The 144,179-nt window shown below is 40.7% G+C and overlaps 1 protein-coding gene across 1 annotated transcript; it reads right to left on the reverse strand.

Moving 5' to 3' along the window:
• Positions 1–32,327: 32,327 nt before the first annotated feature.
• LRIG2 (leucine rich repeats and immunoglobulin like domains 2) lies at positions 32,328–95,313 on the reverse strand. Its single transcript, XM_089514391.1, has 18 exons — positions 94,882–95,313; positions 66,134–66,205; positions 61,018–61,092; positions 60,261–60,395; positions 56,377–56,520; positions 54,099–54,242; positions 53,586–53,729; positions 53,272–53,415; positions 50,116–50,196; positions 48,019–48,090; positions 47,845–47,910; positions 46,103–46,266; positions 44,134–44,454; positions 42,947–43,228; positions 38,615–39,064; positions 36,901–37,050; positions 34,038–34,322; positions 32,328–33,229 (listed from the first exon to the last, which is right to left on the reverse strand). Exons 1-18 carry the CDS (start codon positions 95,106–95,108, stop codon positions 33,000–33,002), a joined length of 3,186 nt encoding a protein of 1,061 aa, XP_089370517.1. The 5' UTR covers positions 95,109–95,313; the 3' UTR covers positions 32,328–32,999.
• Between the last annotated feature and the right edge of the window lie 48,866 nt (positions 95,314–144,179).

Raw genomic sequence — 144,179 nt, forward strand, 5'->3', positions numbered from 1 at the left:
ACTTAAATAAATAAATAATTCATAAATTAGCATACTTAAATTCAGGCTGTAGAACAGTCAAGAGTATCAGTAAGTATCTCTGTATTTTAAAATTTTTACTTGATTATGGAGATGGTGTCTACTTTGGCTGGAACTGGCTTATCAAACAGAGTAACAAAACTCTGGTCTATACCTCATGATATTCGACATGATTTCACAGAATTTTGGTCACAAAACAGGAACACTCATCACATTGGAACAACAAGGCTATGTGGTATTAAAATATGAGCTCTGTCTGCACTTTGATCTGTGGAATAAAAGAGTATATTAAATGCTCCGTCACCCATTTTCAAAGAGCAAGAAAATAAACATTTGAGAACTGTTACTGCTCCTTTGGGGTTTTATTTTTTGCTTTGCTTTGTTTAGTCTTTAAATATTGGCTTCAAAAAGGAAGAAAGGGAAAGGATAAGAGAGAGAAAGGAAAGATTATGACATGAACATGGGTTAGGGCTGACTATATTTCCAAAAACAATGTTTTCTTGAAGCTGTTGTCTATGAAATACACCTTTATGTATACCTAAAACAGTAAGAGCTTCTTGCCATCAAACAAATGGTGAAAATTTACAATTTATTGTTGCTAAAAGCACACAGGGCCCAACTACATTGACTCTGAATTAGATTTCAGGTTGCAAGGACATGATTTAAAAAACATGTCCAGCTACAAATGTCAAAGATTTCTCTAATACAAAACTAATACATTGTAATACATCCAACCAAAAAGGGGTAACTACAGACAATACCTACATCATACCTAAAAGGAAGTTTTGAAGGCAAGCTTCTTGCGAGTAGCAATATTGTTCAAAGGTAGTTAAGAATAAGAGACAAATTACACATTAAGGGGAATGCATATACCTTGAAATTGACATTTCCCCCTCTCATAACAGGCATTCCTCAGAGATGTGTATTTCAGCACCCAGATTTGCAAACTAAGTCTATGTTGCCCCTCAATAACCAATCAGAAAAGAATGCATGCTAAATTCAAGACTTTGGACAATCATGTGCTATGACAAATAGTCATAGCTTCTCTTCTGTCATACATGTCATAGTTTCTCTCCTCCTTGTTCTCAGCTGACTTTCATTGGTGTAAACTAAGGTCAAAGTGGAAAATAGTTTGCACTCAATTAACGCAGCAGTAGGGGAGGAGAGAAGGCAGTGGAATTTTGCCCTTCCCTTTAGACTTTGGCAAAAATACACAACTGCAGCCTCTCCTAATCTATGTGTTCCTCCTCAATAATTTTTGCCATCTTGACCAAACTCTGGTGTTGCTTGATCACACTTGCCCTATTTGCAACTGTGATATGTTTGAAGGCATGTGCACAATATAGTAATTTAAAGGGCAGATCGATCAGACATGGCTTTTCCTTCATCTTATTTACTGTGCACATTCAAGCAACTTCTGAACTGTAGGTATATATGAATGTATGTCTGTGCTCCATGGCGTCTGCATAAATAACAGATGAGATGGTTAGACTGCAGGACTCAACTGTATCATTTCAGATTGCAGAAAGATTGGACCTTCAGGTGAGGACTCATTGTGGTTTGACGTCTCTGTGCGAAGCTCTGCAGCATGGAAAGCTTATGTGGCAAAATACCTGGCCAGGAGACAAATTCTAGCTGGCAAAAACTCCTTTTGAGAGCGTGAATTACCTACATGTGCAACAAAATGTTGCTCCTCATGAGGAAACCACTGATCTCTTAGTGGCTGGAAATAAACTGAGCAGCAGAAGGTGGGTGGAATTAACATCAAATTCAAGCAACTCAGGTGAGTCTTTAAAGGACACAGGACCAGCAAAAATCCTCACTTTCTTAACCATTTTGAACTACCTGAACAGTGCCGGGCAGAATCTGAAAATAATAAAGGTAAAAATCTAAAGGTGAAGCCCAGGATAGTGTTTTAATAATAATAATAATAATAATAATAATAATAATAATAGATTTATTTCTAGCCCGCCCAATCACGAAGGGCAGGTTACAACAATAAAATACAACAAATTACAATAGAGTTAAAAAATCAAACCCTAGACCTACCACCACCACCCATTCCCAGTACTAAAACAGAATTAAACAGTAATAATATTAAAACATTTAAAACATTTAAAACATTAAAAACATTGAACAACCAAAAAATAGGCAGAAACATTGGCGGGGGAAAATAGACAGATGAGGGGACAAATATCTCTATATCTGGCGAGGGTAACTAAGTTGGAAAGGCCTGCTGGAAGAGATCCGTCTTGAGTGCTTTTTTAAAAGCTACCAGAGTGGAAATGTGACGGATCTCCTCCGGCAGGTCGTTCTATAGTTTAGGAGCAGTAGTAGAAAAGGCCCTCTGGGAGACAGATGTCAGCCTAGATTTTTTTTGGCTGTAGTAGATTTCTTCCAGAGGACCTTAGTGTGTGGGACGGACAATAGGGAAGAAGGTGTTCCCTCAAGTACTCTGGGCCCAAGCCATGTAGGGCTTTAAAGGTAATCACCAACACCCTGTACTTTGCCCGGAAACTAATAGGCAGCCAGTGCAGGGACTTCAAGACCAGTGTTATATGGTCATTCCTAGAAGTTCCTGTGATCAATCTGGCTGCCATATTTTGTACCAGCTGAAGTTTCCGAACTTGGCACAAGGGTAGCCCCAAGTAGAGCGCATTACAGAAGTCCAATCGAGAGGTTACCAGTGCATGTACTACTGTTTCCAGGTCCCTCGGCTCCAGGAAGGGGTGCAGTTGGCGTATCAAACGAAGGTGATAGCAGGCGCTCTTGACTGTCGCATCCACCTGAGCTGTCAGTTGGAGCGACAAGTCAAGAAGCACCCCCAAGCTGCAAACAGAATCCTTCAGGGGAAGTGTGACCCCATCCAGAACTGGCTGACACAACTCCATTCCTAGATTCGGGGTTCCTATAGCAAGTACCTCCGTCTTACCTGGATTCAGCTTAAGTCGGTTTTCCCTCATCCAGTCCATTACCGCCCCAAGACAGGCAATTCAGAGGAGAGATGCCATCCTTGGTCACTGCTTCAGTCCGAGACATAGAGAAGTATATTACAAGTTTTAAAAGTTTGTTTCAAAGCTATACATTTGTGCCAGTTTTAAAAACAAATCTCTTGAGCTACAGTGAGTTCTCCCAATTTTGGGAGCAAGTCAATATAATTCAAATTCAGTTAGCCAAGCAATCAAATGGTCAGATTAGTAATGACTCATAACCACAGCCTTGTATAAACCACCTGAAGTTACATCATAGTGTGTGTGTGTGTTTCTGTGCCTTCAAAGCATTTTTGATTTATGGTGACCCTAAGACCCTATCATGGGGTTTTCTTGGCAAGATTTGTTCAGAGGAAGTTTGCCATTGGCTTCCCCTGAGGCTGAGACAGTGTGACTTGCCCTGGATCACCCAATAGGTTTCATGGGCCCGTTACAGATGGGCAAAATGTGGTGTGGCGGCGGCAGTACTAGGGTTAGGGAGCATGCACCATGCAGATGCTCCCTAACCCTAGTACGTATTCCGTACATCAAAATGGTAGCACCCTGTACACATGGGTACCGTCATTTTGACGTGGCAGATGCTTAACATCCATGCCTCGTGGCGCACTTGTGACATCACAAGTGTGCCATTAGCGCACTCGGGCATCACAAGTGCACCAGAAAGAGAAAACGTTTTTTGTGGGTTCTTTTTTGCTGGCGGGAAACCGCGTGGTTTATCCACTGCGGCTTCCTGCCGGCAGAAAAGGAGGCACTGGCAGACAGCCCTTTTTGGGCAGTCTGTATCCTTCCTTGGTGACTCAAATCCTGATATCCAGAGTCATAGTTCAGCACTCAAACCACTATGCCACACTGGCTTTCTGGGTATACAACTTCCCAAAACAAAATAAGGACTAGACCAAAGTACTGTTTTACATCGAAGGAAAGCAGGTTTGGGTGCCATCAAATTCTTGATATGTGAAAAATGTATTTGTCTGAGTGGCAACTATTGATATAACATTTCCACTTTATCAATGGTTCCAAAGTTGTAGTACTTAGGCTTCATGTCCCAATAGCTTTTTGCTCTTGGGATTTTCAGACTGAGGTAGGATGATAAACATCACATGTCAAGAGCAAGCAGTTTGTAAGCAGTCTACACAACTACAGCCATTCATTCACTCAGACTTGGAGCAAGTAAAAGCCACATCCAGTGGGACAGACTTACCTCAGTCAGTCCCAATGGGAAAGACTCACTGATTACCTCAGAGAGGAACCGGGACTTTTCCATTACACCCCTTAAAGTACATTCAATTTATCACAACTAACAATTGTAGTAAATAGGAGATGCTGCACTTGTGGGTGCTAATAGAGTTGCTAATCTCTAAAAGACTGTAAAGGGGCATGGCCCTGAAGCTCAGTGCAAACATGCTTAGGTTAGATCTGTTCTTGAAGGAAAATTACCTGCCCTTTTGGAAACTGAGTGGAAGGATGCATGCCTAGACGCTTATGGGAGGCTCAGATGTTTAATCATTTAATTGAACTATACTGCTGCTAAAAAGATATGACGAACACTCATTGTAAATTGTTTTAAATGGGATTAAACAAGCATATGGAGTATGGAGTAGTGGTTTGAGTGTTGGACTATGACACTGGAGACCAGGGTTCCATTCCCTGCTCATCCATGACACCCACTGGGTGACCTTGGGCAAGTCCTACATTCTTAACATCAGAGGAAGGCAGTGGCAAACCTCCTTTGAACAAATTTTGCCAAGAAAACCCTGTGATAGGGTCACTATAAGTCAGAAACGACTTGAAGGTACACAACAACAACAACAGCAACAAGAACAACAATGGTCCGTTGATCACTAAACATGTTACATCCCATTTCAGAGTCCAGTCCAGACACTACATCATTGAGTTACTACTCACCCAGGAACAATCAAAGAGAAATGTACTGCTCACAGGTCTTGTTTGTTCACCTCACAAAGACATCTGCTTGCCTACACTGTGAAACAGGACAAGACCTAGATAAACCATTCATCTGAACCAGCCTTGTTCTTCTTATGTTATGTAATCTACTTATATTTCTTTCTAGTCACACTTGTGTACTCTGGCACATGGTTTCAGAATCAATGCTTTAAAATAAGGGATCTTCCAAATCTCTAAGGAAGAAAAATGTATTAGAGCAGCACTCAATGACTGTGATAAATTAAGAGGCCATTGAAGAGCCCTGTAGAGCAAATATATCATCAGTACACTATATATAGTCATCACAGGGTTTGAATATATATTACCAAGTCATCTACTGTTTGGATTATTATTGCTGGACACAGAAATCTCAGTCGTTGCTGCAAAAAACCAAAGCAAAATCTCCAGTGCTTGTGGGGATTTGAAGAAAATCTTGACTTATAAAAAATGGAATGCAACCCAAAGGCTGAAAGGATATTCTATGACCCAAGAGACACTTGTTTAAAAGCAGCAATATGTCCACACACTATCAAATCTTTCAGCTGCTCCTGGCTTAGAACACGAAGGGAGAATAAACCATATTGTGATAAAAAGCATCTGAACCCTTAGGATGTGCAAACTCCAGACTTGGGAATTGTTTTCTAATTCTCTCATACTTTCCTCCCACCAAGCATTTCTGGACTTCCTAACTCTCATGAAATATCACACAATGTTAAGGCATTCATCTGTACCAACCCTACCAACACCCTTGGTCAAACTGCGCACGTAGCCAATACTAAACTTTGCTCTGTCACACAGCTTCCTTTGCTACTTCTTTGGACAATCCTATAAGTGCAATGCAAGTAAAAGAATATTCAGCAAAGGAAACTTCTCAGGCTGAAGATGTATGTATGTATGTATGTATATGTGTGTATGTGTGTGTATACCATATATATGTGAGAAAAAGAAAAAATCAGCAACCCTACATAGGGCTCATCTAAGTCATTCTGCTGCCTAAGGTGGAGCAAAGCTAAAGCAGTGCCACCTTCTCATTACATAAAGAAAAACTGGCCAAATAGGCAATTTACTCTTACTTCAGCACTGGCCATGTGACAAAGTCCTAAACTACATTCTGAGGGCATTGGGTTAGTTGAGGTGGCAAAAAGCAAGTTGCATGGCACACAGTTTTATTCTCCAATAATTCCATATCCCTCCCTCTCTCTTAGCATTTTATCCCTAATATAGACACCTAATTCTATCGAATGGTAGGCCAAGTCCTGATATTGCCATTAGAGGAAGTGTTAAGGAGGAAGCAGCATGTGGTGGGTGTTCTGAGAGGTTTTATACAACTTAGAAAGGGGAGGTAGGACATATGCACAACCTTCAAGAGCAAGTAGATGGGACACACCAGAATGTAGGTCATGGTGACTTGCAGTGGAATGGTAATGATTTCTAGTTCCCAACTATTTAATAATAGCAAGTGAAACTAAAAGCCACCCTTCTGCCAATTATCTTTCAGCCTGTGTTCCTCCTGAATATAAGACTGCAAAGAAGAACTAAAACAATGAGTTTTAGTTCTGAGAAGGCATACCTAAGACTGTACACTTACTTCAAAGGCAAATCATTGCTTTTGATTAGTCCTTTGGACAGCTCTCAAGTCAGTTCCCATTAGAATGCATGGTCTTCAGTAACTTTAAATAGATTTGTAGTTGTACGTATCCTTGTGTATGTCTCATGGAGTTATTTTGTACTGTGCTTGGCACAACCCCTCCCCTATTGTTTACACCAGGTTTCAGTGGTGTAGAGAGAGGAAGGGTGGAAACTTGCTCCCTGTAAACTCAAATAAAAGCAAACTTCTGCATCCTCTCGTAGCTTGTGAGTTCTTCCTCTTTAATACCTTTTGCCATCTTGACCAAACTCTGGTGTCGCCTGGCCATATGTGTCCTGGAAATGTTGGAGGGTCTGAGAAACATGCTATGATTATGGTAGAATTTCCAGAATTAGCATCTGCCAGGTTCAGACTCTGGAGATTTCTTTGTTTACAGCATAAAAGAGGTAATTTTACCAGGTGAAATTTCTCTTGTAAGTATTTTGGCAATAAGTTAAACTTGCCACATTTTCACTTTCCTAAATGCAGACCTACCTTTTGGGCTCTTCTGTGGGGAAGAAGGCAAATACAGTTTTTTTGGAGGGAAAGATTAACAGTCAGGTTAGTTATTCAATATTTTAAAACAGAGGTTAGATGTCCGCTTCTCTGTTGTTTTTGTTAGCAATAGGGAGTGCTGGCTTGGAGTATGGGCCTTCCCTTCCCTTCCAGCCCATCCACCCCCCATGCTACTTGCATGTGTGACATTGTGCAGGTCCTACACAAATGGTGATGGGAAGGGTGGCAAACAGGGAACAAATGGGCCTTAGTGGGATCCTACACAGAAAAGTGCTGTGCCATTAGCAAGAGTAGATGATGCCTATTATCTTCTGCTTGCAAATATACGTAAAGTTACTTCTATGTTGGGACTACATGGGAACTGATTTTTTAAAAAAAAATTAAAAGAAATTTTCTATACTATAAAACTACTTATAATGGAAATATCACACAAAAAAGAAATACAGACGTACAAAACAACGATAAACATAAAATTACAAGCACACTACTAAATCTACAAAAGTAAATAAGGGGGGGGGGAGTAATTACTTCCAAATTTTCAACTTATGTTTCTGCATGGTATATCTAACTTCCTCTATCATCAGTCTCTTATCTTAAGTTTCTAATGTTGATTAATCCTGCTAATCTTCAAATCCAATTACTAAACTTGTTGTATCTGTAAAACACACATACTGGTTCCCATTCTTTCTTAAAATTACTCAAAGATTTCTCTCTAATTTAGAAAGCCAAGTTATCCATTTCAGCTAAATCATATAATTTCAATATTCAGTCCCAGGGGCATCACTAGGGGAGTGCAGGGGATTCGGACCATACTGTGTGACACCTGGTTGGGTCCTTTGTCTGTTGCGGGTGCAGTGCTGCTGCCACCTGGCAGCCCTTTCCAGGTCTGGTGGGGCTGCCAACCAACCAGGAAAGGGAGGTGCTGATGGCAGTGGCACCACAGTTGTATCCTTCCTGGTGTCATTGCATCCAGGAAGCACCAGCAGATCACTGCAGCCCCTGGTGTTTCCCCTTCTTCTCTGCTACCATGGCTCTCTTGGCTGAGGGAGTATATGCCCCTTCCACCTTCTCTGCTGCTGTGGCCCTTTCCACTGAGGGAGCCACAGCAACAGAGAAGGCCAAATGAGAACTCTCACCTTCCCTTCTGTCTCCTCCTATTGCCTTACTTGCCTGGCCATCTGTCGCCCCCGGCCCAAATAACCTTTTCTGGGTCTGGGCAGGTGGCTGGGTGAGCAAGGCACTGGGAGGGGAGGGGCATCTCACTGCTGCCACCACCCCAACAGCCCTTTCTGGGCACCCACACTGGTTGATGCCAACCCTAGTGTCAAGGCACTGTCAAGTCCTCCTTCATTGGGGTCATCTTGTCCTTCCATTTCTGTGCATACAGAAATCTCAAAGCGGTCATTATATATTGTATAATTCTCCCATACTTAATTTCAATTTATGTAACTGCCCCAACTATTTTAAAATAGTTGATCCTATACAGCCTTAGAGCTGTTAATTTTTTAATTATTTTTTAGCTATTGTTGTTTAATTGTAAAAATGATGTCCTGACAGTATTTGTCTACATGTAATTGCATTACTCTGGAAAAAGCTATCAGGCCAGCTGTTCTCTATGTTTCTCATATTACTGGGCCTGATGCCTGGAAGATGTACATGGATGGGAATTAGAAATAAATCAAATTGCTAGGAAGACCGCTCCAACCAAACAGCTGTGGCAATCCTCTAGGGGGCAGAGAATGAAGAAAGAAGATACAAGACTTCAACAATGCTCTTAATTCTCACCCACGCTGGTGACCTGCATAGACAAGGAGAACTTCAACCCCCCTTCTATCTAGGCCCCTTGCAAATGTTGTTTTCTGTCTGCAAAGGAACCTGCACTGCAACTGATGCAAATTTTGATACAGGAAATCATCATGTCACTTTTAAACTGTGATTAGTCTAGGAAAAAAGTGGCTTATCACATGATGACATCCCTGACCTGTAACTGTTGTTTTCCCTTTTCACTGATGGGTGAAACCTGTCCATGACCCAGGTGTGAAATGATGCTGTGGGGACAGTTGTGAGATTGGCAGGCAGGTGGTGTTAGTCTCTCCCTCCCCCCCCACTTCTCGCTATTCCCAAGCAACCTAATTCCATTTAAAAAAAATTAAAAACCCTTAATTTGCAGTATCAGAGCTCCAGAATTGCATGAAAAAAAAAATGATGATGATGATGATGATGATGATGATGATGATGATGATGATGATGATGATGATGATTGAAGAGCATGTTGGGTAGAGCACAGGGTAGGAATGGGGGATTAAGGGAGCATCAGGAAATTAGTGGAATGGGAATAGTAGACCCAATCACATAAATGAGAAGATGTGCAGTGATGGCTGCTGTGAAAGTTTTAGGTTTCCATTTTTTAAAAACTGAAGTGATTTCTGCGATAGTGGGGCTCATGTGGTAATGTTTGCAGTTGCACTACTACTGTATCCATTTGGATAAAGGGACCAACCCATAAGTGCCTTGGGTCTCCTCCATGTACTAGAGTCTCATAGCTGTTTTTTTTCATATCAGGGAGATTCTTCCACCCTACCCCACCCTCACCCCATTGGAAGACATAATGGCTATAGGCCAGTGAAATAAAGCACAGTGTAAAATGCTGTTAGCTGAGAGCAGGAACAGTCTTCCAGCTACTTCTATATGGGATCCTCGTGGTAGCATAAGGATGGTGTGGAACTGAGATGAGAGCATGGAGTTGCCTGTGTTGCCCTTTACAGGGTCCATCAATATGCATTTATGGTTTAATCAACATATGTCTCTTTAAGGGAACAAATCAATAGTGACTTGTCAAAAAGAAAATGAGATAAACAGCAGCTCTAATAGCATTGCTTCCTCATTCCCAGTAAAAAAATTCCAGAACTGGAGCAAACCAACAGGACATCCAGCATGACTGAAACAAATATATTCTAATTTGGAAGTATTGTCCCCACCTTTTGCCTGATTGTTTCTCTTTTTAATGTAACACTGCTTATGTATGAATCATTGATTCTAATGGGATGACAGAAACAAATGCAAGCTGGGACACACAGCACAACTGATTTACAGCTTGCACAGTCAGGTCTCCATATCCATGGATTCTGCATGCATGGAGTCAACCAACCATGACTCAAAAATATTTGGGGGGAAATTCCAAAAAGCAAACCTTGCTGTTAGCCATTTTATTTATGGTATTTTATGACAATGTTGTATATAATGGGACTTGACCATCTAGGGATGTTGGTATGTACAGGAGGTTCTGGAACCAAACTCCATTGGATACTGTATCTCATCTTTTCAACTTAGTTTCAAGAGGTGTGAGGAAGCAGCAAATGGCCACAAAAAGGATTTTGGAACTTAGGTTAATGAAAACATTGACCAGTATGTGGCTGCTATGAGAAAAGGCAAATTGTGTTGGAAGTCATTCAGTAGAATGCCTTTGTACAAATTTATTGGGCAACAACAGCCCATACAGTGTGGTGTAGTGGTTGAAGTGTTGGACCTGGACTCAGGGAGACCAGGGTCTGAATCTCCACTCAGCCAGGGAATCTCACCCTCTCTCAGCATTTGAGGAAGGCAATGGCAAACCTCCTCTGAATGAATCTTGCCAAGAAAACCATGCGATAGAATTGCCATAAGTTGGAGTCAACTTGAAGGCACAAAGCAACAAAAACAATGGTCATATAGCTCTGGTCTACCACAGAAAAGTTTTCATAGAACTGGAAGAGATTTTTTTTTAAAAAAAAGGTAATGAATATCGGTTTTTTGTGGATTTTTCAGGCTATGTGGCCATGTTCTAGAAGAATTTCTTCCTGGCATTTCGCTAGCATCTGTGGCTGGCATCTTCAGAGAATGCTTGCCTGGAAAGGACTTGGGTATATATATTGTGTGACCTGGAAAAGCAGGAGTAATTTGCATGTGTGACTTGCACTCCTGCCTTTCCAGGTCACACATTATATATACCCAAGTCCTTTCCAGGCAAGCATTCTCTGAAGATGCCAGCCACAGATGCTGGCGAAACATCAGGAAGAAACTCTTCTAGAACATGGCCACATAGACCGAAAAACTCACAAAAACTATGAATGCCGGCCATGAAAGCCTTCGACTTCACGTAATGAATATCATCTAGAGGAATGATCAACTCTCCTTAAAAGAGGCTTGTCAGGTTGCTTTTAGTTTGGAAAAAAAGAGAAGAAATGGGTAGTGGGAGAAAAGTGTTCCAAGATATGTATGCTGTTGGAAAAGTACATAGAAAAAAGGTTTCCTTTTCTTTTTTAATAATAGGCCTCTTCCACACAAGACTCATTCTCACAGCAGTCATGCTACTAAAATGAAATGGGAACATACTCAAGGCAGCCATCATTGCACCTCCTCTCATTTGTGCAACTGGGGCTTTTACCATCATTGCACTCTCTTCCTGATTCTTCCTTAACTCCACCTCACTGCTGTGAGCTGTATTTGCTGCCGGGCGGTCTCCCGGGTTGTAGAGAGGTGCGCAGCTGCGCACCGGCCCGGGAGCTGCCCACGGACTGCGAACCGGACTTTTACAACCCAGCGTTTTCTGCAGCGGCCTGCCTGGTGAGCGGATTGGGAACACCTGGGGGAAGGCGGAGAGAGGGGCGTGTCGGGGCAGTGGCACGTATAAAGCCGGGTTGCCTGGTCTCCTCCTTCGCCACGCCCCCCCTTGCCACCGGACTGCTGCTGTGAGCTGTATTTGCTGCCGGGCGGTCTCCCGGGTTGTAGAGAGGTGCCCAGCTGCGCACCGGCCCGGGAGCCGCCCACGGACTGCGAACCGGACTTTTACATCTTTGCAGCTGCACAGTTGCGCAGTTGTGACTGCGCTAAGGCAGGGGAGACACACCCTTGCCAGCCATTGGCAGAGAATGACTGAGGTGTCTTCTCTCTGCCTCCGTCGCTGTACTGTAGGGGAGGAGGAGGTTATGGATGTGGGGAATGTTTTGGGTGGGGAGGCAGAGGGTAATTTACCTGGTTCGGGCGGGGCTCCTATTGGAGTAGTGTGGGGCAGGGGGAGGTATGGCGGTAGGAGAGTGGATCAGCATTCCAGGGGAAGGCGAGATCGATGCTTAATATCTATCTCTCCTTCCCATCCCTCTCCTAACCAAAGAGATCTGAGGGTCATTCCAACCATACCACAAATCCTGTCTCTGCTCCTGTGCAATGCTAGGTTCATCAAAAATAAGACCCACATCATCCACGACCTGCTCGAGGATAACAACTGTGACCTGGCTTTCATTACTGAGACCTGGTTAGGGCCTGAAGGGGAAGCTGTGTGGGCTCAGGCCCTACCCGCCGGGTACTCAGTGAAGGACCAGACCAGGTTAGGTGGGCAGGGGGGGGTGTTGCCTTGGTGCATGAGAACACCTTGTCTCTGACCAGAAACCATGTCCGTCAAACCTCCTATATCAAGTGTATTTACTTGACCCTGAAGGCCAGGGACAGTCTAGGGATTCTGTTAGTCTATCGGCCACCCCGTGCGCTAACAGACTCCCTTAACGAGCTGACACAGTTGGTCTCGGAGCTGATGCTGGAGTCCCCCAGGCTTTTGGTCCTGGGAGACTTCAACATCTCCCTCACGGCCAACTATATTCCATCTGGTGCGGCTCGGGAATTCATGGATACCATGACATCCATGGGCCTGTCACAACTGGTCCTGGGGCCTACGCATTCTGCGGGTAATACGCTTGATATGGTCTTTTGTTCAGACATGGAAATTCCGTGGGCGGAAATATCTAATATTTCCCCCCTGTCATGGACGGATCATTTTCTGGTAGAGGCAAAAATCAAGGCATCTACCCAGATCCTTCCTGGGGGTGGCAGACCTATTCGAATGGTCCACCCTCGAAGACTGATGGAACCCAGAAGGTTCCAGGAAGCCCTAGAGGGGTATATGGTTGGAAATGATGGCGATTCTGTTGATGCCCTGGTTAACATCTGGGACACTGATCTCTCCAGGGCTATACACAGTATCGCTCCCAAGCGTCCTCTCAGGCCTGCTTCCAAAAAGAAGCCCTGGTATACGGAAGATCTCCGGGCAAGGAAGTGGGTGCTGCGACGGCTAGAGCATGTCTGGCGGAAACACCAGTGCTTACCCAACAAGGCTCTCCTAGACCGTCTTTTCGACGACTATGGAGAGGCGATGGATGCGGCAAAGGAATCGTTCTTTGGCGCACGCATCGCGTCTGCAGAGTCGCGTCCAGCAGAGCTGTTCAAGGTGGTGAGGGAACTAACTCAGCTCCCTCCTGCCCCGAACCCGATCCTTGAACCAACTAAGGCCTGCTGTGACCCATTTAACAACTTCTTCTCAGATAAAACCTCTCGGATAAGGGAAGGTCTTGATGCCAGCGTTGGAGCAGAAACCAGAATAAAGGTGTCCAGAGCCTCCGTGGACTTGGTTATACTGAATCAATTTGAGTCTGTGAGTACCGAGGATGTGGACAAGATCCTTAGAAGTGTTAGGAAGACAACCTGCTCCCTCGATCCCTGTCCCTCATGGCTAGCGGCTCAGGGGGGACCAGCTGTAACTTTAATGTTACACTGGATTATTAATACATCTCTAAGGGATGGGCAATTTCCATCGAGCTTAAAATTGGCCACGGCAAAACCTCTGCTCAAAAAGCCCTCCCTTGACCCCCTGATGCATAACAATTATCGGCCAGTTTCACTATTGCCATTTTTAGGGAAGGTGATCGAGAGGGCGGTTGCAATCCAGCTTCAATCGATCTTGGACGAAACGGATTATCTAGACCCATTTCAAACTGGCTTTCGGGCGGGTTACGGGGTTAAGACTGCTATGGTCGCCTTGGTCGATGACCTCCGTCTGGGCATGGACAGGGGTAGCGTGTCCCTGTTAGTGCTCTTAGACATCTCAGCGGCTTTCGATACCATAGACCATGGTATCCTTCTGGAGCGCCTGGGAGAGTTGGGAATCGGGGGCACTGCGCTCCAGTGGTTCCAATCCTACCTCTCTGGGAGGTTCCAGATGGTGCAGCTGGGGGACGTGTGCTCTGATAGGAGGGCCCTTACATCTGGGGTCCCTCAAGGAGCCATTCTGTCTCCCATGCTTTTAAACATTTACATGAAACCGCTGGGAGAGATCATCCAGAGACATGGGGCGCGGGGTTATCAGTACGCTGATGACACCCAAATAGTTTTCTCTATGTCTCCGACTGATGCAGTGACCAGGGATGGCATCTCTCCTCTCGTGGCCTGTCTGGAGTCGGTAATGGGCTGGATGAGGTAAAACAGACTCAGTCTGAATCCAGAGAAAACAGAAGTACTCGTGATAGGTTCCCCTGGTCCAGGAACGGCGGTGGTTCCACCTGTCCTAAACGGGATCACGCTTCCTGTGAAGGACTCGATACGCAGCTTGGGGGTGCTCCTTGACTCGTCGCTTCACCTTACATCTCAGGTGAATGCGACAGTCAGGAGCACCTGTTATCAGCTTCGGCTGATACGCCAACTGCGTCCCTACCTGGGCTGGAAGGACCTTGAAACTGTAGTACATGCTCTGGTAACCTCTCGTTTGGATTTCTGCAATGCGCTCTACATGAGGCAGCCCTTGTATCATACCTGGAAGCTGCAATTAGTGCAGAATATGGCAGCACGACTGGTCACTGGTACAGCCAGGGCCAGTCATATAACACCGGTCCTTAAAGACCTACACTGGCTGCGTATTCGCTTCCGGGCGCAATACAAGGTGTTGGTTGTTACCTATAAAGCCCTAAATGGCTTGGGCCCAGGGTACTTAGAGGACTGCCTCTCTCCGTACAATCCGCCCCACACACTCAGATCAACTGGGCAGCAATTGCTAAGGGTTCCAGAGGCCAGATTAGTTGCCACTACTAGGAGGGCCTTTTCCATCTCGGCCCCCAACCTCTGGAACGCGCTGCCCTTTGAGCTCCGCTCGGCCGCCTCCCTTACTCAGTTTAGGAAGGGGTTAAAAACATTCCTATTTGAGCAGGCTTACCCCTGACTCTCTGACCCCTGAAGTATTCTCTCCTCGCCCCCTTTGTCAGCATGTTAAGCTGGCATGAGTGGTGGTTTTTATTGTTTTTATTGTAAAAGGTTTTTAATGTTATGTTTTTATGATTTTATATTGTTTATATTGTTATATTGTTATATTGAATGTTGGAAACCGCCTTGGTCTTAGAAAGGCAGTATATAAATAAAATTTTACTTACTTACTTACTCACTAACACCATGTGACTTGCAACTGTGCAATGGCCCCAGGAGCTGTTTCACACCACCTGGGGGCTTGTGCACTTTCCAGGTCACTGAGGGTTTTCCCCGTAAATGAAAAGGACAGGTCAGGGATGGTACAGCTATGAATGGGAAGTGGTTTTGTGCAACAATTATGGGCAATGCTGCTTCTGTCCTGATGTAATTGGGGTTTACCATGTGTAGTAATTTTTTTAAAAAAAACTAGGACAAGCAAAGAAAGGAGTGGCAGAGCTAGGAGAGACAAAACAAAGCACTTTTTTATGCAGCACTTAGGGTCCTTTTAATTACATAATTATAACACTAGGATTCTGTTTTAACTGTGATTCCACTACTTTAACTCTACTTAAAGGATGGCTGCATCCTATGAATGCCTGGTTTTGTAGTTTGGTGAGGAACTGGAGCTCTCTGGCTAAGAATTCTCAATGCCCCTCTCAAAACTGGAAATCTCAAGATTCCATAGAATTATTCCATGGTAGATAAAGTGAGATCACAAAGCTATAATCATGTCATGTGGAAGGGCCCTTAATCAAACTGGAATTTACTGCCTCCAGATGTTGCTAAATCCACTCGTTTAGAAGCCTTCAAAAGGAGACTAGATAAATTAATAGAGGGCAAAGCTGTGAAGGACTGCTAGAATGTTGGCTATATAGTACAGTTGGCCCTCCTTATCCACAGATTTTTTTATCCATGGATTCAAGCATCCATGACTTGAAAATATTTTAAAAAATGATAAATTCCAAATAGTAAACCTTAATTTTCCATTTTATATAAGGAACACCATTTTGCTCTGCCATTATATTTAAGGAAATTTGAGCATCCACAGACTTTGTTATCCACGGGGGGGGCCTGGAACCAAACTCCAGCGGATAACAAGGTCCCACTGTACATCTAGTATTATTTATTTTATTAATTATTTTAATGGTTTTGCAATCCCTATCAGCCCCCAAAGAAATGCACAACCTATTAAAACATTGTAAATCAAATCAATACAATTTTTTAAAAAATAAATCAATTAAAACAGTCTAAAAGTTAGGTCCAAAGGCCATAAAACAGTCTAGTCTTAGTTGCCCTTGGAAGCTTGATAGATCTAGCATGACCTCAGTTGGAAGAGAGTTCCACTATCAAGGTGCTTCTACTAAGAAAGCACTGACTCATTTACTCACAAACGTAACCTCTTGGGGTGATGAGACACACACAGTAGGGGCTCCACTGAGGATCTCAGATTCTGTGCAGTTTCATACAAGAAGTGGCATTCCTTCAGACAGCCTGGCTTTAAGGTTTTTTGGGCTTTATAGGTGAAAGCCAGTACTTTGAATTTTGCTCAGTAGCAAGCAGTTGATGCAAGACTGGTAATATCTGGTTTTTAAGAATATACCTGATATCTGATAGTTGTATATACCTGTATAGTTGTATATACCTGATACCTGAAGATACCTGATAGTTGTTGTTTTCAAATATCTTTCAAGGACAGTCCACATAAAACACACAACTGACAGGGCTGTCTCACCCAACCCAAATAACTATAGGCTCTGAAAGGCCCACATATATAACCATATATAGCACAAATATCCAGCTACAGACACTCCTTCTCCCAACATCTCTCTAAAGTGGACTGCTGAGGCCTTAAACTAAGGGGCTGTGCACACCAGTGGGAAAGGCTGGGTTGGTGACAGAGTCAGGGAATAGCGTCCCTATGATGCATGCCCCGGCTCTGCCCCCAGGGCAGCATGATGCCGCACACCGCACCACACGGCGTGCAGTGTCACAGCACTCCTTTGGCGCTGCATCCACATGATGCAACATCAAAGGCGCACTGTAAAGTCGCAGCACTGTAGCTACTGTGCCTTTTGCAGGGTGCAAAAAGGAGCTGCTTTTTAAAAAAATATATTAAAATTCATACATTAAATATTGATCGTTATACAATACATAATTCTATATATATATTTCCTCCCTTCTATTACAATTTGTCTAAATATCTTTAATATTCCACCTCTGTGCTCCCCTTTTTGCAGCTCCTTTTTGCACCCAGCAAAGGCCAGATCGGGGTCGTGGCATTCAGTTGCTAAAACCCCAGTCTGTCTGTACAGATCTGCACAGCCCCTATGAGCCACAGAATAAGAACCCTTTGGTTGTAACTCTTCAATTTGAATCATAGAATCATAGAATCATACAGTTGGAAGAGACTGCACAGGCCATCCAGTCCAACCCCCCTGCCATGCAGGAAATCCAAATCAAAGCATCCCCAACAGATGGCCATCTAGCCTCTGCTTAAAGACCTCCAAGGAAGGAGACTCCACTACACTCCGAAGGAGTGTGTTCCACTGTCAAATAGCCCTTACTGTCAGGAAGTTCTTCCTAATGTTGAGGTGGAATCTCTTTTCCTGGAGCTTGCATCCATTGTTCCAGGTCCTGTTCTCTGGAGCAGCAGGAAACAAGCTTTCTCCCTCCTCAATATGACATACATCCCTTCAAATATTTAAACAGGGCTATCATATCACCTCTTAACCTTCTCTTCTCCAGGCTAAACATCCCCAGCTCCCTGAGTCGTTCCTCATAGGGCATGGTTTCCAGACTTTTCACCATGTTAGTTGCCCTCCTTTGGACACGCTCCAGTTTCTCAACATCCTTTTTGAATTGTGGTGCCCAGAACTGGACACAATATTCCAGGTGGGGCCTGACCAAAGCAGAATACAGTGGCACTATTACTTCTCTTGATCTAGACACTATACTTTTTTTGATGCAGCCTAAAATTGCATTGGCCTTTTTAGCTGCCGCATCGCACTGTTCACTCATGTTCAACTTGTACTTATGGCTCCACCAAGCTCCAACTGTAGTAGCTGTATGAGATGGGGAGAGAAGATTTGGAAGATTATGCTCACAAATTTCACTCCCAAGCAGCAGGAGAGAGAGAGAGAGAGAGAGAGAGAGAGAGAGAGAGAGAGAGAGAGAGAATGCTTGGGAACATGGCTTCAAACGTGCTATTGCATTCATATACTGCTTATGGGTTTCCCATAGGCATCAAGATGGCCAATGAGACAATGAAAAGATCTACGTAGGCAGAGTATTATAAAGTGGTTACAAATGGACAGAACATACGAAGGTGCACAGCTATGGTTAAAAAATACACAAAGCAAACCCTTTGCTAATAGGCAACGGAGAAAAGGTTGGTGAGGGGTTAACAGGAAATGTATCCATTATTGTTCTGTAACCTGAAACCAAAATATTTTCAGCGTTTATGAGTCAAAAGCAGTAAATACATGTGAACATCGTTTTCAGAGCTTTGTACACACTTCATCTATCCTGAGCTACAAATGGCTTCAGGGGGCAACAAAGCTGCTCATGTAGGTTTGTGTACATTGTAATAAATGGGATTACAGAGCTTCTGCTTTTCTTTACTGTGAAGGGAAAAAAAACTGTATAGCTAAAAATGCTCTCCCTTCACCAAACTAGGATAGGATAAAGCTTTCCATAGCATGTTGTTTGGCTCATAGGATAGAGAGCAAGAGCTGGAAAGTGCTGGCAGGGAGCAGGTGTAATGCAGATTGGTGTTTTGTGGCATTTTGCTGGAACAGCAGAAGTATGAATTCATAGCAATGTTTCATTGTCCAAAAGCACACCATCATCCAAGTATTGGATACATATGCCTTGGTCTTATTCATAGTCCTAACTGGAGTAGACCAACTGAAGCAATTGATTCACCATTTAACAATTGATTCAATAGGATTCAGGGCACAGTGTGCAGCAAGTAGTATAAGGGCGGTATGAAGATTAGACATAAGAAGATTGTGTACCAAACTTTTACAAGAATGTAGATCTTTCTCATCAGAATAAAACAGAAGAGTTCAAAATGTACCTTGTTCAGAGCCCTAATTTTGGGCTCTTGATGTAATCTCAAATGACAACACACCCAAAATGCACCATGTGAACAGTTCTAGAAATGTTTTAATAAAGTACACATGTAAAGTACACATGATAAAACATATTCACATTTATGATGCAATATGGGTTGGGTGGTATAGGCTTATATAACTAAGAAACTGGGTGTGTATTGATTTGGTGCAAGCCACAACATCAGGGCAGTGGTAGAAAACTGAGGAACTATTATTTGCACTTTAGGAATGAGCCTTATTTACTTTCAATAAGTAGGAGATGCATTTATTAAAGTATTAGCATTACCCTTGACTTACTAGAGATTGTCTGTATCCATTCTGCATGTGCATAAGAAAATGCTCAAAAGCTAGTGTTGATGGAATGTAGTGTTTGAATCCAGATAAAAGGAATCTGTATGGAAAAGCAAGTTTCTAGCAGCTATGAGGAGATAATATTTCCAAACCCAGCAATAGTTTTAGTTAGTTTCCAGTGGTCCTGGTGAAGAATTACAGTGTCTGCCCTTCCCCTTGGATGGCAGAACTAGAACAAACGATGCAGGGGGGGGGGGAGGAAATATTTCAATACATTTAAAAATAAATAAATACATGGCTTATTTGCTGTGGTTTTCCACATTTTATCTGAAAGTGCTGAGGGGGGGGGGGGAACAATCTCTTTCATCAGGAGTGGGATTTCAGTTTCTTTGAAAACATGAAGATAGAAACCAAAAAAGAAAAAGGTGGTACTTGATGCTTTATTGTTGAATAAAAAGACTATAAAAACGGAGAAACACCAGGCCCATTTAAAATTCTCCACTAGTTTGGTATATGGATCTTTTTAAAGTTTGCTTCCTGCCTCACACGAACTTTGCACCTTCTGATTAGTTATGACAGTTATATTAAATAACTATTAATTTTATAATTTTAAAATGGACAAACACTTAAGATTAATAAAACAGCAGAACACTCCTGAGGAAGGAACTATTTTTCTGTAGAGATGAACCTAAGTTGTTCAAACCAATATTCTTCAAAATTTCAATATTCAGAAGATTCAACATTTAGAACATTTTCTAAATGGGTAGAAATTCAGCAAATACTTTATGTTCAACACCAGTATTGACATTAGGAATACTGCAGTAGCTGTTAATATTTGGTAACTGATTTGCAACAGCATTTAGTTCATATTATTTTCACAGTCATCTGTTTAAATAAAGAAGCATCCCTTTGAATGGATGATAAACAAAATAGTTATTTTGCAATCCAGAAGTGCAAATGTTGAATTACATGGTCAAATTCTAATCTATCTCCCCATTTTAAACCCCCCCCCCCAATTCTATCTTCCCAATTTGGAAAAAAAATAACTGTCTATACAAGCACACAATATATAATGTTTGTCCTCTAAAAATTTTCAATAACCTCTCTGTCTCCAGACATTTTTAAAAGGACACAAAACAAATAGGGGAAAGGGTTTGGAGTATCCAGTAGGTACTCCAAGACAGTTGCATGGTTGCATTTGATAAAACAATTGCATCACACTGATTGTGGTTGCTGGGATAATGCAATCTCTGCAACAGAAAGTGCAGTTTCAAAAAAATAGCTAGCTGGGCCTCCAATTTGCACGTATTGTACTAAAAACCCAGCAGACATAAGGATGGATTAAAGTGTGAAATTCTTCAGACAGGTGGTAGATGCAGTCATTAGCTGAATCGGATCGGTTAAACCAATTCTATAGTTTAACTGAATTAAAGGGCCACAAGGCTGCTCCATAATACGTACAATTACCAGCCTCTGAGTGAATAATACTACACTAAACCAAGATTTCATCAGCCCTGGCAATCATTCATATCCCCTGGAAATGGCCTACTGGGTGTTAAATGTATTTTTGTTCTCCTGTTGTTTTACCACCATGCTGCACTTGCCAAAGATGGATGCAAGCTGTTATGTAAGTATGCCCATCAGAATTGATGTAGCCCTTTGACAGTTATATCCATGGTACCAGTTTGCCATCTAGGGGCCATTTTGCACATAGGCCTTTTTTCCCCCAATGAAGGGAATGCTTTCCAATGCCCTTAAAACTCTGCGTCTGTACCCTGCAGAGGAAGGGGGGGGGGGGGGACAGCCAGTTGTTAGATGACAGACCTCTCCACTAGTAGAGAATCATTTAATACATGAGTCTTGGTGTTCAGTGAAGGTTACAGAGAGGCCACCCACCATTTAGGGAAACACCATTAAACTCCAGCAGCCAGACATTAAGAAGAAGAGAAATGGCTTTAAGGTACTATCCAATTATCTTTAAGCCACCAAAGGATTAAGGCAAGAATCAGATAAAGACGAAACCACTAGAAAGGGCAGGTTATCAGGGAAGCCCCAGGGAGGAAGTAATTGTTTTCTTCCCTACTGTCTATCCCTCTCTGAAGGCCCAGATCTTTAATCTTGCCTGCACCAAGCTGCAGTTAATTTTAAAATATGTTTGGTGAACTGAGTCTATTAAGTATTCATGAGTTTATCTTCAATAGATTTAGGTTTTCCCTTCTCTCATCAGCTCTCATGAGCTGAGGGTTTTATTTGGGTTTCCAGCCTATATGACTTATTTGAAGTGGGAAAGACAAGTTACAGAATGCCACTGGCACATGATTTTGGATCCCTGTTTTATATTTTCCATAAAGCACTAATATTCATACTGAGAATTACTAACTTCACATTCACACAGCCAATTTTTTTGTGGTCACTGAAATAAGCAACTTTTCGTGTTTTTTTTTTTTTTTGGGGGGGGGGGGGTCAATTCAAAGAATGCCACTAATTTGTATACATGAAGAGGGCATACAAGACCATGACATGAACAAGACAACCAATAAATGCTAACTTGTATAGAACATAAGAAATAAATGAAAAAGGCTCGTTTTTAATTTCATTCTGCTTTCACATTGATAGAAACCTAATGGTAAGTTGTTAGTGGTCCTATTAGACCCACAGACTTAATAGTAAATGTTAATGGTCTTGTTATAATTTTTAATAATTACAATAATTAAAATATATTGCTAGCCAGTTTCAAAATACTGAATTCAAGCAAAAGGCATTCAACCATTTTAAGTACGGCTCTGCCTCTTATATAAATAGTTTAGAAATGACCCTCCTGTTTGGACAAAGCATATTCAGATTGTAATACTGCTTGTAAAAAGTCAGTGTGGTGCAGTGGTTTGAATGTTGGGCTAGGACTCTGGGAGAGCAGGGTTTGAATTGCCACTCGCCATGAAAACTAACTGAGGATTCTTGAGGAAATCACGCTCTCATATCCTCAAGAGGAAGGCACTGGCAAACCCACTCTGCAAAAATCTAAGAAATCCTCATGATAAAAACGGCTTGAAAGCACACATCATCATCATCATCATCATCATCACCATGCCTGTGGAAAAAGCAAATACTGCTGCTCTGGCAAAAGCTTTAAGAAATTGAGGCTATAGTCAGTTCCTAGTGAAGAGGTGCTGTTTGAACAACTGGCAGCAAAGCAGGAACCTGTGCTCTTCTGAAGAAGTAAATATATAATCCAGTCAATCTAGATATCAGCACTGCAGAAAAACTCTCCCCGAGGTGACCTCAGTGCTCTGCTCTCCACCAGCAGGAAGAGAAAAAGCAGGGCAAATGTTTTCCATGTCCAGTCTATCCCTCCTTCTTCAAGTGGCACCAAGCCAAGTGAGTTGCTAACACACGTGAGATGTCACACCCTGCTGCTGGACTGCCTTGTATTTTTTCTGGGCTTGTATGGGCACAATCTGCTCGTATTTAAAGCCGTACGGATGGGATTTTACCACCGGGCTAGGGCTGAAAAGTCTAGAGTGGGTGAAAGTCACAGAACTCCCAGCCTACTAAATGGTAAAGCAGTGAATGGAGAAGAGTGTATGTCAGCAAGAAAGATTGTCAATATGATCACTTCCAAACTAGCATGCATTTTTGCAAACTGGTGTGCAGGTGGTGGAATAAAAATACTAATCGCATGTAATTCATTTATATAGTGTTTACTGGTGTTCAAAAAAAAATAAATAAATTCAGAAACACTACCCAGTAAATCCTTGCAACAACTCTATAAAGGAAATTACCCCCTGCCTAATATTGCAAAAGCAAACAAGAAAAACATCTTCTGCAATGTCCCATGATAGGTTTATATCCAAGATGAAATCTGAATTTTCTGTGGCACTGAGCCACCACAACAAGGCTGGAAATTCTCCAGATCTTGTTGACTTGTAATTCCCAGCACCTTAGCCAGAACAGTCAATGGAAAAGAATGCTGGAACCTGTATTCTAAAAACATTTGAAGGACTTATGATTTCTATCCCTGCACTAAGGTACTCCAGCCCTATATTCTCCCAAAGTACACATTCCATACAGGGAAGGTCACTGGATGAGCAGGGCTGGCCCAAAACATTTTGCTCCCCAAGATGGACCAACAATAAGTCAACAAGACTGTAATTGACTCTTCAGCACTGGTGATGGGGCAGCATTCATCTCATATGAGGGCAGCAGGCTAGCTTGTGTGTTCCAGGAAAGGCCCTAAGGCATATGCAGAGCTTTAACTTTGTTTTCCTCCCCCACCATCTATTACCTGAGGCAGCATCTGCCTAATGTTACAGTTGTCCCTGGAGATGAGCAAATTTCTCCTTACCTTATCCTGATCTGCCTGGAACAGAGTGTAGGACAAATCATCTCTCTCTCCTAGCATGGCTTGTAGAAAGTAAGGGAAGACACAGAACAGGTATTATCAGGAGAAGAGAATCCTAGTGTGTGCATGCTTGTAGTGACATTTGGTTTACTCCCATGTGTCCAAGTTGTGACCCTGCAAAGAGCAACTGTTCACAAGTATTTTACTAGACCTGACAATGGCTGGAGTGTCATGTCTGGCTTTTGCCAACTGAATCTACAGCTTGTGAGGATGTATAAGAGTGACTGCTATCTGCAGGTGGAAAGACAGAAGAGAGTACCAGAATGTGATAGTATTTGACTACATGTGACAGTTAATGGGGAATATGGAAACAATCACAGAAGTTATCCATTATAGTATTTACTCTCTCTTCACTTGCTTGTCAGTACTCTGTCCTAGCATGTTGGAGTGGAGACTGCTGATGCCAGAGTCCTGAAGGAGAATACCTTTTAGGTTTCTTGAAGGTGTTTTAGCTGTGCACACAAGTCCCTTTACACATTTTGCAAAGTGTTATTGAATAAAATGTCCTTTCTCACTAATTTCCTATCACTAAAGCCTCCCTTTATGTGCATGATAAGAATGCAGATGTAGGCCTAAATCCTATGATTAATCCTGACAAGCACAGGCCCACTAAATCAATTGATTTTGTGTTGACTCACTATTCAACAAATGATTCAATGGGTCTACTCTACTTTGGATAAACCAACAAGATTCCAATCGTCTTTATCAGCTGAGTTGGGGTTTCCCTCTGTGGAATGTGTACTTTGGGAGTAATCTATTGTAAAACATTTGTTTCTAACACATTTTATTCTATATGGCTCATGATCATAGCACCATATTAAAACTGTGCACAATGAAGTCTGCCTAGTATCCTTTAAAAACGATTTAGTTACCATGCACATTATAATGGTCTGCACAGTAGTTTGGCATTTCCTTTTTTTCTGGTGGGTGTAAAGGTTTATCTGAACACATCATATTAGAAGGCACAGTATGAAATACAGATCTAACAAACTTCAATGTTCCAAACATATGGATCAGTCTGTTTTGTACTCTTGTTTTGGCAACCAGTATAACTAGTTGTAGTACAGCCGAAATTTTCATTATCTTCCACATTTTCAGTGGTTAAGACAAAACAGACATTTTTTTTTAATATTGTTTTTATTTTGGAGAAGGTAAGGTTACATGATATAATACACTGCATGGTTCCCTTGTGAAACCAGCACTGCAGTATGAATTATCTGATGAAAACAGTAACGCCAATGGAAGGATCCCTGATGTAGACATTGTCACTGGTAGATCGTAAGATGATACCTGAAACCTAGCTAAGTTCATAGAGAACACTCACAGCTCTGTTTCACATAATCACCTTCACAGAATCATTTTACTTAGGATTGAGCAATGACTGAACCATGAAAACCAAGGCTGCATGACTTGCTTTTGTCAGCCAAGGGACTTTAGTCCTTGTGTGGATAAGTGCTCTCAGTATTAGAAGCTGAAGAGACTTAGAATATTATCTTTCTATGACATATGCACATTTCAATACTGAGTAACTAAAAAGAGGTATAGCTTGAATTTGATGAATAATTTGGTGTTGCAGCTGAAAAGCAGACTAGTGGAACAAAGCTATGATAGGTATTTAATTACAAAATCCTCAGTACTTTATATGAAGTGTGAGCATTTAGATATGGGATTGTTTATTTGAAACATGCATTATCCAAATGCTAATTGGCAGTCTATTTTAAAAATAAATTTTACTGAATTTTCTTTTCTGAACATAAAACCCAAATGCATACTATTTGAAAGTGAGATTATTGTTTAGGAATGCCTCAGAACTATTGAGGCTCTTCCATCTTCATTCTTCTTTAAGAAGTTTGCTCAAGACTGGCCACTTCACCTGCCAGGTATTGTGGGTCAGCAGAGACAGTAATTTGACTGTTCTTGTTGGTGCTCCTTACATTTGGTAAGAGAGCCAGTGTGAAGTAGTGGTTTGAGCATTGGTCTATGACTCTGGAGACCAGGTTCAAATCCCAGCTTGGCCATGTAAACCCACTGGGTGTCCTTGGACAAGTTGCACTTCTCAGCCTCAAGAGGATGGTAATGGCAAACCCCCTTTAAAAAAACGTGTCAAGAAATTCCCATGATATGTTCACTTTAAGGTCACCATAAGTCAGAAATGACTTGAAGACTCACAGCAACAACATGCCCCAATATTGTGTAAAATGTATGTAGTTTATCACATGAAAAAGATCAGGAGTTTATCCCATGAATATCCTGGAAAAACACGTAATTACACATAACAATTTCATATGACGTTGCACAAAACCCACCATTAAACTGTTCACAAAGAAGCATTAATGTGCATCTTTTTACTTTTGGGATTTCAGTGACAATGCATTTCCGATATCACTTTATTTGAGCAATTGTGATAATCATTTCCACAATTACTCGCCATTTCTTCTTCATTTGCAGGACGCTTTAAATACGCTTTAATCTCTCTTTAATGTCGAAATCAGCCCCAGTGTGATAAACTCCTATGATGCTTTACATGTAAAACCTTTATGAAAGATTATGATGTTAAGATGTGGAATGCTTCACAGGAGGGGTACAGTAAATAAGCCTAGATGAAAATTCTGTTTCTCCCTAAAGGGAGTATGCATACATTTATTATTTTGTCCAATTTAATAGAATCCCCTAAAATACCAATGACACAGAGCCCAGTACTTCAATTTAAGTGGAGTGTCGATGATTAATCTGCCCATTTGCACTGTGCTGTTGTTCACAAGCTTGGGAGGGAAAATAGCCACAAGGTAATGAAAACCACCTGCAAACAAATACAGGTTAGCTAACAATCTTCAGTTTCTCAGTCTGAAAAGATAGGATGGTGAAACAATGCCTATTTTACTGTTCCTCTCTTTTGGCAGAAAAAGCTAATTTAATAAACTTTTACAATGGAAACTTTCATATAAATTTAACTAGCAACAAACTAATTACCTGTTAAGGACCATTGTATGATTGTTGAAAATTTATCTTTATTGTTTATAAGAAATATTGTTGTGATTTATGAATTCATTAACCAACTAACTAATGCATCTCCATTTCATGATGAATGAGTGCATACTATTCTGTACAATATGGTGAATGCAAACGTGAATTTGCACCCACCCTGACTAGACCATTCTGACATGCATTAAATCATATACTATAATCAGTCTCAGATCCACAGAGCAAGGCCTCTTCTGATTACCTTACAACCTGGGCAGATTTGGTATGGAAGTTTTCCTTTAAATTTACATTTTGCAGTTTTGTGTCTTCAAACTGACTCTGATTTATGGAGACCCTATCATAGTGTTTTCTTGGTGAAGTTTTCATTGATTTCCAATAAGTGCAGCATAGTTGGACTTGCCCAAGGTCATCAAGTGGGTTTTCATGGCTGTGCAGGAATTCAAGCCCTGGCCTCTTGGAGTGTTTGTCTAACATTCAAGACACTACACCATACTAGTGTAAGATAGCCGGGCTTAAGCCACTCAAGGCAAGCACCAGGAACTTGAATTGGGCTCAAATTGAACAGGCAGGAAATGTATCTACAGCTTAGTGCTCACGTTTTTACATCATGTCTATTGTATATACTCATGTATAAGTCTAGAAATTTTAGTCAAAAAATTGATTAAAAAAACCTGAGTCAATTTATCCACAGCTTAATGTAAGTACTGTATACTAACTCTTATATTAAAAAGGAATCATCCCCTGATGAAAGGCAAGAGCACAATCTGTCCTGGTAGCACTGACCCCCTCTTTATTCTCTCATCCATCCAGACTTTAATATGAGCACAATTATGCCTGATGACATTTTGTAAATTCTTTGGCATTGCTTCCCTTTGCTTCTTCATTTGGATGCTGTTACATGCCTGTAATTTATGCACGGGTCATATCAAAATCCATAATTTTGGCCCCAAAAACCCACCCTCGACTTACAGTCGAGTATATACAGTATATAATCTGTATACAGTTCTACTCAATTTATGTCAGTGAGTTATGTTGATGACTGAGCTACCATATTATGCTAATACTGTTGTAGCATCAATGATTAGCACTTAAAGTCTTTTCTTGCAGCGGTCTTAGTTGGCAACCAATGGAACACAAGGCTCAGAACTCAACAAAATCCTTAAAATAAAATAGAGCCTCTTTCAAGTTACCCAGCAGCTGAAGTCAGCCACTTACAAGCCTCAACATTCAAAGTAATTGGAGGAATGGGTTCGTTTTTCTTGAAGCATTTAAATCTATTGCCCTAGGCACAGCTAAGGGTTACTTTACTTTGTGAGCTATGCACTTTTTTAAAAAAAGAGAAAACTCTCATACTTTTTTTATACCACAGCCAACCAAAGCAGCTCACTGTGTGTGCCTTTATTGAAGGTATATTACAATAGACAAACATATAAGACATGCTATACAAAATATACATTCTGACAAGTGACAAGAATATAGATACAAGGTAAGGACAACTGCAAGCAAGGAACTATTGGTTTGCACTGCCCTACAACGGTCCAGCTGTAATTACTTTGGCATTGAAAAAAATAGCATTGGTGGAATAACTTTCTTTCCTGCAATTTAAACACCAATCCCTTAGAAAATGCAAAAGTTAAGCGTGTTTCAAAATTAAGTGCCCTTTCCCTAATCTCAAGCACAATACCTCATGGAAGGGATGGGGGGAAATTTGACTGGATTTTGTCAGATAGTGACTCCCATTAACCTTACCAAGCATAGCCAATCCAATGGGAAGTAGAGGCCAGCATCTGGAGGATTGAAAACTCCATTTCAGCTGAAGAGTTTTGGGAATTGTTCTTAGAGCAGGAGAAAGTATTTACTATCATGTCAAAGAAGTTCCCTACACAACACACTTTAAAATGAAATGTTCTGTACTTCTGACCTTTTTCACCTACATTCTACCCACTTCTGGAGCTCCGTGTGCAAATGAATATTATTGTCAACCCTATCTTCACTAGTGAAACTATTTCTCCTCCAATCCTTTGTGAGATAAGTGAGCTCTTTGTATCTACTGGGGTTTGGTTGCAGGACCCTCCATGGATGTTCAAGTCCTATTACATATAATAATATATTAAATAATGCCCTTATATTTGCTTTTTGTAATGCATGTACTTTAATAGCCGTGAATGGTTGAATCTGTGGATAAAGAATCTGTGGATAGAGAGGGCTAACTATTCTTCACAATATGATTATGCTGTTATGGGAAAAGCTGAACGACCAATGAGGAGCCCTAGCAAATTTTCCTCTGCACTTACATTTTTGAGGTTCCAGTATTTTAGATACCATTATTTCTGCAATGTGACATTTATGCTGTGGCAGTTCATTTCAACAAAATATACACATACAAGATACAGTTCTGCTCTCACATGTTTTGCTAGCCCTTGTCCTGCAATCTGCATTATGCATAAGCAGAATCCTTCTCTCCTAAATTGTAGAAAGAAAGCCTCAAGTGCTCATTTAATGGAATAGCTTTACATCAGGTAGGAGAATGTCTGTCCTGAAGGTATGTACTGAGGAACATGCGGAATCAGCAAAATGGGATACCACTGCAAAACATTCTTCTTTGACTTAATGATTTTAACCCAGAGGAACATCATGACATACTTTCCACACAGATAACAAAAGAGCAATTCATGCTACAGCTGCCCTCTCTTCAAAGATATGAAACAGATCAGATCAATTTCAGATACTGCCCAATTTCTATATCTTTAACACACCTAGTGTTTTACTCAAGGCAATTTAAATGGCACAGATGCCTCTCTTATACAACTCTAAGTACCTTTGTTGTCTGGAGGGTGGCATGAGTCATCCCTCTTTCCATCTCCAAATACTAGTTTATTTACTATATTTTTAACTTTTGCTGCTATAGACTGCCAAGCAATGATAGGGAGAGGCAGCTAGCAACAATAATCTAACACTGATTATATACATTCAGTGCTTTGAAGCAAACACCTGCAAAGAAGACTATGCCTCCCTACACTAAAAAAAGAAGCTTAATACCTCTTGTAGATAATGAGACATCTTGCCTTTAGACATTTCAGGCACTCTTGAAGGCTTTGGCTTTAGAGCCCTGTAAGACTTTGGATATTAATATTAAGCAGGAATAGGCAGTTTGAGATTTGGCACTTCTAGTGCTGCCCTCTCCACAAAGGCAAGAATCCACTATGTAGGTAGTATGCATTTTTGTGCAGGGCACTCAGTATAATTAAGACAAGTCCACTGGGGTTCTTGGGTAAAAAAGAAAAATGCACCTCATTGCCTCCAGCCATAATTTCCTGCTTTATATGACAGGACAGGCATACATCCATAAGAAAATTCCAGCTACTAAAAGGATATTAGCAATTATACTAGCCAAGCCTGATTCATAATGAACTGTATGCAAATTAATTCAATTAACTGGGATTGTAATTGCTCTGGCAGTCCTTTCGTGCCTGCTACCATATTTGCCCAAATTGTTCTGGCAGTATCTTTTACAGAACTGTATGGATAGATTAATGAGTCTGTTTGCTGCATAGAAGACAAGCTGTGGTTAATTTGCATATATAGGTTACAATTTTACGCCAACTTACCTGAGAGTAAATCTCAGTGAACACAGCGGGTATTGCATCTATGCAGATATCCACAGGATTGCACTGATAGTTACAATTTTTTAGCTTTGTTTGAATATAGGAGATGACTGGTCATGGCTAATAAAGTTCTTAATGGTAGTATATTTACAGATTCAAAGGTATCTTCAAGCTGAAGTTCTGAACTGTCATGGCTAAAAAGATCAGTAATAACTAGCAATGTGGCCTTTCTTCTTTACCCTGAGATAGTCTTTCATTACCTGCAGTTTCTCCCCAAAATCACCTTAGCTATGATCATCTGCCACGTGTGACATTTCATTTTGGAGTACAAGCTAGAAAGTGTGACAAATTCCTTTCCACTCTTGCTGTGCCATATGCAATGACCACAGGTTCTTCTCTTGCTAAACATAAACATTCATCTCCTTAATTCGTAAGACCAATTCAGACCACTAACAGTAAGTTCTGCACAATCTGAATTGGCAATAACATAATTAGAAGAGGAACACTATTCACCAAACACGGACTTTTCATTGACTATGATGATATTCCCATTTCAAGGATTCAAAACTGGCAAATTGGTGCCTCTCTACATCTCAGCTGTTAAATAGCAACCCAACCTCCCCTCATCTTAGTTGTTCAATTTCTAGAAAGAAGAGTCCCGCCAGTTCCATGCCTAGCTAAAGTAACCTAAGTCAGTCCTTCCAGAAGGCAATTTCTGGGGCCTGGAAAATGCTCAATGCCCGTCTGCATACTTTGGCCCCTCTATCATAAGTCCTGCTGTTCTTCTCCCCTTTTCCCACCTGTCACCAACCACCACTATCATACACTTTTTAATGAGACCATCCATCCTCTGCCACTGCTGCAGACACACAACACTTGGTTAGTCATAGACTCTCAGCAGCAGCAGCAGCAAAGCTGCACCTCCAGATGGCAGGTTTGGATGGGGTATGTTGGGATGAGGAGGAGAGAGGGAAAGGAAGAGGGTGGAACGAGGGAATTTCTTTTCCAGCCAAACAGCAACTTGTGCAGTGTGAGCAAGTGTAGCTTTGCCACTGTTACTCCTCCTCCTGAGAGCCTATGCCTAGACAACTGTTGTATTTGTGTGGTGGTAGAGGCAGCAAACAAATATGCATGCAGGCAGAGATACTCCTGTGACCCAGCCAATATTATTTTCAGAATAAATTCTTTGTTAAGTTAAGCAGTTTAGATATGACTATTGTTTTTTTGAGATTCACATCTAATGCTATTTCCCCCATAAGTCCTGTTATTTTTGGAGTATGATTCCTATAATGCAGATGTTTTTAGGAATGTTACGATCACATTATAGCAGAACTTGATAAATCCTTAAAACCTTCAGTTGCTACAGTTGTATGTCTGAACAGATCTCACTGAAAAGCAGTTTTCGAAGTGATACAGAAGTTCTATCCAGCCTGTGATGGCTCAATCATGCATAATAATTACTAAGTCTTTCTAAGCTCGAGCCTTGAGGAAACAGTGCAAACTGTTAATCTTTTTCAGCAACTATGAAGTTTAGAGTGTAACCTCTCAAATTCAAAGTTTCAGAATTCTAACTATAACCTAGGCTACACAGGCAAAACACAAGTCATGTGACACCCCATATTGACTACATCTGCTTCTGTTTCAGATCTCATGGGCTGATTGAAACTGTCATGTCCTATGAACAGCTGCTGCCACACACAAGACTACTAAGTGAAAGAGCCATCGCATAATGAACATTTCCAACAAACAGGACAGCAAATGAAAATTGTAACCATCATGTGCTACAAATGACTGTATGAATCAGCCTTTAAGACTTTAATCCTGCAACAGTTATTTCTAGTTTTTACGGATTGGTCAGCAGATGTCAAAAAGATACAACAGTACGTAATTTTTGGCATAATACAAAATTTACATTTCAGTCTGGCATTTATGTTTTGCAGTGTATACAAAATATTTATACTATGCAAATGTATTTACAATTGACTATTTTAGCCAGAGAAAGGGTAATAATGTTTGTGATTGAAGATGCTGATGTCCTTTCCTGCTAGCTGTCAGAAGGGCCATGTTAAACATGAGCTTCACGCTTAAGATTACCAAGAGAACTTGTAAACAGTCTCTTTAAAGTTGGTTTCTTCAGCAGGAAAGAAATCTTTCATGAGACAACTTCTAAGGCAACATACCTTCCATGATCATTTTCATCATTAGGCGTAGTATGCTCCTTTCTCTTTAGTAATTAAGTTTGTTAGGACCACAGAGTCTTAACATATGCCACTTAGCAGGACTCAAACAGAAAAAAGGTAATCATTTATTACTAGTCCATGTTTAGTCTGTAGCAGGTAGTCACTAATGTGGTCAACAAAGCCTCTGCTGCAAACATGGAGCACCTTTGGCCATAGGGCAAAACCTGAGGTAGTAAAAAAAAAGACATTGTTGACTGCTCCAAGCTCACTGATAAGGTTACTTTGATTACTTTTATGTAGCTTCATGATGTTCCTGTAAGTTCTGAGTCCTGTTAAAATCAAAGTTATGTTCATGTAACCTATGATGGGGTCTGGGAGAAGTAACTTGTTCCTGCCCAACTTCCATGATGTTTTCACTTCGCAGAACATGAGGCACCTCATGGTTCTTTGATGGAGGTGAGAAACAAGGATGCAACAATCCTAGATCTTTATTGACGCCCCATAAAGATAGCCGAAAAGGATCTGTAGAAGAAAAATAGAAAAAAATTAAATTGTGACAACAGTTCCCCAAACTAAGATTTTCCACTTCCTTTATTTTGGCAGCAAGGTACACCTCTTCTGGTGGCATTCAATACATCAAGGCATAACTAAAGCCAGCAAAGATATGTTCATGTGTGTCTGCAGCTATAACCAGCAAAGATTACTTTTTTATGGAAGTAATACAATATTATATTCAATCTATAGAAAAGAAAACATTTCTAAATGGTTTGGAGTACAGTATACCCGCACCATATGCAGCTTTCAGCTTACACTGAAGCTGTGCGCCAGATGCACAAGACCTATTGTTTTGGGGGAAGGGGTCCAGAACGGATCCCCCATGTAAGGGATGGGGTCACTGTACTATAAGAAATACTTGTGATTAGGAAACGCAGATACTTCAGCTTCAAAGAAACCTGGGATAAAAATTGACAATTCTTGAGCAAGACATGAATGCATGGGCCTTGTGGCCATTGCAGACTGAACTTCAACAGTAAAACACTGCTCTCTCATTTATGTTTCATATACACCTTATACACAGAGCCTGAAGGTAATTTTATACACAATATTTTTAATGATTTTGTGCATCAGACAGTTTGTGTATACTGAACCATCAGAAAACAAAGGTGCCACTATCTCAGCCACTTATGCTGACCATTTTGGATTTGGGAATGTTTTGCATTTCAGAACTCTGGTTAAGGGAGATTAAACCTGTATAGCATTGCACTTCTAAAAGGACTAATTTTAACATTAAGAGCAAGAGATAAGAACAGTGAGATAATACAGTACTTACCACTGTTGCATGGTTGAGAGCAGGGTTTCCTCTCATGTAATCTATCTTGATTGTTAAGGAAGACAGACATGTCTCTGTCACCTGAGAGACCATCCAGAGTGGTGGCTTCATGCTGGGGACATACTGGATAGGGCTCTTTGGACATCTGCATCATTAGGTTGGACAGTGTTTGATCAAGTGGGTCATCTTCAGTGACATATGCATAAGGACAATACTCTCTGTTTCTGGAATAGATGTTGGCATTATCATAGCAATCGGAGCAGATCACCAATGGTGCTGTGCCACCTAGTGGAAGACAAACAATAAATAGTTAGGGTGCTATGGCTTGAGACCTTTCACTATAGGTAGGCCACTGTAGGATGCAAAACACTGTGGTTGATTAAACAGTTGCCTACACAGATACAATTCTTCTGTGAGTCAGCTAGCTGGAACTAGAAGCTCTGCCTGTATGTTTGCAAAAACTATTCTTCAGGCACAAGGGAGCCATAGCAATGAAGTGCCACAATAGCACAGAAAAAGGGAACTCATTGAATTTGGTCTTTGTACAATATCAGAGACTTGGAAAAATTACTAAGGAAAATTAAAAAATAAAGTACAAAGGAAGGCTTACTGCTTAACATCAAGAAAACAAGCATAATATTCACAGAGGATTTACAGAGGATTCAGCCTAGATAATGAGGTATTCAAAATAGTCAAAGATTTCCCATACCTTGTATGAAATATTGATCAGAATGGAGATTGCAGAGAATAAATCAGAAGATGACTAGGAATGGAAAGAGCAGCTATGAAAGAACTAGACAAGATCCTAAATTGTAAAACATTTACAACAGAGCACTAAAGGTAGAATTATTCAAGCCACTGCATTCTCCATCACTATGCATGGATGTGAGAGCTAGGCAGTGAAGAAAGTGGATAGGAAGAAAATTAACTCATATGACATGTGGTGATGGAGAAGTGTGCTGAGAATACTGTGGATGGTCAAAAAGACAAATTAATGGAGCCTAGAACAGATCAAGCCTGAATTCTCCCTGGAAGCCAAGATGACCAAATTGAGACTGTTGTATTTTGGCCACGTGATGAGAAGACATGACTCATTAAAAAAGACAATAATGTTATGAAAGGTAGAAGGTAGTAGAAAGAGAGGAAGACCGCATGCCAGATGGCTGGACTCAATCAAGGAGGTCATGGGCCTGAATCTGCAGGACCTAAGCAGTTCAGTGGAGGATACAGGGTCTTGCAGATGTCTCATCCACAGCCATGAGTTGAGGCACACTCAAAGACAGTTAACAACAAATATATGTTCGCTAAAATGAGAGAAGGCCTTCACTTCTCAGGCCTTCTTGCTCATTACTAAATACATACTGTATATGTAAACTTAAGAACAAAAATAATAGCATTAACAAAACAAAAATTCTTTAAAAGAAAATGAAACTACAGAAATATGGAGGTGGGGCTGACTATTTGCCTACTGAGCTGAAGCTGTGGTTATGTACTTGGTCTACTGATTCTCTGGGAAGGAGTTTGTTCCCATAACTCTCATGGAAAAGTTGACAGAAACCAGGGCCCGTTACAGACCGCCCAAAAGGGGCGGTCTCGGGCTGCTGCCAGTTGCAGCACGGAGGAGTTGCAGCAGCCAAACCATGCGACTCCTCCGCGCTGCAAAGGAGCGCGAAAATCGCGCTCCTTCCAGCAACCTGGAAGAGATGCTGCAAGTACCAAAGCATGCACTCACAGCGTCACTTCCAGGCCGCGACGTGCGGAAGCAGAGCGTCCGTTACGTCGAAATGGCGGCGGCCTTGTGGAACGGCCGCCGCCATTTGTTACAGACTCTGTCCATAACAGGGTAAGGGCGTCTGGAAGAGACGCCCCTTTTTCAAAATGGGACGTCCTAAGGACGTCCCTTATGGTGGTCTGTAATCTGCCATAGAAGCATATAGATGAGATTTTAAGGGATATAGTAACTGAGGTTCCACCCATTATGGCAAACTCTCTAGACAGACTGATTTGAGTTAGGAAGCCAAGGATATCCTTTAAGGGAGAGAAAGCAGTGGGATCCAGATAATAGAAGACTTAAAAATTAGAAAAATGGAGATACAGATTTGTATGTATTGGCAACACAGTGATTTGTTGACTTGAGATCGATGCTATGTAGACTGGCTTATCAAGGTATACACTGATTCCAATGACAGTGGCAAATATAAGATCTGAGAGGGCACATTTAGATTTGAGAGGCTGGTGTCCAGGCTTTTTAATAAAGCACTCTGCAATGCCAAGAAGTGTATGTGCAGGTTCTCAATACTTTAAGAGCTTTGATACATAGGGCCTGGGTCCTTATTAAATTTTTAAGGTGATGTTTTGAGATGGAGCAGGCTGTTTGTCTTCTTTCATCATCCGTCTAATATGTAAAATGAATTCCTTTCATAGCCAACCAGAAGTATAAGAATTGACTAGAGCCAAAAGTTCCCATTCATGATCATCACTTTGAGAATGAAGCCAGGGCCTTATTATTTGAGACAACAAACATTCTGGACCTTGATTTTTTAATCATGACCATTGCACTGCATTCCCTAAGTAATAGCACTATTGAAATGGATCTGTGACCGTTCTTGGACTTCTACAGTCTTATCTAGAGAAGTGAGCTGACATCAGTTTTGTGATCTACTTTGTTTTCCATTAGAATTTCCACAGATACCTTTAAAAATTATAATACAAATACCAGAACCTGTCACCAGTTGTTTTTATTAATAAATTATGCCTTGAACATGCACTCTTGCTTAAGGAACAAGTAGAGCCTTGATGCATCATCAGTGGCACACTAGCCATTAACTTTTGTCCAATTCTAATCAAGAAACCAAGAGCTTACCATCTGTGCCTTTATGCACATAACCACCAGAAGGAGGCATAAGCTGTTGATTACTTCCTGCCTCTGAATTACTGTAGCCTTCCTGTGGCTCAGACAAAGTCCCCTGGGAAGATAAATAACTGGGAATATCCGCAGGCAAGTTTACTTCCTCTGAAAGAGAAAAGCAACAGCAACATGATGATTTCACTAGGCAACAAAACTATGTAACAATCAGATCTGTCAAGAAGGTGACCCATACAGTAGACTCCCAAGAAAACTCAACAAATTATAAATGGTGAAAGTTTATTTTATGAACTAACAACAGTGCTCGTTACTTTTATTTACCTTTTCTAATGATGATTTACTATCACATTTTACAGTTGCAAAACCCATTTTTTCCACTGCAGCACAACATCACTTTGCACCAATACTGTGAAGAACTATCAATTATGATAATGCTTCCCACAAATGCTATGGTCTGTTAAGAACTGTAAGATAACCACAAGGAACCAGACACACAATCTATCATATTCACACACTTATTTACAAAAATATCCATCTACCACAGAAATTCTCAGCCTTTAGTTCTCCAGATGTTTTGGATTTCAACTCCCAGAACTTTCAGCCAGTATGGTCACTGCTCAGGAAAGCTGGGAGTTCAAGCTTCTAACATCTGGAGACTGAAAGTTTGAGAACCACTGATCTACCCCCTAATCCTTGCTAATTTGACAAATTAAATTACAAAGGCCTGTGAATTCTCCAAGATCTAATATTTTTTTATCAGTGATTTAGATGGTAGAGTGGAGGGAATCCTCATCAAATTTGTGAATGATACAAAACTGTGAGGTGTAGATAATACAATGGAAGACAGGAACAGAATTCAAAAAGACCCTGATATAGTAGGAAAATGGATTAAAATTAATACAGTCAGCCCTCTGTATCCACAGATCCTTTATCCAGATCCAACCATCCATGGCTTGAAAATACTATCTATATCTAAATCTATATCTATCTTTCTATCTATACGCACACATACATACATATACATGAGAAAGCCAGCATGGTATAATGGTTTGAGCATTAGACTAGAACTCTGGAGACCAGGGTTCGAATCCTGACTTGACCATGGACACGTGACTTTGGGCAAGTCAAACTCTCTCAGTCTCAAGAGATTTGCCATGGCAAACCCCTTCTGAAAAAGCTTTTCAGGAAACTCCAATGATGGGTTCACCTTAGGGTTGCCATGACTTGGAAATGACTTGAAGGCACACAACAATACAAATACAAATACATATATACAAATACACACACACACACACACACACTCCAAAATGCAAACATTGATTTTGCTATTTTACATAAGCGACACCATTTCACTATGCCATTGTATTTAATGAGACTTCAGCATTCACAGATTTTGGTATCCATGGGGGAGCCGTGAACCAAACCCCAATGGATAGCAAGGACCTATTGTAAAATGAAATTCAATAGAGACAAATGCAAAAATTTAAATTTAGGCCATAAAAACCAAATGTACAGGTATAGGACAAGGGATACTTGGCTCAGTGGTATTACATGTGAAAAAGACCTTGTGATTTTTGTTGGTCATACACTGAACATGAGCCAGCAGTGTGGTGCTGCAGCAAAGAAAGTAAATGCTATATTAACACACATTTCCAAATCGAGGGAATCATGCTATCCAAGTACTGGACAAAACTGTTCTCAGGCTTCCCACCTGTGTTAGTGATGCTGTAGTCTTCACTCTTCCTTCTCATATGATAGATAACAATGACCCAGACCAAAGAAGTGCCAACAACACAGCAGACCACAACTATTATCACAATGCCAACAGTTGTCCAGCCATCCTCTTCAATCCCAATGCCACTTTGGGAAGAGTCACAGTTTGGGGAGGAGATGACATATAGGTAGATATGGCCACGTACTGTACCAAGTGTATTAGACATAACACAAGTGTATTTCCCAGCATCCTCTAATCCAGCATCTACAATGATGAGAAGCTGATTGGCAGCAGCAAAGAAATGTCGTTCTGTAACTGTCAGAGGCCCATCGTCTTTGGTCCAGTTTAAGCGAGGGGAAGGGCTGCCACTAGCAATGCACTGCAACACTGCTGTTTCACCTTGGGCCACAGTCCTGTCTTCTAAGGGCCTGACAAATGAAGGTGTTTCTGGGAAAAGAAAGTCAGGTTTAAACAAAAGAGTATAATTACAACTGCATGGAAATAAAGTTAGCACTACTATATACTTGCAGCTTGTGATTTGGAAAGCTGATGTAGAACAAAATAAGGGGCATGCATATTTTATAATCTGACTCGGAAATAATCTGGTGCATTCCCAGATCTAAGTTTTAGGATTTGCCCATAATTCAGTTTGAGCCAAAGATAGCAGCATGACACTGAGGAGAACGGTCACCTCTAGGAATTAATGATTTCCTAAAGAATACAACTGAGGAGATATACCTTTTTCTTTTTTCCATCTTTGTATATACCCTGTACAAATTTCTACATTTCTTGTGTCATCTTTCTAGACAAAGCTATTAAATGGTCCATTGCATCACTGCACAGTTCACAACCAGAGAGGCAGCATAATAGAGTGCAAAAGTAACGGGGGGATGGAGGATGGGACATTTTTCAAATTGTTTAAAATAAAGTGTGTCAACAGCAGGAAACCACACATGCTCTAGCAGCATTTTTCTTAGGAGTATCAGACATTTGGGGGAATACTCTACCAACTTTTTCCTAGGTTACAAATGGGAAGGACAAAAATATGTAAAATTTCCTTTTTAATGCTTCTCTAGTTATACCCACTGAAATTAAATACAGCCTATTTTAGGAAAGTTCCAAAATGCTCCTGACAATCTTAAGCAGCCAGCAAACTAGATTCAATTAACTTCTTCAATTTGGTCTGATGTTACTTCATTCCCCAATTTACAAAATAAGGTAAAATTGGGAACAAGTCAGTGGCCGCCTTCAGCAGCTCAAAACCAAATCATCCCATAGTTATCAGAACAAGGGTGCTTGCCTAATTGCTAGATGTTTAAATTGTCCTTTGGTTTCAGTATTTGGGTTAATAAAAATAATTTTTATTTATATTTTCCGCCTCTCCCAAGGATCGAAGCAGGATTGCATCATTAAAATAATACAATACAGTTCAGAGAAACTATCTATAAAATACTAATACTACACATTCCTATTAGTTCCTTAAAATATCCAGTCATCAAAAGGTCATACAGTCATAATCAGGGGTGGAGCATTTAGCATAATCTCTTATAGGGAATCAGGTAGATAAGCCCGCCGGAAGAGATCCGTTTTAAATGCCTTCTTAAAGGCATCTAAGGTGGTAATAAAATGGATCTCTTAAGGTAGACTATTCCACAATTTAGGGGTCACGGCAGTGAATGCTCTATGGGAAGTTGTAGTTAATCTAGTGTTATAGTATTCCAATAAATTCTTCCCAGATGTTCTGAGTGTGCAGGGCGGATTATGTAGAGAGAGGCGTTCCCACAAGTAACTCGGGCCGGAGCCATGTAGGGCTTTAAAGGTAATAACCAACACCTCGTACTGCGCCCAGAACATGATTGGCAGCCAGTGAAGGGATTGCAACACTGGTGTTATATGGTCAAACCTAGGTGTGCCAGCGACAAATCTGGCTGCAGCATTTTGAACCAGTTGAACTTTCCGAACTTGGTACAAGGATAGCCCCAAGTAGAGGGCATTACAGAAATCTAAACGAGAGATTACCAGTACATGTACCACTGCTTCAAGGTCCTTTTGGTCCAGGTAGGGACACAGTTGGCATATCAACCCAAGTTGGTACCAAGCACTCCTGGCCATCGCATCTACTTGAGATGACAACTGTAGAGATGGATCCTACATCCTGTTCAGAGAAGCGTTCCCAGACATTGCGTGATTGTCACTTGCTATCTGATGTTCTTTTTGTTGCCTGTTTTATTGAACCATTTCCTGTATTGCTATGTGTTTTATTTGTATTATCCTATCATTTCTTAGATTGTACGCCATAGACAGGTTTACTCTTTTATATTTGTTGTTTTATGCAAATCTACAGTGCTATATAAAATAATAATAATAATAATAATAATAATAATAATAATAATAATAATAATACAGGAGTACTCCCAAACTGCGAACTTCATCCTTTAGGAGAAGTGTGACCCTATTCAGGACTGGTTGACGAATCTCCGTTCCCAGGTTTGGGGTACCTATTCCAAATACTTCCGTTTTCTCTGGATTCAACTTGACTTTGTTTTCCCTCATCCAGCCCATTACCAACCCAAGGCAGGTATCCAGAGGAGAAGTGCCATCCTTAGACACTGCAGCAGTTGGAGATATAGAGAAATAGATTTGAGTGTCATCGCGCCCCATGTCTCCAGATGATCTCACCCAGCAGCTTCATGTAAATGTTAAACAGCATGGGGGACAGAATGGCGCCCTGAGGGATGCCAGATGTCAGCTCTCTTAGTAGAGCAGCTGTCCCCCCAGCCTCACCATCTTGAAACTACCCGAGAGGTAGGAACGGAGCCACTGGAGCACAGTGCCTCCAACTCCCAAAGGCATTCCAGAAGGATACCATGGTCAATGGTATCAAAGGCCACTGAGATGTCCAAGAGCACCAACAGGGTCACACTTCCCCTGTCGATACCCAGACGGAGACCATCGACTATCATCAACTGTTTCTGTTGATGACATCTTTATTCAACCGGTCCAGGAAGCCCGCAGTCTTGGCTTCATTTTTTATTCTTCTCTGTCCTGTATGCCCCAGATCCAGGCCACAGCCAAGGCCTGTAGATTCTTTCCCTACAATAATGCTAAAATCCATCCTTTTCTCTCGGCCTCTACTACCAAGACTCTGGTCCACACTCTGGTCATCTCGTGACTAGATTATTGTAACCTCCTTCTGGCAGGGCTTCCTCTCTCTCACCTCCATCCTTTAATTGCAGTCTAGCATTCAGCTGCACGCATTATTACAACTACTCGCCACTCTGACCATGTTTCTCCTCTATTATGATCTCTTCACTAGCTCCCCTTCCCCTTCCGTATTCAGTATAAGCTTCTGTTGTTAACTTTTAAAGCTCAGCATGGGCTCCCCCCCTCCCATTATATATCTGAACTTCTTTCTCCCCACATTCCCACTTGTACTCTCCGTTCTGGTAGTCAAGGTCTGCTGTCTCAGCCCAGGCTCTCCACTGCCCTGTCCTGGATTTGTCCCTTTTCACTTGCTGCCCCTCACTCCTGGAACCTCCTTCCCCCATGAGCATGGGTCATCACTTCTTTAACCAGTTTCAAAACTGAGCTGAAGACTATATTGTTGAGGAAAGCGTTCCCAGGCATTGTGTGACTGTTTATCTGATTGTTACCTGATATTTGATCTCTGATGTTCTCAATCTGTTGCCCCCTTATTTTATCTAATTGTATCTTGTATTACTACCTATTGTTTTATATGTATTTTGTAGAATGTACGCCATTGGCAGGTTTCATTTTTATCAATTTTATTGTCTGTATGTACAGTGCTGTGTAAATCTATAGCACTTTATAAATAAAGTATAATAATAACAATAATAACAATAATAATATTGACTATGGTGACCATCGCAGTCTCAACTCTGTATTCCGCCCTGAAGCCAATTTGAAATGGGTCCAGATAATTGGCTTCATCCAAGACAGCCTGGAGCTGGAAGGCAACTGTCCTCTCGATCACTTTACCCAAGAATGGTAAAAGGGGGACCAGTTAATAGAATAATGCCATGTTGAAATAAGCATGAGATCCTGGAGTATCAGCATTAACTTTTAAATGAGAAGTAGGCAACAGCAAGAGAAAGGGCTCCCTAAGGGCTTCACTTTTAAAATTTGTTTTACTTTTTTTATAAATAACCCCCCCCCCAAAAAAAGTTCTTTAGGAGATGTGGGAGGACACCTCACCATATTTCTCCCCTTCATTTTATGCCCAGGAGAGGTGTTTTTAGAAGTGGGAAATAAACTAGAACTGTGACAGTTTGATTAAATAACCCATATAGCCCCAGCTAGTTTGCTTACCTAACACAGTCAATGTGGCATTTGCTGATATTCCTCCTGCTACATTTTGTGCCATGCAGCTATAGATCCCCATATCTTCTATTTTCACGTTTGCTATGAAAAAGACATCATCTTCTGGCATTACATGCATTCGCCTTTCACGAGCTGCAGGGAAGTCTGTGCCTCCATCTTTCTGCCAGGAAATTTGAGGTGGGGGATGGCCTTCTGCAGCACACTCCAGTTTAGCCATGGCTCTAGTTCGGATAGTGAGATCCATAGGAGTTTTTATAAAAGAAGGCAGCTCTGAATGAAGAGACATATTAGGATGATCAAATAATGTTTACTATCACTAGACAGAGAATACAAAACAGTTCCTCATTTAGGAATGGTTAGTTTCCAATTTCTTTGGAAATTACTAATGCTACTATGTCCCATTCACTCTTTTTAACAATTTAATGTCCACATTTTTGTTGCCTTCTTTTCATGCTCTGAGGTTGTTTACAAAGTCTAACAATTCTTTGGATGAAAAAGACAAATTAGTTTCTTTTCTCTATGGAACATACCATCTTCTATTATGGAGTGGTCAACTGTGGAAGACTTGGAGGTCCACATTCCCTGCTATACCTTATGGAGTCATGAGGGAAATTATTTTTATGCTCCTGCCACTTGCCGTGTTTTATTCTCTGGAAAGGGCTTTTCTCAAACAGGAAGTAGCCCAAAAGCCAACTAAGAAAAATTAATAATAAAAGGGCAAGTGTCATGGCAACTGTCATATTTTGGCTTGGTCCCAATTTGAAAAAGGGTGCATCTTTAACAATTTCTGTAGTTGATAAATGTCTGAAACTACTTCCTTGACACAGTCTAGGTCTGCAATTGTCAATGAAACAAAATCTTGGCTCAATTAGCTTGTGAGCAAATGGACTGCAGCTGGTACATTTGCCATTTCCAAACAGAGAAATGTGTTGTGGAAAAAAATGCTACCATTTGGCCAGTTCTTTAAATCTAGTCAGAAAAGATCTTCAAGGCCGCTTGCATCCAAAACACAATACCAATATTTTCCAACAGTTATCCCAGCACTGGATTGGGAGGAGTGGGGTTTTCGATTCATTTGGAAACCGAGGAACACTAAAGAGCTTATATAGAATAATTCCAAAGTCTTTTAAATTAGTATCTTTCTTTAAAAGGGAAATCTTAGCACAGGCGCTTACCATTGACAGTCAACTTGGCCTTGTTGGAATAATTGGACCCAAAGTGATTAGAGATTATACACTGGTATTTTCCTTCATCTGTGAAATTTACATTGAACACATGCAGGACAGTTGTGTATTCCAGCACTTCACCATCTTCTTTTTGGTACCTAACAAAATTCTCTATATCTGCATCATACAATATTTCACTGTCTTTTCGCCAGGTAGTGGACATGGGTAAATCACTGCTGCTCACAGCCATGCAAGTCAAGCTGACATTGGTGCCTCTCAGTGCAATGGTAGTCTCAGGGTGTGCTCTGATCTGAGGTTTGGGGAAATCGTCTGTGAAAAACAGATAAAAATGAACTCAATTTCCTTTTCTGTATGTATCTGATATAAGAAAAAACTAATGCAAATTGTAACACAGTTCCACTTGTACTAGAATGAAATGAGCTCTCACTAATTCCTCCAATCGCTACATCCTCTTTCACACCAGAATTGGCTATGCGGGTATGAAGCTGTGAAATAGGATGCCTTGTGTCAGAGCAAAAGCAACAGCAAGTGAAATGATTTAAAGATTTTTATCAACATCTATATATCACACTGTGGTGGAATGTGTTATGGCAATGTTGTCAGAAGTCCAGTTTTAAGTAAAGCTCTAACTGCAGTTTGGAAATAAAGAACCAACTAGAGATATCAGCAATATACATATCTTTCTTTTCACTATTTGTTGTTGTTGCATGCCTTCAAGTCATTTCTAACTTATTGCGACTCTTAAGACAAAACCTATCACAGGGTTTTATGGGGCTGATTGTTTGTGACTCACTCAAGGTCACTCAGTAGATTTTCATGGCTGATTGGAAAACTGAACCCTATTCTCCAGAGTTGTAGTCCAAAGATCAATCCACTACACCATGCTGGCTCTACTTACTATAGTTTAGTAATGGATTAATATTTATTTTCAGGAAACATGCCATACTGCCTGAGATTTGATATTCTTGCCTAATAACAATTTAGATGTCAACACATGCTTACTTTAGTTCTGATTATTTTGCCAAGCAGTGAGTGTAGAAAATTGGCCGTAACTAGAAGAGGCTTAAAAATAAAACTCCATAATGGTGAAGCTCTCCTATCTAAAAGAGATTCACTGTCCTAAAAAAATCTAAGCTTGCTATTTTATTCCATTTAATTACTAAGAACAATGAGAACTTAAACTTCGGCAAATAGCTGTATAATGTAATGTTATGACTAAGCTGAAAAGGAGAATATGATCCATTGGTACTGTGCTGAAAGCTTGAGAGATACCCTGGAGTATCTGCCATCGAATATCCTTGTTTGTTTCCAGTTAGTTTCTATTGCCAACTCTCCCTCATGCTTGAGAAGTTTCCACAGGATTATAATGACTCTCACAGTACCACTAAGAAAAAATTCCTTGTTCTAGATGTCACTACAGTCATCCCTTCCTTTATGCGGAGGATCCGTTCCAGACCCCCCCCCCCCCCCGCAAAAGGGAAAAAACATGGATGCTCAAGCCCCATTCAAATGAATGGGGCTCGTGCCCGCAGCGGCGCAGCAGTGGTACATGGGGCGCACGCCATGGGAGTGCGCACCATTGTTTTCTTCTGGTGCACGGCTCCCTTCCTTCTGGTGCAGCTTCCAGCATATGCTGGGAGCCGCGTAAAACGCACCCATGTATGACACGGGCGCACTGTACTAAATAATTCAAAGATAGTGTTTTGAGTTAATCTGTGGTTGCATAAATTTCTAACACATTTCTAATATTAATTTCTAATATATGGGCAACACAAATGTTTCTTACATTAGTGCAAGGTAGTGTAATCCCAATTAAGCCAATACATCCAATGGATGGGTCACTGAAGCCATGCCACACAAATGACCATTTTCTAAAAAGCAGATGACCATATTCCAGAGTGGAAGTCATGTAAGTGCCCATCATATTTAAAAAATGAATAATATTAAGAGTACAAACCACAGACAAAGTCTTCAGGATTCACATTGAGGATGCTCTGTCCACACAACCTCTCAGGATGAGCACAAATGACACTGACAGTATCCTGCAAATGATTGTGGGTAAGCCATTGGAGCAGCCATTTCAACTGACAGTCACATAGTAAGCTGCTAGTGTTCAACAACCTGAAAAAACAGGAGAAATGTTCTAAGTTGTCAGCCAAACACATACCATCTCAATTATAGTCACTACGTAGGGCAGCACCATCCCTCAATATACACTACTCATATATCTGTAACTCTTTACCAACATTTCTACATTAAACAGACTGCCCTCCCCATACGCATGGGGATCTGTTCTGGACCCCCTTGCATATGGGGAAAAGACTGTATGCTCAAGCCCCATAGGAAATAATGGGACACGTGCTCATGGCAGCACACAGGGCGTGTGGTGCAAGTACACGCCCCATAATTTCTGCCTTGGCTTGCCTTCCGCGTGAGCTCAAAGCCGCAGAAGGCAAGCCCGCCTATAAGGAGGGCCGACTGTATGCCTAATCTGCTTGGTAACATATCCTATCTATCCTCCAAGTAGCGTTAGTGACATATTAGTGCAAATAAATTCATTATTCTCTTTCTTCACATCTAAGTTATGTCAGACATTTCTCATCAAAGTCCTAATTTGCTTTTTAAAAATATCTTTCACAGGGATAGTCCTGAAACCAGTAATACGCAAAGAAAAAGCAAGAGAGGGAAAAAAAAATACTATGCATACAATATAAGATACAGGAATACTGTTAAGAGACCAGGTATTCTTGTCAGTTCAGGAATCCCAAGCATTTAATGGATTCTAAGTTTATGACGAAAGCATATAAACCCAGTTCTGCAATTCCACAAATTCTAACTGCAATCATATCAGAAACTGGAGCTTAGTGAAATATGTCACCTGGAACAATTTACAGTGCAGCAATGCTAGCACTTGTAAAAGAACCCTTTCCAACTTAGGAGCAGAACATGTTGGATTTTTCCCCCACACAACAGCTATGGGTCACACCAAATTTCAGCATGTGTTATATAAATGTGCCTTTTTAGTTAAACACCAAATTCATATGAGCTGAACACAGTGACTTCTTAGTAGACAGTGAAATATGGATGAATCCAAAATGGGAAATTTCAATTAACTGAGTCTTTGGGATATACCTCCCTTTTTGAGATTAATTTTAGATGACGAAATGATGAAGGAAATAGGCCACTTGATAATTACTCTCCTGTTCTACATATCTGGCTTGACAAAATGAGAGAGACAATAAAAACTCCTAACACCAATGTCAGATTCTGGAACTGCTGCATCAAACAATCTTCATTAAGAACATAATACAGTCTAAAGTGTTAGAATTAATTAAATAACTGCTGTAATCAATTATGGCATTCAAATACTTTATTTTAGAATGTGCCTACAGGATATTGCATATGAAAGAAAGAGTAGCTAGGGTTACATAAGAGGAATCTTTTTCTTATTAATTATGAAGAGTTAGAACAATTTATGTTTTTTCTCAGTATACTTAGATTTTAAATGTTTAGTGTAATCAGCATCCTGGTAAAATTGAAAAAAAAATGAAGCCAAAATATTAGTTAAATGCTACTATAATTTGTGAACTAAACTGAATTGAATTTTAAGACTAGCATTCTGTAAGGAAAATCTTTGTGACAGCTGACACATTTAATAACATCTCTATGGAAAGAACATATGTAGGACTAAATACTTACAGCTCTTTAAGAGGTTGGGAAAAAGCATTTTCTTGAATGGACATTATTGCATTGTTGTTCAGATCTCTGCAATATTAAATATTGTGCAAGTTTACTACAAATTGCTCCTTTAAAAACTGGACTAAATGTATACTTGACGAGAAAGCTTAATTGAAAGAGAAAAGGTGTACTTACAAATATTCAAGGGCTTGAAGTCCAAAAAATGCTCTCTTTGTGATTGACTTAATCTGGTTTCCTTGTAGAATCCTAAAACAACACAAGCAAACCACAAAAACAAACAAGAAAGTAGTTAAGCAAATTGAAAAAGTACATGTATATGACAGAATAAGGAACATGAGAAAATTAGTGATTAAGGGCCTTCCCCAACTATAATGAAACACATTTTCCCCTTTCTTTTCTTTTCTTTTCTTTTCTTTTCTTTTCTTTTTTTGGTTTCTAGTACTCCTCCAACTTTCTTCAGGACTTAAAATCAAAAAGGTAGAGAGGGGAGAGTTTACGTTACTATCAAAACAGGAAGAGAGTGAGACTATGTAAATACTACCCGTAGAGATATCTGCTGGCAAGCAAGTAGAAAACTGCACGTCTGGAAAGAGCATAACGGTTACAAATCAGGGGTACTTTGTTAGTTGGGTCTACTAAAAGCCCCACTGTAACTAACTGCTTCCAGTACACCATACTAAAAGTAAAGGTATTCCCTGCTGACAAGGTTGTCAAGCCATGTCCGACCACAGGGGGCGGTGCTCATCTCCATTACTAAGCCAAAGAGCCAGCGTTGTCAGAGACTACTCTGTGATCATGTGGCCAGCATGACTGCACAGAACGCTGTTTACTTTCCCACCGAAGTGATACCTATTTATTTACTTGCATTGGCATGATTTCAAACTGCTAGGCTGGCAGAAGTTGGGACTAGTGATGGGAGCTCACCCCTTCATGCAGTACTCAGGCCTCAAACTGCCAATCTGCTGATCTTGCCATCACTTGAGCCACTGCATGACCCCATACTGCTAGCAGAAAAAAATCACAGGCTTGGAACAATTACTAAGGAAGGTAAAAGAAGAAGCTGCAAAGGTAGGCTTGCTTTTGAACATAAAAGAAAACAAAAATAATGACCATGGAGGAGCTACACAAATTCAAAAAAGACAATGGGGAACTCAAAATACTCAAAGATTTCTCATATCCTGGATCAAACACTGTTCCAAATTGGAGAGGTCAGCCAAGGAATAAGATGATGAGGAATGGGAAGGACAGCCATGAAAGAACTAGATAAGATCCCAAAGTGTAAAGATATACAACTGAGCACTAAATTTAGAATTGTCCATCTACAGATGTGAGTGCTGGACAGGGAAGAAGGTAGACTGGAGGAAAATCAACTCATTTGAGATGTGGGCCTGGATAATAGTGCTGAGGATACCATGGATAGCCAAAAAGATAAACCAATGGACCCTAGGACCCTAGAAGAGATCAAACCTAAAAACTCCCTGGAGGCCAAGATGATCAAATTGAGGCTGTCATACTTTCGCCACATCATGAGAATTCATGACTCACTAGAAAAGACAACAATGCTTGGAAAGGTAGAGTTTAGTAAAAAGATAGGAAGACTGCATGGCAGATGGATAGACTCTATCAGGGAGGCCACTGGTCTGAATCTATAGGAACTAACAGAGAAGGTGAGGACAGGGAAGGTTAGGGATGTCTCATCAACAGGGTCACCACAAATTGGGGTCAACTTGAGGGCAGTTAATAATAACAAACATCTTGCACATACTCTCCTACAGAGATAACTGTTCTACAAAAACTGTCTAGCCATTTCCCCCTTATAATGAAGGAGGACCAAAGCTTGTTTGCCTCTATATAAAACAAAAGTTATAAACCTCAAGTGATCCATTTTTTTTTTGGGGGGGGGGAACCTAAATCTCAACTTTCTGATAGAAAGTTAATTGGGTCACACCTTGTCTCCTGAAACAGGATAATTTTAAGAGATAATCCATTCCTGACTTACTTCTATCACAGGATTAGAATGGGTGTAGTTTTCTACCACATTAATAATAACACCTGTAAAAGCCTATTACCTGACCAGGGCAGACTATTACCTGGCCAGGGCAAGAGATGCAATTTGTCATATCCAGCTGAAAACATTTACTAATGAACTAGTAAGATATTAAGACTTACAAAAAGCCCAACACTTAAAAAACAACAACAGACTGTCACATATACTGTGGGACTCATTTCTATTCTAGCAAATATGTCAACACCACAACTGGTAAAACTTACAATTTATTGAGTCTCTCAAGTCCTACAAATGCTTCATTTGAGTCTTCTATAGCCCAGGAGATCTCATTATTTCGCATGTCTCTGGGGGGAAAACACAGACACACATATGAAGCAACTTAAAAAAAATTAAAGTAAACCACAATGCTCAAATGACTCCTTCCTCCCCCCTGCAAGATTTGCCACTGATTGCTGATTTGGCACATTTTGAAATATAAAATCTCATGACTCTTGCAAACAGACTGTGTTGCTGTTTTACTAGACTGGAAAGCTAAAGCTTTTTGGTACAGATCTCTGTATAAAATCAGCTCTTTCTAAACTGCAGCACACCTCACAAGGAATGTAACATTTGTGCATGGTTACTGCACATACTGGCCAAATTCCTGGGGATGGAAAATTTTGTAAGAAAACTTATTAAAACTGCTGAATATTAAACACAGTGCTAAGATTCAAAGAGATGAAAAAGAAGTGGCAGAAAGTCACTGACAATACTTAGACTTCTCAAGTCATGCAGCACAATTTCCTCAACCAAGCAACATCCATTAATCTCTAATGAATACAATAGCTCACATATCATTCATGAATTACACTTGTTTACAGTAAGTCAGACTTAACATCATTGTAACTCACTGTTTTTATCATCATGAAGTTTGGAATTCTGCTTTGACCATATATAGATCAATACTCCCTCCAAATACTTACCCTGTAAGCAACACAGTCCCCCAAAATAGTCATATCCATGCTGGTGGGCAGGGGATGAACATGGTGTATGTGTCCAGCTACCTTCCTATAGTAATGATGCCATTTGCAGGTTAGTTCTGAGGATTCCTGCAGATGCCTGTTGCAGCACATCCAGCTACAATAGCTGGATGCTTTCCCACTCATCCCTCTGCTCTCTGACAGAATAGAAATGGATGTGTTGTACGGGCTGAGTTGTTCACAAGGTATTTTTTGATGCAGCATCTTGAGACACAGCTGCAGAGATATAGCTAAATGATAGATATATGTCTTCCACTTCATGATCTAAGCCATTTATCCATGCCATCCAGAGAATGTTGCTAGTACATTACTTATTTTCTGGAGTGCAAAGCTTGTAGAATCATTATTGTATTAAGAGATCATAGGTCAGGTGAAGAATTGCTACCCATGAAAGAACAGAATGGTGTTTTTGTTCAAAAAGGCAGTTACACACTAATGGAATTTCTATCAGATCCTTGCATTGCACTTCGACTCCAAGCACAGACCCAGTTCACCAAGGTGGACTGGAATAGGAGTGAATAAGATACTTCATTAAATTCTAATATATTCAGCAGTGCACTTCCTTTACATGACGGGTTATAAATTTATCAGAGCAACAATTTTCACTGCTCAATGACACGCTCAATGACACGCAGCATCATGCAACTCTTTGGCATAATCCACTTCTGTACCTCACTGCAATAAACATCATGTTACACAACAACAAATCTATGAGGTGAAAGAACATAAAATTTACAGAATCTTCAGGAATCATTATACTAACTACACAAATGTTTGTGGTTGTTACCAGCAGAGTTCATGCTTCTACAACCAGAAGGTGTTTCCAACAGGTCCTCTGTAATGACTTGTGCTTTGCAATTTCAGTTTCACTGAGTTCCAGAGAAATGTGACAGTTTGTACTACAAGGTAAATCTTACATAACTGTGCTTATATTCTGTGTGTCTTTTTACTCAACAACCTGAGATTCTCAACATATGTTAGCCTGATGAATACACAAGACAGGACTTTCTTTGCAATATCAACTAAGTTGTTGAACGTCAGCTGGCTCGATCGTTGTCACTCCACCTGATCTCTCACCCTGAAACCCTCCCAGATGGTAGAGGTGCCCTCAGTGGCAAAGGAGGGTGATCTGTGAAACATGGGATGGATGGTGAATGATTCCTCACCAGGTGTTCACTCGCCTCTAAGAATGTCAACTGGGGCGGTCTGCACCCCCTTCATGATATTCCTGATGTCAAGGCGAGAGAGCATTTGATTATGGCAAGCACAAATACTTGGAGTGTTGGATTACAGCACCTATGGATTTTTTATAAGAGTCTTATAAGAACCTAGAAGGGAATTATTCTGCAGAGATAGAACACTTATTACTTAAACTATTTAATCCTCATTTTGAGAAATATGTTTGTTTGATGTGTTTTGGCCTGACAGTAAATTGCTTTATTTTTCACAAAGAAAGTTGCAAGAAAATAATATTATGTACACTGCCAACCTTTCACTTAATTCTATATAAGGCTTAGCTTTCCATACACAGGGCGGAAGGCACTTTATATATGTGTAGAGACCCTTTTATAATATCCTTGCCAGTAAAAATAATTCTGGGCTACTAAAAGCTTGGACATGATTTATGGATCCCTGTATGTGTTTACGTATATATGAACCTAAATGAATAAACAGGTCTATATTTAAAAGCCAATCTCAGAGTCGTCTCACTGAATCAATCGTTAAATGGTAAGTCAACACTTCCATCCCACTGATTAAATGGGTCTGCTCTTACTGGGATTGCAATTACCATAAACAAACAAAAAGTCATCATGTTCAGGGAATTCTTAGCCTTCAAAGAGGAGACCTCCAAAGGAACACTCAGAATTGTTCAATATGGATAGTTATAAAAAAGTGAAGCCTGTTGGTTTAACAACTGTTCAGTTTATCAGTGATGTAATGAACACTAGTCAAGAGGACCCTGTGATACTAAAGAAATATATTACATACAGCACTTTAAAATGCACTTGCTCTACTTACTGGAAATTGGAGCATGGGGAAGGAAATCTATATACTCTTTCTAAACATGGAGGAGGGGGGTACCATATACTGAAAAAGCTCTTCCTCAAAGGATGATGTGCAAAAATAAGCAACTGTGCAGGTGTTGCATTATAAGATGATCACCTTGAAAAGCAACAGTTAATTCTCTGAAATACTGCATAGCTATGTCTCGTAGTGAACAAAGTTTGCAACTTTTTAAATAAATAAAGACAGGGCAAGACTGGATTTAGTGGCAGGATAAAACTTCCTTTGGTGTTCTTAATGCCATAAACAATTCTAACCCTACTCCAGAAGGTTTCAAGTTTTCACTTCTGCTAATTTATTTCATCAATAAATGCTCTCTAAATTATGTGAACTTACAAAGTTTGTAGATTTGAAAGTCCCTTAAAGACACCATCTGCAACATGACTGATTCTGTTATCACTTAGATTTAATCTCTCCAATAAACTGAGTCCAACAAAAGCAAACTCATCTAGGCGAGTCAGTTGATTGTACGATAGATCGCTGAAATGAAACATAACAGAGTAAAAGCTAAACGACAGGAATGTAGAAGAATGAGATATCATAAAAAAACCACATAAATTAAGCAACTTTCATTAGGGAATAAGATTTTTATTATTATGTTTATTCTAATCAGTGGGGAAAACTTCAGTGAAATAAATCTTAGTACTTACAGTTCAGAAAGCCTTTGACAGAACTCCCATGCATCAGGTCCAATCCTGTTAATGGCATTCTGACTGACATAGAGCTGTTGTAAAGTCCTCAAACCATACAGCCAGCCCTTGTTTACTTCTGTTAGATTATTATGTTCCAGTTCTCTGTAGAAACAATAGAAAACTGTTACATGTGCTTCCAGCAGATATTACACTTATAAACAGCATTTTATTGAGGATAAACTAAATTCTGAAGTATGTACAATGCCTGGAAGAGGATAGTAGTGCAGTACTATTCTCCCTTTCTTGACACATTTACCCAAGCAAACAATCCAATCAGAAGACAAGCAAATAACTCTCATGAAAATGAGAAGATATGGACTGTTAATCTCCAAGTAAGATGTGAAGACATATGCTTCAATAAGCAACAGGACAGCCATATCTATGTTTATCAAGCAACTCAGTTTCATTAGTCTCTACAGCAATGAATCATCTATCACCTCTAATGAAAAGGCAATAGCATGATATACTCACAGTTCTTCCATATTATCCAGTCCAAAGAAGGCACCATCCATTAGTCTGCTAATCCCATTGCGTTGCATTTTTAATGACTTCAAGGAATCCAAACCTTGGAAGGTAAGGCTGTCTATTACTTTAATCCGGTTTCTTTTAAGTTCCCTAAATAATGATATTATAATAATAATGTTATAAGCATATTAGCTGAAATGAAGTATTACTTTCATTTGTTGTATGCTTCTTGTTCTAAGACAAACACAGTTACATGAATGGATATTGGTGTAATCTGCAATATCATAAGTAGCTATTATAAAGAAAATAGCACAATAAAAATATCAGATGCAAGCAACATTAAATTCTTACTTCAAGGGTGGTCAACTGTGACTCCTCCATATGTTGGACTGCAATCCCCATCATCCTTAAGCACTGGTTAGGCTGGGAAAGGTTGATGGGAGTTGCAGATGAACTTCAACAACAGAAATGGACAACTTGTCCATTCCTGCCCTGTACAGTATGGAGAGTCAGAATTCTGTCCTACAACATAAATTCTCCAACAACCTTGAGCAAACAGATATTTTGGAAAAGCATTTTTCATTAGCACTGCAGAAGGGGCAAAAGGGATTTAAAAATAAAATATGTTTCTTGTTATATAAATTCTACTTTTATATATCTGCAAATTTAGACTAGGTATTTAACTACTCAATTGACAAGCTCATGCAGTTAAAATTTTCAAAGGAAGTAGCATGCAGCATGTTAAAAACTAACCCAAGTTCCAGAAAGCTTATGGCATAATAAACTGTTTTATTTTGTCTTCAACAGACCAACTCAGATATATCTCTCAGGTTTATTACTATGAACCTAAGTAATGTCAAGATTATAGCAAATCTTCTTAATCAATTTTTTTTTAGCCCTTTATGCTCTGTGAGGGAAAAAAAATGAATATCAGCTTATCAGTGTAATGCTCTCAGATGGGGAAAGGCTGCTTTTAACATGTGTACCAAAGAGTGTGACTAGGGTTGCCATAACCCGCCCCCCCCCCCCGTGACCAGCACGCTTTTGGGGGGCCCCTCCCGGTCACGGTCCGGTTTGAGCCCCCACCCGTGCCTGGTCCCCTGTTTGGGGGCCCGCTCCGGCCATTGCCGCTGCTGCTAATGCGACTGCTGCGGCGCCAGCCCACCTCCTCCTCCAGCTCCACCTTCCTCCTCTTCCTCGCCTCCAGGGCGAGGGATTGAATGCCGCCCAGGCCTCAGTAGGGGCCAGCGGCAGCGCGCGCGCCTGCCCCATTTCCCTCGGCGCGCGCGCGGGGGGAAGGAAGTGGGGCAGGCGCGCGCGCGCGCGCTGCCGCTGGTCCCTACTGAGGCCTGGGCGGCATTCAAGCCCTCGCCCTGGAGGCGCGCCTGCAGGCTTCAGAGCAGGGAGAGAAGGGTCTCTCCTACAAGGGACACCCTTCTCTCCCTGCCTTGGGGCTTCCCCCGCCAGCCAGGCAGGCTTCAGGGCAGGGAGAGAAGGGTCTCTCCTCGAAGGGAGACCCTTCTCTCCCTGCCTTGGAGCTTCCCCCGCCGGCCAGGCAGGCTTCAGGGCAGGGAGAGAAGGGTCTCTCCTCGAAGGGAGACCCTTTTTTCCCTGCCTTGCAGCTTGCTCCTCTTCTTTCTCCTCCTCCTCTTCTTCTGTCTCCTCTCCTCCTCCTCTTCTTCCTCCTCTGCTCCTCCTCCTCTTTCCCTTCTTCTTCTTCCTCCTCCTCTTCTTTTCCACCTCATCCTTCCCCTCTTCCTCCCCTTTTTCTTCCTCTCTACTTCCTCTTCTTCCTCCTCCTCCTTTCCCCCTCTTCCTCCTCCTCTTCTTCCTCCTTTTCTTCTTCTCCTCTTCCTCCTCTTCTGGTTTTGACCAGAAAGGGAAGCACATTTCTGCCATCTGTCTAGGAATAATGCCAAATGTCCTCCATTTTTATCATGCCTAAGAATCATGCATTTATATGAATTTTTTTTAAAAAAACATCATTTTTTGCGTGTCCTCCATTTTTTAAAAAATGTGTCCTCCATTTGAAAATTTTGTCCTACGTTTGTCCTACATTTGTCCCAGTTCGGAGGTCCTGACTTATGGCAACCCTAAGTGTGACTACCTGAAACATAGCTCCTTGCACTTAAAATACAAATGGCCCAACTGAACTCTCTCACTTTTTCTACCAGACATACATTTAAAGCCATCCTTCAATTAAAGGTATCTTCAGGCTTTAATTTATGGGTGCCTGAGATGTATTGCATGAAGGTTTTGAAAATGATGGGACATAATGACTTACAAATACTGTACATGAGGCAGTCGGAAGGTCTTTGGCGGAATCATGCTTATTCTGTTTCTATTTAGTTTCACAACTATTAGAGAATTTGATAAATTATCAAAACAGCCTGCTTCCAGAGTAGTTATTCTGTTGTTGCTCAGGTTCCTGTAAAAGATAGTTTAAAAAAAACCTTCAGATACAACATACTAACAGATTACACAAGAACTTTTAAAGAGTCAAGTAAACTTTGGTTTAGATTTTCTTTTCCCTTTCTCAAGAAATTTCAGTTTCAAAAAGGAGAAAGATTTTCATAGTTTATTTCACTGATCCTCAGTGGTTGTGGTAAGATCTAATTGCACAAAATTAAGTAGTAAAGAATGTGGTCTCATGTACTAAATGCAACCCCTTAAATGGCTGAAATTCACTAAGATCTAGGATTGTATAAAATAAGCCAAATTACACATCAATTTGGGGTGGTAAGGGGAAGATAAAATACAGTAGTTTCCTTCCAGCTTGTTACCACAATGGCCACATTCTAAAATGGTCTTAAACAATGGCTCAGCAAGATATGAATCTCTTCAGGTTTGCATACTCTCTGCTTCTCCTCCAACATGAGCAAGGAACTCGAAGAATCTGTGTTCAACTGTGTTTTTTCAATCTGTGTTAACATTAACTGTTACTAGTTGAAAAGAAGCCAATTTCAAAATGTGGTTTCTGACATTGGCTTAGAATCATAGAATTGTAGAGTTGGAAGAGACCACAAGGGCCATCCAGTCCAACCCTCTGCCATGCAGGAACTCTCAATCAAAGTATACCTGATAGATGTTTAAAGACCTCCAAGGAGGGAGATTCCACCACTCTCTGAGGGAGTGTGTTCCACTGTCGGACAGCCCTTACTTAGAAGTTCCTCCTAATGTTGAGGTGGAATCTCTTTTCCTGTAGCTTGCATCCATTGTTCCAGGTCCAGTTCTCTGGAGCAGCAGAAAACAAGCTTGCTCCATCCTCAATATGACATCCCTTCAAATATTTAAACAGGGCTATCATGTCACCTCTTAACCTTCTCTTCTCCAGGCTAAACATCCCCAGCTCCCTAAGTCGTTTTTCATAGGGCATGGTTTTAAGACCCTTCACTATTTTAGTCACCCCCCTTTGGACACGCTCCAGTTTCTCAATGTCCTTTTTGAACTGTGGTGCCCAGAACTGGACACAATATTCCCGGTGGGGTCTGACCAAAGCAGAATACAGTGTCACTATTACTTCCCTTGATTTAGACACTATACTTTTATTGATGCAGCCTAAAATTGCATTGACCTTTTTAGCTGCATTGTTGACTCATGTTCAACTTGTGATCTACTTGGATTCCTAGATCCCTTTCACACATTTTATTTACAAAAGAATGGCCAGCATTTCGGGCCTTGGGGGGGGTGTCACATGCAATGATGGCTGTACATGAATGCATAGACTCAAACTTATTCTTTTTTACCTGACCTACTCTACATCTCAGCAGGCAGGGATAGAGAGGCTTAAAGATATTTTGATCTTCGGTGGGGGAGATGGAAGTGAACACTTCTCCCGTCCCCCATCAACCTTCACAGAGATGTCATGGCCTCTCTTACTAGCAGGAAAGCAGCTATTTTGGCTGCATCTGGACCACTGGAGACTTTCACCTCTCCAACTTCCACCACTGAGACTACTATTTCCCCACTGCTGCTATCAGCAGGGAAACAGTAACTTCAGATTTATCAAGATCAATCCAAAGTGCAAATAGAAAGCCTTTCCTACTTTCCAGCATTTCTGACATTACAGTGCTTGTACTGATATAACAGCAGTGCCAGAGCAGCGTTCCAATACTCCACTATCCAGCAAACCAGTAGAAGGGAAAGTGTGTGGGACTCATTTCTTTTGCACAGTGCTCTGAGAGTAGCAGACAGCTACATGTGCCTGTTGTCTGTCCACCTGTGTGGCAAATACCTAATCAAATACTGGAATATAATTTTGAAGATACTATTCAGTCATTTGGTTTCATTTTCAGTGTATAATCATGATTCAATTTTTCATGTAAAATTTCTCAGGGTATAAAAAATTCTAGGATTCAGATATAGTAATTCGTATTACTTGTATATCTTAAAATTTTAAATTGCATATAAAGGCAAGTCTCAATTTCTGTTGGTTCAATTTATGACATTTCAAATTTATAATGTTTTTCCAGAAATAAATAAATCAAACTCTCACCCACAGTGCATAGCTCTCCCAGTGCCTGTGCATTTGAGTCTGATAGGAGAATAAGGAGCATGGGGTGAGAAAGTGAGGCTGTGTGGAGTTCTGGTGTGGAATTTTGAGCAATAAGAAGAGCTGACTGGATTGGTTTTTTTTCACCTGCCTAGGCTGGAGGAGTGGGACTGGAAGAAAGCAACTTCAGTCTTGACACTGGTGGAAGAAAGGGGTTTCTTTTGCCTGCTTAGGAGAAACATGAGGGGAAGGAAGAAACTCAAATCTTGTCATCATCTTGAGGAAATGGTTTCCTTAGGCTGCCTAGAAGGTGTGTGAGAGGGGGAGAAAGAAACTGGAATCCTGTCTTCACTAGAGGAAAAGATTTTCTTTAGATGCTTACAAGGGTGAGCAAGTGTGAGAGGAAGAAAGTAGCTAGAATCTTGCCTTCAAAGAAGGGACTTTTTGTCTTCTTTGAAAAGTGTGTGTATGTGTGTGTAAGCTTGACAAAGAAACTGGAATCTTGGAGTGTGAATGTGGCTGGAATGGATTTCCATTATTCGCTTAGATGAACAACTGGAATCTTATTGTCTGAAAGGTTATTCTGCCCTGGGAAAAGTAAGCTCTTGATGATTTCTGCTTTAAATCTCTTTAAAACTGGTGGCAGATTGACTAAAACTGATAACTTTGTGGCTACTTTAGCTCTGTTGGAATGCATCCCCGTGGTCTCCCTATGACTCTCTCATTTACACCAATCTTAATTTAGAATGGCACCCTGCACATATATCAAGACTCAGACATACATATTCATTTGCTTTTTACAAATGTGAATAAAATACCCTCTGCTTTCAAGACTAGACAATTTTATAGCACTTTGAAGTTGTAGATTCTGCAACCCAGTTTGCTCAGCTGCAAACAAAGCTGGCAAATTCTTTTCAGTTGAAACCAAGAGGTTAGTTAATACAGTTTACATACTTAATTTTAAGTACAATTCCATGTTGCCACTATACAACATGCTTAACTAAAAGCCGAAGTCAAAAGCTTCTGCATCAGTCCTCACCAAAGGGGAAAGACAGAAGAGCCTGGAAAGAGATTAGACTCCTTCATGTCTCAGTATTCCACAACAGACTGTGGTATCCAAATGTAGCCACTGGTTACAATGAAAACATCACATGAGTATTAATAACAAGGTTCTATCCAGTCCAGCATCCTATCTGCAACACTGCTAGAATCCTTGGGGAAGCTCAGCACAAACACAATAATCCCCATGTTCCTGCCATAGTTTTTACAACATCCTAATAACTGTCAATTAGATAAATACTGCTTCCTGTATCAGAAGGGGAAAAGAGGTTTTATATCTAGTCACTTGCACATAATGTGTAATTTTATAAACCTCTATCATATCCTCCCCTTATTGCTCTTTTAAAAAATAAAAAATAGTATCTTCCTTCAATCCAAAGGGACCCTTATTTAAGATCTTGGACTGTGAAGTCATAGCATTCCAGTGCTATCTTCACAATAGAATAGGAACACATTTATTATCCTGCTCAAATAATCACAAGACTTCTTAACCATAAAAGGGAAGATGAAATAAAGAAGCACTTCTGTCCATTTTCACCTTTTGGAATGAAACTAAAGATGTATATAAAGATGTATGCATTTTCAACACTATCAGTTAACTGCTACCTCCTACTTACAAGTACTTCAATTGCATCCGTGGGAATGAAGACATTTTGATTTCAGATATAAGGTTAGAGCTGAGATCAAGGTTCTCCAATGAAACATAAAACTGAAGCTGTTCAGGAATAATCTCTGGGATTGTATTATGAACTCTAAAAATGAAGAAAATGTATGATTAATTATCATCAACAGTCTATATCTGAGGTTCAATTGCATATCGAACTATTACCTAAAATTCTTTTTGGGTAAACATGCCTTGATTACAACCTACATAAATTGTTTATTTTGATGCCGGTTTAAACATAATGTAAACAGAATTTAATCTATTTTATGCAGGCAGTTTCAATTAGAATAAGCTTCAAACAATTAGTTGAAAGTTAACGATGATTCTATCAGCACTTGTGTTAGATTGAGATTATTGCAAACAACAAGAAACAAGATGGTTTGCCATTGTGAAGTATGATTGCAGAATGCACTTTCCTACAGAAGTATAGTTCTACTGTCTGGCCCACTTTTCATAGAGTATGATGGAATGCAAGGTAGAGTTGTAAGAGTGGGGATTTAGCAATACCATATACACTATGTTCTTTTATTAACTGCTCTTTTATAGCACAAGTAGAGACATTTAAGACTCAAAATGAAGGATTACATTTAATTTTCAGGCATTACTGCAGGCTTCGATTTCCTTTAACTACTCCACAAGGAAAATTTTCCTGCATTACCAAAGCTCAGTAGCAGTTTTTCTTAAAGAAAAAAATAATAATATTTACTTACAATGAAAGTAGTGTCATATTAGAAGTCAGTTCTCCAAAGTAGGGAATGTCAGTTAGCTCATTGTAGTTCATCTTCCTGAAAGAGAGATTTCTTTACTGGCACTTTGTTTTTTAAAAAACGAAAAAAAGACAAGGTCAATAATAACAGAATAACTGGAAATCATTCTGGTTCTAATAATACTCTTGTATAAGCAATCTCAGTTGGAAACACTTGGCAGACACATACTCAAGGTATAATCCTCAAATGTGAACCAAAAGCCGAAATCTGAGAAAAACAGATAATAAACATACAAAACTATTTTTGCTTATTATTTGCATTATCATTCTGGTCTGGTGGGAAATTCATCAAGCAAGAATGGACTAGGAAATACCAGAAAATGTTCTCTGACAGTGAAACACTGTATGAAGGGATAGTAAAGTTATGATGCTCATATAAAGAACCTCAGAATTAAGTGGAAATTTGCTATTTGAATTAAAATAACACATAACTATTACTTTAACAGTTTGGGTTTGGGTGTTGGACAAGAACTCTAAAGACCAAAGTTTGAAACCCTGCTAAGTCATGGAAATCCACTGGGTGACACTGGGCAAGTCACGCTCCTTTAGAGGAAGGCAATGGTAAAATGCCCTCTGAACAAATCTTGCCAAGAAAATCCTGTGATATGTATTAGGGTTGACTTGAAGGCAAACAACAACACATAACCACCATATATTAGCAAATACAGTGCCTTGAGCATAGAATTCTATTCCTCCCCACAGAAACTTGAGCACACAAGCTTTTTTTAAATTAAAGTTTATTAGTTTAAAAAGAAAAATACAGTGTATTAATTGACATATACTGTACATCTTTCTATATTACAGTTATATGTTCATTTTGTATAAACTGACTATTCCAGATAACTATATTTAGCATTTATGTTGACAATATTAACCTTGTAATAGGAAAAAACCTATAAAGGATGATCAACATTTTCTTTCTTCTCTTTCTATATTACTCTACACAACTTCTATTTAACTTAGTCATATTAATTATTTTGATTGCCTCAAAAAATACAAACCTTGAATTCAATACAAATGCTCATGAAAATAAAACTCTGTGGGTACAAATGTCTCTTAGCCAGTCATTTCCGAGTAATTATTCTAATTTGTGTAGTTCCCCTTTTTATCACAATAAGAGAGGAGGCTTATCCATCGTTCTTCAGATTTTGCATCTGGTTCTCCTGCCAAAGATTCTGAATTTTTTTTTTTCTATTTCAGCAATCTCTAACATTCTCAGTAGCCAATTATCTATTGAGTGTACCTCAGGAGATTTCCAGCTCTCTGCCAGCATCACTCTCACTACTGAAATCATATAAAGAATCTGTCTCCAATATTTAGTTCGATCTTTATCAGGGCCGGCCTGTCCATATAGGCGAGCTGGCAACCCTGGCATTTTTATCAGGCTCTGTTTGTAAAAGGGAAGGGTGGAAGAAGTTTGCTGTGCTCTGCAACTCCTGGGCTGCATCTACACTGGAGAATTAACCTGGTTTGGCACCTCTTAAACTCTTTCTGGCTCAAGGCTGTGGAATTCTGGGAGTTGGAGTTTGTTGTGGGGTTCCTTCCTCTTTCTTTCCTCCTATTCCTCCTTCCTTCCTCCCCCCTCCCTCCCTCTCCTTCCTTCCTTCTTTCCTACCTTCCCCCTTTCTTCCCTCTATCTCCCTCCCTCCCTCCCTCCCTCCCTCCCTCCCTCCCTCCCTCCCTCCCTCTCTTTCTTGCCAAGAGAAAGACTTGTTCAGGAAAGGCTTGCCATGGCCTTCCTCTGAGACGGAGAGACTGTGACTCTCCCAAAGTCACCCAGTGGGTTTCCATGGCCCCATTTTTCCCTCTCCGTTCCCCCCATAACTCCTTCCTCCTTCCCAGACTTTGGCCCTGTTCCTTCCCTATCCTTTGCCTCCCTTCCCACTCACCTACCCTTTTCTCTGATTCTTAGACCCCCCCCCCCGTTGTTGTTATTGTTTGTTGTTGTGAGTCCTCAAGTCCTTTCTGCCTCCTGGCCACTCTCTCATGGGGTTTCCTTAGCAAGGTTTGTTCAGAGGAGGCTCACCATGGCCTTCCTCTGCGGCTGAGAGTGTGTGATGTCCCCACCCAGTGGATTTCCATGGCTGAGTTAGGATTTGAACCCAGAGTCATAGTCCAATGCTCAAACATCTAGTCTACACTGGCTCCAACAATCCACTTTAAAAGCTTGGTCTTCTTCCCAGGGTGTCCAGATGTCTTCACTACAAGGAAAGGCACCACAAAATGGAAGACATTCAAGAAAAAGGGAGGACAGGACTCAGGAAAAGCTCAAAACACTCCTAAAAATGTAAATGCATGCTTCTTAGTCATGCTTGAAATGGAGGACGTTTTGGAATCCCTCCTGGACAGAAGGCTGGAATGGAGGACATGTCCTGGAAAAGGAGGATGCCCGGCCTGCCCTGAGGCAAACCTACCACTGGGGTTTCTTGGCAATATGAGAAGCTTTGCCATGGCTTTCCTCTGAGGCTGAGGGAGTGTGGCTTGCCCACTCTTGTTGTTGTTGTTATTATTGTTATTGTTATTGTTTATCTCTAAAGTGCCGTAAATGGTGTGCCTACTATGTGTCTTTTCTTTCTCGCCCTGGAGCCATTCCCATCCTTGTTTCATAGGCTGCATCTACACTGCAGAAATAATGCAATTTGATAGCGCTTTAACTGCCCTGGCTCCATGCTATGGAATCCTGGGATTTGGATTTTTGGAGGAGATTTCGCCTTCTCAGTCAGAGAGCAGTGGAGCCACAACAAACTACAAATCCCAGGGCTCCACAGCATGGAACCCACAGGATGACCAGATGTCCTCTTTTTCTGGGGTATATCTTACATTTCAATCTTCTGTCCAGGAAGAATTCCAAAAATGTCTTCCCTTTTGAGCATCACTAAGACGCATGAATTTATATTTATATGAGGGGTTTCAGCTTTTACTTGGTCATGTCCTCCATTTTACTTGAAAGCCCTACATTTTGCGGTGTCTTCTTCTCCTTTGCAGTTAGGACAGTTGGCCACCTTGGGAGCCAAGGGCAGCTAAAGTGGTGTCAAATTGCATTAATTCTGCAGTATGGCAGTAGCCCTGGTCCTCTCACCTACTGGTTTTCTTCTCTTTCTTGAGACACCCTTTTTCTGCCCCTTGGATGAAGATTTTTAGTTTTTAGGGGTCATAGATGGACCACCACAACCCCACAAATTCATGGGGATGGGATTGAGATTTTTCCACAGCATTAGAATGCAGAATGCTTCTAGCTTGCAAAAGGAATATGTATGCATTAGTCTCCGTTTCAAATATCACAGCAATAAAAAATTCTTTAACCTGTAAAAACCTAATTGGCTTTTTGACTAATTCTCAATACTGTGACGAGAGTTTTATGTCATGTTTAGCTTTAACAAACGAAACAGCGGAAGTCAAGGGGTGAAAATAATTATGAAGGGCGACAGGGGTGCCAAAATATTTCTCACCTAGGATGGCAAAATACCTAGAGCCGGCCCTGATCTTTATGTTGAATGATGTTAGTCATATTTAATAGATACAGTTCTGGCATAAAAAAGCACACAAGCTTTTTGAATTAACATGCACTGCTGGACCTTGAAAGTCTAACTTAACTGCGGATAATTTCTTAACACCTCACCATGGCTATTTTTCAGTTTAATATAGTGGGCCCTAGGTATCCACAAGGGTTTGGTTCCAGAACCTCCACGAATACCAAAAACCACAGATACTAATATTTCAAAATATCTGGGCAACAAGGTCCAGGCACCAGAATGGCACTCTTCCTGCACTGTTTCCCACCTTCTTATCACAAAGCTCTGCCAGAATTTAAACTCTTTGCTGATTGTTTCCCAGTTTGTCAGCCTCCCCATCATAAAGCCTCTGCCAGATTTTAAACCTCTTTGCCACTGATCCATCTCAGGGAGGGGCAGCAGAAGGAATGGGGCAAGTTGGCGTATCAGCAGGAAAGGGGTGTTAAGTCTGGGAGAGGCTTCCTGATGAGAAGGTGGGAAATGAAGTCAGGCAAGAATTTAAATTTTAGCAAAGATTTCCTTGTGAAACACTGGCAAACTGGGTGAGGCAGAAGTGTAAATTCTGGCAGAGGCTTGCTTGTGAGAAAATGAGAAACTGAGTGAGGCAGTTTAAATTCTGGCAGCAGCTTCCTTGTGAGAGAGTGAGGCAGGGGTTTAAATTTTGGCAGTGGCATTGTGATGTGAAGTGGCAAAAACAGTGCCAAAGAGGTTTAAGTTCTGACTGTGGCTTTGTGGAGGGACTGATTTCTATGGGGACAGGGAGGCATCAGCTTGTCTGGGTCTTGCCACAACAGCTTCTGCTCTTGCCCTGGAACCGCTTTTCAGTCTGACCATTGAAGGTTTTTTAAAAATTAAATGTTTCTTCATTTCAATCCAAAGTTGCTCAAATCTGCAGATATCAAACCTGTGTATATCAAGGGCCCATTGTAATAAGAAATAAAGCAAGAGAAAGGTGAAATTTCACGTAGCTGCAGTGTGAGGGTGTGTGTTGTGTGTGTGTGTGTGAGAGAGAGAGACAGAGACAGAGAGAGACAGAGAGATATGCCCCCTGCGGCACTTTCAAGGCATTAATCCTATATACATTTACTTGAGAGTAAATCTGTTAAGGTTAGTAAAATATACTTCTGATGTAACCTACCCAATCTAACTTACTGACTTTCAAGCTAAAATACATGTAATCATTAGAGTCCAGCAGCTTGCAACCACAGATTATGCTGGTGAATTCATGTCTGTATTCAAGTGCCAACCTACGAACACTTCTGTCCTATCAAAAACTCCACCCCCCCTCCAAGTCAGTTTCCTACTCTGGTTCCCTTTCCAGCTTTTCCTTTAGTTTTTCTTATTCACTTCTCCTAAGTCCCTCTTGCCTGTTTTGTCCCTACAAATTAATTCAACCATTTATCACATCTTCATTATTATTACATTACTGTCTGTACACCATATAATTTCTTAGTGCATCACAATCCCTGAGTCCCCTATATTGTGAGAAATGCAGGATATAATAAAATAAAATAATAAAATAAAATAATAATAGATTGAGTTACTTACACTTCTTGTAACATTTGACCGGATGAAACAATGCTCCAGTTAGAGGATAACAAATGGTTATGACTTAAGTCACTGCAGGCAAAAGAGAAAATTATATGGTTATTCTAATTTAAGTACAAAAGTCACTTAATAAGACCCCACAGCTATTTGTAAACTGACCACATATAACAGTACAGTATTACACAAAAGATGGAGGGGAGGGGCTGAGATAGTTATTTATCTCCAACTGGAATTAAAGTGATGGAGAAGAAAAGGAAGAAAATGTTGCTTTCAAGAAAGCCCTTTGTGTCATATTCCACCTGGCAGACCTGAGCTGATGGGCACTGAGCAGCACATCATTAAATTGTGGAATTCACTCTCACAACATGCAACATATTGTTTGCCAACCTGGATGGCTTTAAAAGGGAATTAGACAACTTCATGCAGAATTGGCTCATTGGAGGCTACTAGTCGGAACAGTTCTGCATTACTTCCTTTAACAAATGCAGTATCAATTTCTTGAAAGTGTGAGACTGATATTGCAGCTGCACTCACATTCTACCAGTGGCCTTCCCATAAGCAATTGGTTGGCTATTGTGTAAATAGAATACTGGGCTACATTAACATTTGGTCTCATCCAGCATAGCTCTTCTGATAGAAAAAGGCTGCTCCTGTACTTCAGTATCTCATTCTCTCTTTCACCCACATGATTGCCTTATCCATGCTAGAAATATGGGGAAAATCCACAAATAGATATTCAAATCTGATGGAAATGTCTTGGTATTCAGAGGCATCACAAGATCATTCCACTGATGAGAAGACACCTTGATACAGCCTATGAATACAAACTTGTAACAACACATGAATAATGTGGCAAAATCATTGGAAACCTGTTTCTCTGGAAAAAGAAAAAAGATGGACAAAATCTCCTGTTCTCTCATAAGAATGAGATTTTTCTCTCTTTCTGTTTTGCTCTTTCATGGAACGCTTTGAACTTAACACTGGAAAGGGAAGTAAACTACTGTTTTATTAATGCACTAATTATCTTTTTGTTAATTCCTGACACAATGAGTTACAGTCTGATAACTAAGGCTCCTAGAACAGCAGGAAAAATCACATTGCTACTTTACCTTGTTAATATACTTTGGCTCTCCTCCACAAAGGAGAGGAAACCCAGGCACCTTGTGCTGACAGCTCACACACAGTATATGAGAGCAGAGCTGGCACCTAGAGCAGGTTTGTGAAACAGTCCAGATAACAGAGATGGCGAAGCAGTTCATCTGTCAGGGTGAGCATACAGCTGATGGATGCTTACATGCTTGAACAATGAATGTCTCTATTAAAACAAAGTTCTGCTTCAACTAGCCAGCCATAGCTGCCCATTAGTAAGGTATTAGCCACTTTCTCCTGATTTTTAAAAGCAGGTCACCAGTTTTAGAATGTAGCTGATAACTCCAAAAGCTACTAGAATTTTTATATCACCTCTTTTTTCTTTGTTCTTTGGAGGTATAAAGCCAACTGCCTGGATTTTTAAAAATCAAGTCAACCGCAGAAGAGCAAATATAACTTGACTTTAATTTTTTTTAAAAAAAATCATGTTTTCTAATTTCACAATTCTCAAGAGAAGACACTCCATTTGCTGCTATGAATATTCAGTTACACTTTACTACAAAGCAGCACGGTGGGCAATAAGATTTCAAACCAGAATTCAATGACAAGGTTATCTGGAACACCATTTCTATTCTCAAAGTATTTAATCTAGTATCTTTCTATGAAATTCTCAAAATGATCAGCTTCATATTCTGAATTATATTTTTTTAAATCAAAAACTTGTCATAGCATCATGACATCACACTATTTCTTCGCTGACATTTTTATGGCCAGAATTAACCTCAAATGGGTGTCCCAAATGAAGTTTGGCTATATATCCTAACAGAGCAATGCACCTATCAGTCTAATCCAGAGACTAAGTACTTGTCTGCCAGATTGTTTTTATTTTCAAGTCTCTATCAAAACAAAAATATATTGTTGCTGTTTTCCATCTAAAATAAGTTGAAACCAAATGCACTGAAATCCTTGAGAAGGATGAAAGTTAAGATGCTAGAAATGATGTTCATTCTATTAGTACTTAAAGACAAAAGGAAGAGCACCATGTTATTGAAAGCTATCAATAACTGTGGTTAGAAACAAACTGATAATCATATTCAAGCAGATGTCAATTTCTTTCAATTTCCAAGCATGTCAGAGCTTCCAAAAGTCATGCTGAGGCAGGCATAAGAATTCCTAGCAAGTTCACAAGAGCGGGAAAAATGATTATAGTTTTGCAGCTTGGCTGTTATTTAATCCAACAATCCATCTGAACTGCACTTCTATTTTGCCATTAGTTACATCCAGTTCTAATTTTATGATATGAATCTGGCAGACAATAGCCAATTCATCAGATGAGACACTAGCCACAACAAGGCTGTTTATCTTTCAGGGGAAGGGGGAATGAAAAACTTTCTACCAGATCAAGCAGATGTTCAAATTATATGTCTGCTATAATAAACATCACATAAAAGCTACATAGAACAAGAAGGGTACTGTTGTGTTTATTAAAGCCTAGTCACATCTCTCAACCGTGGGCAACCATGAATATGTCAGAAAAAGTAGCAAAATAAAAAACAAAGAATTAAATGAGAATTAGGCAGGGTTGGTGAAAAATAAAAAACAAACCAACATCCAAAACCCCAGGGTTGTTTTGGTTTTAAATGATTTTTAAAATCAAGCAGCTGTTATTCTTTTGCATTAATGTATAGAACTGCACCAATTACGAAAACTAAGTAGCAAAATGCAGTTCAGATGTTATGGCCATTAGCTTAAACAATAATTGTTCTTTAAAAAGTGCTTTGGATGGACGTCTGTTAATTGAATAATTTGTTTCTGAATATCATTTCTTGCACTCTACAATAAAGTGATTAAAAAGAAGCAATTGACACTGGAAAATGGTCTAACAATGAACAACTGCCAATAAACTATTAAAAGTTCAAATGTTTCAATTCAAACAGTCATTGTTCCAGTAAGAGGGATGGAAAATAGTAATAGTAATGGCTAGACTTTTAAAACAAATCAATTAAAAGAACCAGCCGTGGGTTTTTTTAAGGCATCAGTTTTAAACCACACAGCTCTGTAATTAGGTGATTTTTCATTCACAAACATTCTCTTTCACGAACAGGTGTTACTATCTCAAAACTAAACTAAAAAGACAAAAAGATACACATTTTGTTTTTAGCCAAAGAAGATGTAAAATGACAGGTGTTTTGTGATGGTAGTACCTGACATATAAAGTAACATATCCTTTTTTAGACTTCAGTACTTCACTATCCTTGGTCTACATCTTCCAAAACATTCTATAGTATACAGGACTTGCATCCTTAGATAAATTAAGGAGGCTCATAGAGTGAGAGCTCACAGAGCAGTGATGGCGAACCTATGGCACGCGTGCCAGAGGTGGCACTCAGAGCCCTCTATGTGGCTCGACCCAGCACAGAGTTTGCCAGAGTTTGGTACTAGAAAGCCAGACGGACATGGAACTCTGCAATAAATAAGTGGGTTTTGGGTTGCACTTTCAGCACTCAGCCTCTAAAAGGTTCACCATCACTGTCATATAGCGTCATAGCGTACACATGCTGTCATATCATTCCCACAAGATCTGCCATAAAGCCCATACAAAAGGACGTGGAGCTCTCTTAAAAAGTGAAGAACAGCAAAGGTGAATGGGAAAAGATATGACAGCAGACAAACATTCTGTGAGCAACCTTATCTTATAAATTATTATTATTATTATTAACCTTTATTTATAAAGCGCTGTAAATTTACACAGCGCTGTACATACAATATTTTAGTTAGACAGTTCCCTGCCCTCAGGCTTACAATCTAAGAAGACACGACACAAAATGAGAAGGGAGTGGTGGTGGGGAATGGGATCAGGTCCAGCAGTTCTCCACCTCCGAGGCCTGGACCAAGGCAGATGGACTGGAGGAAGTGCTTGGCTTCTTAATTAATGGTTAAAAGGAGGCTTCCTGGGTCAGAGAGGGGCTAGCCTCTGGGAATGCTTCTCTAAACAATATAGTCTTTAACTCAGTTTTGAAACTGGGTAGAGAAGTGATGAGGTGTGCATGTGGGGGAAGAAGGTTCCAGGAGTAAGGGGCAGCAAGCGAGAAGGGACGAATTCGGGAGGGGGCAGTGGTAGTCCTACACTGTGACAGGAGACCTTGACTACAAGAGTGGAGGGTGCGAGTAGGAATGTAAGGAGAAAGAAGGGCAGATAAGTAAGGGGGGGCCAATCCATGGAGGGCTTTGAAAGTCAATAATAAAAGCTTGTACCGGATGCGGAAGGGGAGCCAATGAAGGGAGGATAAAAGAGGTGAAACATGGTCAAAGCGGCGAGTGGATGTGACAATACGGGCAGCTGAATACTGGACAGAGATTAAAGGAAGGAGGTATGAAAGAGGAAGCCCTGTCAGAAGGAGGTTACAATAATCTAGTCGCAAAACCACTAGGGCATGGACTAGGGTCTTGGCAGTAGAGGCTGAGAGGAATGGACGGATCTTGGCAATGTTGTGGAGAAAGAATCTGCAGGCCTTGGCGGTGGCCTGGATCTGGGGAATAAATGACAGAGAAGAGTAAAAAATGAAGCCAAGACTGTGGGCTTGATGAAACGGTTGAATAGAAGTGTCGTCGACAGAAACAGAAAAGGAATAGTGAAGGGTGGGTTTAGGTGGAAAGACAAGAAGCTCAGTCTTAGACATGCTGAGCTTCAAGCGCCGAAGCCGCATCCACTGAGAGATGGCAGTCAGACAAGAAGAAACTTGCTGTTCAAGCCCCATCGAAAAGTCAGGGGTGGAGAGATACACCTGAGTGTCGTTGGCGTACAGATGATAGGAGAAACCAAAAGAACTGATGAGTTTACCTAGGGACAGTGTATATAGAGAGAACAGAAGGGGACCAAGACAGAGCCCTGGGGAACTCCAACAGATAGGGGAACAGAGGATGAAGTCTGACCACCCGTAACCACTGCAAAAGATCTGTCTGACAAGTAAGATTTAAACCAGTCGAGAGCAGAGTCGGAGAACCCAAGGTCAGAGAGTAAACCAACCAGGAGACAGTGATCAACAGTGTCAAAGGCCGCAGACAAATCAAGAAGAATGAGAATAGAGTAGAGGCCGTTTGTCTTGGCCCGCAAGAGATCGTTTGAGATCTTGGTGAGGGCTGTCTCTGTAGAGTGCCGTGGGCGGAAGCCAGACTGGAAAGGGTCCAGGATGGAGTTGGCTTCAAGAAACTTAATACAGCGAGAATAAATGACCCGTTCTAGGACCTTAGAAAGAAAAGGAAGAAGAGAAATTGGACGATAGCTAGACAAAGAAGAGGGGTCGAGAGAGGGTTTCTTCAGAATTGGGGAAATGAGAGCATGTTTGAAGTCAGAAGGGAAGGAACCCATAGAGAGAGAGAAATTAAAGATATAGAGGAGCGAGGGCAGAAGAGAAGGAGCTATAGAGATTAGGAGACGGGAGGGAATAGGATCAAGAGAGCAGGTAGTAGGTTTGGAAGAATTTAGCAGCGTAGAGAGTTCATCCAGAGAAACAGGGGGAAACCCAGAGAGTTTATTAGTAGAAGGTACCAGGAGGTTAGTGGTAAGGGGCAAGTCGGGAGGAACTATTTCAGATTGAATAGTGGTGACTTTAGTGATAAAGTAGATAAATCCAAGCACAAGAGTCGCTATGAATATTGCCCATTAAAATATTTACGGGGGGGGGGGGGGGATCAAGCAATAGTGTTTGAAACAGAACACAGAAACTCTGTATTCTAGTCTACAGGGATTCACAGCAACTATCAATGAATTATTGGTCACACCACCTTGTAGTCAGAGGTATTATGAATGTAACTGGTACCATGAAACTAAATAATTCAGGGAAGAGGTGCAGAATCACAGCACGGCTTTGATGAAGTCTACTCTGAAACTACTCTGAAGAACAGAGAAGCATAGATTGTCTTTCACCCTCAAGAGTGGAAAACAAAGATGGAGCTAAGAAATTACCATCCATCTTCAAATATTAGGTTAGCACATTCAGAGATCTAGTTGCACATTAACAATTCTGCTACAGAGTCACCTATAAACATGTACAGAAACATGCTACATCTATAAATAGCAAAGTCTTTTGTTTTTATATTCTGTCTATGGGCTTTAATTGCCTCAGACGTTGTCCTTTTTCCTTTGGGTTTGTTCATCTAGGGGCTTGTTCAAAGTAGACTTCATCTCAAATATAGGCAATGGGAAATCATTAGCTCTGCATGACCAGAGTTAATACTAGTATGAACACAAATACTTTCAGAGTGAAGCCTCAGATCACACATCCCACTTACACAAATGCACATATTACATTATTTTATAGATTCATTTACATAATCCACATACCTAGCTCTTATGGAAAGTAATTTTGCAGGATATCTGAAGATGGGAGATTGTTACAGAAGCCAAAGGCATTTGTGTTCCATCTTCACTATTAATGGTAGAAAGACAAAGATACAAACTCCCTTCACACCCTTCCAAAATACACAACCTATTCCAGTATAAAACAGGAATTAGGGATTGTCCCAGCTACAGAGAAATTCAAACTGCTTCAACAATTTTCTTTTGTCAGCAGCCTCTAGACACAGATTAATGGGTACAGCTGCCTGATGTCAAATGTCTACTATTTCAAGGTCAAACTGACACTATAGGTTTCTAATATTAACCATCAGTGTCAGCAAAGTTGAATACTGCCTGATGCATGGTATTAGATAATTTCCAGATTCAATAGAAATGACTTTCTAACAACACTGTTCCAAATCTACAGTTGCCACAAAGATGTTATTTAACTGCAAATGGCTCAGGATTTTCAGATAATTTTGTTAAGAAGCAGTGTCTACTACAAACAAGTCTCAGAAAGTCTGTTATACAGCATTCATTACCTGGCCTGTTTACAAGGTGGCTGCACAAAATTCTTCCTTTGAGTAGTTGTGCTTTCTTAGATGTGACAAAGGAATAGAAATGGAAAGCCATTTACCTTAAAGCAGTATAATTTTCATCTATTAAGGGATTTACATGAAAGTCAGTATGGCATAACAGTTTGAGTGTTGGGTCTACACATCTGGAGACCAGGTTCAATTCCCAGCTCAGCCATGAAACCTACTAGGTGACCGGTTGCTTTGCAAGGCTGGTGTGTGTGTGTGTGTGTGTGTGTGTGTGTGTAAGTGTCTCTCTTTGCCTCCCAGTCCCTTCTTTTTTGTACATGTTTGCATGTACAATTTAATAACAGGAATAAAGAGTAACAAATATATATTGTTACTCCTTATTCCTACTCCTGTAAAAACCTCTTACTCTTTACTCCTTACTCCTACTCCCCAGCCCTGGTTCAAGTTCACCCAGCCAAGTTTGCTTTGTGGTAAAATCTTCAAGATCACTACCTGCCATCACAGAATTGCTTAAGCAGTTTCTCAGCAGCTTGTTTTGATTACTAGGAAGTTTAGCTATTTACTATACTTGCTATATTTAACTGTCTCAATTGAACTTTTCAGAGGACAAAGTGATGCCACATTTGGGTCTTTGCTTACTTGGAAAACTCTGAAGAATGAACAGAGATCACCTGTAACATTCCAAAAATCTGTGAAGGGCTTGAAAGTTTATTTCTCCTGAAGCCCCATAACAGGAGATTAGGGTCAGAAAAATGGTCCTGGGGGTGTACTTTGTCCACTCCTAGTATAGAATTTAAGGGAATGTGGCAAAGTGTAGCTTACCATTTGCTACTAAATCAACATATACAAAGTTGCCTGCATCTGACACACACAAAAAATCCTACAAAGTAACAAGGAACACATCTACATTACAACACTCATAATATTATATAATTATGAGGAACATAAGATGCCTTTGCATAAGATGCATTTGCTGACAAACTAAATAAACAACCCCACATTTGACTAGACAAATATCTTTCAAGAAGCTAAAACATGCTTCCATCAACTGTTATCTCTTTTCTTTTCCTGGCAAATAGGTACTCTTACTTATTTTTCAACAGGAAACATTTTTTCTTTGCCCGACCTATAGGCACTTTAGAAAAGACTTCAAAAGTTTACAGGAGAGTATTTTCAGTTCTGAAGTATGGCTATGCTCTCACTTTTTATAGATCATTTTGCTGATTTTTAATACTGGCCCAAAAGGGAGGCCTGCTGGTACCTTTTTCCCCCAGCAGGGAAGCCACAGCCGCCAAACCGTGCAGCTTCCCTGAGGAGAAAAAAAAACCCTGCGAAAAGCCAATGACGCACTCATGATTTAACAGGTGCGGTGTGATGTGCGGATGCTATGTGTCGGTCACGTCACAATGTCGGCACCCATATACACAGGGCACCGCCATTATTATGGTGCAGTGCCATACTAGGGTTAGGGACCATGCAGTTGCCGCATGGTCCCTTAACCCTAGTACGCATTTGGCACATTTGGCCTATCTGGACCAGGCCTACGTTTCAATGTTTTTTCAATGCTTATTACAGGGAAGTACGTGCAACCTAGCCTAATGTGTCTTAAGCTTTGGTCCTCCATTTGTGTTGGACTTAATATCCCAGAATCTCTGACTATACTGGCCAAGCAGGCTAGGGCTGCTAGGTGCTGAAGTCCAAAAATAGAGGACCAAAGTTTGAGAACTACTACCCTAGGCAGTGTGCCATTTAGTGAACATATTACGAAAGGGAAGGTCTAATTGTATAACCACAATTTCATAATACAAGTCAGTCTGCATTTTTTCTAAAGCTACCTGTTGAAATGTTCAAATCTTTGCAGTGAGGATTATTTCAAATAATGAAATATCTAACAGCTGATACAAACAGTATTTCAAATTGTGTATGGACCTTTAGAAATTAATGATAGGTAATCCTGTATTTGTCAGAGAAATGTTCATAAACATACCATACTTACTATATATATATATTGCTGATAAGAGTTAATAAAGCAATTAGGATGAACTCTCCTTTCATAAGATGTATTAAGACTAGCCCAGCCAACATGTTTCATAATGAAAAACTTAATTCAAGACAGTCTAGCTTGATCTTCTACTAGTAGAAAAAAATCATGTATCTTTGTGGTCTGGAGTCAAATTTACTAAAGGAAAGCCATAAAAATAAAGCACCCAGGTGTTATTTAGTATGATGCCATTTCTTAGTAAAAAAATAAAGTCATTCTGTTTTTTTAGATTTCTTTTTGGAGTAAAAGAATATACAGTATAATGGACCCTTTCCATGCACAGGGATTCAATTCCCAGCTCCCACATAGATGGGGAAAAATGCTGATGTCACATCCCATGCTATTCTGTGGGTGCGATGTGTGCCCGTCCGCAGCACCATCAACCAATATAGGATATTGCAGACTATGGATGCTACAATCCATGGGTAACCAGCTTTGCAGCTTGTAGCTGCAAAGAAACAATTCTCACAACTCAATATCCCACAATGTAAAGTAAACATTCAGCAGTAGTTAATGAACCAAGCAGGTAGGAAGCATATCCCAGAAGGGAGATGGGCTAACTTAATCAAATACTGTAGCTACAAAATCATGTACAAACACTTAAAATAATGGCATATGGATAAAAAATCTGAACAAATCTTGCCTAGAAATCCCCACAATAGATTAGTCTTAGGGTCATGCAAGTCAGAAAGGCACACAACAACTTAGCATAATTATGATATGAGAGGCAGTGTGGTGTAATGGTTTGAATGCTGGACCAGGACATTGGGAGACCAGGATTCAAATCTTCACTCGGCCACGGAAACCCATTGGATGATCTTGGACAAGTCCTATGGTATCATGCTCAGGGGAAGGCAAGGGCAAACCACCTCTGAACAAATTCTGCCAAGAAAACCCCATTACAGGTTCACCTTAGGATCACCATAATTCAGAAATGACTTGAAGGAACACAACAACAACAACAACAACAACAACATCAACAACAAATGTAATGTAACCACGATGTTTATTTGTGATTTAATTAGTTAGAACATTTATAATCCTGCCTCAATGAACAGTCATTCATTAAAAATCCCCCTCTATAGAATAAAATAAAAACCAGCAGTGCTGTCAAAGCCAACATCCTTACCCCAGCAATGACATTATTTAGAAAACAGAGATTAATGAACATGACAGTAAAATATTTCACTGAAGGTTTTCTGAAGCAGCTAGGTCTTCAGGCAATTCTGAAAATTTGCTAATTCAGAAATCAAACAGCTTTCCCATTTAACTATCAGAAGATGGAAGCTTGGTACAGCCATTGAAAATGCCCTCTTCATAGTACCATACCGATGTGAGGCAACAATATTTGAAAGAATATTTTCTGAGAACATTCATGAGGGAATACTCTCCAAGCACAACAATTTTGTAAAAATAAAAACAACCTTGCTGCCCCAGAAAGCTATAGCTCACGACTGCTCCATTTTGCCTTGGTTCCAGCAGCTGGTGAGAAATCCTTGCTCCATTCCAATGGCCTCTGAGGGAGAACAGCAGCTACCATCTGCCAAACTCAAGTCTCTTTCTCTCCTGCCATCCCCTTTTCCTTATGTGATGCATCAGACTGTAAGCCTGTGGGCAGGGAACTATCAAATTAACAATTTGAAAGCCACCCTGGGATACCTTTTTGGCTGAAGGATGGGGTATAAAACTGTAAATAAAAATGATGCCTACGAAAATATCAAAAATCTACAAAACAGGTTCCAAAAAATGCTGGAAGTGTAATACACAAGAGGGAAACTTCCTCCATTGTTGGTGGAAATGTGAGAAAGTTAAAACATATTGGAAAATGATTAATGAAATGATGGTTCAGATATTACATATTACCCTACCTCTAGACCCTGAACTTTTTCTATTCGATATGATAGACGAGAAGATTATTACAAATTATAGAAGATTAGCTAAACTTATAATTTATATGGTCACATCAGCGAGAATCTTGTATGCCAAATATTGGAAAAACTCCAAAATATTGTATTTTCTGGCATATAAGACTACTTTTTAACCCAGGAAAACCTTCTCAAAAGTCGGGGGTTATCTTATATGCCAGGGGTCGTCTGATATGGCAGGTGTTGAAACTTCTGAGCCGGACTAGAGAATCTGCGGTCGCCGCATATGGTGGTGGGAGCTCAAAAACAGCCGTGAGGTATGGAAAAAAGAGCCGCGTTTGCACTACCGCTCTGATAGTCTTGGAGACAGAGAGGGCTGGGCAGGCAGGGACAGCTGACCAATCCAAGCAGGCTTTGTATACAATAAGTTTTCCTGCTACATACCTGCATTTCATAAACATTTGAATTAAAATTAGCATATTGAAATCAAATCTGATGTTTTTTAAATTTTTATTTGGTGTGCGTTGGAAGAGGGGTAGTCTTATACGGTGAATATATCCCAAACTCTATATTTTAACTGGAAAAGTTGGGGGTCGTCTTATACGCCCAGTCGTCTTATACACCAGAAAATACGGTACCTACCAAAGCAGAATGGATATTAAAGATTAGGGAAGATATGGATATGGACTTACTCACAAACCTATTGAAAAATGAGCCAACAAAAGAGATCATAAAAGATTGGGATTGTGTTAAAGAATATGGGAAAAAACAAGGTTGGAATTTTAGTGATTGGTAAAAGAAAACTTGTAAATCGAACTATAATACAAGAAATCTAAATTAGATCTTTCTTTGTTAGACTAGTTCTGGGAAACTCATTATCTATTATTTATCAGTTAAATTTCAAATAATGAAAATATTGCACCTATATTTAAGTCAACATTACAATTATGGAACAATGAAGTTAGAGAAATACTAAGCCTTGTGGATAAGGATGATGCTATGAAGTTAAGGAAGTGCATTAATAGGAAAATTTATGATAATTTGAAAACTAAGCTCTTCTATGTTGTAGTTATGTTAGTAATGTATTTTTTCTTTTGTTATATGTTTTTTGATGTTATTTATTTGTGTGTTATTTGTATTCATGTATTTTGCTTAATAAAAAAATAAAAATAAAAAATAAATAAATCTGTAAATAAATACTGAGTCTTAGTTGAATCTGGTCAGGGCTGACTTGGGAAAATGCCTGGGCTGTAGTGTCTGCTTGTACTTACTGAAGGTGCAGAAATACAGTGAGTCTGCTGGGGTTTGGTTCCAGGACCTCCCATGGATACCAAAATCTATGAAGGCTCAAGTCCCATTAAATACAATGGCATAGTAAAATACCATTTTATTATGCAAAACACGAGAGTCAGCTTAGTATTTATTATTATTATTCTTTATTTATATAGCGCTGTAGATTTGCACAGCGCTGTACATAGAAACAATAAATATAAGAGAGTAAACCTGCCTACGGCGTACAATCTAAGAAATAGTAGGATAATACATATAAAATACACAGCAATACAGGAAATTATTCAATAAGACAGGCAACAGAAGAACATCAAATAGCAAGTGACAATCATGCAATGCCTGGGAACGCTTCTCTGAACAGGATGGTCTTCAACTCTGTTTTGAAGCTGGTTAAAGAAGTGATGGCTCTTGCTTGTGGGGGAAGAAGGTTCCAGGAGTGAGGGGCAGCAAGTGAAAAGGGGCGAATCCGAGATGGGGCAGAGGAAATCCTGGGCTGAGACAGCAGACCTTGACTACCAGAACAGAGGGCCCTAGTGTGAAGGTGAGGAGAAATAAGGTCTGATAAGTAAGGGGGGGCCAGCCCATGGAGGGCTTTAAACGTCGACAGCAGGAGCTTGTACTGAATGTGGAAAGGGAGTGGGAGCCAGTGAAGGGATGCCAACACAGGAGAGATGTGGTCAGAGCAGTGGGTGGATGTGATAATGCGTGCAGCTGAATGCTGGACAGAAATTAATTAAGAAATGAGTTTTATATGATATGTGTAGCAAGAATGGTATATGCAAAAGCCTGGAAAAGTAAACTGGTCCCAAAAGTGGAAGAATGGGTATTGAAATTGCAAGAAATAATAGAACTAGATAAACTATCAAGAAAACTGAGAAATGAAAAAATGACAATTTTGGGGGGGAAATGGAAACAGATATTTGAATATATAGAAAATAATTGGGGAAAACAGACAATTAAAATACTAAAAGATTGGTAAAGAAATAAAATTTAATGGAATAAACAATGATAAGGTGAAAGATTTGATGAATCATAATTGTAAAAATGTTAAGATAAATGGTACAGTTAAAGGTGAAATACGATTTAATTTTCACATTGGTTAATTCATTATTTTACATTTTCAGATATGAAAGAAATTTTTCTGTTGCTAGGTGAAACTCATTAAGCAAAGTGGATACTCCTGCTCAGCAAAATGAGATTGAAATTTTAAAAAAAGATGATATCTCATCATGAGAAAAGGAAAGTAAGAACAGGGGGAACATATTTGAAGACTTAACTAACTCTTAAGAAGTGTGAGAATAATACAGGTCCGACTGTAATAGCAGGAAGATTTTTATGTTTCTTATGTATTGTAAATACTATATATATTTGTATTGTTTTCAGAAAGCTTTTGGACACTGTAGCTGATCTTTGTTTATTTGTCTATGTAGTGTTTTGTCTTTTTAAACCAATAAAAAATTTTATTTAAAAAAAAAAGAAATTAATTAAGAAATGAGTATGGTGGTTTGAGCATTGGACTATGACTCTGGAGACAAAGGTTCAAATCCTGGCTTGGCCATGGGAACCCACTGGCTGCCCCTGGGCAAGTCATACTGTCTCAGGCTCAGAGGATGGCAATGGCAAACCCATTCTGAAGAAACTTTCTGAGAAAACCCCATGATAGGTTTGCCATAAGTCAGAAATGACTTGAAGGCATACAACAACAAGAACAACATAGTAAAACGGTGTCCCTTAATGCAGCAAAATCAAGGTTTGCTTTTTAGAGTTTATATTTTTTTAAAAAAAAATTCGGCTGTGCAAGGCTGAATTGATGGACAAGAAATCTGTGGATATGGAAGGTTAACTAAAGGAAGTGGCCAGGCAGTTCACAGACAGCCTTCAGATAGCTTTGGCAAGATTTTCCACTCCATCTCCTTCCTTCACTTCTGAGGAAGGAATGAAGAGGAAAGGAGGACAGTATTAAAGAGGAAATTCTGAGGAGGAGGGGGGGATCTCTTAAATTTATTCTTGGGAATTTTACAGAAATCACCAACAGAAACATGGTCTTTCAACTAAAAGGTCTCAGCTTCAGCTCCTCTAAACTTTGGTCTGACTCATAAAAAAGCAGCTTCATATAAAAACAAAAACTTCTACAAAATAGAAGTGGGGAGGAAATAAGCAGTAATGCGGTTTCTTTTGTACTTTTAAAAAATCATTCATTTATTTAGCTATGTAGAACTAATCCTGCCACCCTTTTGTCAATTTCAGAACAGTGACTAAGTAGTAACTTCCCCTGTTTTGAACTAAGCAACTGTAAAATCAGAAACTGCCTGTGCACATGAGTAGGACTGACATTAAGAAACTTTAAAACTTAATTAAGTTCTAGTTAGGCGACTCTTAACAGGCAAGACTTTAGAACAGCAAGAACTACTTATTTGCAAGGTGTGAACAAGTTTAATCTCAGGCAGCATAAACATTTTGAAACCTCTTGCCCATCTCCACCCTTCCACATGAATTAATCTGGGTAAATAAGCACATGTGCAGCCCAAATGCCACAGATGTTTATAAGGAAGTGTCACTGTGTTCAAAGGCTTTATGCATTTATTTTGTTTCTATTTTATTTTTTAAGTCTATTTTTAATAAATCAAATCAAAGTGAATAAAATCCTATACGAAAGCTATTCATGTTTCTGCTTGAAAGCCATCAATCTGAATGCTTTGTGTTAACCCAACGAGTGCTAGAGCTGAAATCCATAGGAATACAGGAAACAAAGTAGCTTTCTACGTTCTTGTAGTTTTAATTGCTAACACTCACTGAATTAACACAAAGTTTCAGACCAATGGATCATCAGAGTATTATTGATTACAAGTAGCAAAAGCTCTCCAAGTGTTCAGACAGGAATGTTTTTTCCCCCAGCTGGAAAATTAGGTGACAGAACCTGATATATTCTACAAACAAACTACAATACATGCTTCTCCACTGGACTATGGCTCTTTTATCTACTGTGGAAATAAAATACAGTCAGACCTCCTTAGCCTCTGATTTTTTTCCACGGATTCAAGCATCCATGGCTTGAAAATATTCCCAAAAAGTATAAATTCCCAAAAGCAAACTTTGATTTTGCCATTTGATATAAGGGACACCGTTTTGCTATGCCATTATATTTAATGGGACGAGCATCCACGGATTTTGTTATCCACAGGGGTCCTGGAACCAAACCCCAGTGGATAACAAGGTCCTACTGTATAAGATCAATGACCCACCCAGACCACTGTTTCCAGAAGTGGACAACTTAGGCGGGTTACATACTGCCAAGACGGCCGCCGTCATTTTGTGCGTGCAGAATGCGTACTAGGGTTAGGGGGGTGCGGAAGCACCGCCCCTTCCTAACCCTAGTACGTGCTTGTCGCGTACTTTCTGGTGGTCTGTAACCCGCCTAAGTGATTATTCAAAGCACACAAGCAAGGGACAAGAGGTTATTCCATTTTATGTTGCCAGCATTTAATAGACTTTCATCTGATTCTTCAGGCTCTCTTTTATTATCATGGCTTGATAAATCATGAATTTGCCTAGCGCCCCTTTTAAAATGATCATAGCTTTTAGGATTTTGCTCAGTTCAACCTGGTGCGCTAACTGCCCCAGTGGAAAGAACTGACCTGACCATGGTGACATACATTAATTATTCCCACACTGGACTACTCTGATGTGCTCTTTTCTCCAGAGATTTCAGATGGCCCCAGAATACTCACCCTTGTTGTTATTGTGTACCCTCAAGTTATTTCCAATTTATGGCAAGCCCATCACGGGGGTTTCTGGGGCAGAATGTGTATGACTCGCCCAAGGTCACTCAGTGGTTTCCATGGCTGAACAGGCAACTGAATGCTAATGTATTATGCTTAAATTGCAACAGCTGTACAGGTTGCTAATTAATTTTAGGCCTAATTCAAAGTACTTGTGATTATTTTAAAAGTCATAAACATCTTAGGCTCAGATGATGTGAGCATGCCAGCCTGCCCTCTCTCTAAGAGCAATTAAAGAGGCTGGCTCCTTCTCGCACCCAAATGATGACTAACAGACAGGTACAGTGGTACCCCGGGATACGAATTGACCGCGTTACGAAATTTCCGGGGTACGAAAAAGTTAGATTTAAAAAAACTGTTCCGGGTAACGAAAGATTTTTCGGGTTACGAAAATCATTTCGGCGCGTTTCGGCGCGAAATTCAAAGCGCGGCTAGCGGCTTTCTAGCGGCTTTCCAGCGCCTTTTCGGGTTGCGAAATGTATCGGGTTACAAACGGCGCCGCGGAACGAATTAAATTCGTAACCCGAGGTAGCACTGTATGTGGAAAATCTGTTTTTTAGTTGAGGATTCCACTGTAGATGCCATTCTTTTAAATAGTTTTGCTGGTTATGCTTTCCTGTTTGTACTCATGCTTACTGTAATGGTGTTGTTTAATGTATGCATTTTTTATATTTATGGATTTAAAAAAAAAAGTCAGTAATTTTCTCAGTACGGCAAATGCGGCTGAAGAAGCATATAGACATATTTATGATGAGCAAATATCCTGTGGGTTATCCCCCTATGGAACACCAAGTCAATAATGTTTGTCTAGTTTCTACAGCCAGTAACAATTGCTGCCATCATCAGGTTGCCTCTGCTCAATTTGAAAGAGGAACAGGATCTTATCCCTGACATCATGATAAACTGATAATGTTCTGAGCATCTTTAACATAAATACTCTGTGATTGCAGAAGAACCTGCCACTCTTGTGGTTGTTTAAAAGCAGCTAACCTGTGTTCCCAACCACCTTTTACTGAGTTCCTGTGTTTTACCTGATCACTGATCTGTGGATGAGACATACCATTTTTCACATATAAAACCCACCTTAAATTGTTACTAAGTTAAACGGCATTCGCTTCATTCAACCTGGAAGATACGGACCCTAGTGCTCACATCCCTTCATTATAAAAACTGTGCATTTAACCCCACTGTGCTACCAGTTCTTCAACAAGTTACCAGTCACTGCTCAGTTACTGATTTCTATAACATTTCTAACAGACAAGTGACACAGTGAAGTATAGTAATCCATCAGCCATTAAGTGAAGATGGAGTTATCACTGAAAATATATGTTCACAAGTGGAAACTAATTTAAAATATATTATTCCTTAAATGAAACAATAATCAGAGGATCTTAGAACATCTGTGTAATAGCTGTACAACAGGTTTCAACAATGCAAACAACACTACAAAATAAAGATAATGAGATGAAGAGATACAAGGCAAAACAAAATCGTTTAACAACTGAAATATACAGGTATTCAGGATGTGTCATCTCTAAAAGGTTTCAAAGATGTTTGCACAGAATATATATCTAAGTGTGAAACACAAATACAGATCTCAGTTTAAGTGACAAATGAGATCAGTTTAAGAAAACCATGTAATTTCCCCCAGGTATCAGATTACTTGCTACAAATAATAATAATAATAATAATAATAATAATAATAATAATTTATATTTCCCACCTCTCCCTGTGGATCGAGGTGGGATTACAATAATTAAAAACAACATTTCAACAATAAAAACTACAATACCATATAAAATACGTTCAGTAAAACAGTGACATTACTATTAATACAATACATCAACTAGATGTGGAATGATCTACCTGAGGAGCTCTGTCTGACAACCCCCCTAGAAACATTCAAAATGAGGCTTAAAACTCTTCTTTTTTGTCAAGCCTTCCCCCCTGAAGAATGAAGTTATCTACCCTGTTGCCATCAATTCCCTGCTTACCCTTGAAGGCGAATGATTGTGCTTAGAGTTCTGTAATTGCATGGTTTTAATTGTCTGTACACCACTTTGATCTGTGGAAAAGCGTTCCCTCAAGTAACTCGGGCCCAAGCCATGTAGGGCTTTAAAAGTAATAACCAACACTTCGTATTGCGCCCGTAAGCTGATCAGCAGCCAATGAAGAGATTTTAATACTGGTATTATCTGGGCCAACCTAGATGTTCCAGTGACCAATCTGGCTGCCGCATTTTGAACCAATTGAAGCTTCTGAACTTGGTACAAAAGTAGCCCCATGTAGAGCACATTACAGAAATCTAGACGAGAGATTACCAGTACAGGTACCACTGCTTCAAGGTCTTTTTGGATAAGGATGCAGTTGGCGTATCAACTGAAGTTGGTACCATGCACTCCTGGCCATCATATCCACATGGGATGATAACTGTAAAGATGAGTCCAGGAGTACCCCCAAACTGTGAACTTTGCCTTTTAGGGGAAGTGAGACCCCGCCCAAGACTGGTTGACAGAATTCCATCCCTGGACTTGGGATACCTCCGTTTTCTCTGTATTCAGCTTGAGTTTGTTTTCCCTCACCCAGCCCATTACTAACCCAACACAGGCATCCAGAAGAGAGATGCCATCCTTAGTTACTGCAACAGTTGGAGACGTAGAGAGATAGATTTGGGTGTCATCAGCGTACTCGTAACACCGCCCCACATGTCTCCAGATGATCTAGCCCAGCGGCTTCTTATAAATACATGCTCAACCATCTTCCTTCCTGAGCTACCTGGGGTGATCTCAAGTATGGTGTTGAATTCTTTCAGCTGGCAGTGCTGGGGCACTTCAGCGTCTATGCTGAGACATAGTGAACTGGGAGTAGTTCACGATTTTATGGCCTTTGTGACAACCATGGATTTGTCTCAACTAGTATTTGGTGCCACTCATACTGCTGGTCACATTCTGCACCTTGTTTCCTCTGCTGGAATGATGAGTGAAATCATGGTATGGAGAAATTTTCTGTAACACATATAATACAATACTTGAGGGAGAGGAGGTGGTCTCACTGAACTGATCTGTCATGTACAGATCACTACCTGGCCAGGTTCACAAGCACTTGGACTCTGAACCCCTGCAGTGGTAGTGGAACAATTAGGATGCCCCCATCCCAGGAGATTGATAGTTACAAATTGATTTCTGGTGGCTTTTGGGCATTTTCCTGTCACCTCACAGCAAATTCTATCAAAGACTTGGTTGACTTTGTAAACGGAGAAATGGCCAGGGCAGTGGTCATGGCCATTCCTGAGCATTCCCTCTAAAACAGTAGAACCAAACAATCTAGCTTTCCTGGGAGCTGCTGATGGTGAAGAAAGTGGAACAGAGTCTAGAAAGACCTTGACAAAACACAGAATTATGCAGCTGACCCAAAGATCTGTGCTAGTGTTGATATGGCTCTAGCTAGCTGGGGTATGTGTAATAACCTTACTACCTGGTCAGGTTTACACCTGCTGCGACCTGCAGCCTCTGCAGAGGTGTAAAATAGTGTGCCCCAGGAAGCTGATGATGAAGATGTCTCTGTTTGCCTCAGCAGATGATTCTGCCTTGGCTGATCTCTGGAGTGATGACCAGACTGCTCCTGAGCATCCCCTCTCATGTAGTGGAGCTGGTTGCAATTAAATGGATGAGACAGGAACTAGAATGACATTGGCAGGCAACTTGGAGCAAATACAAGCTACAGACTACTTGAAGGCCTACTCCACAGCAGTACAGGCAATAATTCTTCTTTTCTGTCACCACTACATCTGCAAGAAGACACCCAGTAGAGTTGTTCTGAGGGCTTTCTGGCTCTCTTAGAAGACACTGCAGACTACAATCAGCCTGTTGTGAAGAATTTGTGCAGCAATTTGCAGATAAAATCATTCGGCTTGGTTCCCCTTGAATTCCATAAAGTCCTAGATGTAATTTTGGCACCTACCTCCCCCTCCCCCCCACCATTTCTGGCTGTAGATATGATTTTTAGGGATGTGTTAGACCTTTACCCTTCTTAACTCATTAAGTAGACCAGAGGGGTGTGTGTGAAGGGAGTAGTCAATGCCTCCTCACAAGGCAGGGTTCCAATATACCTAAAGGAGCCTAATGTAAGCCTGTATTGTAAGAAAATTTCCCTGGAAGCCTCCATAATGCATAACTACTGGCCAGTGTCCAACATGTCATTCTTGGGCAAGGCAGTAGAATATGGATGGCCTTCTACCTCCAGGGATCCCTGTGATTCATTTCAATATGCTATCACGTCTGACTGACAGAGACGGTTTTGGACCTCTCAGCTATCTGATGTCATTGACTATAATAATAATAATAATAATAATAATAATAATAAAAACTTTATTTTTAGCCCGCCTTTCCTGGGATCAAGGTGGGTTACAACAGCGAGAAGCACAATACAATCAGTAAACAATAAAATTAAAAATACAAGAAGTACAAAATATAAGAACTATTAAATACAGGTAAGAATTATCCAACTAGCACAGATTTACAAAAACAATGAGGAGAGAGAAGGGGGTTACATTGGAATGTTAGGGGTAGGCCTGCTGGAACATAAAAGTTTTAAGCCCCTTTTTAAACTGGTCCAGGGAGGTGGCCGAGTGGAGCTCGTCCAGAAGCGAGTTCCAGAGATTGGGGGCCGAGGTAGAGAAGGCCCTCTGAGTGGTGGCAGAATATCTTACCTCTGGGACTCGTAACAGTACTATGGTATCCTTCAGGGCCACATTGCAAAGGACAGAACTTGGAGGCACTGTTTTATACTGATTCTATTCCTTCTTGGAGGGGCAAGCCCAAAAGGTGGTGCTTGAGAATTCCTTGGCCATTATACTGTGTGGTCTGATCTAACTGCAGCCACTGACTCAAAACCATAAGGTTGTGAGTTCAATACTAGCCAGAGCTCAAGCTTGACTCAGGCTTGCATCCTTCCAAGGTCGCTAAAATGAGTACCCAGCTTGTTGGGGGCAATTAGCTTACAGTTGTAAACCGCTAAGAAACTGCTAGTTCAGTATGAAGTGGTATATAAATGAAGCTGTTCGTTTGTTCTGGGAGAGTTGGTTGGAGATTTGAGGTTCAGTGCCACCAGTATACTGATAATATCACCACTACTTCTCCTTCCCATCTAATGCCAAGGAAACTGTTACAGTTCTAAACCTGTTTCCACACCTGGCTAGTCCAAAGGCAAATCAGGGAATAGGTATACAGCCTATGCTAGATGGGGTTACTTTCCTTCTTATGATGCAGGCTGGAAGTTTGGGTGTACTCCTGGACTCAGCCTTGAACCTGGAAGCTCATATTTCTGCAGTGGCCAGGAGTGCTTGTGCACACTTAAAGTTAGCATCCCAATTGCAGTGCGCCCTCTCCTTATGCGGGGATCCGTTGCAGATCTCTCCACGTAAGGGGAAATCAGGGTATGCTGAAGCCCCATAGGAAGTAATGGGGCTTGTGCCCGTGGGAGAGCGGCAGTGCACACGTGCCACAGGCGCACACCCCATTAGTTCTTCCAGACTGCATTATGACTATTCCAGTGTGGCTTTCAGCATATGCTGAAAGCCGTGCATGGCATGCTCGCATCAAATGCAGGGGCACTGTATGTCCATTCCTAGAGATAACTGATCTGGACATGGAGACACATGCCTTCATTACATCCTGTGTGAATTATTGTAATGCATTCCATATAGGACTGGCTTTGAAGAGTGTTTGTAATCTTCAGTTGGACTGTTTATAGGGATCATAGAACTTTCTGCTCCAATTGCTCCACTGGCTGTTAGCAGGGTTGTCAGAGTTGTGAAATCCGAGTCAGAAGCAATTTTGGGTGGACAGGAGTCAAAAGTTGGGCATTCTGACTCCATAGCTCTCGCTGCTGGTCTGTTTCCAGGCACAATCCAAAGGACTGTTTTTAATCTATAAAGCCCCATAGATCCAGGCTATCTGACAGACCTACCTCCCCTCATGAGCATGCCTGGACCCTGAGATCTTCAGGAGAGATTTCCTTCTTTAAGTTCCACCACCTTCAGAGATTATGGTTCTTGGCAACACAGGTCCTTCCCAGTGGCTGCCCCTAGGCTCTAGAACTCTTTCCCTAAGGAGTCTAGAATCCCCCCCCCCCCCCCCGGTTGCTGACTTTCCCTTGGCAGGGAAACATTTTTAAAAAGAATATGCAGACAGGCTTTTAGAAATAAAGGGTTTTTAGGAAAGGGCTTGCTTGCAATAGAATGCTACACTGTTTTAAACTGTGCTGTTTTAATGTGTTTAATCCCTTTTAAGTATATATCTTAAATTGTTTTAATATTGTTAGCAGTTTGTTTTAATGTTGATTTTGATATTTTAACTATATTGTAATCATTTTAATTTCTAAGAAAGCTTCATTCACAAGAAGCCCTTTCCCAATCTTTGGGAAAAGGCAGGCTATCCATAAAGTTAACAACAACAACAACAGCAGCAGCAGCAACTTCTCAAAGCAGTGTCAAGTCATTAATTTCAATCTACAGGCTATCTGATATATAATCTTACACAACAGACAGGGACGTAGCCAAGGGGGGGGGTTCTTGGGGTCCGGACCCCCCCTTCCATTAGAAAAATGAATTGTGTGTGCTGCTGCACCGCCGTGCCCAGCCCCATTATAATGGTGGCACTTAGTCTGGACCCCCCCTTCCTAAAATCCTGGCTACGTCCCTGCAACAGAACATCATTATATATATATATATATATATATATTACACAATCTGGGGAGCTGAGTGCCATTCAACATGGCTCCCTTATCTTGAATAAAGGATAGCATCTTCTAAGAGTGGGAATGAGAAGCAATGAAGATATTTGCCTAAATCTTTAAAAACAAAAAGCAATTTGCTCAACTAGACATGAAGAGCATCTGGCAGCTACTCAACAGATTTACTCAAGCAAGCAAGCAAGTAGCTTGCTTGCTTGTCACACAAAAATTTCCTATTGCAGTTCTAGGTGAAACCTGTTGAATTCACTGAGCCTTATTTCCAATTAAACATGCATAGAGTCAGGCTGCAAAATACCCTCTTCGGAAGTACAAGCAAATTGTTGGTTTAAAATTAAACTAATATAAGCGATCCCATACATTTGATAAATATTAATCTTAATCAGAGTTCTATTTTTTAAAAAATAAAAATAAATTCCTATTTCTTTCAAGAGGCATTCAATAGTGCAAAGTTACAAAAAGCTACAGATCCTTTAGTAAAAAAAGTATATTTAACTGCTGCTGAAAGGCACAACAATAGCATGCACACACAGGTTGAAGAGAAAAATGTAAACAGGGAGTTCAACATGAGATGCAAGAATATACATACAAACTTGTAGACATTTGAGCTTTACACAAAAATCATAGAATCATAGAATTGTAGAGTTGGAAGAGACCACAAGGGCCATCCAGTCCAACCCCCTGCCATGCAGGAATCAAAGTATGCCTGACAGATGGCCATCCATCCTCTGTTTAAAGACCTCCAAGGAGGGAGATTCCACCACTCTCTGAGGGAGTGTATTCCACTGTCTAATAGCCCCTACTTCGAAGTTCCTCCTAATGTTGGGGTGGAATCTCTTGCCCTGTAGCTTTCATCCATTGTTCCGGGTCCTGTTCTCTGGAGCAGCAGAAAACAAGCTTGCTCCCTCCTCAATATGACATCCCTTCAAATATTTAAACAGGGCTATCATGTCACCTCTTAACCTTCTCTTCTCCAAGCTAAACACCCCCAGATCCCTAGGTCGTTCCTCATAGAGTATGGGTTCAAGACCCTTCACCAATTTAGTCGCCCTCCTTTGGACACATTCCAGTTTCTCAATATTCTTTTTGAATTGTGGTGCCCAGAACTGGACACAATATTCAAGTTGGGGCCTGACCAAAGCAGAATAGAGTGGAAATATTGCTTCCCTTGATCTAGACACTATACTTCTATTGATGCAGCCTAAAATTGCATTGGCCTTTTTAGCTGCCACATCAACCTGTTGACTCAATTTGTGGTTTACTTGGATTCCCAGGTCCCTTTCACACATAGTTTCATTCAGCCAGGTGTCCCCCATCCTATATCTGTGCATTTCATTTTTCCGCTCTTAATCTTACATTTCTCTGTGTTGAATTTCATTCTGTTAGTTTTGGCTCAGCTTTCTAATCTATTCAGATCATTTTGAATTTTGATCCTGTCCTCTGGGGTATTTGCTACACCTCCTAATTTGGTGTCATCTGCAAATTTGATAAATATGCCCCCAATTCTGTCATCCAAGTCATTAATAAAGATGTTGAATAGCACTGGACAGAATCCTGTGGGACCCCACTGGCCACTTCTCTCCAGGATGAAAAGGAGCCATTATTGAGCACCTTTACAGAACCTATTACTTAATATCTTCTCTCTCCATAAGCATGTGTGTACACACCATATGTCAACTGAGGATAACACTTCATGTACCTTGACAAAGGAAGTTCAAATCTATAAAAGCTTATGTCAGAATAATATGCTAATTTGTGAAGTACCATATACTTGCATACTTACATATAAAATAAATTTAGAGGGTTACTTTAGCCCACTTTTTGTATTCTTGACTAAGTTTGGAAGCCTAACAAAAGATCCCTAGGCTATTTGAGCTTACTTAATTAGCAAATGCCTTTCTCAACACCAACAGAAGTAACACTACTAGGAAATGGGGAAACAGGCTCGTAACTGAATTATCTGATATTTAAGGCCAAGTATAAAATGACAGAAGTAACCCTGATTGTATGAATTTATGACTCAAGAATAAAACCAGACACAAAATCCACAATAACCAGTCTGCAAAAATGAATCCCAAAACCGAGGCTCTCTTTTATTATAAACACCACACAAACTTCATATTTAAATACTGGTAACACAATACAAATATAAAATCTGCACCATGTTATGTCATTATAATTGCATCTTAAGTCATTTGGAGACACTCCATATTCTGTATATTCCAGGGCTGGGGAGTAGTGGTGATTTTGGGGCTACTCTTTGTCCTACTCCTTGTCAACCCTGGTGGCACAGTGGTTAAATGTCTGTACTGCAACCACTCAGTCACAAACCATAAGATTGCGAATTCAATACCAGCAAAAGGGCTCAAGCTCGACTCAGGCTTGCATCTTTCGGAGGTCGCTAAAATGAGTACCCAGATTGTTGGGGGCAATTAGCTTACTTTGTAAACCACTTAGGGAGTGCTTAAATGCACTGATAAGTGGTATAGAAATGTACTTGCTATTGTTATTGCTATTGCTACTCCTTTTTTCTTAATGCTACTCCCATGTCTACTCCTGTAAAAACTCTTACTCCTACTCCTCAGCCCTGGGGGAAAGCGCCGGTTGCTTTGCAAGGCTGGTGTGTGTGTGTGTGTGTGTGTCTGGCTCCCAGTCCCTTCCCCAGTGCAATATAATAAAATTGTTGGGGTTTTTTTTGGTGTTTGTATGTACAATATAATAACAGGAATAACAACTATATTTTGTTGCTCCTTATTCCTACTCCCCAGCCCTGGTAAATTCAACAATCATTCACATGGGTTTCCTTCATCTATCAATGAAGATTCTGCATCTCACTGTATAAGGTTCATGCAAATCCACAATTCCTTCCCACGCAGTACAAGACTGGGCATATCAACATCACAGTCCTAAACATGTTTAACAACTATTCCCCTCCACAGAGAACTCTGGGAACTGTACTTCTGTGAAAGGAGTAAGATAATCAACTCACAAGCAATTTCTAATAGCTGTACTAATTTCCAGGACTGAAAGGGGATGTGATGATAAACTGTTAGAACACCCAACTGCAGAGGTTTGTAATGTAGGCAAGAAACGGTGAAAAGGAATTGAGATAACTTATTTCTATGAGGAACTGCCCCAGATTTGTCTTTCAAAACCAAAAAGCCACAATATTTTTCTTTCAGAAGGAAAAAGTCACAAAGAGGATACTCTTGAAAGGACTTCACGGAAAAAAAACAAAGACACATAGGGACCCATCTCACATTGTGCATTGTGAATACATACACAATTCACACTGTGAATTCTCATTCACAGGGTCACCATGAGTCAAGGCTAACTTGAGGGCAGTTAGCAACAAAACAATTCACCACAATTCAGTGTTTAAGACATTTTATTACACCTTTCAAAGGAAAGGAAGAAATCATAATATAAACACAAACCATCTTCCTCTAAGGTGGTGCTAATGAACTTGCTGGTCCATGGACCACTGTGGGGCCCTGAGTAGTGACTGCCTGTCTGCGGTGAACTTCCAGGAAAGAAAGAAACAATGATCATAAATATATGGTGCTGGTCAATGGCACACCGGGGGAAAAAACCCTGTAGGTTCACACATCACAAAGCTTAAGGAGCAAAACACACTGCAGAAATAATCCAGTTTGAGACCACTTTAACTGCCCTGACTCAGTGTTAGGAAACCTTGGGAAAGTGTAGTTTTACGAAGCATTTAGCCTTCTCTGTCAGAGATCTGATGCCACATTAAACTACAATTCCCAGGATTCCCTAGCACTGGGCCAGGGCAGTTAAAGTACTCTCAAACTGGATTATTTCAGCAGTGTGTTTTGGACCTAAGAAACACTGCTCTCAGTTGTGATGCATCTAAAGTACAATTGACTTATACCTGTCCAACATGTTCAGCAAAACAACCTAGAAGTGGAGTAAAAAAATCACAAGAGATCAATGATATAGTGGCCTACATAGTGAAGAATGCCACAGTTGTGATGTAGCGCCCTATCTAATTTCACAATGATAGTCATGCCAGAACAGTTGAAATTTTAACTAAACACACTAAAAGCACCAGATCCTGTCTGATTTTGGAAGCTCAGGAGGATAGGTGCTGGATGGTACTTGAAAGGGAGAACGCCAATGAATGTTATCCAGAGGAAGGGACTGGCAAAACCATCTGAATATTCTTTGCCCAAGCCCTATGAAAAATTAATAGGTGGTCTCCATAAATTGACATGTAGCTTGAAAATACACATACACAGAGAGAATAGATCAAAAGTTCTCCATCCAGCTCATCATTTTGTTCATCCGTCCTGCGTAAGAGCCAGTGAACTGGTCTAATCCCCATTTAAAAGCATCTAAGAAGGCAGCCACGATTGCATCTTGAAAGAATGAAAGGAAAAACTGTTTGTGAAGAACACCATTTTATCTGCCCTCAATTACATATTACACAGTTCAACTGAATAGCTGTTTTTAATTAATACAAGATTCTAGCTTTCAGTTTTATCAACGCTACGCTACGCACAGGTTTGTACACTAATGTTTCCTTGGTTGCCTTTTTTTCTTAAGTAAATACCCCGTCTGCCATCCTGATCAACTGCTGCGTTCAGACCCTGTATGTGGAGTTATTTAGAGAGAGGTAGTTAAATTAGTTTGAAGCAGCAAAAACTATTTTAAGATTTGATTTGCAAAAACTTATTTTGCTATAACTCTATTTCTAGACTCCTCGTTGCTTTCGTAATACTTGGACTTTTGCAACATTTTTCATCTACTTTTAAGAAGATTCATATGGTACTTGGCTAGCCATTCCTCCCATTTGGAAATGTCCTTTTCTTTTGCCATGATGATTAATTTGGAGGCAACTGTAGCCTTGGCTTCCTCACTGCTCCTCTAACTCCACATAGGGCTCAATACAGAGAACCCACTTCTTTTAACTATCTATCCAAACCTCCTCTGTTTCCTTTAGCCACTTACTGATCAAATAAGGATATTATGGAAGGTTGCCGGAGAGAAATGCACACCTCTTAATGGCGCTGCAAACAATCTCCTGACAGGTAGTCTCCACACTACAACCTCCAAATAACACTGAGGGTTATGCCTCCTTGGGTCTCATCCCAGGAAGAAGGCGGGGTATCCGCAGAATTAATCAATCAATCAGTAACTGTAGCCCTTTATTGCAAAGCCTTAATTTGTAAAATCACTTTGGTTCAGCCAAAATAAACAGGACACACCACAGATCTGGACAAATACATATCCCCTCCCGCGGGCTTTCACACGGAGCAAGACTGTTTGAACGGCTTCAAAGACAAGAGAGAGAGAGAGAGAGAGAGAATGGCACAAGAGGAATCAGCAGGCAAACTATTTTGCACATGGCCAACGTAGACCCAGGGCTTTCTTGCTCAAAGAGTTGCCTCAGGCGCGATTCCCACTGTTTGGGGAAATGCAAAAATCAATAGCAACGGAACATTTAAGGGAAAGGGAGGGAGAGAATCCCAGCAGCCTTCGTTGTTGTGATACTTTGTTGTTGTGATACTGCGCCGGCGCCTGACAAAACTACAAACCCCAAGATTCTTTAGGGCTGCGTCCGCACTTGGGAAACGATAATCCAGTCTGACAGCACTTTAACTGTCCTGGCTCACTGCTACGGAACTCTACGGGACCGTAGTTTAAAACAGAGCCACGGCAGTTAAAGCGGTGCCAAAGTGGTTTAGTTCTCCATCGCGGACGCAGCCTAAAACGGAGCAAGGCAGCTTAAAGAAGCGCCAAACTGGCACATTCCTGCAGTGCGGCTCAGCCTGGCAATGTCAGTTAATAGTGGCGTCAAGCTCCAGCTGGCCCTCTTCGCCCCTTTCGGCCCTTGTCTGGCTGAAGGCTATGGAATTCTGGGAGTTGGCGTTTGTGGCGAGTCCAGAGCTGAGCTCCGCTCTGGGCCCCACCACTAACTCCAACTCCCAGAATTCCATAGCCTTCAGCCAGACAAGGGCCAAACCAGGTGACACCTCCAGTCTGGATGCAGCCTCCCAGCCAGCCAAACCCTCCAGAGATACTCACAGCGCAGCGGTGCCGGGCGGCAGGAGCAGCGGGCCTCCCTCCACGCTCCGGCCACTGGCACGGAGGCGGCTGCAGTCCAAGACACCCCGCCGGCAGGAGCAAGGGGCCACAGAGGAGGAGGAGGAGGCGGCGGCGCCACAGGGCTCCCCCTCCGCCGCCGCCCGCAGGAGGAAGGCGCAGAGGGCGAGGAGGCGCAGGGTCTCCCTCCACCGCCGCGTCTGCCTCATCCTCCTGGCCCCTCACTCGAAGGCCCAGCCAGGCCTCGCCGCCACTACCTCATCCACGCCCCGCCCCTTTCTTCCTCCCGCGCACATGCGCAGACAGAGCCCACAGCACAGGGGCAGGCGCTCTCTGCACATGCGCAGCGGGAGAAGGCGGGGCTTGGGGCTCTGCACATGCGCAATGGGGGGACTTCGTCGTCCCCGCAGAGACGCCTCCAATGACTAGGGGGCGGCGCTTCGGAGGCTACTGGGGGGAGGGCCCGCAGAAACGCTTCCGACAGCCAATGAGCAGGCTTGCATGAAAAGGGGGCGGAGCCGCAGAGGCATTTCCAATGGTCAGATGGTGGGCTTGAGAGGGGGAAGGGGGAGGGGCCGCAGAGGCGCCTTCAACGGTCAGATGCCAGGGTTGCAGAAGCGCCTCCAAATGCTAAGGACGGGACTTGGGCAACAAGAGAGGGGGGGGGGGGCCGCGGAAACACCTCCAATAGCCAAAAAGTGAAGCTTAGACGGAGGGAGAGGGGGGCCCAACTACCAGGGGGCGTGGCTTGGGCGGAGGGAGAGGGCGTGGCCTGGGCCAAAGAAACTCTTTCAAGGGCCAAAGAGGAGCTTAAACTGAGGGAAGGGGCGGGGCTTGGGAAGAGGGCGGGACCCCAGGCGTGCTTCCAATGGTTAAGGGGCGGGGCCTGGACTCTGGGAGGGGTGGGGCCGCAGAGGGGCGCCCAACTGCTAGGGGCGGGGGCGGGGCGAAGCCTCAGGTAAGAAGAGGCGAGTGGGCGGAGCTAGCTGGCTGTTCATCCGGGGATAAAAGGAGGCTGGAGGTTCAGGGTCTCTTATGTCTTTATAGTTGCAGGCCAGGTGTGTTCCCTCAGGAGAAGGATGAAGGCCCATAAAGAGTCGAAAGGGGCCTGTTTATCAGCTCACCTTTCTTGTTGGCTGTGTCCAGCTTGTCCTTGGCAGGTTTCTTCCGAGGGAGATTGCCATGGCCTTCCCCTGGGGCTGAGAGAGTGCAGGGCGAGCAGAGGCCCTCCTTTCCCAGGACATGCCCCACCTCTCAGCCTTTGCTCTGGGAGGAATTCCAAAAGGCCCTCCCTTTTGAGCAGGGCAAGAATTCCACAATTATGTTAGTGCTCTCAGCTTCCACCCCCCCCTCTGTATTTGCAGATTGGTTATTCATGGGTTCAATTAATATGTTCTCTCTAGGAGTATCAAGGTCCTCCAGTGCAACTCTATGGTCACCTTGTAACTAAAAATGGCACTGAAGGACCTAGAGATTATTCCCAGAGAGGAGGCTCCGCTGGGCCTTTGTAGCTCCTCCAGCCCAGTCCTATGGCCAGTGTCTGTCGGACGCTGACCACAGAGTTGCCCTGGAGGACCTAGAGATTCCTAGAGAAGTATCTTCTCAGGTAAAAACAGGGTGCTTTTGTTACTTGCCCTTTTCCCACCTTCACAAGGGCCTTGTGCCCCAACCCTAGCGAATGCGGAGGGACACGTCTGTTGTTTGCCCTGCATTTTGTGGTGCCTTGTCCTCTTTTGTGGGTCATGAAAACTCAGTGGCTTTCCTGGCTGAGCAGGGATTGGAAGCCTGGGTAATTTAAACACTTTGTAGGCTTTTAAAATCTGTTTTAACTCATATGTATACTGTCTTTTTAGTCTGCATCTCTAAGAGTCTGGATGGCCATCTCTCAGAAGTGCTTTGATTGTGAAGCCGAAGGCTTTCATGGCCGGCATCCATAGGGTTTTTGTGGGTTTTTCTGGCTCTGTCGCCATCTTCTAGAAGAGTTTGTTCCTGAGGCTTTGCCAGCCTTCTTCCTCTGAAGATGCCAGCCACAGATGCTGGCGAAACATCAGGAATAAACTCTTCTAGAAGATGGCCACTATGCTTTGATTGTGTCTTCCTGCATTATTATTATTATTATTATTATTAAAGTCTATTTAATAATGATAAATAATATATAGCGCCATACGATTTACACGGCGTTTGGCAGGGGTTTGGACTTAATGGACCTTCAGGCCTCTTCCAGCTCTATGCTTCTATGGGGAAAAACATGTTGTTCTAATTTTACTTGTAAGTTGCACTGAGATCTTTTTGATATCGAGTGGGATAGAACCATTTTAATAAATGAAAACGATTAAGTAGTGTCTTCACAGCCCTGACTCTGGAGAAATGGGAATTTGTTGTTTGTTGTCAGCTGCCTTTGCGTTGACTCCAATTCACGGGAGCCCCATGGAGAGGATATCTCCAAGAGTCCCTGTCTCCAGTGCTCTGCTCAGGTCCTGCAAACTCATGCCCATCGCCTCCCAGATTGAGTCTAGGTTTCCCTCTCCTTCCATTTCCCTCCACCTTCCCCAGCATCATTGTTATTTCCAGTAATCGATGCCTTGTCATGATGTGGCCAAAGTACAACAGCCTCAACTTTATCATCTTGGCCTCCAGAGAAGTTTCTGGCTTGACCTGTTCTAGGACCCATTTGTTTGTCTTTTTAGCTGTCCATAGTATCCTCAGGGCTCTTCTCAAGCACCGCTTCTCAAGTGAGTTGATTTTCTTTTTATTCGCTTTCTTCACTGTCCAGCTCTCACATCCATACATAGTGATGTGAAATACAGTGGCTAGGAGGATTCTAGCTTTAGTGCTCAGTTGTATATCTATTCTTTAGGCTTTTGTCTAGTTCTTTCATTTCTGCTTTCCTCATTCTTCTTCGGATTTCTTGACTGCATCCCCAGTCTGATCAGTGTTTGAGTCGAGGTATAGGATCTCTTTTACTATTTCAATATTCTCATTATCTACCTTGCATTTGTGTAGGTCTCCCATGGACATTATTTTTGTTTCTATCTTCAGCACTAAGCCTGCCTTTGCACTTTCTTCGTTGATCTTCTTTACTAGTTGTTCCAAGTCTGTAAGGTTTTCTGCTAGTAGCATGTGTTATCTGCATATCTTATACTGTTGATATGCCATCCTCCTGTTTTCACTCCTCGTACCTCTGCGTCCAAGCCTGTTTTCCATATAATATTTTCTGCAGATAAATTGAACAGATAGTGTGAAAGGATGCAGCCTTGTCTGACCCCTTTGCCAAATGGAAACCATCCTGTTTCTCCATGTTCTGTTGTGACAATAGCCTCTTGTCCTGAATACAAATTCCTCATCAAAACTGTCAGATGTGTTGGCACTCCCATGTCTTTTAGGCCGTTCCATAGCCTTTCATGATCTATGCAGTCAAAGGCTTTGCTATAGTCTATAAAGCACATGCTGATTTTCTTTAGGAATTCCCTGGTGCACTCCATTATCCATCGTATGTTTGCAGTGTGCTCCCAAGTGGCTCTTCTTTTCCTGAGCCCTGCTTGGACCTTTGGTATTTCTCTCTCTATGTATGGTTGGAGTCTGTGTTACATAAATTTGCTCTCATGAGAAATTAGTGCTATGGTCCTATAGCTGCTGCAGTTTTTTGTGTCTCCTTTTTCTGTGGATGGTGATACATACTGATATTGTATGGTGATGTTGATACTGAAAATATATAATACTGTATGAATCCCTTGGTGGGAGAAAGGGAAGATATACATCCTTGAAATAAAATAAATAAAAATAAGTACTTGTCTCTAGAATCTGTGTTAAACCAAGACAAGCCTTCAAAGTCAGCAATGGACTAAAGGATGGGACCACATAGACCCTTTTGCTGAAGACTCAGGAGACACAGTGCAAGACTAGTGTTGGCATTAGGGCAAATCAGGTGGTTGAGTCAGGCTTTAGATTCTCGAAGTGTTGCAGGAAAGAGCTGTGTGCTGTGCAGTTTGCTCTGTACCCTAAGCTGTCTGAGAGTGTGAAAAAAGTTACTTTTATGGATTACTCTGTTGCTATTCAGGTTAGTGCTACTATTAGGATTAGGTGACTTGCCTCAGGCAACAGAACTTTAAAGTGACACCAGAAAGTATTAAATTGCCAATTATTTAGCTTATTGCCTTATTTTCACATTGCAGAAAGTACCATTTGATTTTTCTGCCTCTGGCACTAAAATGCTGTTGACCTTCTCAGTGGCTTCCTTGTGCATCAAGTGAGATTATCTTTTAAGATGGTGTCTTTCCCTATTAATTTCAGCTGAGTCCAACCATCCTTTATCAGAATTTTTATATTTTTAAAAATATTTTCAAGCCATGGATACGGAAGGCCAATTGCATAACATAGTTCATAATGATAGTAATAAAAATAATAAAAGTCAAACTTCATGATGTTAGCAATAAAGATCAAGTTTATACCCTTGTTCTGAGTTTTGGAACCACATTTAAAAGCACTTTAATAATGAAAAATCTCCCTGGTTGCTGAATTTCCCCCCCTGCTTTATCCAAATGGCTAGTCAAAGACGACAGGTCTCCTTTACCTTTAATTATTGTTTCAAATGTATAATGCTCCTTTCCACACAATTCTTCAAGACGCAAGAGTTTCATCCTCTTTTGTGTCTGGCCACCCTAGTTTCATATTCTCAGAAGAAGCTGTTCTTGGTTTCATGTTTCCATTAAGCAATGGTTTTGTCTGTCATCAGAAATACAATTGCCATTTTATTGTGCAAGCATTTCTCATAAATTACAATTGCATTGTAACAAAATCAGTTATTTTATCCCTAAATACGACAAATATATTTGTCAAGTCTCTTCCCTCTCACCATCTTAATTGGATTACAAATTAATCACAATTACAATGTGCCTGTTGTGGATTCCAAGGGATGTGATTGCTAACAAAGGATTGCAAGTAGCTTTCCCCTAAGGAAGAAATTTGCCATCTGCCTTGAATATGGATGTGTGGTATTTAACCTATGAAATTATATTAAAGAGAAAATATTTTTCATCAGTATGTAACACCTGGCATACTGCCTATCTCACGATTAAGCTATCTGGAGCAAAATAACAATAACGCAGTCACGACTGTAATGTATTTCAATCAGACGCGACAATCACTGCAATATATCACTGGATTATTGTCCAAGTTACTTGAGAACACTTCGAAGCCAGCAATGGGAATTCTATTAAAAAAAACAAAACTATCTTCAGATGAGCATCAGTGGAGCAGCAGTGGTGTCATGCCCTGCCTCCAGGACCCTCCAGATTTTGACACAGACCGTAAGTACTCAGGTAGAGAGAGCAACAGGAAGACATCCCAGAGCTGGAGAGAGATGGTGAGACCCCACCCAGAAGCCACAGCCTGATACAGATGTCACAGTATTGACCACAGCAGAGTTGTCGAGAGGAGGAGGGGTGGAGACACTCCTAGCATTTATATTTAAATCTCTCAGCAATAAAACAGCACCAACAGGAGGCTTCCAGACTATAAATAGCCCAGCACCTCTCAGGAAGCTGTTACTGGCAACCGACCTCCATGGTAGAAGCAACCTTCATGCTTGGTATTCCTGTTCATGTTGTTGGATAGGCTTCCCTTTGGAGTGTTTCCTAATAAATAATAATAATAATAATAATAATAATAATATTTTTTTTATTTCTATCCCGCTTTTTGCCAGGCAATCAAAGCGGCATGCAACAGGTTAAAATACATCCATATATACATAACACCCCCCTTAAAACAAGATTAAACAATATAAGATTAAAAACTACATATTAAAACCAACTAAGCTAAATAAAATCATCATGGGCAGAGTTCACTGGATGGGAAGTCTTATTTGTGGCCAAGCATTTTATTCCAGGAAGGCTTGCCGGAAGAGATCCGTCTTAATGGCCTTTTTAAAGCTCTCTAGATTGGTAATTTGATGGATCTCGTCCGGCAGGCCATTCCATAAGTTGGGAGCGGCTGCAGAGAATGTCATCTGGGAGGTCGCCGTCAACCTGGTCTTTAAGGGCTGTAATAAATTCCTCCCAGAGGACCTGAGCTTACGGGGCGTATTTTATGGAAGCAGGCGATCCCTTAGATAGGTTGGGCCCAAGCCATGTAGGGCTTTAAAGGCGATAATAATAATAATATTGTTTATTTATATACCGCTTTTCCAAATTAGATCAAAGCGGTGTACAACAGGAAGTACAATACAAAGTCAAAATAAAATAAAACAGGCCTCTCTCCCCCTCAAGATGGTGGTCGGAAGAAGGGCTAATTAGCTTACTTGCTGTTCACTGCTATGATCTTTGGAATAGTGGTATATAAATAAAACAAATTATTATTATAACCAATATCTTGTACTGTGTCCGGAAACTGATAGGCAGCCAGTGGAGTGACTTCAGTATTGGTGTTATATGGTCACTCCTTGCTGTTCCTGTGACCAACCTGGCTGCCATATTCTGTACCAACTGGAGTTTCCGGACTAGGCACAAGGGTAGCCCCATGTAGAGTGCATTGCAAAAATCAAGTCCTGGATTTAACACTGAACTGTGTATGACTTAGACAGAACTGACTTTGCTGCTTCAGCCTCCTTGCCTTGCTCTCAGGTTCCATATCTTCTTGCATTTCCTTTCTGAGGATCTTGTTGTGTGCTGAGGCCAAAACAGAACAAGACAGGCAACTTCTGTGCCAGTGGAACAATGAATCCATTCTGGGTTTTACTTTGAGGCTTACACTTGTTACTCAGTTCTATTTTAGGATAGATTTCAGGACCCCAAATAATTCATTTAAAGTTCAGCCTAAAAACTAGAGCAGATTCAGCAGCCCTCTGACAGAGAAGCCACCAGCAACCACTAATTTCAAGGGAGGCTGCACTAACCACGTTGCCCCTCCCTAACATAATGGTACCCAGTCTCCAAATGATGGTTACAACACTGGAAGTGCACCCCATTCACTTTCACCATGTGATTATTTCCCCCTCCTTTCCATGGCTTAAAAATAGCTTTGGAAATTCTGGTTAAAGCTAACCAGGAGTAGGATTTATCTTTCTGCAGATATAACAGAAGACTGGGGTTAAAGCAAAATATTTGAAAGAATGAAAGGTAGTGGTGTGAGGTTGCAGTGGTTATGAAATCTTGAAGGTCACTGAGCCGTCTCATAAAAAAAGCAAACTTGCAAAAATAACATTTGGCATAGGTATATCTGATACTACCATTCGCAACCATTTCGTTATTCACAGATTAATCCGATGAACATTTTTATAAGTGTTCCTTAGCTGAATAAGCAATTTTAAAAATGAAGATAGATAACCACTGAGCCAAAGGTCCTCCCTAGAATTAATGCAGATTACTAGGTGGAAGACAGATGCTGTCATGGCATTGTGAGAGTTCCTCTTTTGTTGATCCAGTACTCTGTGTTCTTTCTTTCGCTGATAGATTTTCAGACAGAGGAGAAACATTATAGGAGAAGCATTAAAATGTAATGTGGAAGACAGCCGTCCTGTGCAAACCATTTCTTTTGAAAGAATGCTTTCTTCTGGAACTGTCAGTAATAACTGCCTTGAGTCTAATGCTACGATGTGAAAGAAAGTGCTCTAAAATCATGGGGAGTTTCTTCCAAGTTAAATTCTTGGAGGGTCTGTAAGACTTAACCACTGTGTGAGGGTAAATAACAGCCATAAAAGCACACTGAGTCACATTGGGCAGTCACACACACACAGCCTCAGAGGTAAGCCGAGGGAAATGTGCTGTGAATGAATCTTGCCAATAAAGCCCCAAGATAAATTCACCTTGTGTGTGTGTGTGTGTGTGTGTGCTTTCAGGTCAACTGTGAACTTATGATGACCCCATGAAGTTCATAGGGTTTATATAGGTATATAGCACGAAGTGGCTCCTCTACTTTGAAATTGAATCCCATGTATCAAAATGCCCCTCATTACACTACCACAGTAGTTCCCAAACTTTAGTCCTCCAGATGTTCTGGACTTCAGCTCCCAGAACATTTGTTGGCCAAGCTGGTTGAGGCTTCTTGAAGTTCAAGCCCAAACCCAAAATTTGGGGATCAGTGCACTACAATCATAATTTCACTTGGTTATATTTTAGTTATTGTACCAGAGGCTGGATTAATTGCATTATTTGTAGCATTTTACTTCTGAGGACTACTGTGGTGGCCACTTGAATTTTGCAGTATAATAAGGAGATGAAGGAGTGAAGGCTGTTATAAGTATCCTTCATGAATGGAGTCTCTATGTGATAGAATTCAAAGATATAGCTGTGTTAGTCTGTAAAATTGGTATGTAGAGAGATCTTGTAGAACCTTTGAGACTAAATGAAAGGAAGAAGTTGTCAGCATGAGCTTTGGTAGACTTAAGTCTACTTCCTCACCAAATGCATCTGAGGAAGTAGACTGAAGTCTACAAAAGCTCATGCTGCCAAGTTCTTTCTTTGAGTTAGTCTCAAAGGTGCTACAAGATCTCTCTCTATATATATGTGATGTTTACTAATGAGTACTCCCTTCTCTGACGGCAGACTTAGTCATCCCAGGGATACTTCCTGTTGTTCTAGCCCTATCAAGAACTTCCCAGGCAGCATTCCATTCAGTGCCCAACAAATCTTTATTGACAGGACCAGCTAGACAGGTGCTGCCAAAATACAGGAAATGGCTAACTCCCCTCAGGTTCTTGCCTGAAATGGGGGAACCACCCAGGATGTGATAACACACTTTCTTTGATCACCTGCCTCCAGTATTATGATGACCATGCTTGACTCTACTGGCAGCTCTCTGTACAGTCCACATCTGTTCCCCTTACATGCTTCCTTTCTCCCTTTTCCATGCTGGGTCAAGCTCAGTTTTTAATTCCCCCCCCCCCCCCCCCCGCCAGCAAGGCATCTATCACAAGTTCTGATAAAGGCTTCATCAAACTGCATTTCCTGACCCAGTGCAATAGAAAATGCATTCATGTTGGACTTCTTTCTGAGAATGAATGGCTTCCCTCGTGGTTCCAATTTGTAACTACCTACTGCTTCTGTAATTTGACATGAAACCTTTCATTTTCATTGAGTTTTTGCTCAGTTTCCAGTATTTCCACTGAATAATATAAACTTCAGCTACACATACCTAGAGAAATTCCTTTGTTTCATAAAACCAGTATGGAGTGAAAAATGATTTGGTGGTCTTTCAGGGGGTTTCTGGGTTAGTCTGTTGCAGCAAAATAATAAAAGGAATTGTGTGGCTCCAATAAGAAGAAAAGATCTATTAAATCGTGCTCTTTTGGGGGCACACATTCAGGAGCATGAAGTGCAGTGTTTCTGTTTCAGGATACAGACAGCAAGATAAGAATGGGTATAAATGCAAAATTCTTAGCAGTGACAATTATATTAACAGAAACCTCCAGGTAAGAATCTGTTATCTAGTGCTGGGCTGTTAGGATTTTGGGTCTATATGTTTGGTCTCATTGTTGACAGTTGTAAATGTCATCAGAATTATTTATATGTCCTACTAAGCAAAAGTTACTTGACATAACAGAAGGAGCTCCTAATAACACAGAGGCCACAACCAGACCTAGTAATAAGCCAGAACTGTATGCTTTCTGTTGTTTCTGTTTGCTCCTGTCTCTAGTAGGAATGGCCAGATGAGCAAGGAAGAAAAAACACTCCATTATGTTTGAATCCAGATCTGGCTTGTCATTGGGGTATAGATATATGGGTGGGGAGAGATATTTCCATCCAGCAAGGGCAAATGAGGGCATTCCTAAAGATAAGAATTCTCCCCCCCCCCCCCCAGTGAAATTTTCTTTTAAACTCCAAATTTTGAGCATTCCAGTACCTTATAAAATAGTTAGAACTACAGTTTAGGCATCAAAAGAAAATGGGCAGAAATGTTACCAAAGGAAGGCGAACACAGAAGTTATAGGTGTGAACAATATTTACTGTTTCACTGTTTGCAGTGCTAAAATTTGGATAGGGGAGATTATTATTGTAGCCTTTCCTTGTAGAGGAAAGCCTCTTTCCTATCCCATCAGTCTCCTAGTTAAATTGTTTCTTTCCTAACTGCATATCCAGCCGAACCCAAAGGGTGGTCAACAATGGCTCCTTTCATCCTAGAGAGAAGTGACCAGTGGGGTCCCACAGGGTTTTGTCCTGGGCCCAGTGCTGTTCAACATCTTTATCAATGGCTTAGATGACAGAATTGGGGGCATACTTATCAAATTTGCAGATGACACCAAATTAGGAGGAATAGCTAATACTCCAGAGGACAGGATCAGAATTCAAAATGACCTTGATAGAGTAGAAAGCTGGGCTAAAGCTAACAAAATGAAATTTAACACGGAGAAATGTAAGGTACTGCACTTAGGCCAGAAAAATGAAATGCACAGATATAGGATGGGAGACACCTGGCTGAATGAAACTACGTGTGAAAGGTATCTAGGAATCCAAGTAGACCACAAGTTGAACATGAGTCAACAGTGTGATGCGGCAGCTAAAAAGGCCAATGCAATTTTAGGCTGCATCAATAAAAGTATAGTGTCTAGATCAAGGGAAGTAATAGTGCCACTCTATTCTGCTCTGGTCAGGCCCCACCTGGAATATTGTGTCCAGTTCTGGGCGCCACAATTCAAAAAGGGCATTGAGAAACTGGAGCGTGTCCAAAGGAGGGCAACTAAAATGGTGAAGGATCTTGAACCTATACCCTATGAGGAACGACTTAGGGAGATGGGGATGTTTAGCCTGGAGAAGAGAAGGTTAAGAGGTGATATGATAGCCCTGTTTAAATACTTGAAGAGATGTCACATTGAGGAGGGAGCAAGCTTGTTTTCTGCTGCTCCAGAGACTAGGACCCGGAGCAACGGATGCAAGCTACAGGAAAAGAGATTCCACCTCAACATTAGGAGAAACTTCCTGACAGTATGGGCTGTTCGACAATGGAACAAACTCCCCCGAAGTGTAGTGGAATCTCCTTCCTTAGAGGTTTTTAAACAGAGGCTGGATGGATATCTGTCAGGGATGCTTTGATTTAGATTCCCTGCATGGCAGAGTGTTGGACTGGATGGCCCTTGCAGTCTCTTCCAACTCTATGATTCAATGATTCTATGCATATAGCTGAATGAAAGCAAATGCTCAGTTTCTATTACTGCTCATAATTTAATTTGTTTAAAATATTTATACCATTAATTAATTAATTAATTAAATTCATTCAGTGTTGCTGTTTTTTGTATCATTTGGTCAGTACATGCTGAGCATAGTTTGTGTTAGCATCAATTCTACAATCTGCTACCACCCCCAGCCCCCTGGGACAACCCACATGCATGAACACAGTGTGGGTTAACAATATTCTACTGACATAAACATTGGGTTTCTCAGCCATAAAATGCATGGCCTTACACTGGGGATGGGCAAACGGTACCTCACCCAATATTGTTTGAACTTGAAGATCCCAGCATTCATCACCATTAGCTTCACTGCATAGTGCTGATGGGTCTTACAAACTGACCATATCTGGGAGCTTGTACTTTGCCCATATTTACCTTAAACTAATTCTAAACTAAGAGACAAAGATGATGCGTTTTTGATACATGGTCACTCACACGATGACAAGTTATTTGTCTAAGTGCAAGAATTTTGACCCCCTTTCAGAACTGAGGTTGGTAGTCTGCACTTTCATCAAACATGCAGAGGTTAATGTCTCATAGGCTGGGCCGGCTCTAGATATCTGGCCACCCTAGGCGAGAAATATTTTGGCGCCCCCTCCCCCGGTAACCCCTCAAAATGTAGGAAAAATGTAGGACACGATGTACTACAAAATGTAGGACAAATTGTAGGATGTTCAAAAAATGGAGAACACAACCAACTAAAAGCCAAAAACATTAATAAAAAATAATATAAATTCATGTTTCTCAGTCATGCTCAAAATGGAGAACATTTTGACATTCTTCCTGGATAGGAGGTTGGGATATAGCTTTGTGTGTTTTGTGTGTTAGACTAGGAGGAACGTCCTGGCAGTAAGGGCTGTTCAACACTGGAACACACTCCTTCCCCAGAGAGTGGTGGAGTCTCCCTCCTTGGAGGTCTTTAAGCAGAGGCTGGATGACCATCTTGTTCAGTATGCTTTGATTGAGATTTCCTGCATGGCAAAATGGGGTTGGACTGGATGGCCCTTTGGTCTCTTCCAACTACGATTCTATGATTCTATGACTCTGGAGACCAGGATTCGATGAAAATCTGATTCTCTACAACAGAGAAGGCTAATTATCTTACAGCACTATCTGCATCACTTTAATTCAGGCTGCTATCACACTGGAGAAGCAATATTGTTTTATACCACTTTAATGCATTAATGCTAGAGTTATGGAATTCGTAGTTTGCAGTTGCAGCAGAGGAACTGCAGACAAGGCTAAATACCTCTCAACAACATTATCTGCACCACTTTAATTCAGGCTGCTATCACACTGAAAAATCAATATTGTTTTACATGACTTTAACACTTTAATAATGCCAAAGCTATGGAATTCGTAGTTTGCAATTGCACCAGAAGCTACAGACAAGGCTAGAAAAATATCTCTCTGCAACATTATCTGCACCACTTTAATTCAGGCTTTAAAACAAAGCAGACCTGTACAAATGGAATGGAAATCCACCTCCTCCTCCTGCTGCTACTCTTCTTCTTCTTCTTCTTCTTCCTCCTCCTCTTCCTCTTCCTCTTCCTCCTCCTGCTACTCTTCCTCCCTCTTCCTCTTCCTCCTCCTGCTACTCTTCTTCTTCCTCCTCCCACTGCTACTCTTCTTCTTCCTCCTCCACCCTCCTTCCTCCTCCTCCTCCTCCTCCCTTCCTCCTCCTCGGGCCTGGGCCGACCCACATGGGGACCAGAGGAGGAGCTCCTCCTCTTGAGGCTGGTTGGCCAGTGGGGGCAGAGTGGAGCTCCAACAGCCCACCCCCTGCCAGCAGCCATTGGCCAGCCAGCCCCAGGAGGAGAAACTCCTCCTATTTAGCCCTGCGTGTGGCCCTGAAAGTGCACGCAGGGCAACAGAAAGCTGCCGGCCTGTGCCAAAGGCCATGGCGGCGGTGGCGGCCTCAGCGGCAGCGCGCTATGCACTGCGCGCACTGTGTACAACGCAGTGCAAAGGCTGCAGGAGCGGCCGTGCGCAAAGCGCAACGGCCAGCACAGGTGCCACTGGTGCCGGCGGCAGCAGGACCCGGCAGGACCCTGCTTTTTTGCATAAGAGCGGGCACCCTGGGCTGGGGCGCGTGCACGCAGAGGGGCGCAAATTGCGCCCCTGGCCTTTTTGTGCCCCAGGCGACTGCCTAGGTCGCCTATATGGTAGGGCCGGCCCTGCTCATAGGTGTGAAGGTATGCTGTACCTCCCCCCCATCCTAGAGCTGTGGCCATGCTAATTGGGGAGTTCTGGGGGGATGTATCTGAAAAGGTAAGTTTTAAGATCTGACCCATTCTGAGTGCATTCCATCTGTAATGGGCTAGGCACCTCTCTCTGTGATAGGGATCACTGCATGATGGTATTCCTAATCAATAGAAGGGCTGTATGCATACACACAAACACAGATATGTTTCAGATAGAACCTGCTGCTTTAATTACACTCTATCTGCTATGACTATTCAGTGAACACTTGAAGCCCCAGAAAAGGCTTTGTTCAAACAAATGATTATAGGTATATTGTTCAGATATTACTGAAATCAATTATTTCTGAAAGTTAGGTTTTACAGAAGAGTAATGTCTTGTTAATTCATTCATGTGCCACAAAAGCACTTTTTTTATTTACTCATGTGCTAAAAAGCAGGAAAATATTAGTTTAGGTATGTACCTTAACTTTGCCATATAAAGAATGAACATAGAGTATTCTGTTTTCAGAGACCATGTTCACTTACAACCTAGATTCCATTCACCCATACATTTATAGGATACAACCACATAGACAAGCCCAACTCTATTTGGATTACCCACAAAACCTGTCCTGCCCATATAGTTGGGCCAATTAAATTCCCAAGAGCGTAGGAGGTACAGACAGAAAAACCACTTCTGTGTTTCTTGTAAGATATTCAGCCCATCCTCACTAATGATCTCTTTTTCTCTCAGTGCGCATAAAAAAAAGGATGAGGACCACACTACAGGCGGATTGATTCAAATGAGGAAGACTTGAGCAGGATGGTTGAGGATCAGATCTCTTGGGGGTTTCTCATTCTTAGGGTCACCATAAATTGAAGCTGATTTAAGAGCAAATAGTAACCAAAAATGTTATACAGTAGGCCCTTCACATTTGCTGGGATTGGGGGTGCAGGACCCCTGTGAAAGGGGAAAGCTGCAAATAAAAGAACAATAATTTTTTTACCTGAGAGAACAACTGTCTGGGAATCTGAAGGTCCTCCGGTGAAACTCTATGGCCAACACCTGGCAGAAGCTGACCATAGAATTGCACTGGAGAAAGCACAAATTGCTATAAAAGTGTTCTCTCTAGGATTCTCTAGGTCCTCCAGTGCAGTTTATGATGGCTTTTGACCCTAGAATTGCACTGGAAAGCCAAAGGATTTCTAGAGAGAACGTATTAATTCCATGAATAATCAAATCCGCAAAAATCAAAGCTGCAAATGTGGAGGGCCAAATGTACCGTATTTCCCCTTTCCAAGGTAAATGTAATTGAAATAGGTGTGGTTTTTTTAAAGAAAATTTATTAACATTAACAAAACATATAACCTTTCCTGCCCTTTCTTCTATCCCTGCTCTAGATGTTATTGAACAGCAGCTCAGTTAACCTCCACTGTTGCTCATATTAGCTGAAGCTGATGGGAACTGGAATTCAGCCATATTTGATGGGCAACAGGTTTCTCTCCCTGGCTTAGATTTTTTCATTGGTTTTCTTTCTCAACATCAGCTTTATATTCTTGATCATAGTCTTGAAATGTAGTACTAAATTTGGCACAGGGACATGGCTGGCACATATGCCTGCTGTCCCAGTTTCCATTTGTCAGATGTTTAAACTTAAGCACATAGAGGCCTAATTTACCTCTAAATGTTCTGGGATGTTAGGAGGGGTGATGTTTATCTAGCCCTTTGAATGTTCAGGTGAACAACTAACAGGGCACTTCTCCTGATATTTCTGTTATTGAATGATGTCTCTTGGGGCAAGGCCAGTAGCTACTGGGGGTGGCACAGCTTGTGCATATCTTATACCTACAGGCAGCAAGTACCCAGAAAGACAGATTGTGATAGAGGAAGCTACAGGTAAGTCATTCCAGACCAGGTCATGCACAGGTAATCTAGAAAGTTAATGAAAGATCTTCATCTTTATGACCTTGACCTTCATTTTCTGTGACCTTTGGAGTCACTGCGACAAGGTCTCAGCCAGTCCAAAAGTTCTTACACAAACCTAGTAGTTCGGATAACTAAGGCCAAAAAGGGTTTGTATATTTAATAAGATGTTCTATAGTACATTGCTACTGGCATAAAATCACAATGTGACAACATGCAAGTACTGTTTGTTGATATCATTCTAGTTTAGAACTCACTATGTGTGCATGATCTAGATTCAGAGACCTTCCTCACGATGGTGCTTCCCAGATATTTTGGAAAATAGTTCCATAAACCTCAGACAGCATGGTCAGTTTTCATGGTCAATGGGAACTGTAGCCCCACACATCTGGGGGGGGGCGCATGTTTGTCAGATTGCTGTATTTTGTGTATGTACCTATTCAAAATTACATGCACATTCCATGTTCAAGATAACTAACTGCAACTCTAGACATGTTTGCTTGGAAGAAAGCCTCTTTCAGTTCGGAGGGCTTAATCCCAGGATCGGATCTATAGGACTGCATCTCCAAGAACATATGCCTTACCACAACTGAGTGGCTGGCAATATTTATTGTATTTATGCAATAAATAATATTTTGTTTATTTAAAGCATTTATATCTCAATCCTCAGCATTTAAATTCCACTTTTCTGGGATGTGGGATTCATCAGAACAACTTAAAGATCACTAAAAAGAAGAGAAAACAAGCCTGATCCTACCTGGGAAATAACCAAAATGTATTCCCTAACAAGTGGACATAAGATTCCATGTTAGTTTTCCACTGCAGTAGAAAACGTGTGTTTGGTTTGTGGTGCTTGCACTCACCTGATAGACTGATCTTCTATGGGCAGCAAAACAAAACATTCAAAGAGAAACCCAGCATGTCAAGGTGAAGGCTAGGCTTAGTTGCTTCTCCTTGACATCTTGTTTTTTTAATCCACTTTACCTGTGTATGTTCATAGGAACTTTCAAAGGCATCCAGTTGCCAGACTCCTGTATCTCCACTGCCACCTACTGGCTGCATGAACCTTTGCATCTGGCAAACTCCCACGTTTTTCTTAGCCAACGCCCCCTCTTTGCTGGAAAACAAAATCAGAGCAGTAGTCCTTGAGTTACTTTCACCGCTGGTAAGTATGTGGTGGTTTTGCTAGTATAGATTCCGGTATCATCAACCCACAATGCAAAGTAAATTTCTTTGCACACCTTTGCTTGTGCAAGCAGCAGCTCCATACTTACCTGTTGATAGTGATGTGTTTGTGATGCTCTCTATCTGCACATTTGAGGAGCAGGTGAAGAAGAAACTATCTTAAAAGAAAAAAAGTGTCTATTGGGGTTTAACAGGCATTTAATCCCCCCCCCCCCCCCCCCAGTTAGGAGACAATTGTTCTAACTGACAGATGTCATAGAACCCAAGAACTGGAGGGGACCAACCCCCGGGCCACACCAGATGCCATTGCCTGAGTATGTAACACCTACTTCTAGCAATCTTCCTCACTGTCCAGAAAACAGGGGTGTCATTAGGAGGTACTGGGTGTATGGACCTCACCAGGTGACACGTTAGCCACAGGCAACTGAGTACATGTAAATACATTTAGGTTGTGGATGTATCATAATTTAAAGTTATAATTTTAATTTTGCTAGTTGTTTATGTCAAACTATTACCATTACATTCCTGAATATATGGGAACTACAATTTATGAGTAACGTTAGTATAAAAAACATCACTAAAGATTCTGTATGTTGTGGGATGGGAGGTGGTCAGTGCAGGGGCGACACCATGAGTTACCACACCCGTTGACACCAACCCTTGGCAGCATTGCCAGGAAGCCAAGTATTTGTCTTTGAGATGTTCTTAAAATTTTATTAAGCTCTGAGACCTAAATCCAATCATGACTCTTGATTAGATCCACTGAATCAATGGGACTTACATAAGTAAACTTACCATTCAGCAGTTGATTTAATGAGTCTATTCTTCCTGGGAGTAGTGGTTGATATAGGTAATAAATTGCACATTATGCCTTTCTAGTACTATCATACATGAGTAAATGACTCAGTATATACTGCAGCCATCGCACAAAGGTATACATTCATTTGGAAAGTACTACATCAGATCTTTGGTTAGATTTCCACTAGGTGGCATGAACTAACCAATATTCCCTCAACTCTGAGGCAAAGTACAAATTATCTTTGAGACAGTGAAAGAGCGATAGGAGTATGTTCTAGCAAAACAAACTCTTGTACCATTTTAAACTTGATATGATATCAGGGCACAAGTTTGAATAGACAAGAAGGGCTGCAACATCAGGTGTGCGAACTGTTTTACCAGCTAAGGATTATCTGCATACTTGTTGTACGAGGGAACCAGTATAAAAGAGTGAGTGCTAAAACCCGAAGGCACCAGATCCTATCTGATCTTGGAAGCTAAGCAGAGTCAGACCTGGTTAGTACTTGGATGGGAGACAGCCAAAATATGCCAGCGGCTGTAGGCTATATTTCAGAGGGAGAAGGCACACTACTACTTAGTATTTCTTGCCTAAGAAAACCTGATTAAATTCATGGGGGTGCTACACATTGACAAGTGACTTGAAGGCACATACACACTCAGGTGGTAAATAAAAACCGGATAGTGGTGGCATGCAGGTAGCTGGAAGATTGAACTTGGTCTCTATTTTTAAGTGAACCAACCTGATTTGCAGTTTCTAAACTAATATGTGGCTTAGAATACAGTTATCCTTGATATTCTGTATGTCTCTTAATTCTGAGATATACTTTCAGCTCAGAAATTGTACAAAAATGTACAGTATATATTAGGAAATGTGTACATTAAATTGTCATGTACAGAAATGTGTACATTTGGGAAGAGAAAAAAATGCTTACACTGGGAAAGTAATCTATAAAACATGTTTCCTCTAAAAGAAATTACAGAATGATGAGAAAATTCCATGGAATGGACTTGTGATTTAATATAAACAAAAACAATACACACTAAGTATAGGCTGGCATCCTCTTGGTGATTTATGGCCATAGAAGTCTCACATTCAACTGAAATGTAACTGAGGCCTGGAGATGGCAGCAAAAGCTCTTTGTGTGTGTGTGCCTTTTAGTTGCCTGTGGACTAATGGGGACCCCATGAATTCTATAGGGTTTTCTTAGGCAAAGAATACTCAGAAGTGGTTTTGCCAACTGCTCCCTCTGAAAAATAGCCTACAGCATTTGGCATCTGTTGATGGGCTCCCATCCAAGTACTAACAAGGAATGATCCTGTTTGGCTTCCAAGATCAAATGGAATCCAGTGCCTTTTAGGATAAAAGGTAACGGTTTTCCCTTTGGCAAGATTGTCTAGTCATGTCCGAGTGTAGAGGGTAGTATTCATTTCCATTACTTAGCTGAGGGAACCAGGGTTGTCCAAAGCTGACTTCCGTGGTTAAGTGGCCAGCATGTCTGCACATAACACTGTTACCTTCCCACTAATGTGGTAGCTATTTTTCTATTTGCACTTTTACATGCTTTCATCATACTAGGCTGGCACAAGTTGGGACTAGTGATGGGAGCTCACTACATCACACGGTGCTTGGATTTCGAACTGCCGACCTTGCAATTGTCAGTCCGTGTTTTAACTGCTAGACCACTGCGTCCCCACGACGTTTAGGTTATTCAAGCCTCAAAGTTGACTTAACCAGGGAATAAAACTGTCCAGCTAACTCCTGAACAGGGCAACTTTATATTCTGATAAAAATGGCTTTCACAGTTGTCTCCCCTGTTGTCACAGTGCCTTTGGGTCCTTTGCTGCTGCCTCTTCCTCCTCTAGTGTTATGTCAGGGAATGTGAACTTTGGCCATAGATCAATTTGTCCATCCCTGGGGAGCAATGTAGACTGTGGGAAAGACCACATCAAATAAGAAACCTTTATCTCCAGACAAGAAGGAGACTTGTTCACCCTAGTGCAAACAACTGAGAATCAGCAAGTAACTCACAACTGCAGATCTGTTGCTGAGCAAGATATCTTGCTTGTTTATGCACTGAACTGCTTGTGACAGCATAACATGCAAAATATAATCATGGATGTGCTTATTTGGAAGGAAATCCCGGTTTATACAATGCATTATCCCTCTATTTAAGTATACATAAGATTTCAACTGTTTTTTAAAATTCCCATTAGATCTGTAAATGCAGACTAGCATAGTCTTGATAGGTTCAAAAACTGTTACAATTTAAAAAACAAAACAAGCTTTCATGCTATTATAAAAATGAAGGATGGAACACTGTGACTTGGTTGATTTAGATTTAGAAATTTATACCATCATTTATAGCAATTCCAAGGCATTGAGTCACATATAGGCCAAGCTTTAAAAAGTATTTTATCATAAAGGCATAAAATAGTTAGCTGGCAGGTCTCACTATAGCTAGAATGCCTGTTGGTGGCATGTGCTTGTATAATTTTGTTGTTGTTAGCTACCCTCGAGTCGGTTCCAACTCATTGTGACCCTGTGGATGAGACATCTCCAAGAATGCCTATCTTCCATTGCCTTGCCCAGATCCTGCAAGCTCTTGCCCATAACCCCCCTGATTGAATCTATCCATCTGGTTTGTGGTCTTCCTCTCTTTCTTCTACTCTCTACCTTTCTTAGCATTATTGTTTTTTCTAGTGATCCATGCCTTCTCATTTTGTGGCCAAAGTATGATAGTCTCAACTTGATCATCTTTGGTTCCAAGGAGACCCCTGTTCTGATTTGTTCAAGAACCCATTTGTTTGTCTTCTTGGCTGTTCGTGGAATCCCAAGTACTCTTCTCCAGCACCACATTTCAAATGAGTTGATTTTCTTTCTGTTTTTCTTCCTTCATTGTCCAGCTCTCACATCCCTATATGATAATTGGGAACACAATGGCATGGATAATTCTGACTCTAGTGCTCAGTTGTATATCTTTGCTCTTCAGCATCTTTCATAGCTGCCCTTCCCACTCGTAGTATTCTTCTTATTTCTTGACTGCAATCTCCATTCTGGTCAACGTTTGATTCTAGATTAAGCAAATGATTTAGGATTAAGCAAATGTATGTGCTTGCAGACATGTTGCATAAGGAGGCATTCAGTACTGCCTTACACAATTCTTCCCCTCAAGTACAAGACAATTTCATAGTTCTGATGCACATCTTGATGGCCATTTAGAAGCTTGGGAAGTACTTGGGCAATGCCAGATGTAACTACATTTTCTGCAACTGGGATAAAAGAGTGGCTGTCATCTTCCTGGTTCTACAAGATTATGTAGGATCACAAACAGTTTCAACAACTGCTGGAAGGGTAATATGCAATGACTCAGGCAAAACAAATATTTATTTCTCTGGCTCATGAGTTTTGATTGTTAGCTCACAAATGAATAACACCTTACAGGACTGCACGATATCTACCTATTGATCATTAACCCAGGGGCCTTAAAATTGCCATAGCTTTCAACAGCCTATTGTCTTCCTTCCTTCCTTCCTTCCTTCCTTCCTTCTTGACCTGTGTTCTGCATAACAGTGCTGTAATGAGGTGTATATGTATTTCTGGGGAGAATTCCTCAGGATCTTTTCTCATAGCAGGAATTATGATGTTATCAATTGGATAGTCCCCTCTTCTCTGGAAGATTAATGAGATGACAACAAAACTTTCAAAGAAGTAGCTGTGTTAATTTCCTGAAGCATTAAAAGAAGGAAGGAGGGAGGGAAGGAGAGAGGGGAAATGTGACAGCACCTTTAAGACTAACTGGTTATTTTCACATTGGATGCAGTACAGGGTGATAATAAATCCTCAGGCATAAAGCATATTTACACAGTTATGGGAGTGGGATGAAGTGTAATTGGATCAGAAATATGTAAATCACGACCCTTACCTTAAATTTTCAAAGGGCTGCTTGATGTGATACAGGCCTTCACAGTGGCCAGTTAGTGTTGATGCGTGAAAGCAATAAATCTACTTACCAAAAGTCAATTTCCCAGGGTTCAAACCCTTCTCTGAGAAGATTCCTCTTGTTATATATGCAGTAGGGAGGACTCTTGTATTAACATAGCTGGTCCTCTGTATCCACAGATTCAAACAGCTATGGCTTGAAAATTATATATATATATGTTCCAAAAAGCAAACCTTGATTTTGCTATTTTATATCAAGGTCATCATTTTACTGTGCCACTGTATTTAATGGGACTTGAGCATACACTGATTTTGGTATCCATGGGGGGGGGGGGGTCCTGGAACCAAAGCCCAGTGGATACCAAGAGCCCACTATATATGTAGTGTGTCATGAAACCATTGTCTTTCTTCATACCTCTGCTAATGGAGTGGAATTTTTGAATTTACTGCAATTCAGCAATTACTCTTTCTAGTCTGCCTTTGTAGATGCCTTGTTCAAGGACCACAACCTGTAAAACACTGTGATTCCAGGAAGGTTGAAATGTTCTGCAATTGGTTTTTGGATACTGCCTTTTCTACTCTCAGATCTGTGTTTATCAATCCTCTTGTGTAGAGACTGTCCTGTCTGTCCAGTGTAGAGTGCAGAGGGCATTGCTGGCATAGGATGACATATATCACATTGGAGGAAGAACAAGTAAATGTACCTCTATTCTTGTGAATGATGTTATTGGCCTTTGTGATATCAGTCTCAGAGTAGACGTGGGAACAGAGTTGACAACTGGACTTGTCACAGGGCCTTTCCCTGTTTTACCACCCATGTTATGTATCCTGTTGTAAGTGAGTAAGATTTGGAAGCTACTTGTGGACAATAAAGGCCTGCCACCCAGAGCTTATGAGAGGGCTGTGTTATTTACCAGAATTGGTTGTAGCTCATTGATTATGCATTTGAGTGGTCTCAGATGGGGACTGTAGGTGACCACTAGGAAAATTCTGTCATTTTGTGGTTTTACTCTGCCTTGTAGTAAATAGTTCCTGGTTATTAATCTTGCTTTGTCAATTTGTTCCTTTATCTCCTTAGGTGGGTATTGTAGTCTGAGAAGTGCCTGTTGTAAATCCAAGAGTTCTGAGTCTGTCTTGTGGGTCTGAGCAGATGCAGTTGTATTGGAGGGTTTGGCAGTAAACAATAGATTTAAGTAGTGTGTTCTAGGTGGAAACTGGAGTCATGTAAGTATGTGTAGCAATCAGTGGGTTTTGGACAGAGTGGCTTTCAAGTTTTGAAGTGGTTTTCATGTTTTACTATTCTTTCTGATATAATGGCACCATAGATGAAGGCAGAGAATGAGCAAAATATCCCATCGGGGCTAGTTACGTCTTTCCTTTTCTTTGATGGGCTTATGGTTTCACACTAGTACTTTAAATGGTTAGCACTTGGTTGCAAGATTGTTTGCATTTCTAATTAAAACCAAAAGGCTCAGCTTGAAATATCAGCTGGCTGAAGTTGTTTTGTTAAAGCTCACCTTTGAATCCACACAGTAAGGGGCAGGGACTACTGAATTCAGCTGAACTTACAGTAGAAGAACTATATGCAAGATTGCAGCCTGTAAACTTAAATGTGAGATTTTATTACTTGTTTGAGATTACTATGTTTTAATACGGAGTTTTACCCAGAATCTTAGCTCCTCTGAATATAAGTATCAGTACATAAATATGAATAAAATATAAATACTGCCCCCCCAAATAGGGGCATGGCTGTAGCATCTCTTTGGAGACTATATAAGCTTTTATGCAATGAACAGAAAAGTTAACAGTAACATTTCCAAGCTCTGCATGACCTTTCACATAATCAAACCTGTTTATTTATTTATATTATTATTATTATTAACCTTTATTTATATAGCGCTGTAAATTTACACAGCGCTGTACATACAATCTTTTAGTTAGACGGTTCCCTGCCCTCAGGCTTACAATCTAAGAAATATATGCCACCATTCTCCCAAAGTGGAACCCAAAGTGGCTTCCAAAAATAACAAAAAAGTTTACAATAAATTTTTTAAAACAATTTTAAAATCCCCACTATATAAAAATACTATTAAATACTATAAATAAATAAATAAATACTATAAAATACTATAAATCATTTAAAAGCCATACAAAAGTTTAAAACAGATAAAACACAAATAAATAAATGTGACTGTAACTTCCAGTACTTCCCGTAGCCAGTACTTAAAAATTTTCTACTACACAGCAGTGGTTAGCTGTAAAGTGGCTTTGGGAGGCCACATGAAGGCCATAGGCTGCAACGTATCCATCAAATTATATTCTTGTTAAGGTACAAGCATAAACATAATGTATCTGTGTCATACCTTCATTTACTGAAAATGGAAACTCATTACAAATAACTCTATTTGTGCCTAGTTACTTCCAAGTTCTGGAAAAGGCATGTTTTCCCGCCTCACATTTTTGGCTCTGGTCCCATCGATTACTGGTTATGGACCTGCTCAGCACCAGTACCCAACCCCAATTGATAGTTATCCTTGAAGGGATGTGACCCAGGAGAGAGCAGTTTTCCAGACCTATTTTATGCGGTTTGGTGATGTGAAAACATTTGATATTCCTGACACCAGTAGGTGGCACTGGCAGGCTATTAAGCGGGTGGGTTTAACTAGAGTCATGATGACCTGTGAAGGAGAGGAATTCTGTATAGTTTCTCTCACCTTTGAACTTCAAAACATATCTTATTTTCTTTGTTTTCCCATAATTAATATGTTACACATGTGAGCATCTGAAGATCTTTGTAGCAACTTGTGTAAAGTATTTTGTGGGTTTTTTGAGCTATCAGGCCATGTTCTAGAAGAGTTTCTTCCTAACGTTTCACCAGGAAGATGCTAGCCACAGATGCTGGTGAAATGTCAGGAAGAAACTCTTCTAGAACATGGCCACATAGCCTGAAAAACCCATAAAAAACTATGGATGCCGTCCATGAAAGCCTTCAACTTCACAACTTGTGTAGATACAGCTTACTAACTGGGGAACTGATTTCAACACTGGAACTGGAGAAGAAATAAAGCAAGATGTCTCTGAACCTTTCCTAAAACCTAAATGCAAAACAGAAGCTCCTTTCTTCTCAGATATAGAGATAACGACACATTGCAAATTTGAATGTGGTTCATTGTAGACATGCAGCCCATCTAGAGTCTGGTTGATGGGATAAAATGGTACCACTTGGTTCAAGGTGCAGTATCTCTGGAGTTTCATGCTCCCAGTCTAGTGGACACTAGACTACCAGTGACCTTTCCTATAGCTGAAAAGTACTCATGTTCATATAATATTTTCTATACCCACAGCAATGTATCCGGTGAACAAGTCAAAGGGAACTGGCAGAGAATGTCAGCTTCTTGGCAATGCCTATGAAGTTTCCATTACTTGGTAAAGAGGAAAACATATTCCATCCATAATATCTGCTACAAAGTGTATTTTTTAAAAAGCCAGTTTAGATGACAGTGTCTATGTAAAGTAGTGGTTAGCTGCTCCAAGAAACTCAGTCTAGTGTACTAAGGTCAGCATTGCTTAGCTGCTCCAATGTACTAAATTCTAAATCCAATTGTTAGTTTCAACTAGAGTGAACTTGTCAAATGAATGGAATTTACATAAGTGTTGACTTGCCAAATTCTCATTAATACTAACAGTTGGATTTATGTCAATGTGTGTAAAACATGCCCTATTTCTTTTATCTGAGGATCACAGGGTGAAACAGTAAACTTTGTGGGTGTGCAGGCTTTAAGAAACATTGTCTTGGTTACATAAACATTTTTTGGTGTTAGACACTTTCCCCACCCTGGTGGGAACTATGAGATTTGTGTGAAGATATCTAACATTGTATTAGTTGAGCTGGTCGTCAGCATTCTCATCAAATAAATGCTTTGAGTACTATATAATGGTGGCTGATAGCATCCTGGTCAACTGGGTGGCTTATTCGCTCTGGATTTTACTCTGAACTTTGAACTTCCCTTTCCTCCATGTAAATGGATTTAGAAGCACAACCTGATTCAAGACATCTTTACTAAATCCGGGATTAAATCCCCACTGAGTTTAATGAAACAACACACAAGCATCAGCATAGAATCTCAGACCTTAAAAAAAGAAAAGAAAACTTATTTAAACTTAAAGAAAACTTATTTATATCCCGCTTTTTGTTTCGACAATCTAAGCGGTGTACAACATTAAAATGATACAATAATATATCCAATCTCCTCCTTAAAAAAGGATTAAACAGTTCTAGCAATTAAAATTACAAAGACTAAAATATAAAAACAATAGCGATTCAAATATATGGTTATCCACACACATTACAGTGAACATTTTAAAAGTGGTGACACCAAACATGCCGGATGAGGTTGCCACCAACCTACCTACCCTCCAACCATACAGTCCCCACTTCCCTGATTCCACCTTGATTCCAATTCTGGGCACAGGAGACACCTTACAAAAACCCATTTCTCCCCTATAAGCTGCAAAGTAATTTTTTCCAAAAAGTGCAGTAAAACTCTTAGGCATCTAAAAGATATCTTTTCACTTTCAAACTTGAAGAATGTTTCATATTCAAACAGGGACAGGATCAAGGTAAGGATGAACTATTTTGCAGGTGTGGATTCAGCCTTAGGGCAAAACAGATGGTGGGTAAGGAACAGCTTGCTGCCACCCCTTTGCTCACTGGGTCAGGGCCGCAGCAACCACACGCCATACCCCCAACCTGGCCTTTTCCTGGCACACAAAGGAATGGCAGAAAGAGTGTGTAAAACTGCACTCCCGAAATGCCGTAGATCTGCTTCATGTGCAGTAGGCTGCGCGGCTTCCCGGTGGACTGGGGGCATGCTGCAGTCTGAATGACATGCCCCCAGTCCTCCAGGAAGCTGGCTCTTTTTGACTGTCTGTTTAGCCTTCAATTTTGTAAAACAAAAGGTAAAGCTCTGTTCACTAAAACATTGCTTTGCTAATTCTGGTATGTGTGTGCACACACACAAGATCCCTTCTGTCAAATGATACATATATTTTGGCTTCAAAGATAAATGCATTAGAATCCAGATATCTTTGTATGTGTGAAAGCCAGGGAATAGTAATCATGCGAAGAGAGGGACATTCTGGATAGCAAAAGCAGGTGCACCAAGCTACATACTAAAACCAAATTGTACATATATCAAAGGAATGCACACCGTCTAGCTAGCCATTCTAGAATGTACCTATTCCATTTTGCAATTAGAGGACATTACAACTGAGAGATAAGCTTGAAGAGTGACCAGTGAATGTTTTGCAGAAAATTCCAAAGTCTGAACAGCCAAAGACAGTAGGGTCGAAGGCTTTCATGGCTGGCATCCATAGCTTTTTGTGGGGTTTTTGGGCTATGTGGCCATGTTCTAGAAGAGTTTCTTCCTGATGTTTCGCCAGCATCTGTGTCTGGCATCTTCAGAGAAAGATCTTCTCTGAAGATGCCAGCCACAGATGCTGGTGAAACATCAGGAAGAAACTCTTCTAGAACATGTCCACATAGCCTGAAAACCCACAAAAAACCAAAGACAGTAGCTTTGTTTGGGAAAACTCAAGTAATAATCTCATCCATACCTACTTTCTAACTGTTAGTGAATGTTTACAGCTAAACTCTGGAGACATTATTTTGAAGCATAAATGCAATAGAAGATGGGGGGGGGGCTTCTCCTCCTTTCCAAACTAGCTATGACATCTTCACCAAAAATGAGCTTTTGTGAAATCAGAACTGTTAGTTGGCTATGTTCATTTACAGAACACATCTGAACAAAAGTCATTTCCTATTCCTCACTGCAAAAATAATGATGTGTGACACCACTTTAACTACCATGGCTCAAAGCTATGGAATTCTTGAATTTCTAGTTTGCTGTGGCACCAAACATTCTGCTCAGAGCATTCTGAGAGATGAGACTAAATGTTTCACAAAACTAGAAACCCCAGAATTCCACACCATTGAGCCATGACAGTTAAAGCAATGGTCAAGAAGAGTAGTTGCTTCTGCCTGCACTGAGATCCCACAATACTATCTTAAATGACAACAGAATAACATCTGAGATAAACTATAGGCCCATGATACTAAAATCTCATGATTTTTAAGATTCCCTGATAAAGAAGCTAGTGAAGCTTTGAAAGCTTGCATTATGTATTTTTTATGCTTTGGGATTGGCCTAATAAGTGCCGCCTTGTGGATTTTGTTGTATTTCTCTCTACAATTTGATTGTTCTCAAGGATACCAGTACAAAAATAAAACATGTTGTTATTCTGAAGCCAGATTCTGAAGCTATATTCTAAAGAAGATATTCTATATCCTAAAGCTAGGATATAGCTTTAGATCACAGGTTATAAATTTTAGGAGCAAGCACTTTTCTGATTTCCTCCCCCCCTGCCACCCATGGGACCTTGAAAGAAATGACAAATAGATCAGGGAGATGTAACATTAAAATATTTTCTACTTTAATGAATGAAAAACAAAGCAGACAACATTTTTCTAAATTACAAAAATGAAAAATATTAACATATTTTGTGTCTCTTGTTCTAAATCACTTGGTTTTCAAAAAATACATCTGTAATTAAGACAAGCAATTTAAAATATGTGAAAGTAAAGCGTAACAACATTTTAATGTTATCATTGTATAATTATCAAAAAATCACTGCCTTTTCCCTTGAATGCATGTGTCCTAAGAAAATGGTAGGTTTCAGGTTGCCACAAGACTCCTTCTTTTACTGCAACATGGCTATGCTTCTGGAGACCATATCTTTTGTAGACAACTTCTCCCTGCTAATTTTGCAATGATTATAAAATTGCTCTGGTGCTACTCTGTCTTGATTAAACAAAGGCATGGGTACATGTTCAGCCTTGCAAATAAGTGCAGAGCTTATTTGTGTTACCACTGATGTGGTGCCAGTGGACCACATAATTTTTCTCCAGCCCACCTGCCTATGCATGCCACTGTAAATTATTAGTGGGATTTAAACAACTTGAACCCCCCCCCCCCAAATCTAATGTATCCAAAAGATCCATGTCTTCTCACTAGAGGCATTTCTTACCTGCCACAGCAAGTAGGCAAATGAATATTTACAATGTTGTAACAGGCCAAGCCAGAGAAGGGAATGCTTTTTGAACTTCTGGATGACTGATTCCTATTGCTAATAAATTATTGCTCTTTTGCTGTAGATGGATTTGCAATTGTCTTCTCTGTGCTATGGGAGACATTGCACTGTTTATTCATTTCTACCCTGATAAGTTCTGGCCACATCTGTGCACATGGAAAAGCTACTGTGGGTCACATTTATTGAATGTATATGTTACTTTTACTGAAAAGCCATTTGAAATATATATGTTCAAGTGAACCTTTGCTGGCTATTCATTTAAGGATGATTACCCATTACAACCCATTACTGACAAAAATACAAACATTTAATGTTTATTTTAAACTGAAAATATAGACTGAAAGGTGTGAATGGGGATGGGTAGCCCTCATTTTAGTACTTCTTCACAGACTACACACTAGGTTATGGAAAGAAAACAACAACAAAGAGACCTTTGGTGGCACATTTAAGATTAATAAATATTACTGCGGTAAAAGCAGTCATGGAAGGTGGCCCACTTCAAAATATGTCAGTATTGTTCCCCTCTTACTCACAATGATGCTCTAATAACTGTAGAACTGTGGAAATGCATAATGACAGCTGTCATACCCAAAAGAGCTAAGGAGACTAGTTACCTCTCCTTCATGAGATTATAGTAGGTAGGTAGGTTGCTGGATAAACTGAACTTTCCATTATTTACACTCAAATGAACTGAAACAATGATAGTAAAATCTCCATCCTAAAAAAATGAAACATCTGAAATAAACTACTACTTAAAAACCAACTTTGAATAAATCTAATGGTTACTCCCACCTAAAGGGGCTCCATTGAATGCACAGTAACCTATTAAGTCACACTTACATAAATTCCATTGATTCAATGGGCCTACTCCAATAAAGATTAGCAATTAGATTTAGGCCAAGAGACATAATCCTAGTCATTGAGCTCAGTGGTCCTTATTTCTGAATGCACAGGTTGAGCTTTTAAAGTGGAGTGTTGACAAAAGAACCTCAGCCAACTCAAATGCAAACTTTAGCTTTTAATTAGAAATGGAAGGAATCCTATGGAGCAGTATTGTCATTCAAATGGCCAATGTGAAAGAAGAAAAGCAGAAAGAACTGGAAATATTCCTTAAATCAGATGTGCAGGACAAAATCTCAGGATATGTAAAAGATTTCCTCAAGTAAACTCAACATGCTCCAACTTGGAATATTTATTCTTCTTCAAGGGCTGTTAAAAGAAGCAGGTGGAGACAGGGGGACAATACACGTATAAAAATAATTATAGATGTAGATAGAAAAAATACTGAATCATGTGTGCACATGTATGCCTCATATCAAACTGTATATAAAATGCATCCATTAAGACATTATATTAAACAGGATAAAACTGTATACATGTAAAACTTGCAAAGACATTTGAACATCGCCATGCAGGGATTTTTTTTTAAAAGTGTCTCCAAAGGTTGTGCCTGGCAACTGAAAATTCTCAGCACAGGAGGCAAAGCATTATATTTTCACACACATGTGTATGTGTATGTATCAAGGCCATCATAACAATTTGACAGGATTGCCTTGCAAATCTTGAATTTCAGAATTTGTAAAAGTTATGTTTTGTATGACATCCCCCACATACATCCTCCATAGTTTGGGCGTTAAAGATGACATTACTAAGTTATTTTTTTTTAAAGTAATGTGGCAACTCTTGATGTCACACATTAAAAGTGTAACAAGCTATGAGTATTTTTTACTCCTGGAATTCTGCATTTGGGAGAATAGTGGCCACATTTTTTTAAATAATAAAAACATATTTTAAAAAAGTAACATTTGGGATAACAATCCTTTTTTAAACAATATCGAGCAATTATTAAAATATTCTAAGCCTAGAAAAACTACTACATAAATTCAGAAACACAATGTATGTACTCCTCTCTAGACTCTATATACTCATTAGACTAAAGCCTATATACAGTATTCTTATTAGACTCCGAATGCATTTTATACATTCTGTATTCTTCACAGTCTATTTATTCACAAAACATGTTGTTAATGAGGTGGATTCTGAATCCACTTGTATTCCATAATCTGCTCCAGTGGGATGCTGGCCTCTAGCCCATTTAGAAACAGCTTTAGTCTTGACGTTTGAATGAAGATCATCAATGGACCAACCCCCCCCCCCAAAAAAAAAAACAACAACAAGCCATTCATGGAATAAAATCCCAGCTCTGTCCCACAAATTTCATAACTTGCAGTTCTTAGAACAAATATCTTCTTCCTTTTAGCAACAAACCATTGATGATTCCCCTTTAAACATCATGTTTAAGATTGTGCTAAAATGGTGTAAATGATAGTATTCTATTGGATTACAAACCTTTTCCTATCTGTAGTCAAAGGTCAACACAGTTCAACTCTAAACAGCAGAAGGCATGTGGTAGGAACATCATATGGAATTGTGGGAACCTCAAGGCAATGGCAGTGCACAGCAGATAATTATGCTTGGCTAAGTTTATTTCCTAAAGAAACTGGGTATGCTTGAGAAGCTTGTTGACATAAATATTGCCTAGGCTGGTATTACAGCTGGGGTTTAGCATGCATCGTCCTCTTTGTTTCCACTGCTCAAAGTCAGAAAAGAATTCTTGGGCAAAGGTGATGGGGGCGGGGCGGGCGGAGAGACAAGCAGACATATCTTAGCAACATAGATATCTTTTATCATATAATATCTTCTTCAGCAGTTATGCAACTACATATGAAGGCTGCTTGGTGTTGTAAATTGCTCTCAGCCTAAAGCAGAAGGTGCTTCCACAGAGTATCTCAAAACAAAAACCCAAGACACTCATTATGTAAAAATAAGAATTATAGTCCCGACACGCAATTCAAAATGCTGGGATAAAACTGAAACAACCACCACAAATTGCATTCCCTAGAATAATATCAAAGTACACAGTTGAACAATTGAAGAACAAACAACACTTACAAGATGCAAATATCAATTAATCAGCAAAGAAGTAAGAGGCTGATGTGTGCTGCCAAGCAGCTGTTTCCCTGTGCTAACAAAGGCAGTGGGTTGCTATTTCACCTTTCCATATTTTCTGTGGTAAGGAAAATAATGGAAGAAGTGTTGGGGTGGGAAAAAAGAAAGACAAGTGGATTACAAATGGAAGATGTCAATATTTGGATTGTTGCTGTTGTGTGCCTTTAAGTCGTTTCCAGCTTGTGATGACCTAAGGCAACCCCGTCCTGTGGTTTTCTTGGCAATATTTGTTCAGAGGTTTGCCATTGCCATCTCCTGAGGGTGAGAGCATGTAACTTGCCCAAGGTCACCCAGTGGATTTCATAGATGAGCTGGGTATCGAACCCTGGTCTCCAGAATCATAGTCCAACACTCAAGCCACTTTGATTCCCAAAGTAGGTAGTATGTTCCGCTCCACCAACCAGAGGGATGGTGAGCTGAAAAGGGGGCAGCAGGAAGGCAGGGAGGGAAAAGGCAGTGGCAGGCGAGCACTCAATCAGGGTATTGGTGCACAAGAAAGACATGGGGAACCAGCAGTCTTTAGGGCCATAGTGGGGATAAGGATTGCATGAAAATTCTCTTTTCAGGGTTCCTTAAAACTACCACACCTTGCTGATTGCTTCACATAATAGTGTCTCCTGCACTTTACCTGCTCATGCAAGGTCACTCCCTTAGCCATATTGCTTGTTAGTAGTGACTACGCTACTATACTTAAGAATCTGAATCTTCTTGGACTCTCTAGGGATACCATCTTAAAATCAGAAATTGATCAAGCAAAATTGTTTATAAAACAAAGGATCCTAAACATTGAAGGCCAGATGGAAATTGCTGCCTTTCCTAAACACATAGTGGTAAATAACCAAATCTCAGTTGCCTTGGAGTGTGGTGAAGTCTCCTCCTCTGGAGGTTTTTAAGCAGAGGCTAAATGTCCATCTCTCAGGAGTGCTTCGATTGCATGGCAGAGGATTGGAAAGGATGGCACTTGTGGTCCTTTCCAGCTCTATGATTCTCTGTCTTTCATTACCTACATTTCATTACCTTTTCATGTTCTATTGTGAGTCCTTCAACAAATGCCAGGATCATGACATTTATAGTAAAATAATTTTTTTTCAAAGGGCTCAAGTAAAAGTCCCAGGATGACCTGAATGAGATTTATGCTGAACCTCTCCTAAGAGGAAAAGAATTTTATGAGCTGATGAACAGAAATATATAATTCAAGACAGAAAAAAAAAGATAGCAATCATTTAGAGATCACTATGTTTAGCAAAGTGCTGGTTTAACACTGTAATATTAAATGTAATGATGTTGAATATTACACACGGGCTCATTGTATGGTAGAAAAAAATGAACATATTGGAAATTGAGATGAATTAAGATGAAGAAGAAAAAGGAGAGAAAGGCTTTGATTTTTGTATACTGGCCTTCCTTTTCCAGTTTGCAGCCATATGAACATCTCAGTCTTTGGCTAATTATGAATCATACCTAGAAGATTATGCGGATGAGAAAAATCACTGTAAAGTTTTTTCTCACCAAGAATCATGCTGTATTTTTAAAAGGGAAGGTTTTCTTTGCATTTAAATCTCACGTGGTTATAAGTGAAAGGCAGGACTCCAACTGGGTCATAGGGTAGTTTTGTAGAAGTTAGTGAGGATGTACTAGCATAAGGTCAGGTTCTTTGGTTCAGTTTAAATGGTTTGTGGTGATGCAACCGAATCCAAAGGCCATTTTATGTTATGAACTTTAAAGCCAGAGCAAAGTCTAATCAAACATCAGATACCCAATTGGCACCAGATGGACACAGAAATCTGTCAGTCTGTTCCCTATGACGATTGCCTGAGAAAAACATTACGAAGTACTCAGCATTGATCCTAAGAGAAACAGGTTGTGTCCGATGATCTTCCACTTATTCAGTCATTCCTGGATGCCCCTGTCTCCTTTGGACCTATGAGATCAAACTTTGCTTATCATTGTACAAATGCTAAACATTATACAAGCTGCACTAACAAGTTGGCCTTTGGGCTTTAACTCCCCCATCCCTGGATGGCAGAAAGTCCAAACCAGTTTGTAAAGCATATGACCTACAGCAACAGGATTTGAGATCCTCATTGTCTGTCAGATAAATGTGTGCATGAGTTAGTAAAATGAATGAGTGAGTAATGAGCAAAATAAAAAAAAGAGAGCACACACTAGAGATCTTATACTGTACTCTTGATCCATGAAGTGCAGTGGTCTATAAATGCTGCTATAACTCATGCATTTAAAAAAAGGCCCAAAACTAAAATGAAAACAGTCATATAGAATATTAATCATTGGGTATTCTGATAACAGTGGTTTTCAAAAGTGAATGAGCTGGCATAAATTGACAAATTTTCTATGATTCAGGAAAAATTCATTAGTGGCATTTTTAAAAAATTGGAAACTCCTGACAGACTTTTTGGGGAAGGATTGAAATGATGACTGTTGGTTTTGGAAATTAGTATAAATTTACAAGTAGAAGAAAGGTAAATGTAGTTTACAAAGAGAGGTTTTTAAAAAAATATGCATATATAATAATAGAAAAGATAGTCAAATGTCGTATTTATATTTTCTTGTTTCAAATTCAATAGATATTTTTTTCCCTTTTCTTTCCTTCATTGTTTCTCTATTGCTATTTCTTTTTCTTTGGTGCCATGTTTGTTTAATGTTTTATTGTATATAGAAAACTTGAATGAAAAAGTATCTTTAAAAAGATGTAGCACTGGGTGAAGCAGAATGCATCTGAAGAAGTGGGTTTAAATCCACAAAAGCTCATGCTAAAATAAAAATACAGTTAGTCTCAAAGGTGCTGCTACATTTTTTTTAATTTTCCCCTTTTCCTCTCTCCCTCCCTTTCATCTTTTTACATTGGAAGAAACTAACATAGCTGCTTATTTGAAATCACCTTCCGTTAGTTAGATTTATGGCAATCTTACCACAAACTCTTCCTGAGATTTGGGAGTGAGGTGAGCTTTCAATGCAATTCATCTTCTTCTTATTACTGCTTGTAGTTTCTCCCAGCTACTGACAACTTTCTGTTGTTTCATGTTCTATTTCCATAAGAAAAACCAAATTAAAATTAAACCAAGGCTCTGAAATGCACAAGACTGTTGAAATCAGCATGGTGCTTGAGTCTGTTTAAGTATCAACGCATGGGTGGTCTAGCCAAATTGTGACAATCATAATTTGAGACAGTACATGAGGATGGCCAGTTCTGCATAGCATCACAAAAAAGAAAGTAAAAGAAAGACATTTCTTACCACAAAGAGGATAAAAGCAGGAACATGTTTATGTGTGCTAATTCATCTGTGGGTCTGTGTTGTGTGCCTTCAAGTATGTTTTTGAATGGTTTTAACATCTGGAAATATTATACAGTCATTTTTGTATGCTATGAATTTTTAGCTATGTTTTTCTTAACTGCTGTAAGCTGCTTGAGCTGCTTGAAATGGGGGGAAAGGTGGAGTCTTTCATCAAACAAACAAACAAGCAAGCAAAGCATATTGTGTCTTAGTGCAGAAGACTTCAACCAGGTGGATTGTGTGCCTGCCCAGTTAGGACAGTGACAGCCTTTAAAGTATAGTAATAGCAATAGCAATAGCAATAGCAAGTACATTTCTATACTGCATATCAGTGAACTAGCACTCCCTAAGTAGTTTACAGTGTGTAAGCCAATTGCCCCCAACAAGCTGAGTACTGATTTTTACAGAGCTATGAAAGGATGGAAGTGGACCTTGGAGTCCTGCCTGGGATCGAACTCACAACTTTGTGGCTGAGGTACCAGCACTGTGCCACCAGATCTCCTAGAGAACTGTCTAGTGTAAAGTATGGCACATGCCTACCTTAGAGGGGAGAGTTTTGCTTGAGAGAGAGAGGGAGAGAGCTTTGTTCATCACAGGGAAAGGAATTACAAGGCCCTCCATATGATGTGGGCTATACCACCCAGGATTCTTTTATCATTAGTCACATTGCCTTGGACTACCACATCTACAGGACTTCATGATTCCAACCCTTAGTTTTGTACAGTCATTTAAACAGAGCCCCTAATGTTGCATGTTTACTTGTAACTAGTTAGTGAGAGGTAACGAGGGTATAAGGGACAATGTAGTGTGGCAGTTTGAGCATTGGATTATGACTCTGAAGATCAGGGTTTGATTCCCTGCTGAACCATGGAAACCCACTGGGTGAACTTTGGTGATTCTCATACTCTCATCCCCAGAAAACCCCATTACAGGTTTACCTTAGAGTCACCATAAGTCAGAAACTGGAAGGTACACAACAACAATGAGGATATAACAAAGCTACATTTCAGAAATACAAAAGAACAAAATTAGTTTATTGGTGTAGCAAGTAACAGTTCCTAGTTGCATTCAAAATTTACTCTTAAAAAGCATTTTTACAGGTTTTTAAACAGTAATTTCCAAAGTTTTAAGTCTCCTGTCCCCAATCATTCAATCAAGAAAAGCAAGAGACGTTAATGAAAAAGCAACGAGCTTGTTACAACAAGCAAGGTAACATGTTAATTGTTTTTATTTTAATGAGCAATTGCTAATCTGAGTAGCATAGTAAAATACTTGTTAAAAGAAACTTGAAGTAAAACCGTTTAATCTAATGCTTTTGTGATCTAGTAGTCACTAGCTTTGTGATATTTTTCTATGTATTTGTATGTTATTTTAAAATCATTACAGACATTTCTTATGTGTGGTGCTAGGGCACCTTTTCGAGCAGTCTTGTAACTAAGTATGACTGAATCTGGTCAATGCCAGAGGGACTTATGTGGCAGAGGCAAGGTTGTTACCCCCACATATACATGCCTTCCAACTGTCTTGATCTAGTAGGGACAGTCCTGATTAATCCTCTGTCCCAGTTTCTCTCTCCTTCTACCACTTTGTCCTCAGCTTACTTCAGTTACAGGAAACTGAGTTCAACAGACAAAAAGAGTTTGCATTCAGCTAATGTATCAGGGAGGAGAGAAGAGGCAGAATCTCGCCCTTCCCTGTAGGCTGAGGCAAAAGCAAAGTGCTACAGTCTCTCCTAGCTTGTGTATTCTTCCTTATTAATAACTTTTACCATCTTGCATCTTGCACTCTATTGTCAATTGCTCACACATGTCCAGTTTCCACCTGTGAACTGTTGGAAGGTATGCCCATATGGTGCCCTGAGAGCCATGTCTGAGGAAAGAAAGTATAAAAATGTGATATATCCTGGTGTCCAGTGGCTTTATGCCCGTGGGCTGTGAATGCACTCAAGGTTTCAGTGCAGTTTTTAAAGGAACCTGATAAGTGTTTAACCTATTCTTCAAACTGGCTAGCACCTTGGATAGCATCTTTAAAATTCATACTAAAACCGAGAGTAGATTCACCTCCCCACAAAAGGCATTCATGATACATCTCTGGTGTTAAATACTGTTGTACACTACAGAAAATAAAATGTGCTCCTGGTCACAATGATACCCATGCTCTACTTTTGATATGGTGTCTGTCCTGGAGTAAAAACAACTGTGACAAGAGGAAAGCAGGTTTCAAGAGTTCATTTAAAGTGTGGCATGCTTTCTGAACTGTTTCTGAGGGGATATTTGATCCTGTATGTAAAGAAGAAGGGGAAAGAATTTTTGTCCTGTAGTTTTCCATTCATTTCATAGGTTTTGTCAATTGGTAATAGAACTAGATAAAGTGAGTAGAATATACTTACTTTATCTGTTGATCATTTGCTGAAATGTGTTCCCTAGACAAGCAGGTGTTTTTCAAGGATACAACAGTATGGGACTTACATGATTTATAAATATCAGTTTGATGTACCTCCTCTCAGGAGTTGCTTTCTTGTACCCAGACCTGCCTTCTCAAATTTGGAATTTTTTAGATGTATTGGCTGGGGATGATAGGTGTTGTATTTTAGGTGTTGTATTTTAAAACATCTGTGGTGTTGTCAACTAAATAAGGGGAGTGAGGCCATGCGTCTTGTGCGCCCAATACAGAACTTGGGTAAAAAACCCTTTTGGACTACGACTGTGATGATTTCCCAGCCAGTAGGATTCTGAGAACAATAGTCCAAAATTATAACATGCTCTGCCCTGATGTCCCTGCATCTTGTAGGTCCCAGAGATTCATACATAAGATAATGTGCAAATATTGAGAGGCTGCATTCAGTGAGTGCCTCTCTGCTCTGGCTCTAAAAACTTTGAAGCAACTTCTGAATGGGGCTTGTGAGGCCATTAGAAAAGAAAAAATCTTGAAAAATCAAAACAAGTATCCCCCCCCCCCCCAGAAAGGCAGAGAGAGAGGAGAGAGTTGCCTTCTGTTTACATAAATTGTGGAGATTTATTTGCGACAAGAATGGATTTGAGACAACATGAAATTCTGAAAGAATCCAAGCTTGAAGACTCCTGAAAGTAGCTGATAAAACTCTTATGTTCCAAGATATAAATTAGATTGGATTATTTGGGTTATTGGCTTTGTGGCATCTGAGGACAGTATCCAAAGACACACAGCACACAATTCCTCAGTGCTTCGTCCACTTCTGTGTGCTTAGGTGGCAGTGTGAGTCCATGACACCTTTCAGTGGCTGTCCTGGGATGAACCACAAAAAAGTAGGCCTGTTGGGCACCCCGTGAGTGTGTATGGGAGCATGTGTACGTGTGTGTGATCTCAAATGGAAGCCGAGTCCAAGACATTATCTCGCATGGGGCTTTGTGGACCCCATTACTAATAATATCAGGGTGTCCTGCCAAGTTCTCTCCAGTGAACCTGTGACATTATCCAAAATGACAAGGGGGGACTGATTTCTTTTACCAAAAAGACGGCATTAAACAAACATGACCTGAGAGAATCCCAGCCCTACAATTCCAGGCCTGTTTGGGCCCACGGAGAGAGTTGAAAGCTTTCCCTATAATTCCTTGGTATGACCCGGAATCCCCCCGACTTGATCTGCCAAAGCCTTTGGCTGCTGTAGATCCCTTCATTTGATTGCCTTGACAGAAGCGGCTTATTAATTGCACTAATGAGGGGCTCAGCAATAAGGAACAGACAGAAAGATGGAGAGAGTCCAGTGTGGCTAATAAAACGTTCAAAACTCGGTGGAGCACACGGTCACCCTGTTGCCAGGCTACTAGCTTAGCTGTGTGTCGCCCTAAATTGAGAACCAGTAGGTGATTTCAGAGTGGGGGGGAAATACAATTTCCCATAACTTGCATTGCTAATGGGATGAGTGACATTTTATTTTCTCAGAGTGGATGTACAGTAAAGTTCCTAGGGCTGACATGAGTCTGGCTTTCATCTCTAGTCTCTGAGTAGGGATGAGCTCCTCACTGGAAAGTGGGTTGGACTCCAAGAGTTTTATGGTTTGTGTGTGTGTGTGTTTTGTAAAATGATTGAGTGTTCATGACATATTGCCAATCTAATTATGGAAGTCTCCTTCCTATGGCCTAAAGCTCTGCTAGTAAAAGGAGAGAATAAACCTGCATACAGATTTCCAGGACTAGTCCTACTATTACTTAAAATGAAGCAGCTGCCTGAAGAAGCTGATGTTGGATGTCATGAAAGGGCAGCAAACTGCTAGCTATTTGATTTATTCATAAATAAATCTGTGTGAAGTTGGGTTAGTCCCTTTTCTGCTCTCTTTCCACTGTCAGGCAAAGACTTTTTTTTTATTTAGGCAGGCCTTTGGTCTCTTAAATCATGTGACAGACATCATGTGTTTTCAGTATGATGGACTGTGCTTTTATCTTTTACTTTTTTAATTATCTTTTAAATGTTTATTACATTGTTTTAACTAGTCCCTTTTTAAATAGGGTTGTTTGTTTAATTGCTTTGAGAAAAAAAAAACCTTATATAAGATTTTAGCTGATGTGTGTTTGAAATTGTTGTAAACCACTTCAGTCTTGTGCTAGGAGAAAGGTGGGATTAAAATCAAATCAAATCAAATCAAATCAATGGGGTTCTACAGACTGCTCCTACGGGGTGGCGTTTTGCCACCCCTTTTCTAGCTGGATCAGGGCCACAGCAACCTCACACTGCAGCCCCGGTCTGCCCTTTGGAGGCTGAAAAAAAGGAGCTGCAAAAAAGCAGCTTTTTTTTGTACCCTCCAAAGGGCGCCATAGCCGCCGTGGTATGTCTATGTGGTGCCCCTTCGGCGCTGTGTCATCGGGGCACAGCACTTGAGGCGCACCATGATGCAACACACCATCTGGAGTAGTGCACAGTATTATGGCATCCTGGGGGCAGAGTCAAGGCGCGTGCATCATCAGGACGCTGCACCTCAACTCCACGCACAGGCCAGCCTTTTGGGCCAGTCTATATAGGGCAATGTTTCCAGTAACAGAAAGTAGGAAAAGTGAGATTTGTGGGATTATCAGGCTAAGGTGCCAAAGTAACTTGGTTTTCCTTAAATACTATTATATGCACCTTGACATGAAAGCAGTGATGCCTTTGATGCTTTGCTTCAGGCAGCAACATATCTTGGACTGATTTCCATCATTTGAGTAGTGGAAGTGTGTTCTCTGTTTATTCTTTGTGTTCTGGTCAGATGCACATATTCACAAGTACAAGAATATTCAAGTTCTATAAAACCATGCTGGAAGAAGATAAGCCAGGGTGCATCTACACTGTAGAAATAATGCAGTTTGATGCCACCTTAATTGCCATGGCTACACCCTACAAAATCCTGAGTTTTGTAGTTTTGTGAGGTACCAGTACTCTTTGGCAGGGAAGGCTGATGACCTTGTAAAACTACAAATCCCAGGATTCCAAGGATGGAGCTACAGCACTTAAAGTGGTGACAGACTGCATTATTTCTTCAGTGTAGATGCACCCACACTTTTCTGATTAGTATGTCCAAACGACATCATGAACTCTCTTGCTATGGAAATCTTGAAAAATAAAAGCAACAGCTCCTAGAACAGTGGTGGTGAACCTATAGCACGTGTGCCAGAGATGGCACTCAGAGCCCTCTCTGTGGGCACACACACAATAATAATAATAATAATAATAATAATAATAATAATAATTTATTTATATACTGCTGTTCCAAATTCCAAATTCGATCACAGCAGTGTACAACAAAAGTGATACAATATAACATTTAACTAACAAGTATCACCAACAACATGTTAAAAACATCCCAATGCAATTTAAAAAACTATAAAACATACAGCCTCTTAAAACACACACACAAAAACTAGCTGGATAAAGAGTTGTATCTCACAACACAGAGTTCACTAGAGTTTGTCACTAGAAAGCCAGAGGGATGCGGCACTTTGCGATAAATAAGTGGGTTTGGGGTTGTAGTTTGGGCACTTGGTCTCTAAAAGGTTTACCATCACTGTCCTAGAAGCTTGGGAATCCTGGCTGGGAATTTTGGGAGTTATGTTTCAAAAGTAACTTTTCCAGGCTTTGTTCCCATTAATCATGCTCAGAGCACTTTTGTAACTTAAAAGTAATATGGTATTTTCCTTTCTTTTTCAAAAAATAAAGTGATAGATGGATGTTTAATTAAACAAATTCTTCCAAACACGAAAGAAATGTACAGTCCATCTTATGTATGGCGCAAAAACAAGAATAATTATGCAATGGTATGTAGCTTGCCCGTTTGTCTTTTAAGAAGTAATGGGACAGAAGCTGGGCTTGGTCCACAGGAATACATGCCATACAGAGTGCCAGACTAAGTTGTTGTTACTATTTTTTTAAAAAAAGGAAAGTTGGATTATTTAGAGAAGCTGAAAAAAAAAGACGATGAGGACACAAGCTACAACGTATGAAAAGACATTTAGACATTAGTGGAATATCAGATGGAGATATGCTGTTATGATTTGTTTTTACATAAATGAACGTACGATATCTGCCTTTTGGATCTTGTTTTTAATGTTTATAATTGTCTGATAGTCATTTTGTAATTTCATAATAAGAATCCTCTAAAAGATAGCTCATTTTTAATGGCACGTTGGTAAGAATTCCTAGTTCCAGCTATGACATTTTACTTCTTTCCTCAAGTTGTTTTCATTTCCAAGAGAAAGAAAGAAAGAAAGAAAAGCAGACAGAGTCCTTCTCGATTTTAATTTTTTTTCTCTTAGAGTTATATTGTATCAGTACATTAGTGAAATTGTATGTTTTCGCTTTAAGGGAAAAGTAAAGTAAACTAAGGGGAAAGTAATGAAGGAGAAAAAATGCCCTTCATACCAAGGATTCACCTTAGTTATCCACAGCCCCAATGGGGGAAAAAAAAGGAAGACCCCTAGTGCAGATCCAAAAAATTGCTATGAACAGTCTCCAAAAGAATTGAAATAAGACATGGAGGGGAAATAACTAGGCATCCAAGCAGTTATCATTCCAAGAAATCACGTTTTTTTAAGACCAGTGTGGGAAACCAAACATGTCAGTATAACTGGCTTGTGGACAGAATAGTAGAGGAAATAGTGGGGGAGTGGGCTAAAAATGAGGCCAAACAAACAAACACTGATTCTGCTCTGGCTACATTCTTCCCCACGAGCAATAGATATCAACCAAAGTGATTGTGGAAGGTATCCTGCTAGTATGCTGTCTTTTACAATGGCGGGTTACATACCGCCATTAAAGTACACGCGGAGCGCGTACTAGGGTTAGGGAAGTGCGGTGCTTCCGCACCTCCCTAACCCTAATATGCGCTCTGCGTGTAAAAAATGACGGCGGCCGTTCCAGACGGCTGCCGCCATGAGGACGTCACGGCCGCGCCGCCTCTATACGGGGCGGCGTGGACGTGACATCCTCACTCCGCTCCAGGGCGCCTAGTGCGCCCTTTGCGCGTTTCGGAGCTCCTTCCTGGTTTGCGGCACCGCTTTGTGTCGCTGGGCACAGCCTTCAGACGGCTGCGCCCAGCAAAGCAAGGGAGAAAGGGGCCAAGCGGCCCCTTTCTCCTTCTCCCTGCCGCCGCGGGGTGTCCTTGGGGCTTGAAGCCCCAAGGACACCCCTTTTCAGGCTGCGGGGAAGCGGCATTTTGCCGCTTCCCCGCAGCCTGAAAAGCGGCGGATCAGGGCCTCAGCGGCTGCCGTTCTACCAGCTGAGGCCCCAATACACCGGGGAAAGGGGCGGGTACAGACCGCCCCAAATGGGTGGTCTGTAACCCGCCTATGACTTTATTTGTTAAACTCCTTGGAAGAACTCTGTAAGGATAGAATATAAATAGTTATAAGTTATCTGGATTGCGGCTCACACTTGTATGTATGTATGTATGTATAGGATACCTGTGGGCTTACATCTGAATTTAATCAAAAGGCAGAATGGGCAGAGCTTGGCAATATATTTTTGGAATTTTGGAATACAGCTTCCAGACTCCCCCAGCCAGCATGGGCAGTGGAATTGTTCCAGAATATGGAACAGATACGCGACAGCTTGTGTTCTTCTGCAACTCTCTTGCAATAGACAAAAGGATCTGGTAACATTCAAACAGTTGTCTCCTTTGCATAACACACATTGTATTAAAATGTGTGTGTAGATTCAACTGCCTTCCTCTGTCTTGCTCTTCAAAGCTCTTGCTGCTCTTTCCAGGGCATTGTTCCAGCCCTTTGGTCCCTCTCCAAAAAAATCTCACCTTTAATTTTTACCTTATACAGGCAGATCTCAAGTTGAGTGTTAAGAGACACCAGTATTTGCTTTGTCATTTAGAAGACAGTGAAAAAGCTCACTGTAAATTTTCCACACAATGCACATGTAATTCCTTGTCTTACTACTGGCTCCACTTGTCTAACTCTTTCTCTCACTGTCGCCTGTTAATGGTTACCAGTTTAGCTTGTTGATATCCAGTAGATTACGTTCCACAGTACAGTCCAAGGAAGTGCCTTAAAAGCTTAGACAGGTTCCCAGTGTTTTCCCACCTGTCTTTGTATTTGTTACTGAAAGTCTATCTCTTTTAAAAGTTTTGTGGCCTTTAATGTTTTCAGCACAGAAATGAGAATGTTCTCTAAAAAGTGCTGGGGAACATTATCCAACCAGGGATTCAGATATTACAATTAGTTTGCATCATAGAAGGTCTGCGAGGTAAACTGAATTAGATGGTATTTACTGCTGGAGAAAAAAATGGCCTAAAATAACGAGAGACTCAGTTGCTGCCACCACTTAAGTAGGATACCTGTATATTAAAAGGAATTCTATATTAAACTAATTAGGGCTTTGAATTAATTGCAACTCTGCTAGTTTCATCTGTGCTCACTAAATTCCCTTCAGGGGTAGATCTCAGTATGAGATTGTAGGAATATTTGGTACTGATATCGAGCAGAGTTCAGTAAAGCCATCGCAATATAAGCTTGTGTTAAAAACAACTGAGCACTAAAGTCTGAATAATCCAAGCCATGGTATTTGCCACGAAAAGATTCCAAATGCTTGCTGTTGTTGTTGTTAACTGCCTTTGAGTCAATCTCGACTCATGGCAGCCCTGTGAATGAGACATCTCCAAGACCCCTATTCTGTACCGCTCTGCTCATGTACCGCTCTGTTCATGTCCTGCACCGCTCTGCTCATGTCCTTCAAGTTCAGGCCTGTGACCTCCCTGATCAAATCTAGCCAAATGACATGTGGTCCTCCTCTTTTTCTACAGCCTTTCACCTTTCCTAGCATCATTGCCTTCTCATGATGTAGCCAAAGTACAAGAGCCTCAGTTTCATCATTTTGGCTTCCAGGGAAGGTTCAGGCTTGATCTGTTCTAGGACCCATTGGTTTGTCTTTTTGGCTATCCCCAGTATCTTCAGCACTCTTCTCCAGCACCACATCTAAAATGAGTTGATCTTTCTCTCTGCTTTCTTCACTGTCCAGCTCGCACATCCATACATGGTGATGGCAAATACCATGGCTTGGATTATTCAGACTTTAGTGCTCAGTTGTATATCTTTACACTTTAGTATGTTGCCTAATTTTTTTCACAGCTGTCCTTCTCATTCCTAGTCTTCTTCTGATTTCTTAAATGCAATCTGATCAATATTTGACCCAAGGTAGGCAAACCCTTTAACTTTTTCAATTTCCTCATTGTCTAGGTTGACTTTATGTAGTTCCTCCATGGTCATTATTTTTGTTTTCTTTATGTTCAGTATTAAGCCTGCCTTTGCCCTTTCTTCTTTGGCCTTCCTTAGTAATTTTTCCAAGTATTTTCTGCTATTAGTATGGTGCTGTCCACATATCTTTGATTGTTGATGTTCACTCCTCCTTCTGAGTCTAAACCTGCTCTTCTTATGATATTTTCTGCATACAAATTGAACAGATAGGGTGATAAAATGCAGCCTTGCCTGACCCCTTTGCCAATTGAAAACCATTTCCCCCCATATTCTGTTCTAACAGTAGGCCCTTGTCCTAAGTAGAAGATACCTTTGGTTTAACATGAAAAGTTATGGTTAAAACTAGACCCTAAAAACTTAAGACATTCAAACTACTGATCAACCCTTCTAGAACAGTTTCAAAATATGAGCAGATGGGTAAACATTCTTTGAGTTCCATCCTGCCTCCAAATACAAGAGCACAATTGTACTAGTTATCTCATCTCCTACATAACAAATCAGCAGTGGTGTGGAGGAGATGGGGATAATGATATAACCACAGCTTTGGTTTTACTTTAAATTAAAGAATTTCTTTCTTCTTGGGGAATTTCCCTTCTTTTTGAAAAATAGGAAGTGGAAAGAGGAAAACCATCATAACATAGAAGCTACAGCCATAAGTAAGTATAGTAAACCACAGAACAACAAATTTAGATTCATTTTACAAAGCAAACCACTTTCTCCCAAGCGCCTGTTTAAATATTTGAAGGGAGGTCATATTGAGGAGGGAGCAAGCTTGTTTTCTGCTGCTTCAGAGATTAGGACCCGGAGCAATGGATGCAAGCTACAGGAAAAGAGATTCCACCTCAACATTAGGAAGAACTTCCTGACAGTGAGGGCTGTCCGATATTGGAACAAACTCCCTCGGAGTGTAGTGGAGTCTCCTTCCTTAGAGTCTTTAAACAGAGGCTGGATGGCCATCTTTCAGGGATGCTTTCATTGAGATTTCCTGCATGGCAGGGGGCTGGACTGGATGACACTTGTGGTCTCTTCCAACTTTATGATTCTATGGTGTTAACTGGATGACTCAAAAAACCATACCTACCCCAAAGAAGGAGATGCTACTGACATTTAAATCTGCATACTGCAAGTTGTGAGCATTCCTTAGGATAATAATAATAATAATAATAATAACAATAATGTTTATTTATAGCCCGCTTTTCCAGGGAGATCAAAGCGGGTTACAATAGAGGTACTAAACAATGTACAATTTACAACAGTATCTACATTATAAAATCTCAAACAATACATCAGTATTTAAAAACAAGATAAAAATTACAAACATTAAAACCACAACAATAGCTAGCTCAAAAGTGCTAGTGTAACGGGGAGAGAGCAGATATCGCAGCCTAGGGGAAAGCCTGTTGGAAGAAGTAGGTCTTCAGCTTCTTCCTAAACAGGTCAAGCGAGATAATCGAGCGGAGCTCGCCGGGAAGAGAGTTCCAAAGCTGCGGGGCCGAGTTGGAAAACGCCCTTTGTGCAGTCACGGTGTACTTTGTATCAGGAACCCTCAACAATTGCTTCCCGGCCGATCTGAGAGCGCAGGGCGGATTATATGGGGAGAGGCGGTCCTCCAAGTACCCTGGGCCCAAGCCATTTAGGGCTTTATAGGTAATAACCAACACCTTGTATTGAGCTCGGAAGCAAATGGGCAGCCAATGAAGATTTTGCAGAATAGGTGTTATGTGGCTAGTCCTGGGGCATCCAGTGACTAACCTAGCTGCCATATTCTGCACTAATTGGAGCTTCCGGGTTTGGTACAAGGGTTGCCCCATGTAGAGCGCGTTACAGAAATCCAACCGAGAGGTCACCAGAGCATGTACCACCATTTCAAGGTCCCCCCGGCCCAGGTAGGGTCGCAGCTGGCGTATCAGCCAAAGCTGATAACAAGTGTTCCTGACTGTCGCATCCACCTGAGATGTAAGGTGGAGCGATGAGTCCAGAAGCACCCCCAGACTGCGAACTGAGTCCTTCAGGGGAAGTGTGACCCCATTCAGGACAGGTGGACAAATCTCCATTCCTGGGCCAGGGGAGCCTATCACGAGTACTTCCGTTTTCTCTGGATTCAAACTGAGTCTGTTTTCCCTCATCCAGCCCATTACTGACTCCAGACAGGCATCTAGAGGAGAGATGCCATCCCTGGTCACTGCATCAGTCGGAGACACAGAGAAACATATTTGGGTGTCATCAGCGTACTGATAACACCGCACCCCGTGTCTCCGGATGATCTCTCCCAGCGGTTTCATGTAAATGTTAAATAGCATGGGGGACAGAATGGCTCCTTGAGGGACACCAGATGTAAGTGCCCTCTTATCGGAGCACATGTCCCCCAGCTGCACCATCTGGAATCTGCCCGAGAGGTAGGAACGGAACCACTGGAGTGTAGTGCCCCCGATACCTAACTCTCTCAGGCGTTCCAGAAGGATACCGTGGTCAATGGTATCGAAAGCCGCTGAGATGTCTAAGAGCACTAACAGGGACACGCTACCCCTGTCCATGCCCAGACGGAGATCATCGACGAGAGCGACCATGGCAGTCTCAACTCCATAGCCCGCCCAGAAGCCAGTTTGAAATGGGTCTAGAAAATCTGTATCATCCAAGACCGATTGAAGTGCTGTCCAAAGTTTGCCTTGGGAAACACATTCCAGGATCAAAAGTATTCCACAAAATTTAGTCTCACCAAGGGATGAGGTTAGAAAGCCAACTGTTTTACCTCATAATTACTACTCTCCATTGCCTACTTGGTAAGAGACACATGTGATCAGGCTTTCAGAGGTACAGGACTGAATGGCAGCATCAGTGAATGACCAATACCAGTAAATAAAAGGGTAGCCAAAAGGGATAAGGGTTGGGATGAATCCCTGCATCTGACATTTTTTTTCTATGAGGAAGACAGCTTGGTAAATTGTCATCAGGCCAAATTGTGGCTAGACCACTATATGAGTTAATACAAGACAGTTATAAAGGAATTTGCTTGTAATAATAATAATAATAATAATAATAATAATAATAATAATTTTTATTTTTACCCCGCCTTTCCATAAAAATGATCAAGGCGGCTTACAAAAGTTAAAAATATTACAATGCAAGATAAAACAGTACAATATAAGGTTAAAACATTGCTACAAGAAATGGGAACAGGAATCAATAAAATACACATGTCAAGGGCAAGAAAAGGGAAAAATCAATTTACAATGGTCCGGGGTCAAAAGGAAAAGGACAAGTGGTAGAGAAAGAACAATTAACTAAGGTGGGAAGGCCAACCGAAATAAATGCGTTTTTAAATTTTTCTTAAAATAAGCCAATGAAGCGGCGGAGCGGAGCTCTACAGGGAGATTATTCCAAAGAGAAGGGGCAGTGATGGCAAAAGCCCTCTGTGAGGTCTTCACAAAATGTGACCTAGGGACCTCCAACAAATTTGTCCCGGATGTTCAAAGAGTGCGGGGTGGATTGTATGGGGAGAGGTGGTCCTCCAAGTACCCTGGGCCCAAGCCATTTAGGGCTTTATAGGTCAAAACCAACACCTTGTATTGAGCTTGGAAGCGAATAGGCAGCCAGTGAAGATCTTTTAAAATGGGTGTTATATGGTCCGACCTGGAACTGCCAGCGACCAGTCTAGCTGCCATATTCTGCACCATTTGCAGCTTCCGGGTTTGGTACAAGGGTTGCCCCATGTAGAGCGCATTGCATAAATCCAATCGAGGGGTTACCAAAGCATGTACAACAGTTTCAAGGTCCCCACGGGTGAAATTGTCTTTGTGGCTTAACTATATTTAGGAGCAGTAACCAAGTATAGGCAAACATGAGTGAATCTGGGATAAAACAAAGACTGAATTTTGAATCTTAGAAATGAAGGAAAGGGTCCGATATGAGGAGAAGGGCAGGATATATTTTCCCCCAGCATCATACCCCAGGCAGCTATAGAATATAAATTATTTGCCATGTTTATACACTTCATATTGTTCCTAAACAACCTTGTATGGATGTAGAAACTGAACTTCCATAATATTGTTAGCCCTCCCTTCAGCCACCATCTTGAGGGAGAGAGAGGCAGGCTAGCTCCAAGAAGCCAAGTCCTCCCTCCAGTCCATCTGCCTTGGTCCAGGCCTCGGAGGTAGAGAAGAACTGCTGGACCTCATCCCCTTCCCCTCCACCACTCTCTTCTCCTTTTGTGTCATGTCTTTTTATATTGTAAGCCTGAGGGCAGGGAACCGTCCAATTAAAAAGATTGTATGTACAGCACTGTGTAAATTTACAGAGCTTTATAAATAAAGGTTAATAAAATAATAATAATAATAATAATAATAATAATAATAATAATAATAATAGTCCTAAATGTGTGGGAACTTAATCTTAATTCCATTGTCAGCCTTGCTGTACCGCTTTGTATTTTTGTCCTCTTTCCCATTTTGAAAGTAGCAGTAATGAGAGTTTGCTTTTGGAATGTAACATTTTGCCCTGAATGTATGCAGCAAATTTGTTTTTAGTATCTCACAGATCAGAAGAATTACTGCATTGCATGCTGAATAAATTGAAATGGGTAGGCAACATGTAATCTGCATGTAAACAACCCCCATCTGTCTCCGTGGATTCTGGAACTCTTTCTCTTCAATTGTGCACATGTGAAATCAAGAAGCATGATTGCTGCCCTAAACAAAGACAGTTTCCCTTTCATATAACTTGTCTGGGTCCAAGAATGGGAAAAAATAACAACATTCCAGAATTTCCAATTTCAGTGATAGGGGCTTGGGCCCTGACTTGGGGAGTGGGGAGGAACCTTCTCAGTTAAACCAAGGCATGCATTCAGTCATGAAATAGCTAATAAAGTGTTATGTTTAAAAGGCTTGCTTGCAACTATGGCTATTGGAAATGAGGTTAGAGAATGATCAGTTGTGAGC

This window comes from Sceloporus occidentalis, unplaced genomic scaffold (assembly GCF_023333645.1).
Source record: "Sceloporus occidentalis isolate IW3139 unplaced genomic scaffold, rSceOcc1.0.p SCAF_3, whole genome shotgun sequence".
Classification (NCBI taxonomy): Eukaryota; Metazoa; Chordata; class Lepidosauria; order Squamata; family Phrynosomatidae; genus Sceloporus; species Sceloporus occidentalis.

Bases quoted from the DNA above. Each gene is read 5' to 3' on its own strand.
- LRIG2 (XM_089514391.1), bottom strand. From the start codon at position 95,108: ATGAGGCAGACGCGGCGGTGGAGGGAGACCCTGCGCCTCCTCGCCCTC. The intron at 54,243-56,376 runs GTAAGTCATTAT...ATCATTATTTAG, and splicing joins CTGCCTCATGTACAGTATTT to GGAACTTAAAAGAAACCGGA. The intron at 33,230-34,037 runs GTAAGTACTGTA...TTTCTTCTACAG, and splicing joins CTCTCAACCATGCAACAGTG to ATCCTTTTCGGCTATCTTTA.